The sequence below is a fragment of the Pelodiscus sinensis genome, chromosome 12 (assembly GCF_049634645.1).
Source record: "Pelodiscus sinensis isolate JC-2024 chromosome 12, ASM4963464v1, whole genome shotgun sequence".
In the NCBI taxonomy this organism is placed as follows: Eukaryota; Metazoa; Chordata; order Testudines; family Trionychidae; genus Pelodiscus; species Pelodiscus sinensis.
Window position 1 is genome coordinate 10,608,137 of NC_134722.1, and position 123,549 is coordinate 10,731,685.

The following is a 123,549-nucleotide window of genomic DNA, read 5'->3' on the forward strand; positions in this document are numbered from 1 at the left end:
AAAAATACCAGCTAGATTGCTGTATCAAAAATCTGTCTCTTTAAACAAATCACACTGTTAAAAATGCCAAGTTATAATTCAGCAATGAAACAATGACAATTTAATCAATCAGGACCAATGCTCCTGAGGAAAAAAATACAAAAAAGCTCCAATTTTTCATGCAATGATGCAATGTGAGTGGCTGAAACTATAAAAAGGTTCAGTTGTTCTGGAACAAGCTTGCAGCATCAATGTTTGTTAAAGTCATGGGAGCCATTTATTGACCTGGGAAATTGCAAACCATCACCATTTCTGCTGAATTGGATTTTTTATGCTGAACAAATGGATTGTAATGTTTTCCTTTTTCTTCTTTAATTGTGATTATGGCAAAGCCAGAAAGTTTAAGCCCTCGAGATATTTTTCAAGGAAAGCAAAGAGACTGACATTATATAAAAGTTTTTGGCTCTAAGCTCCACCATCAGGAGACAGGCAACTCATTGCAACATGGGACCAAACTTGCAGGCTTGCCAACACAGCACGGGTATGTCTACACTAGCTCATTAATTCGAGCTAGGTAGGCAAATGAGGCAACTGGAGTTGCAAATGAAGCCCAGGATTTAAATATCCCGGGCTTTATTTGCATGTTCCCGTCCGGTCGCCATTTTGAAATTTCACTAGACCAAACTCACTGCCGTGTGTAGCTGTGCGGCAGTGAGTTCGGGCTAGTGAAATTTCAAAATGGCAACCAGACGGGAACATGCAAATAAAACCTGGGATATTTAAATCCCGGGCTTCGTTTGCAACTCCGGTCGCCTCATTTGCCTACCTAGCTCGAATTAACGAGCTAGTGTAGACATACCCCAGGGGAATAACAGACAGGGGCGCTTCTGGAAAGGACAGAATGGGCAGGGCCGAGATAGTGGCAATTTAAAGGGCCCAGAGTTCCAGGTGCTGCCGCTGCCACAGTAGCAACAGTGGTGACTGGAAACCCTCAGCCCTTTATAACTGTAAGCCCCAGGGCAACTTCACAATTCCTCCCTCCCCCACATTGACAGGCCTGATAACAGACATCTAGAGCATTTTCAGTGTAGGCCTGAAATTAGGGAGCTGCTATTATGAGGCTGTTGCTATCTGTAAGTAGAAATACTGTATTTTTTATACAGAAATAGCCTCCGTGCAGTTTGGGCTGCCAAACACACTTTGGAGATACTGTCATTTCCCAGACTGAGAACAGATGTTTCCACAGAGAAAAATGCCTCTTTTTGTGACACTTTTCCTCATTTTGTTCCAAGGTGCATTCTAAATTCATGACCCTTCACTCTGTATTTTGAGGTGCAAGCTTATGTAAATCCATTATATAGGAATAACAGAGATGACGTGAGCAATGTGAATATAAAACTGCACATATGAGTCTATTGGGAAATGTTTCAATTAACTCCTATATATAACTCAGTTCTGCATTCTGTGTGCACCCCAAACTCCCACTGCCATCACAGGAGTTTGGAGTGCACAAAGAAAACAGAATCTGAGTGTAAGCTAAGCAGAGGTACGTGTATGGAAACTGCATGATTCTCCGTAGTTCAACCTAACAAATTAAGCACCCAAACAAGGAGCTGTAGCAGAGCCATATATACTCTAAATTAAGTACAAAGCTGAGTGCGTAACACACACTGATCAGTGAATTACAAATGCATGCATCAAAGGCTAATAATATTTTAACAAAGTTCTGGCCACCTGGGATCTTCAGAGGTGTTCAAATGCTATGCTTACTGTTTGCTCAGAATTTTTCATGGTAGTGTCTGACACACAGAGCAGCTCTTCTCCCTTCAAAACACAGGATTCTATCCCTAAGGCTAAAAGAAACTTTATTTAGCTATTTCTGTATAGGGCTTGGGATACACGACTAAGTAGTTGTTTTTCATTCAGTGACAGCCAGTAGTATGCAACCCAAAGGCCATTACATTTTTTACAATTCGCAAACTCACCACCACAACCTACCAGTCTCATTTGCTTGTTCTTAGACACATTGTAAGATGGTGTACTAGGCCTACTCCTTGCTAGGGACACCACTGCTCTGACACACCAGTCCAAAGGAAAAGCATCACCTGGTAAAGAGGAAACAAAAAACAGGACTATGTAGCACTTTAAAGACTAACAAGTTGGTTTATTAGGTGATGAGCTTTCATGGGCCAGACCCACTTCCTCAGAATAAATAGTGGAAGAAAATTGTCACAACCATATATACCAAAGGATACAATTTAAAAAAATGAACACATATGAAAAGGACAAATCAAATATCAGAACAAAAAGGGGATGGGGGGGAGGTAAATGTCTGTAAGCTAATGATATTAGAGGTGATAATTGGGGAAGCTATCTTTGTAATGGGTAAGATAATTAATGTCTTTGTTTAAACTTAGGCGTAAAGTGTCGAATTTAAGCATGAATCCATTACAAAGATAGCTTCCCCTTTTATCACCTCTAATATCATTAGCTCACAGACATTTATTTTCTCCCCTCCCCATCCCCCTTCTGTTCTGAAATTTGATTTGTCCTTTTCATATGTGTTCATTTTTTTTAAATTGTATCCTTTGGTATATATGGTTGTGACAATTTTCTTCCACTATTTGATCTGAGGAAGTGGGTCTGGCCCACAAAAGCTCATCACCTAATAATCCATCTTGTTAGTCTTTAAAGTGCTACATAGTCCTGTTTTTTGTTTCAGCTACACCAGACTAACATGGCTACATTTCTATCACTGGTAAAGAGGGGCAGTGAATTTAGACCTCTGAATATTGCCTAGACAGGCCACTCAGGCTCTGGAACCAGCAGAACTAACAAGATTTCCAATGGCTCAAAAGGCCAGGAGATAGCAGTAGTTAATGAGGACACAGTAGGTAAAATGAAAGAACTTGCCCTGCATCATCTTAAGGGGAGTGCTGGGTGAAGATGGGACAATAGTGATTTCCTATTCTGAACCTAGACCTGGGCTTAACAAACTGACTACAACTTCATGGGGCAAACTATTTATTTGTTATGAGTTTAAAAGCCCAGGTCAACCTTTTCTATTGAATTTCAATTAACAATTATATGACTATCTAGAGGGTTCCTGCACAAGGTGCTTAGCTCCTAGTGAGTTGTGGCGTGGCACATATGTATTATCCATCCCTAATTAAAATATAGGTGAGGACTTGGGCACAAATTAATGACTTAGCTGCCACACTCTAAGGGGATTGTTTTTATAGAAAAACATATACATTCAAACTATTCTGAGGCCTTTAAAAGGCAACACCGAATTCAAAGATAGTTCAAAAGGAATCTTAGTCAATGCAAAGGCTGGTACAATGCTTGAAATAGGTATATTGTGCTAGAATTATAATCATTCTGGAAGCATAAATGCACTTTTTAAAGGAGAGCATTAATATTAGCAGGTAGGTAACCTTTGCATTATCTAAAGCTGAAACCCACTTGGCACGAACCTAGTTCACAAAGATCACTTAAAAACTATTTCACATTGTTTAAAGAGAAACTACTCTTTAAATAATGTTAATTAAAACTTTAATTTAACTTTGATATTCACTGAAAAAAAGACCCTCTGTCTCCTAGGAAATAACATCTTTGATCTGTCCGTTTAATGTAGAATCTTTGATGATTTGGACTTTTTTTTCTCCTGTGCTGTTTCAGTGAGCTATTCTCTTTTGCATTCGTAGGTTGAAAGCAGAGTTGCAATTTTAGCTGCCAGAATTGGGAAAAGGGTCATTCAGAATAACCCTCCTACCCCACATCACAAGAGCCACTTTTTTGATCTCTTTCATTAAGACTAACCTCATATCATCAGAGGTTGAAGAGCTAGGGCCAGATTCTGCTCTCTTTGACACAAGTATACATTGTGAAGATATTCACTACAATTAATGGAGTGCTTAATCGGTGTAATACACAGCATGATCGTGCCCAAAATACATCCAATTGCTGTCTATCCTCACCGACCAATTAAGGGTATAAATGCTCAGAGATGCAATTTAAAAATATTCTTTGATGCTTTTTATCTGTCTACATAGATTGAGGTACCTTTTTTACAAATTGCTGCCTCTCTAAATAGACAGAACCATACTGTATTGACTTCAGAACAGAGCACTTTGGACCTGAATGTATTTGGGACAGATCTTTTTTTGGTGTAAATCATTATACAACTACTTACACCAGTTGAGGCTCAGTTGGGCAAAAACAGTGGACAGTGGGTATAGAGATGCACTTACACAGCAGGAGCTCTGGAATGGCACAACTCCTGTAGAGCTCCCAGCTGAGCTGGCCTAGAAACTTCCCCATCCCACAAGGGGTGCAAGCAAGGAACAATTCTTGTGCTTCAGAGACTGCAAAGCCTCACGTTCTAGTTGTCCATGTATGGGAATGGTTACCCATGTATTTAAGGTGGGAAAATTGCCTCATCTTCCCCACCATTGCCATGGGACCACACACAACTAGTAAAAGGGTTTAGAGGACAATCTTGTGGTGTAAATTATAGTACATTTGGCTCCATGATGTTCAATGAAGTCACAGGCATCAGCACCAGAGGTGAAAGTAAGTAGGTGTGCCTAGGTTCACAGCTTCAGCAAGAGCTGGCTGAACTGCAGCAAAAGCCAGCAGGGAGCTATTTAAAGAGCAGGGACACAGGCTGCAACAGGACAACACCTGTAATTAATTTTAAGTTACTTTCACTGCTGATCAGCACACTGACATGTGCATCAACTGAATATAGAAAGGATGCAATCAAAAGAGCCACCAGAAGAAAAAAAAGAGCTCACATTCTGACAAAGTTTTGTTGCTGGCCAATAATGATCAAACTAGGGTCTCAAACACCCAGCAGTGCAAGGTACCTAAGACAAGTAGGGCAATTTCCTCCACTATCTTAATTGATCTCAAATGTATGTATCATGGTGGGTTGGACTGTATGTTATTCCTCCCCTGGAATTAAGAACTGAGAACAGGGAAGGAATGGGGAGTGCTTAAGCAAATTCACTCAGGTCATAACACCTCCAGAGGAGTAACACTACTGGAGAGGCACAGGTATACCAGTTCAAACTAGATTTCCCAAAGACTAAGTGACAAAGAAAGAAGTTTAGATAAATAGCCTCAGTTTAAACTGATAAATGGCCTTTTTTCTGATCCAGCAAATGGACAGGACCTTCTGCCTATGGGAGGCTCCGGTCATTCCTGGGAAGGGTTGGAAGGACTTTGACCTACTGAAACCCCATAAGACTCATAGGTGACCTCTAGCAAGCTTTTGCATCCATATTAGGAACTCTTGCCGTTTTCATAAGATTTCTCTGTTATGCTTTCACCTTAAGAATAAAGGCAATTACACTGTGTGTAGCTTTTAAAGAAAAAGCAAAGCACAATGGCTTGGTTAAGCAGTCTGTCTTACTGGGAATGGTGAAGACCAGGAAAAAGCCAGGTCAGCAAGGAGAGAGATGCAGGTCTCTACTTAACAGAAACGATGGTTGAAGAGTTAGCACCCTGGAATGGGTCTCTTAAGGGACCATAGAGGGGAAATACAGGCATAGTTTGCGGGGAAGAAAAATTAAAATGTTGTCTGAAAAGATTTGCTTCTTCAGCCAGGCACGCTAAGGCTTGTGAGTCCATTTGTAATCCTAATAGAGTACACTAAGCATATGCAGAGAGAAAAGGATAACTATTAAGGGGAAATATTGACCTCTGGAATTTGTGTGGCTCTGAAGGGATCTAACAATTATTAAATCTGAATAGAACCCCAAGTATGGGGAGATTTGAATCCAGTTCTGGGCAGAAATCTCAAGTTTAAAAAAAAAGCAGAAATATTGCTCCAATCTCCTTCTGTCAAATGGGGATTCTTATTTTGGAAAATATAATCTGAAAATACCGAGAAGGTGCTAAAACTGTGCTTTGAAAAGAAAATAAACTACATAAGCAAATGTTTGCTGGTAGGGAGGGTGCTTGGGGTGGGAGAGTAGGTAGGAATAAAAAGGAACTGGGAGATGGGGAATGGGTAAAGGAGGAAGACTAAGGCATGTAGAGGGGCAAAAGTGGAAGAATAGGAAAGGAGAGAGTGGTTGACAGGAGGACTGGGGAAGAATGGGGCAGGGCCCTTGTATCATGAATGATCTATGGTCCCCTACATGGGCAAGACCCACCCTCCCACCGCTGAAGGCTTGGAATGAGGGACGTGCCCATCTTTTGTATGTGACCTCCACCAGTCCCGACCCTTGTGAGCCAGGCTGGGGTGCTGGCTATCTATGGGGTCTGACCCCCCCCCTTCCTGCCCCCATGTATGTGCCAGGCTCGGGGGAAGGGCTGCCCATCCATGACGTGTGACCCCCCCATGTATGTGCCAGGCTCGGGTAGGGGGCTGCCCATCCATGACGTGTGACCCCCCCCCATGTATGTGCCAGGCTCGGGTAGGGGGCTGCCCATCCATGACGTGTGACCCCCCCATGTATGTGCCAGGCTCGGGTAGGGGGCTGCCCATCCATGACGTGTGACCCCCCCATGTATGTGCCAGGCTCGGGTAGGGGGCTGCCCATCCATGACATGTGACCCCCCCCATGTATGTGCCAGGCTCGGGTAGGGGGCTGCCCATCCATGACGTGTGACCCCCCCCCCCCATGTATGTGCCAGGCTCGGGTAGGGGGCTGCCCATCCATGACGTGTGACCCCCCCCCATGTATGTGCCAGGCTCGGGTAGGGGGCTGCCCATCCATGACGTGTCCCCCCCCATGTATGTGCCAGGCTCGGGTAGGGGGCTGCCCATCCATGACGTGTCCCCCCCCATGTATGTGCCAGGCTCGGGTAGGGGACTGCCCATCCATGACGTGTGACCCCCCCCCATGTATGTGCCAGGCTCGGGTAGGGGACTGCCCATCCATGACGTGTGACCCCCCCCCATGTATGTGCCAGGCTCGGGTAGGGGGCTGCCCATCCATGACGTGTGACCCCCCCCCCCATGTATGTGCCAGGCTCGGGTAGGGGACTGCCCATCCATGACGTGTGACCCCCCCCCATGTATGTGCCAGGCTCGGGTAGGGGGCTGCCCATCCATGACGTGTGACCCCCCCCCCCATGTATGTGCCAGGCTCGGGTAGGGGGCTGCCCATCCATGACGTGTGACCCCCCCATGTATGTGCCAGGCTCGGGTAGGGGGCTGCCCATCCATGACGTGTGACCCCCCCATGTATGTGCCAGGCTCGGGTAGGGGACTGCCCATCCATGACGTGTGACCCCCCCCCCATGTATGTGCCAGGCTCGGGTAGGGGACTGCCCATCCATGACGTGTGACCCCCCCCCCATGTATGTGCCAGGCTCGGGTAGGGGACTGCCCATCCATGACGTGTGACCCCCCCCCCCCATGTATGTGCCAGGCTCGGGTAGGGGACTGCCCATCCATGACGTGTGACCCCCCCATGTATGTGCCAGGCTCGGGTAGGGGGCTGCCCATCCATGACGTGTGACCCCCCCATGTATGTGCCAGGCTCGGGTAGGGGGCTGCCCATCCATGACGTGTGACCCCCCCATGTATGTGCCAGGCTCGGGTAGGGGACTGCCCATCCATGACGTGTGACCCCCCCATGTATGTGCCAGGCTCGGGTAGGGGGCTGCACGGGCTGCGACCCCCCCCCCCCCCCAGCAGAGCCGCCTCCGCAGCGCGGCCCCGCCCCGCACAAGGCCCCGCCCCCGTGCGCGGCAGAGGCCCCGGGCGGAAACCCGGCCCCGCCCCGCCGCTCCAGCTCCGGCGGCGCGGCCTGTGCGCGTGGCCCGGCTGCGGGCGGCTCGTGCGGCAGCAGAGGGGCGGGGATCGCTCGCGGCCTCCAGGCCCGGCCCCGCGATGGCCGCCGAGGCGAAGACCAGGCTGTCCAAGAACCTGCTGCGCATGAAGGCGAGAGCGGGGGCGCGTGCGGGGCGGGCTGCGCCCGGTGGAGGGATTGAGGGGCGGGGCGGGGAGTGGGGGCTAAGCCGGCCCCCAGGGAGATTGGGGGAGCCGGCCCTGGCAGCAGAGCGGGGGGGGAGGGGTTAGGGAATGAGGGGTGGGGTGGGGCGGGGTGGGGCCCCCGAGAGGATTGTGGGGTTGTAAGGCAAAGACCTGGCCCGTGCCAAGGGGGTGAGGAGGGAGGGCCGGGGGAGTGGAGCCCGTGGGGAGAGGTACCGATGTCAGCGTGACTACACGGCTAACCGATAAGCCGGGGTTTGTGTGTTACTCTTAGCAACTACACACACACACACACACTCTGCCTGGGTTTGTGTGTTACTCTTAGCAACTACACACACACACTGCCTGGGTTTGTGTGTTACTCTTAGCAACTACACACACACACAAACACACACACTGCCTGGGTTTGTGTGTTACTCTTAGCAACTACACACACACACAAACACACACACACTCTGCCTGGGTTTGTGTGTTACTCTTAGCAACTACACACACACACACACACTCTGCCTGGGTTTGTGTGTTACTCTTAGCAACTACACACACACACAAACACACACACTGCCTGGGTTTGTGTGTTACTCTTAGCAACTACACACACACACACACACACACACTCTGCCTGGGTTTGTGTGTTACTCTTAGCAACTACACACACACACACACACACTCTGCCTGGGTTTATGTGTTACTCTTAGCAACTACACACACACACACTCTGCCTGGGTTTATGTGTTACTCTTAGCAACTACACACACACACACACACACACTGCCTGGGTTTATGTGTTACTCTTAGCAACAACACACACACACTCTGCCTGGGTTTATGTGTTACTCTTAGCAACTACACACACACACACACTCTGCCTGGGTTTGTGTGTTACTCTTAGCAACAACACACACACCCTGCCTCTATATCACAGGGGCGAGTAGGAGCTGGTGCCGTGGCGAACCAGCACGGGAGCTGCCTGCTCCTCCTCTCCCACCGCCAGCGTTGCTGCCTCTGATAGAAAGGCAGATACGAGACGTGGGGAGGGGGGGGAAGGTGGGAGACAGTACACGCAAGAGGCCGGCTTTCAAGCCAGATCCCAGTGCATATGGGCTCATGCAAGCCGCTACCCCTTTCCCTTCACACACACACTGCTGCCTCTCTATCAGAGGCAGCAGAGCAGAACATGGCATCTGGAGCAGACAGGCAGGAGCTGATACATGTGCGGAACTGGCTTTTAAGCCAGCTTTCCTCACGTACCAGCTCTGTGGAGCCACCTGCCTCCTCACCCCCATACTGTTGCCTCTTATCTGAGGTGGCAGCGAGAGAGGACCAGGGGAGGTTGCTGCGGAGCAATCTCTGTCCCCAGTAGGCCCAGGCTGATAGCGGACAGAGGCTGCTCTGTGACATGTCGGTGCAGCCTCTGTCTGTGGGGGAAGCTCAGGCCCCCCATGGACAGAGGTTGCTGCTATCAGAGCACACTGGCTGTGGGCCCCATCCCTGGGGACTATCGAATACTTAAGTAATCAATATTTTGTGGAGTTACACAACTATTCAGTTAATTGCTATCTAACATCTCTAGAAAAGCTCCAGGAGGCTTCTGCACGTGGGACCAGACATTTAGGGGTAGGGGAACAAAGGGAAAGATTGCCCACCAGCATTTGAGGAGGCCTCAGACAATCGCAGGCCCAGAAACAAAATTTTTTTTAATTACCCCTCAAGTGGACACCTTAATCTCCATATCATCAAAACTACTGCTCCCCCATTGTAACAGTGTGGCCACACACACATTTTCCAGGCCACTGCTCCCCACTGGGAGGATTGTGGAGGCACAGAAAGGAGACCATTCCCGAGGTGGGGAAGATGAGAAAGAATGCCTTTTCAAGCTAGTGGGGAAGCTGAAGTATATAGAGCGCTACAAAGAGGAGAGGGCAGGGAGCCGGATATTGACATAGGGGGACTGGTATAGAGGCTGAGGGTAAGGAGGTGGGAAGCTGTGTGTCTGCCTAGGCATTTGTACCTTTTGCTGCTTACTGTTGTACTTGGAAGTATGGGCGGAAGAAATGAAAAGACTAAATTAGGCTATTCAGTATGGGCTGATGAGAAGCTGAAGACCTCTGGGGGCATGAAAGGACATGGGGAAGGTGTTTTGAATGGCAGGGAAGGGACCTAAGCACAGCTAGAGCGAAGACAATAAGCTGGTTTTTGCAGTGTAAACTGGGAAGAGATAATGGCATTATAATGTGTACCCCCTTCTCTGCTATGGGCTCTTCCACACCAGGCCAGCCTGCTGGGACATGGTTTCAGTCAAGGTGCTGTGTGCTGTTTCTAGGATCAGGACCCATGTCCTGAGCTGCCAGTGCAAAGAGACACGTCATCTTAGGAGGCATAGGCATAACCAGGGGTGGATATAGGGCAGGGTGAACGGGGCGGCCGCCCCGGGCCCCGCGCTTAAAAAAGCCCCGAGCATGCGCCGTGGCAAAGGGGGGCCCCGCGGAGTTATGCTGCCCGGGGCCCTGCAAAACAGTCATCTGCCCCTGGGCATAACTGTACTAAACTGGTGTACAAAATAAGCCTTGGGGTGCTTTGCTCATCTGTTGCAATAAAAACGTGTAAATATGGTATAAACCAAAAATGTATGGTAAAGATAGTAAATACATAGTCAAATAACATCATAAGGGGCATTGGGCCCTCTCTTGTATATGATTCATGCTTCAATCTGGAGTCCTGATGTAAGTGAAAATTTGCCTGATTTTGGGATAGGGTCTTGAACAGTAAATGAGACCCTGACTCAGCAAATTAATGGGTGAGCCACACTTCATGGGTAGAAAATACTTGGCCAGGAAAGTGCATGTGGAAACGTAGGGTTAACCAAAACAATCTAATATTATTTTAAACACAACTGTCCTTTTCTGCACCAAAGGCAAATCTGTGTATTAATTGGGTTAGAAAGCATGTTTAGTACCATGTTGCCTTTTCCCAAGATAAACAAGGCCACGCTTTTAAGTTTGCTTTGTCATCTTGTTGTCATTCCAAATCATGTTCCTCTTCACCTCGCTAACCTACTTTAATGTTTTGTGTGTGCATGTGGCCATGTTTGTCCCAGGATATTAGACAAGGTCAGAGTGAGGTAATTTTGGTGAGAGAAGAGTTTTTTAGCTACACCCAAAGAGAAGCTTTCTGTAGCTCTAAAGCTTATTTCTCTCACCAACAAAAGTTAGTCTAATAAAATATCTTACCTCACACACCCTTAACTCTAATTTTTTTCTTATTTATTTTGGTTTTCAAGGTCAGTTATGTAGTAAGTGTCCCTCTTGTCCTTGTTAAGATATATATATATATATATATATATATATATATATATATATATATATATATATATATATATATATATATAGACACACACACACACACACATATATATAAAATTAATCATTGGCCTTTTAGGGAAAAGTTAGCAAGTTAGTTAGCATCAGGTAATTCTAGCTTTGCTTGTTCTCTTTATCAGTTCTTCAACTTTCTCAAATGTTCCTTACTAACTGTCTAGAAATACACTCAATAACATGGCATTGGCAATATTGACATTGGAAGATTTGGCTAAAGAAAATCCATAGTTTCGTGTAACTCTGTAAACTGGTAGCTCTGCTGAACTGATGATATGAAGTTCCACTTTGTAGTTATACTATAGACCAGTGGTCTCCAACCTTTTTACACCCAAGATCACTTTTTAAATCTCAGAACAGGCGAAGATCTACCGCCCCGCCCCTTCCTTGAAGCCCCGCCCCTTCCTTGAAGCCCCGCCCCTTCCTTGAAGCCCCGCCCTCTCTATTCTCCTCCTGTCCATCAGTTGCTTTCCCCAGCCCTTACTTACACACTCTGATAAACAGTTTATTTTTAAATTATGCAATACATACAATTAAAATCACGTTTATAGTTATGAAATAAATGGTCTGTTTTTTATTCATGCTATGTAACTCTAAAATGAAGCATTCATTATTATACATTTTGTGGGGACAGAGTTCTGTGGCTAGGGGCAGGGGAGAGGGAACAGGGTGCTGGGAGGGCAGAGGACAGGGTTCTGCAGCAGGGGACAGAGCGCCAGTGGGGACAGAGTTCGGGGAGTGGGGATTGAGTTCTCTGGCTGGGGCCAGGGGAGTGGGGTGCCAGTGGAGGCAGAGAGTCCCCTGCATCTCCCTTCACCCAGGATTCTCCCCTGCCCCGGGGCCGACCCCACACGGTGCAGGGAAGCCCCGAACGTGCCTGCCCCCCCCCCCACATGTAGGGAAGCCCCGCGCGCGCCTGCCCAGGGGGCCGACCCCCCCACCCGCGAAGGGAAACCCCGTGCGCGCGCCTGCCCCAGGGCCAACCCCCCCCCTCCCCCTGCAGGAAAGCCCGTGCACGCCTGCCCAGGGGGCCGACCCCCCGCGCCCCCGGCGCAGGGAAGGCCTGCGCGCTCTTGTCCTGGTGCCACCCCCCCTCCCACCCCCCCCCCCCCCCCGCGCTCAGCCCAGGGAGGCTGCACCTAGCTCCAGCTGTGCTGGAGCAAGCTTCCCGGGCTGAGCGCAGGACATCCGGCAGGCGGGAACAGAAGCGGCTGCCCGGCCAGCTGGAGGAGGAGGCTGCCCCGCACTCCAGCTGATTGGCGGCTTCCCTTGTGCACCAGCCCACGTGGAGCGTGGTGCACCCTGGCTGAGCGCCATGACCAGCTGGCCAGGCAGCCGCTTCTGTTCCCGCCCGCCGGCTATCCTGCGCTCAGCCTGGGAAGCTTGCTTCAGCACAGCTGGAACTAGGTGCAGCCTCCCTGGGCTGCCCGGCCAGCTGGCCATGGCGCTCAGCCAGGGTGCACCACGCTCCACGTGGGCTGGTGCACAAGGGAAGCCGCCAATCAGCTGGAGCGCGGGGCAGCCTCCTCCGGGCAGAACCCACAGCCAGCTGGCTGGGTTTTTTCAGCCCTCCCAACCTCCCACCATTCCTGGCATCTACTCACCGCTGGTGTTTCTCGGTGAGTAGCTGCTCCTCAAATGAGGAAATCTAATGTAAATGTACTGCGCATGTGTGCAGTTCAGAGCTGGCTCAAGAGCTACTCTTAGAGCCTCTGAGAGTGACCGGTAGATTGCGATCTACTGGTTGGTGACCACGGCTATAGACTATATTAAAAATGGCTGTGCTAACCCCTTATTAAACAGCATTTGTAACAGTCTTGAGCAACACGATGCCTTTACTGGTAGCTGTACATCCCTAGACTCCCATAAGAGGTTTTCAATGGTTTTATGAACTATAGCAGAGGTGGGCAATAAGCAGCCCACAAGCCAGATGCAGTTCGCCTGGGTTAGTCCCCAGCAGGCCACAGGATGCTTGATTTATTTATCTATTGCTTTGATTCAGGAGCATACAGTGAACCATTTTCTTTACCTCAGCAAAATTGGGATTTCTTTCATGGATGCATCTGAAAATTTCTTTTTTCCCATGAGCCATTTGTGCTGGCCTTTCTATCACAAGCATAAATGTTCAAACTCTTTTTCTTTATACCTTTCAGTTAAATTACTCCCTTTGCTTGCCACTTTTGGTTGAGCTGCCTTGACTCGAAATATTCCTAACCTTGGATTCTGTTATGCCCTGATTTTTCTGGCCAGTTTTCCTTTGACTGCTATAAGAACAGTCCGTAACAGTGTTAACTCCAACCAGTGTCCTCCTCCCTCTCCTGCCCCCACACGTGCACACTCTTTTCCCAGCTCATAAATGTAGTAGCATGAGAGAGGGATATTAATAAAGTACTGACCTAGCTATCGCCCTTGGAATTGTGAATCTAGCATCAAGTCCAAAGTGAAATTAGTCTCAGCTCAGTGGCTAATGCACTCTGGTTCATGTTGTGTAATGCAACACATAATTCAGTAGAGTACACACTGGCATGATTGATGATCTCTCTGTTTTGGGAGAACAATACGGAAACTGAATTGCCATTAATTTTTTAAAAATATAAATATTCATTAAATATTTATAACTTAATATAGCAGAGCCTTCATGGCTTGTTTGCTTCATTTTACTTGTGCCATTCTTTTTAGTTTGGTATTTTGGGCCATAGTCCTTCAGAGTACTAAGTGAAATGAGTTTTGCAGTCTCAGTTCAATCTTCAGTTTTAGCAGAATAATTAGCACAGTTACAAGTCACTGCTCATCAAAGGCTTAAATTAGTGCTGCTATGGAGTCTAAACTCTGACCCAAAGAAATACTCAGTCTGTTTTACATGCTTTGCAACTATTGCAAGGGTTTTTGGTTTTTTGTTTTTTTCATTTTAAGCATAAGTAACTAGATATTTTTATCCAAGAGCTCTCCGGAGTCATTTGTTTTTAGGAAACTTAACAATGAACGTTAATTGGAAACTTGTAATAAAACTTCTCCCGTTGAGACTTAAGTCTGGTTAACTAGTTTTCTTAACTAGCATGTTTTCCCACATAGACTCCCTCCATTTAGTTGTGAGAAAATATGAAATTGGTATCTTTGACGTGCTTTTGAATTCATTCAGAAAACATACTCCACTTTCCTTAGTGAAGAAATTCTCAAAGGTATAGAACAAATAGCAGTAAAGATGCAAAAAGAGAAATTAAGGTGGCTTATCACTTTTCAGACTATGCAAAAATTATATATAATTAAAATTATTTAATACAATTAATGTATGCATAGCCTGAAAAGTGATAAGTTGATTTTTAATTTCTCATTGTCCATGTATAGATATGTTTGAATGGGGGTAGGAAAGTAGTGGCATGTTCCCAAGCTCAAGCCAAGTTCTTTCTACATGGGACACCAAAATGATTAGTCACAGTAGATTGTACAGATGTTCCAAATAGGATCAAGCCTGCCCTGTTGTGCTTTAACAGAGAAGTCAAACCTGAAGATACTAGCAAAGTTTGACTGTACTCATGACCAATACTAAATAAAGTGCAGGTCTACACTTACTGGGAGATTGGCACTGTGGCAACTGACCACCTGGGGGTCGATTTAGCCACTTAATTGACCGCTGATCGATCTCTCTCGTATACCATGGTCCTCCACAGCAATGAGAAGCATAAGGGGAGTTGATGAGAGAGTTTCTCCTGTCGATCCCCCTGCAGTGGAGACGCGGCGGCAACTTGATCTAAAGTACGTTGACTCCATCTACGCTATTCACATAGATGGAGTTGTAAATCTTAGGTCGACACTGCCCCTCAAGTGTAGATCTACCCAAAGGTGTAAGTGTGATTTATTTACAGGGTGATCTAAATAAAAGTTGTACTGTTTTACCAGTGCAATTAGAGGAACACTTTCTCCCCATGCTAAATGCATTAAACTTAGGACTCTATCAAATTCACAACCCTGAAAAACAGGTCACACACTGTGAAATCTGATTTCTTCTGTAATAGGGATGTTAAATTGCTGTAATCTGGTAAGTGTATAGCTGACAAATATTTTGTGTTATGGTTACCCGATTAGCAGCTCTGCATTGAAAGTGGCTTGGGAGCCAGCAGGCAGACAGGCTGGCTCAGTCTTGGCTTGCGCCAGATCCCAACAGCTAGTCCCTCTGCAGCTCTGAAAGAAGAGTTATTTAGGAGCCAACGCTAGTCCCAGCTCATAGAAGAATAGTGTTGGAAGAGACTTCACAACAACATCTAGTCCAGGGCTGCTGAACAAGTGCCCATTGGGCCCCATGCGGCCTGCGGCCCGTTTGTGTGAGGCCCGTGGTGCAGTTTGAGTTTACACAGGTCTCAACATGTGGCCTGCGGGTGGGATCCTTTGAACATGGCCTCCACTGGGAACATGATCCACAACGGCAAAGCATCTCCCAGGTGGGGTGAGCATTGAAAGACACAAGTGGATGGGCTCGCTGTAACAGACGGGTACAGAGTGTGGGCATTTCTAGCCCCCAGGGAGGAGGTGCTGGGAGCTCCAGGGCATTGTGGGAAGTGCTGGCTGCTTAGCCTTGTGGGCAGAGCCTTAGAGGTGTTGACTGGCTCACAGTGGCCATGTTTGTGTCCGGTGCTGCAGCTTAAGGCTCAATCTTTGTATTCATGCCTGTTAGTGTGAAAGAAGCTATTTGCATATATATTTTGATATACAGGCAGTCCCCGGTTTACGTACAAGATAGGGACTATAGGTTTGTTCTTAAGTTGAATTTGTATGTAAGTCTGAACTGGCTCCAGATTCAGCTGCTGCCACTGAAACTGACCAGGGGCTGACTACAGGAAGCCGGAGGCAGAGTTGCTGTGCCCCCAGCTTCCTGGAATCAGCCTGATCAGTTTCAACAGCTGCTGAATCTGGAGCCTGGGACAGAACAGCTGGGGCACTGCCCGGTAGGTTCCCACAGGACCAACCCGGCAGCACCCCAGCTGCTCTACCCAAGGCGTCCCGCAACAAAAGCCCCGTCACCCCCCCCCCCCCAGCAGACCAGGGACACCCGAGCAAAGCCGCCCAGGCAGCGGCTTTGCTCGGGTGTCCCTGGTTTGCTGGGGGGGGTCCAACGACTTTTCTGGACCCCCCCAGCAGACCAGGGGGACAGGAGCAAAGCCGCCCAGGCAGCGGAGGTCCCGCTGCCTGGGCGGCTTTGCTCCCGGGCAAACGAGCAAAGCCGCCCAGGCGGCGGCTTTGCTAGGGTGTCCCTGGTCTGCTGGGGGGGGGGGTCCAGCGGCTTTTCTGGACCCCCCCCCCCCCCCCAGCAGACCAGGGAGACCGGGAGAAGCTTTTCTCGCCCCGGAGGACACGGGTGACGACCCGCCGCCCGTGATCTCCGGGGCGAGAAAAGCCCCATTCATAAGTGCGGATCCGACATAAGTCGGATCCTGCGTAAGTCAGGGACTGCCTGCATATGCAACCCCACTTAAGTTGCGGCCCTCAGCATGTGCCGTGAGTATCATTGTGGCCCCAAGGGCTTCCAAAGTTGAGTAGCCCTGATCTAGTCCAAACCCTACTCAAAGCAGGTCCAAACCCAACTAAATCATTCTAGCCAGGGTTTTGTCAAGTCTCACCTTAAAAATCTTTAAAGACAGAGATTCCACCACCTCCATTCCAGTGCTTCACCACCCTCCTGGTGAAAAAGTTTTTCTTAATATCCAACCTAGATCTCTCTAACTGCAACTTGAGACCATTGCTCCTTGTTCTGTCACCTGCTATGACTGAAAATAGCCTGGCTTCATCCTCTTTGGAACCTCCCTTCAGGCATTTGAAAGCTTCTATCAGATTCCCCCTCATTCTTCTGCACACTAAATAAGCTCAGTTCCCTCAGCCTCTGCTCATAAGTCATGTGTCCCAGCCCCCTAATCATTTTCATTGCCCTCCGTTGGACTCTCTCCAATTTGTCCACATCCTTTCTGTAATGAGAGGACCAAAACTGTGCGCACTACTCCAGATGTGGTCTCACCAGTACCAAACAGAGGGGAATAATAACTTCCCTTGATCTGCTAGGAATGCTCCTACTAACGCTGTTATCCTTCTTGGCAACAAGGGCACACTGTTGCCTCTAGGGATGTCAATGTGTAGTTGACTACATGGTTAACCGATAAGCCTGGGTTTATCGGTTAATCCTATAGATTACATGCACTCCGTCTCCGCACTCTGATGCTGCCTCTGTATCAGAGGCAGCATGGGGGTGAGGCAGAAGCCAATACATATGGGGAACTGGCTCCCCACATGTACCGCCTCCCATGCAGCTGCCTTCCCGCCTCCCCTTGCTGCCTCCCACAAAGTCAGTGGCAGGGGGCGGAGCAGACAGGAGCCAGCTTAAAAGCCAGATGCCGAGCCACCTCTCCCTTTTTGTTGCCTCCCACATAGGGGACGGGCAGGCAAGGGAGAGAAGGCGAGAGCCAACTCATGGGGAGCTGGCTTTTAAGCTGGCCATCTGTGTGTGCTGGCTTCGGCACAACCGCCTGCCTCTACCCCCTGCTTCCCACAGCCGGCTCCCTTCAAGCACCAACTCCCACTGCCCTGTCCCCAGCGTGTAACTGTGTAACCATGTAATCGCTTGAAATTTTAGTGGTTACACAAATACCCAATAGTTAACATCGCTACTTGACTCCGCTTCTCATCTACTGTAATCCCTAGGTCCTTTTAGCTGATCAGTTCCCAGCCCATAGCAGTGTGTGTGATTTTTCCATCCTAAATGTAGGACTGTGCACTTGTCCTTGTTGAACCTTATCAGATTTCTCTTTTCCCAATCCTTCAATTTGTCTAGGCTTTCTCTGCGACCTTGTGAGCTAAAAGCGAACTTTATATTAAAACAAAATCTGAGAATCTGGAAAACAGAGGAGTGCCCACAAAGAAATGAGGTAAAAAACCAAATGCTACCCTGGCATAAGTCGGGTCCCATTTGTTCACAACCTCTTTACGTGGTGGAGTTTAACTATTTGACATTAAGTATGCAGCAACAAATTTGAAATCATTAAATTTTACTCAATCCTTTGCCAAACCCCTAGGAGTTGTCAGATGGTAATATGCCAAGGAAGTCAAAACTACCTCAGGTATTGTTAGAATGCTGGTCACCAAGGTATGTAAGTGGTGATGCAACTGAATTTTAATATTGCAGTTGTTTCTGTCTGTACATTGGAATTGCTCTACCTTCTTTGAGCCAACTTGTAAGAGTCAGGAAAAACTTCTTAACTTTTACCATAAATTAGTCCATCTGATAAATGTCAGGCAACCTGTTAAATATTTGCAACTTATATTTGGGGGAAAAGAAACTTTATGTAGAAAAATGTTTGTGTGACTTTCTTTCAGTTCATGCAAAGGGGATTGGATTCAGAAACCAAAAAGCAATTAGAAGAAGAGGAAAAAAAGATAATCAGTGAAGAACACTGGTATCTGGATTTACCAGAACTCAAGGAAAAGGAGTAAGTTTGTCATATTTTTGCATTAATATATCTGGTTTATCTGGGAGGCAAAGTGATGTACTGTGTATTAATCCTTTATTGGCCCAGAAATATCTTAAGAATAATAGTAACTCTTAGTGACCAATAAACACTAGTAAAATAGTCAGATTGGTAGCTGTAGCATACTTATTGCTGCATTTTATTTTAAGGAACCACTCTCAAGATTGATAAACCCAGAGTTTGACATACCTTCTTGTTTCCATTTGTATGTTTTCCAGGTATTGAGGTAATTATTTTCTTTGTACTGACCAGGTGATGTCATGCTGGTTTTGCTTTTTTAAAAAAAAAGGGGGGGGGGGGGAATCTTGTAAATTAGGCCAAAATCTTGCAATAGAGTCCATGAGGGAGAATTTGACTTCTGCATGGAGTGCTACCGATTTCATTTAGGTTTCATGAAGGCACAGGGGTCAATCCATGCATATCCAGTTGCAGAATCACTAATGGAAATGCAGTAATAAGGAAAACATCTTCTAATAATGGCACAAATGTCCTGCCTTCTGAAGAGGGACCATAAACAGTAAAGATAACGGTCCCTTAAAAGAGGGACACATGTTAAAAAGAGATTCTTGTTAACATCTGGATAAGGTACTGATATTTAGTATTTTAGATGTGTGGGATAGAGGTGAGAAGGTGAAACACTTCTATAGTACATGTGTGCCTATAATTCCTGGGAATTAGCTTCTTTTTGTTTCTTGGGCTGTTCATTAAAAGCAAAAGGAAAACAGGTTTTGAAGAACAAACCACGAACAGTTTTATTTGCTACCTATTTCTGCGAAGTCCAGCTCTACACAAGAAATCTGCCGGTACAAAAATGTCACCTAGGAGAGAAAAAGACAGACTGTGTTGCGTCTGTGTAAAAGAGAGTGCTGTGGTGAGGAAGAAACATTCTTATTTTAGCCAACTTTTTTCAGACATAGACCTGGCCTAAGACACTTAACTTTTATGGTTTTGCTTTTTATTGCAGTTGGTTACTGGTACTGTGTTAAGACATTACTCTTCAGGGAAATACTTGTGGGTTTTTTTTGTTATGCAGGAGTTTTATAATTGAAGAGAGAAGCTTTATGCCCTGTGAAGACCTACTTTATGGCAGAATGTCTTTTAAAGGCTTCAATCCAGAAATTGAGGTACTGTGAAATATTTTGCTTCTGTTAGAGTCACAGGATGTATGTACCCCACACGTGCACAGCGACCAAAGTTTAATACAGGCACTGCCAGCCGCTGCTGTTTGGAAGCCTTGTAGAAGCTAAGCGAGTAAAAAGAGCTGGGAAGTAGATGGGTGCAGTGGCTACCAGAGGGGAGAGCAGGCTGGAGAAAGAAGCTCCTGCCTGCAAGTTACTATGGAGCTTCCCAGAGGGGACAGACTGACCAATAAACTGGAGAACTGCAGAGACCCAGGGGAAGGTAGGAAGAAGTCCAGGGCAGTGTCACAGTTGAATAACCCTGTCTTTGGTGGCCTCACTTGATGGCTTTAAGCTAGAACTCAGTGGAGTGTGTGGGTCTGGGTTCCCCTACCAGCCCTCTGATGGTCTAGAGGGAGTTCAAGAAGGGTTTTCAGGCTCCTGGGCCCCAGGAATAGACCCCACTGCAGTACACTTGGCCTCAGGGAGTGGTGCCAACATACCACCCCATTTAATAACATAGGAAAACTATACATTGGAGTTAGGCCTTGATGTGACTTCCATTGAAATCAAGAAGTGTCTTTCCTTTGACTTCATTGAAAGTTAATTGAGCTTTAATATGTTGTAGCTAGGGATGTAAAATCTTGTTTAATTAGCTAACTGGTTTAATGGGAGTGAGCAGAAGGGGCTGTTCTAACCCAGCTGGAGCAGCCCCACCCCGCCCACCTCTGTGCTGAAACACTGTAGGCAGGGAGCTGCCCTGATGGGAGCAGCCCCTGCCTGTGCAGTGCCTGGGCCTGCCCTGGAGCGGCTGCTGAGCTGCTCTGGCATCCGGGCCACCTGTCTGTGGAGTCCCAGGCCCCCCACAGTCAGGGGCTGTACTGGAGAAGCCACTGTCTGTGATGGGCCCCTGCAGGGCTGGAGCAGCCCCCTACCCACGGCAGGCGAGAAGCTGCTCCAGCCTAACCGGTTAAGCCTTCACATCCCTATTTGCAGCACAAAGTAGATTTTTTGCCTAAATATGTCCAGTCTTCATGCTTCTAATTTGAGCTCCATTAGTTAGGGTGAAAATGGTAATTTCCACCTCAGCTCCCCTTCTGCCTCCAATCTAACATTCCCATTGCTGACAAGCAAAATGAGTTGCTCTTCTAACTGGTTTGTTGAAGCTAAGTCAATAATTCATGAGCTGATACACCGTCTCTGTGACTGCATTTGTTTCAGCATTTGGGAAGTAGAGATGTTTGACTGCAGGAATTTGAAAGCAAATTAAAAGGCAGGCAAAGCAGACTGAAGGCTTTTATATTATTATTATTATTTTGCAATTCTGTATGGAAAATATGATATTATCGGGGAGTATTTACTCTTGATCATGCTGCCTCATTTGCTCTGTGACATTAGTCCAAGTAACATTGCCTCTCTGTGCCTGACTTACCAGCTGTGAAATGAGGTCCTGATCATTTTTTTTTTAAAGTCTATGGATGAAAAGTGGTCTATTCACTTGTGTGTATGTGTGTTTGATCCATTTGAGCAAATGGAGCCTTTCACTTCTGAGGCACTTTTATCCACCAGGAGGGATGAAATCTAGCTAGTATTATGAAATGAAATTTCCCTGTCCCAGATTGACATGTCAGGTCACACACTAATGTCCATTGGCATCCATGTTGTTTACCTCAGCAAAATCAGCATGGAGGCAGAATTACCATACTCCACTTAGAGATGGCTCCAGATTACAAACAAGTGATATGGAGGAGTTCATGCTGTTTGCTCGTCCTCTGACAATGCAGTGCTTTCCACAGGCATTTCAATAAAATGAATTCCCACTTGATAAAAGTGCTATTTGTGGTAAATATCCGGGTTTTTTTTTATCCCATATGTCAATAGCTCCATGATTCCTGTATATTTTCTTCCTCTCAAAAAACAGAACTTCCATGTTCTCCTCGCCAGAATAACTGTCCAGTCTCACTGCTCTCTTACTTTTCTTCCAGTCTTGATCTTGATTCATCAAATTGCTGCTAAAATTAGGACCCAAGCTTGCAAACTGTCAGCCCCTTTCACTAGAAACAACTTGCATGAATAAGATCTTGCAGAAGCATGCCTTGAAAATAAAGTATTTTGAGCTCAGATATCTTTAACTTCAGTTCAACATCACATGTTCATAGTGCTATAATAGTAACAACAATGCAGCCATTAATGTTTCTAGCAGCTAAATAACTGCCAAAAATGAAAAGTTACTGATGCTGAATCCAGAAATGTGATTTAGGGGGAATTATGATTACTGTCTCACTGTAGCTAGCTGGCCTTTTTTATTCAAGTATTTTATTATAAAGCTTTTCAGACAGATTGTCCCTGCTAAATGAACATTTTCAAGTGGCTTAGTTCCTAAATTTGACCCACACTTAAGATCTGAAGATTTTATGCCTAGATTATACTTGACCATGAAAAAAAGATCTGCTACATAACTTTTAAAAAAGATGTATCTGTTATTTTTATAGAATCTACAATCAAAAGTACAAGGGTCGGCTACTCCCAGCACGCAAACCAATTTGCCGTGGCACGCGGTACAGGAGCTCAGCCCCACCCTTACCCCCACACAGTCAGGAGCTCGTGCTGTGGCTCCAGCCTCAGCCACACAGCTTCAGGCTGGAGCAACAGCTCTGGCTTCCTGCTGTGAGTGGTGGCAGGAGAGCTGCCAGCATACGTGGCGCACCCGTGCATGCGTTGTTCCCTGCGGGCTGTTTGTGGGGTCGGGGGTCCCTCTTTCCCAGCGCCCCTCTATGCCCAGCCATGAAGGAGGATGTGGGGGCAGTATGGGAGGGGGCAGGGATTGCACTGAGGAGGTATGGGGCAATGCAGGAGATCAGGCTGCAGTGGCAGGATGGGAGGGAGAAAGGGTTGCACTTGGGGCATGAGGTGAATGCCAAGAGTGAAGTGTCTCAGTTGGGAGCCACATCAGTGAGGTTTAGGGGTTTTTAGAGAAGTTTTTTTGCTTCTCACTTGTGTGGTCCCCAACTGATTTTTCTGTGTGTCAGTGACTCCTGACCCAAAATAGGTTCCCCGCCCCTGCCGTAAATAAAGAAAACATTGAAATCTTTTGTGTTGGACATAATATTTAACTTTATTTAAATGAAGTTTGATAAACAAACATAGAAAATTAAAATGCTTAATCTGTTTAATAATTTAAATTAAACCATTCTCTCCAGCTGCAGCAGTAGCAAAACGGCTCAGGCTTAATTATGTAATTAACAGAGAGCTTCCATTAACAACTAGTAGTCATCGGAAAGGTTTGCATTGATCCAGGTGGTCCATGGGGTGTACAGTGGAGAGATCCCTTCCCCCCCCTCCCGGAAGAGCGGCACAGCCCAGGGCAGAAGGATTAAATCTTGGTACATCATTTTGGAAAGGTTGCAGACCCCTGTGATAGTGAATTGCCACATAAATCCCGTCAATCATAACACTAAAGCCAGGTCTACACTAGACCCAAGAGCTCAGCCTAAGATACACAATTCCAGCCATGTAGAATACGTAGCTGGAGTTGGCTTACAGTAAGGTGAACTTAATGGTGTCCCCATGGCAGGAGGCTGATGGGAACGAATGCTCCTATCAGCTTCCTTTACTCGTCACAAAAAGAGGAGTACCGGACAACGACAGGGGTGCCTTCTGAGTTCAATTTAGTGAGTCTTAACTAGACTCACTAAATCAAACTCCAGAAGATTGATAGAGGCAGCAACAATCTTTTGTGTATTGAAGACAAGCCCTAGGAAAACCTAGACCCAGATGCCAGGCACCTGTGCTGGTATGCAAACAAGGGAGGAACTAAAAATGGGTTGTGTGATTATTTGCCATTTTAAATGTAGGAAAATCTAAGTCACTCCCCTACACACGCTATGTGAATCAAGGAGATGGGTAACAGAGAAGGAACTAAAGCACCACCAGGTATTGCACTTTTACAAATCACCCCTCTACCAGCCCATGGAGCAAGGGGGAAGTAGTCAGTCACAGTTCATTCCCTCATCTTCTCCCAGCAAAGCACAACTGTGTGCTCCCATCTAGTTACAGCACATGGTTAGCCCTAGGTTTATACAACAACCAAGGGAAAGCAGCTTCAGATAAAATGCTGGGCAAAAGAGTCTTTCCAGTCTATTTTACAAATGAGTTTCTTATCAGTAATATCTATATAAATTAAATTATGTGAATGAGTTAACTGTTAAACTGATTTCCCATTTCATTTTCAGAAGTTAATGATCCAAATGAACTCTAGGTACAAGAAAGAAGAAATTGAAGCAGATGATACAGCTGAGGCTGATGTATCAGATGAAGAAATGGCCAGAAGGTAATTTATGTTTTATGACATAGTTAAAATTACCAGGATGATGTGTGGCTGCACTCTCATCAGAGTGTTTATAAAAGAGCAAACTTCTGTGTTGTGCACAGGATTTGTTAAATAAGAATTTTGAAGAATGTGTTCAGTGGAATAGCTTCATTACTTCCTGGGGATATTTTCTGCCCTCCGCTACACCTTGGTGCTCTCTGTACCATTCTGTCTGACAGAAGGCAAAATTGGCCCTTTAATATTATGGTGATCTCTTGATATAGCAGTAGCTGTGTCTCTTACACTGTGCTGCAAAAGGCGTGGCGTTGGCCATGGATTAGTATTTCTGATCGGATCTATGACTTTGCATGAGTTTGTTTTGATTTTATGAAGAACAGTGATTGGTACTTCAATGTTAATATCTTAACAGATACGAAACCTTGGTGGGAACTATAGGGAAGAAATTCTTGAAAAAGAGAGATCAGCGGGTACTACAGGATGAAGATGAGAACAATACTTTGAAACCTAGCAAAGCTAAGAAAATGTTCTTAAAACCCCAGGATTGATGTGAACTGCAGAATTGGAGCTAAAAGAAATGTCATCTACAGGGTAGAATAACACGAACTGGATAGTTTATTTTCCACCAAATAAAGTAAGATATGTCTGTAAAAAGTGAATGGGTATATAATGGATGTCATACATCCTTTCCTCTCTGAACAAGTATTGTGTGTGTGGCTCTAAGTCAATCAGCTGTTTAAATGTTGTGCATAAGTAAAATACTATCCCCTGTATTTGAGAGCAACAATCTTTGCATTTTATGATGGTAATTGAATGCTAGTATTTGAACTAAGGATGAGCTATGGCTAATCTTATAAAACAGTTCTGCTTTCAGTGCCCTTTTTAATTTTTTTTACTGTACAATTTGAAATGCCTTACACTTTTTAAATTGAAAGAAATAGTTTGCAGTAACTTTCATGTTTCTTTAGCAATTCTAAAAATATTCTGGAAAAGGAACAGAGATTAAATCCATTTAGTTGAATTTTATTTTTATTAATCTATTTAAAGAGAGGCTTTTGTAATAGAAGTTTTCTTTCACCCTAGAAAAAGCTAAATATTTATATTGGGTAATGTTTATACTTTGACGCTTATGAATCATGATCTGCTCGTCCTATTTCCTCCAAAAAAAAAAATGATGTTCCTCTGGCTGAGGTTTTCTTCTCCGGCAAAAATTTTGTGATCTTATAAACAAGATCTGTGAAGCAGCATAGTGACTTCTTCAGAAGCACATCTTAAAGCTGAATAAAACCTTTTAAAATGACTTTTGTGTCTGATTATTATAGTTTTGGTAATCTACTATATATGTTAGAGAGTTTATCTGTTTGTTTGATCAAGAACTCCTCCTAAACAGTAAGAGCTAGAACCACCAAATTCGATGTACAGCTTCTTCTTATCAAAACTTATAGCAAAGTCAGGGATTGTTTGTGCCAGGAAAATGGGATGTGCTGGCATAGGATTGCTTCTCATAAAACCAGTCAGAAAAGAGAGGGAATCACTAACACAAGGACAGTCCTCAAAATTGACATAACTGAGCAAATCTTGAAAGATACTGAACCAAGATGGTCCTGATACTCAAGGAGCTGATAGAGGAGGTATCTGAGCCTTTAGCTATGATCTTTGAAAAATCATGGAAGACAGGGGAGATACCAGAAGACTGGAAAAGGGCAAATATTGTGCCCATCTATAAAAAGGGGAATAAGAACAACCCAGGAAACTATAGACCGGTCAGTTTAACATCTGTCCTTGGGAAGATAATGGAGCAGGTAATTAAGGAAATCATATGCAAACACTTGGAAGGTAATAAAGTGATAGGGAATAGCCAGCATGGGTTTGTGAAGAACAAGTCATGCCAAACTAATCTGATAGCTTTCTTTGATAGGATAACAAGCCTTGTGGATGAGGGAGAAGCAGTGGATGTCATATACCTAGACTTTAGTAAGGCATTTGATACGGTCTCATATGATATTCTTATTGATAAACAAGGCAAATATAACTTAGATAGGGCAACGATAAGGTGAGTGCATAATCGGCTGGATAACCGTAGTCAGAGAGCTGTTGTTAACGGTGCTAAATCCTGCTGGAAAGGGATAACAAGTGGAGTTTCGCAAGGGTCTGTTTTGGGACCTGTACTGTTCAATATCTTCATCAATGATGTAGATATTGGGATAGAGAGTACGCTTATTAAGTTTGCAGATGATACCAAACTGGGTGGGGTTGCGACTTCTTTGGAGGATAGGGACATAATTCAAAATGACCTTAGCAAGTTAGAGAAATGGTCAGAGGTAAACAGGATGAAGTTTAATAAAGAGAAATGCAAAGTGCTCCACTTAGGAAGGAACAATCAGTTCCATATATACAAGATGGGAAGCGACTGTCTAGGAAGGAGCATGGTGGAAAGGGATCTAGGGGTCATAGTGGACCACAAGTTGAATATGAGTCAACAGTGTGATGCTGTTGCAAAAAAAGCAAACATGATTCTAGGTTGTATCAACAGGTGTGTTGTAAGCAAAACTCGTGAAGTCATTCTGCCGTTCTACTCTGCACTAGTTAGGCCTCAGCTGGAGTACTGTGTCCAGTTCTGGGCGCCACATTTCAAGAAAGATGTGGGGAAATTGGAAAGGGTACAGAGAAGAGCGACAACAATGATTAAAGGTCTAGAGAACATGACCTATGAAGCCAGGCTTCATGAACTGGGCTTGTTTAGTTTGGAAAAAAGAAGATTAAGGGGGGACATGATAGCGGTTTTCAAATATCTAAAAGGGTGTCACAAGGAGGAAGGAGAAAATTTGTTCCTCTTGGTTTCTGAGGACAGGACAAGGAGTAATGGGCTTAAAGTGCAGCAGGGGAGGTTTAGATTGGACATTAGGAAAAAATTCCTAACTGTCAGGGTGGTCAAATATTGGAATAAATTGCCAAGGGAGGTGGTGGAATCTCCCTCTCTGGAGATATTTAAGAACAGGTTAGATAGACATCTGTCAGGGATGGTGTAGACGGAACTTGGTCCTGCCTTGAGGGCGGGGGGCTGGACTCGATGACCTCTCGAGGTCCCTTCCAGTCCTATGATTCTATGATTCTAAGATGAGCCAGAAAAAATTGGATGAACCTGGATTAGGATTGCTTCTCACCAAACCTTACAAAAGAGAGAAATTTGGAGTAGTGTTCTGTTTTGACACAGCAACATCTATGCTTAAGATCTGAAAATTAGAAGACAGTGTTATTGGAAACCAAATTGACTGTAGCCCATTTTTGTTAAAACATAGTGAATGATAAAAGTTTATAGGGATGAAAGAAAAAAATACACTTCATGGAATTCCCGTTTTTAAAAAGCTTACCTAATTTAATTTAAAAATAATAATTTCAATAAAGCATGTACATTTTCTTTTTGTTTTCCAAAAAAAGAAATCGAGTTGCAGACCTGAGCAATGCTGGATAAATCTACTAGTATAATGTAAACACTATGAGATGTGTAGTGCATTGTTTAATAGTATTTAGAGTTAGACCCAGGTTCTTAATGTATTTAGACATTAATGCACTCAGTATTACAATACCCAACTGTTTTAGGAGCCTAAACCTAATTTTCAAAAGGGCTTTGGAGATTGACAGCCAGTGAGATAAATACCTAGATCCCTTTTTGAGACTGAAACTTGGGATCCTAAATTGATTAGCATTGCCATGCTCAGCACAATAACACTTAATTAACTTTGAAAATCTAGGCCTTAAGCGCATGCTGCAAAATATTAGTTGAGTTGAAATGCCTTTTCTATTTAGAAAGTAATGAAGCAGTTTGAAGCATTGTTGCACAGAGACAATACTGGCCTTTGGTCAATTGGTGCTCTGGGCATGTTGAAATTTGTTGTCAGCATGGCAGATCTAAAATTATAGCATCTTTCTGTATCCCAACCTTCAGCAAGAAATATGCTCTCTGTTATTTTTTTCCCCTGGCTAGTTATCCATGTTTCTCCATGATGCTGGCTCTTCTCAAGAAAGGAGGCATTTGCTAAATTGAAACAAGTAGTGGCAGTTCTATCATAGATACACAATTCCTTTTTTTTCTTTTTGGAATAGCTCAGTGAGGCAAGACACAACTCAATTATATAAAGTAAGAGGCTGTACATCTGCTGTAGTTTGTGTGTGATATATTGATTATAGTCCATATATCAAAAGCACCTCATTAGATAGTCTAGATGGATCACACATGGAACGAGAAATACACTTTTAACCTAGTAAGGGAGAGCTTCATAAAGGTAGAAAGTCTGTGATTCATGATCTCATATAGGTTTTCAGAGCTAATTAAATGCTACTGGTTCCATTACTTAAAACCTGACTATATATAATTGCCAATTGAACAAAAGTTAATGATGGCAAGACATTTTTCTTCCCAAATGTGACCTGAGCTAAGAAGTGATTTATTGTTGCTCATCATAAGAAAAACTCTGAATATATCCCATTATTCTTTCTTGCCTATTACAAGGCAATGACTCCCCCATTATATGAATACATTTCTTTGGTGATGGCAGGATTTCTGAATAATAGTGTTAGGTATTTTGGGGGAAACTATATTTTAGTGAGACAGTAGTGACCACTAGATGTCACTAAAATTTTGCTTGGGCTTCAGGACTCTTAGATGACATTCTGATGCTTTTACATAATCTTGTCTGAAAGTTCCTATGTGAGGCATATATATCATAAAAAGAGCCTTAAATTTTACCCAGAGGTTTCTCTGCACGGAGAATGTATGTAGAGATTGTTTCCTTCATTCTAAGGCAGAATAGTTTCATGTGATAGTGAGAAAAATGAAAACAGTTCCTATAGCTCTGGGTCATGGAGTGTGCTCTACAGTGCATGTGTTTGTGTGGAAGGTTTTGAAGGTGAAGTGACCTGCATTTCCACAGCTTCACAGAAAAATTAAATTGTATGACTGCAGGGTTCTGAAAAAATAGGAGTAACCCCACCACAATTATTAATGGTTGGTGCCCTAGTGGCAGATGTTTGATTGAACAACTTTTGATGATGGCTAGATTAATTATTCAAGTGCAACTTTAAAAGCAGTTGCTGATGTTAGGGTGACCTCTTTATTCATTCAGCACTTGTGAAAGACTATCGTGTAGGGTTCCCTGTATTGTATAATCAGCAAAATACAAGTGCTTACTAGGAGCTGCAAACATGCCTAGGTCAAGGGCGGGCAATAAGTGGCCCATGGGCTAGATGCGGTTTACCAGGGTTAGCCCCTGGCAGCCCACCAAATGCTTTATTTACCTGAGCATCCACAGGTACAGCTGGGTCGCTTTCCACAGTTTCCATTGGTCAGAAATGGCAAACCTCAGTCAATGGGAGCTGCAAGCAGCCGTGTGTGCAGATGCTCAGATAAATAAAGCGTCTGGTGAGCCACGTTGGACCTGCAGGCTGCTCGTTGCCTGCCCCTAGTCTAGGTGTTGGTGAAAGTCTCCGTAGGTGCTTCTTTGGGGCCTATCTGCTTCTTTAAGTGCCTACATATTTTTAAAAATCTGATCCTGGTCACTAGGTAGGTTAAAAAAGGCGAAATGTAGACGTGAAATATTCATGATACAAATTTAATCAAGCATTTTGCCTTTGTTTTACAAAGTCAAAAATAGACCCCTTTTTGGATAGTTTAAGCTGCAGTTTTGAAAGCACAAAGGGACCTGTTTCATAATTAAAAAGAACCCCCTTTGGACTGCAAATGTAATTTGGATTTTAGAAGGAATCTTTTTGGTTTGGAAATAGCCTTTTCCTCAAGCTTGTGAGTAAAGCAAAGTTTAGAGGAGAAAGGTGCATAAAACACTGTGTCTACATTGTCAAGATTTTGCGCAAAAGCCGCCTGTCTACACTAGCCGTGAGTATTTGCGCAAGAACACTGACATTGTAATGTACAAAATCAGTGCTTTTTGCGCAAATACTCTGACACTCCCGCTCAGGGATAAGTTCTCTTGTGCAAGTGTTCTTGCGCAAGAGGCCAGTGTAGACAGGTAACTTCAATTTCTTGCTCAAGAAAGCCCAATGGCTAAAATGGCCATCAGAGCTTTCTTGCACAAGAGAGCATCTACACTGGCACGGATTCTTTTGTGCAAAAGCAAATACTTTGTCTTCAGACCTCCACAATGATTTGTCCTGTCCTTTAGAGAGTGAACTTACAGGCGCAGATTCACCATCTGCCTCATGCTGCATAGTGTGAGGAAAGCACATATAATTAGTCATCATCACTCTTCCTGAAGCATCATATGATGTATGCTGGCTGGAAAGAGCCAAAGAAGGAATTCAGGAAAAGTACAAGCTGAGGTGGCAAGTCTTCAGTTTCATCTGCTTGATGGTGTTAACAAGGAAACTGAGGCAGGAAGCTAGTTTCTTATTATGTATCCTCTATTTTGATGCACTAGCCAGTCTGAGCATCAAACATTTTTGAGACTGGCTTAACGGCTTATCTCCCATGCCATGAATAATTAATTTTGACTTCTCAGAATCCAATAGAATAATAGAAAATAAGCCAGCCTGTGTTTTTTATCTTTTATTCCCCTCAGAAGAGGCTTTACAAGTTGGTGGTTTCCTTTTATGTTTGCTAGCTGTTGCCTACTCAGTTTGACTAAATGAAACTTGCAAGAGAAAAAAACTCTCAAAGATTATTAATTTGAATGATTTGTCTGAAATAATAATGCAGAAATTGAGCTAGTTCCCTCTCTCCTCTCCTTGGTGCCAGATGAGTGGAAATTTTTACCACTGCTGTAGGGCCAATGTTGGGAATAGGTGAGGATTATCCAACTTCCCTTTGCTTTTTCCTACCTTGTGATCTAATTGGTGCTGAACCTTAAAACCATAGGGGTGGAGTCCAACTAAAGGGAGTGTTTATGCTGTATTTTGCTTCCATTGATCCATGAACTGATTAAATTTTCTTCCTCGTTTTTTAATTGCTTTTTCCAGTGACGAAATGGAGGTCAAACTAGGTTGTTTTTTTTTTTTTTTGTTACCCTTAGTTCTTTTCTGAAACACACGCCATATGCAATTGCTAATGGATGGCATTTTCCTTTGGGGATATGTAAAGGGCAGGTAGGCCGAGATTATTCAGAGCCATCTATGGTATTTGAACACCCACCTCCCATTAATTTTTAAATGATTCAGACCTCAGTCTGAAAGCAAAGTTGTTTGGTCTGCCTGTGAATCAAGATACTGTGCTTTCCTAATTCCAGATACATCACAAAAGTGTCAGGATGTGGTTTTAGCAGTGTCGGCCACATGGCTCGACACTAGGCTGCAGCAAAAATGCTGCACAATTGTTGGGAGTCTCCTTAAACGTGCCTGGAAGAGAGCTGGTCCACTTGAACTTTCCCATGGATTGCAAAGGAAAGATGTTGGCTGAATTGCTCTGTAGATGTAATGTCCCATGTTTATTTGTCCTTTTAAGGATTAGTTTTTCCTTTTCCTGTGGGAAGGCACCTCTTACCTAGTTGTGTGCCTCCCTAATTGTATACGGATGCCAGGCCTATCGACAGGGGAAATGCAAAAGGGGGCAGTTACCCCGGGGCTTGTCGATTCAAAGGGGCCCTGGAGGTCTTAATTGCCACAGTTGCTACTGCGGCAGCAGCCAGAACCCTGGGCCCTTTAAATTGCTGCTGGAGTGCCATGCAGCTCTGTGCAGCTGGGGAGAGCGAATGCCATGCTCCCGGCAGCACGAGGGGCTGCCCCTTTTCCCTGAGGTCCCACCACTTCCGGTAGCACAAAGCCGGATACCCACCTTGCCCGGGGGTCTGTGCAGCTGGTTGGCTTCCCTGGTAGCTGCAGTTCAGTGCCTCCTATAATCCCTCTGTATTTAATACCATTCTTATCTCAGGTCTACTTAATCTGTGCAGGAGCTTTGGGGTACAGTTATTCACAGATAAATAGCTACAGTGTTTATCAGCTCTGAGAGGTTTTGCCAGGTGGAAAAACATCCTTAGCATGGTAACTCAGCAGAGCTTCATGTAACCTGGCCCCGGTAATAATTTTCATGTTTGAGGGGAAATCTCTGTGGGAGAGTTGTTATAAATGACTGTGCAGGTGGTGAGACTGTTGGGGCTTGATCCACATGGAGCTCCACAGGGAACAGGCTTTTAGTAGAAAGCAAGAGTTGAAGAAAGAGCCATTTGGTGGCAATGGAAACGGAGATGCCTGTGGAGGCTGGAATAACCAGGATGTCAAAGGCTGCATTGAAGCCAATTAGATAAGGAGAGAGAAACAGCCATTATCAGCATAAAGGAGGCAGGAGTCTGTTACAGAGCGGAGAAAGATGAACATTCCTCCTAGCTAAAGAGAAAGCAGTGAGTTTTATTTGAAACACTACAAACATCAGATAAGTATTTAGAATACAAGCTTAATTACCGTTGATACTTACAAAGACTTTAAATATACTGTTGTTTTCATTTATTTTTATAGATATAAATGTTTTCATTTTATGAGATTTTTGCCAAAAATCATCAGTTAGAACAAAGAGGCTAAAGAAAATGTCTTGAGTCTCTTCTTTCATCTGCTATTGTTTAAAAGCAGCAGGTTAGATTATCATCAGGAAAAAAGATGGAGGGAGAATTATTTTTCTCCTATCTTCTCTGTTAACTTCTTGTTTTTGATGCTGCTTCCCCACATAGTCCATATTCCTGTTTTTGTCAGTCTTTCACATGGCAACATGACTGAGAGAAACATTTTTAGAATAGGAAACTTCAATGGTAAACAACAGAAATGAGAAGAGGGGGACTCATTAGTTAAACAAAGAATTTCTTTAAATAGGCATGATACAACTGGATGCTTTCTTTATGCTCTTCATCTTGATAACATTCCCGGGTGTATGTGTCATGAAGGAACTCCAATTTGTGGCCTTATAGAATGGAAGTGGGCACAATGGAGAAACAAGTTTGGGTGCCGCATTAAAATTCATCCTTTCTACAGGATGTGAATTAATACCACTACAAAAGCACCATCAGAAAAATATGGACTAAAAATAATTCACTTGTGTGGTTCATTGAGTAATCACAGAGATAAATTGGATACTATTTTGCACTTATAGCACCTTTGGTCTGGGGACTCTAAAGTGCCCTACAAACATGAATGAATTAGACTTCCTCACAACCTCAGGAGGTGGGGAAATATATTATCCTCATTTTTCACATGGAGAAATGGAGCTGAGCACGTGGCATTTCTGAAGATCAGACTACTTATTTTGGCTGCCGAGTTTGGAAATTTGAGCCAATGTGATTTTCCTAATGGTCACAGAGCATAGAGATCCTGGTACTCCTCTCCCAATTGTGTTCTTAAGCCACTAGAAAATGCTTCTTCCATGGACCACATATCCGCCCAAAATCTTCAGCTAGCTTCAAACTAGTCTTTAAATTTGTGCCCACAAAAGTGTACGTGAGCTTCATTTTCTCAGTGGTAACCAGTCAACACGAGACCCTGAAGTGCCTGTTGTTCTGAACTTAAGCTCTCACTTTAACCTGGCATTAAGTGTTTTAGTTCATGTACTGAATATCGGATTAAACAGAGTGTGGAAGATTCTGCAATAGTATAGAATTAGGGTGTGTTTTATCTACTCCACTAAATCACATAGAATCCTTTGAGGTTAATTGGGACAAATTTTCTCTCTAATGTTATGCTAAATTTATCTTCCAGTGTCTTCTCCACCTCTTCATCTTTAAGAGTCATAAATTCTATCAGGTCTGTGTTGTCCTTGTAGTTGTAAGTTGTCTCAATGAGTGTCCACCCAATCAAAGCTCGAAACCCGTCAGTGGTCTGCAAGCTGCAAATTGACTTCTTTACAAACAAGGAATCTGGAAATGTTTGAAGGTATGTACATTGGAACTGAAAATCTTCTATTGTTCGTGGCTCAAGACTGAACAAGTAAATTTTCCTGTACTCACTTCTTTCCAGAAGGTCAGAATTAGCGTAGCTTTGGTTAGGAATGTATTGTTTCCTTCTTATTTTCTCAAAGTACCACGTCCCATTGTCCTCGGTGAAGCGAAAGATTCCAGGTGTCTGAGGCTGGTGTTTCCCAGAAATGAGTTCCATTGGTTGCCACATTTGATAGGATACACCAAATCCTCCATCTAGGATATAGGCTTTGTTATCAATATCCACCTTTAGCAGAAGGTGGGTCATGTGAGAAGCATAGGTGTTTTGTTGCGGGTTGTATATGTGTGCTCCTAAAATGGTGGTATCATATCCCAGGGTTTTCAGCACCCAGCATAAAAGCTGGTTTTGTTCCATGCACCATCCACCTCGCTTCTTGCTTACTATTTTGTTGTAAACCTGGTCTAAATCCAAGGTAATGGTTTCTCCGCAGTGGATGCTGAGATTTTCAAATGGAATGGCTCGGATGTGGTGCTGGAAGATTGCAGTTAAGGTTTCCAATTCATGTTTTTCATGGGAGCCTTTGTATCCAATCCTTGCTAAATATTCTTCAATGTTCATATTGCCTGTAAAGGAAGAAACATTAACAATAAATTAATTATTTGTGATGATGTGAAGGGATTTATTGTAGATTATGGCTAGTACAGGTACTATGGTATAATAAGCCCATCAGAGTAGTATTGAAAAGAAAACCAGTTCTTGTACTAGAGAACTTGAGGAATAACAATAGGACATGATACGATGCCTCAGTATTTTTATGGAAATGTGTTTTTAATATGAACAAGCATAACTCGAATATGCTTTACATAAAATGTGGCATGTAACCTCTCATTGAAAAGCTTTTAATCTGCTGAATGTGTATATTCTATTTGTGTGCATGTACGTAACTGGGAAGTTAGAAATATAACGTGTAAGCCTGGTTATTAATCTTGGTCTTCCAGTGAAAGCCATTAGGAACTAAGTTCCATTAGGAACTGGTACAGACGATGTGAATAGTTTTGTTTTTCCTGTAATCCTAAACTGTGGGTGGTCCCACCAGGTTCTGAGCTCCATCTTGAGGATTGAATAAAGGGTTGCCAACCTGGAGAAATTCTATTTAAAGGATGGGAACCAAATGATGAGGGTCTTCAGCTGGCTTCACAGACTGCCCCCATCACAAGAGGACATATGAGAAGACCTGGAAACAAAGAATTTCTAACAAGGGAAGTAGGAGGGGACAGAAGCAGCTGAGAGGGGCAGTGCGCGCTCTTTCTTGGACTACTCAGCGCTGGGGCCCAAAACAGTTTGTTCACGTGTCTCCTGATGGAGCCTCAGTCATGACTACTCAGCTCCATGAAGCTTTCACACAGGAGCCCCTTGATCCTTCTCACAAAGTTTCCGGGGAGGCCTGCTTTACACCATCCTCCATGGTAGGACACCTTCCTATGCCAAGCCACCAGTAGATAGTCTGCGGTCTTGGAATCTCACAGCAGTGCAGCATATGGCCCAAGTTCAATGCCACAATCAATAAGCATTTGCTCCTGGTCAAGCAGGGTGATGCAGAGAAGACTGATATCTTTCATGCAAATGTGCTGGGAGGAGGAGGAGGAGGGGAACCTATTAGCACTCTCTCCGGCAAGCGGCATGTGCTGCTCTCACACACGACCCCTGCCTACAAACTCCTAGCCTGGCCAGGAAAGTTGTACTGTCCCAAGAAGCCACGTGTGTTGGACACAGCAGGAAGCCACCCTCTGCCGCCAGCCCCCTCTTGCCCACAGGCTCCTGGCCTGCCAGGCACCTTACCATGATTGCCTGCCTATGGAGCAAGTGTGTTCCACTGCTCCCCAGGACGTTTAGGCACCTGCTGCAAACTGCCCCCTGTAAGTCCAAAATGTAGCTTTGCACAAAACACAGCACCGTTGTATGAACAGAGACCTTTGTTGTACGCGAAGAGATTGTCAGCTTCCCACGAAGTATCTGAGGGAGGTGGCCTTGCGCATGTGGAAGTTGTGCAGCCACTGCTGGTCGTCCCATCCCTGAATGGCAGTGCTGTCCCACCAGTCCAAGCTTGTCTCCTGCCACCAGAAGCAACGTTGCACTTTGTCCCAGAGATTGAATAGTAGGCACAGTAGCATAAATGCCAAGACTTGGCTGAGCAGGGCCATGCCGAGGTTCGTCGTGCTCTTCCTCATCCTCCTCGTCCTGGTGGTGCAACAATGAGACACTGCAGAAGTGCTGTGCAATGCGATGCCGCACAAGAGCCATGAGCATGGCAATGGTTTGCAGCAGCTCTGGCTCCATGGTTGTAGTGCTATGGTGTGTGCACAGTCAACCAGAGTATGACCAGGTGCGTGCTCACTCCATCCGCATGGGGGGAAGGGAGTAGAGGAATGCCTTGTGGGACACGGGTCAGTGGAGTTCCCGTAAGCATCCACTGATGATTTTTTAACCCAGCGGACATTGGAAGCCTCGACCAGCCTGTCTCCCTCCCCGGGTGCTTCTTTGCTCTCTAACTTGAGGCAGGCTTCATGGATATGGACCGCTACCTTGGAGAGCATTCGAATCTTGCCTGTAGTGAGGACATATCCCCTCAACTTCTCAACATTGGGTGCCCGGGGCTCGATTGTAGTCGATTCGGGCATCTCTCTTAGTGTCGACAAGCCATTAGAGGTACAATAGAAGCGTCAAGTCTTGTTATGGATTCAACCCATCCAGCAATTCAGATGATTCACTGAACCTCTGGCTTTTTTGATCACCAAGCGCTAATTCTGTCTAGTCTGATACAACCATCAGACTTCGGTGTTGGAATCGGAGTTCTCGCAAGAGGCAGGTAAACTCCCAGAAAGCCTCTGTTCTCCGTTCTGCTCACTACACCTACCTGCAGGGGGAACATGGTAGCAGGCTGCTGTGAAATATGCCTAGCTCTCCACTAGCCAAGAACTGCATCGCATGAATGTGCCTTCCCCACACGGTAATGCTAACCACACAGCCTCCCTGATGACAGCAGCAAAGGCCAGCATAGAAATCCTCTGCCTGGTTTTACCCCATCCAAGGATTCCCCAACACGAGAGAAATCCCCAGCTGTGGAGATCTGGTCCATATCTGGCCCTTTGAACCAAGCTTTCTCAATCCTATTATCCAGCCTTGAAGTACGTAGGAACTGCACAAGTCCCATTATCTCTTCTGGAGTCTCTTGCACCCATGAAGAAGAAGCAAGATTCAGACTATACCAAGCCACCAAGTTCAAACAGCCGCTCGCTGTCAGCATTTCTGCGTTGTAATTATTCAGCCTGTTTTCCTGCCTCGCTGTGCAGCTGAGAATTCATACATTGCAATCTGCCAACCCTTCTCAGTGGCCTGTACCATCCAGCGTTCTGAGGGCTTGTCTACACTAGAAGATACACCCTCCAGAGGTCGATCTTCTAGCATTTGATTTAGCGGGCCTAATGTAGACCCCCAAATTGAACACTGAGGGCAATGCCCACTAGTTGTACTCTTTATTCTGTGGGGAGTACGGGAAGCCAATGTACTCCCATCGGCCTCCCGCAGTGTAGACGCTGCAGCAGCTTGGCTTAAGGTAAGCCGAATCCAGCTACGCATTTTGCATAGCTGGATGTCATTACCTCTTAAGCCGACCGGCCTGGACTAATGCTTGAAATGCTTGAAAGGTTTTCTTACAGACTGGCCCCTTGCTACCAACACACGCCATTTTGAGCACTCTGTGTTGCTTCAGATGTTTACTTTCTTGGCAACTTGTAAACCTGCCTGAAATATTTCTGTGTACACAATGGGAGCTCTATGGTAGGCTGATGTTTAGGCTGTTAGTACCATGCTGTCCACTCAGGGAATCTACTGCATTGAGAGAAACTCATCAGCAAACTGCTGAGTGTGTACTGCCAGATTAAATTTCTCAAGATGACTCATAAAATGGTTATCAGAGACAGATTCATGCTATGCATGATATAGACAGCCCATGCTGTCCAAAGGTAGTCAAGATTCCCAGCATTTGCCATATGATGCAATCAACTTCTGCTAAAAGGAATGAAATGTTTGGGTAGATTTAAGTAACCCTAGAAAATCGTCAAAAAAAATAGGATTTGAGAGCAGCTGCTATGAAAACTCTACAACCCTATTCGAGTGTAATTACAGGTTGGAATTGTTATGTTCTGGTTTCTTCAGTCGGGGCAGCTTTGACTGCCCAGTGGAGATGTACCATTAGCCTATGGCAATTGTCCTTTCAGTCAATTTCTGATCATTAAAAAGTGAAGACAGGTCACACCAATATGAAGTAGGCCCTCCGGATAATGTAGCTATAACACTTCTCTGCAGCTCCATAATGTAATTGAACTGCATAAACTGCCGTAGGGAGGTGTAAGCTATTTTGAATTGTAGAACTATTAGAATGTTTTGAATGAAAACCAGCGTATCTGAGAGAAGCTTTTACAAATGTATTAACCATCATTATACAAAGAAAATCATCAACAAAAGACATTTTAAGGCCTGACTTTCAGAAATCTGTGGGTGCAGATGCAGATGCAAAAATATGTGGGCATTGATGCACTATATTTTCATGCTCAGTTTCCATGACTGCACACATTATCACAGTAAATCCGTTTGCAAAAGATCCATTATGAATCTAACTATTATTAACCTATTGTTCCCAGAAAATGGACCGTTCTGCAGCATGGAGATCAAATTCTGATAACATCATTTTTTTAAAGTCATTTTTAAAAGATTGCAGAGAATGATATTTTCCCTCCGTTATTGCCTAGTTTGCCTTTGCTTTTTATATTAAGAATCTACTCCATGTACAACATTAAAAATAATAGAATTAATGATTTCTGGGAACAGGCTGTAGAGTCAGGAATATCCAAGTTTAAATGAATAAGTGCCATTGAAATGAAGCTGCTAAAAATCAGAGAGAAAAAGACTATTTCTCTATTGGGTTCACCATTTTTGAGAGATGGTTTTAAACACAAAATGTCTGTGTTTTGTTTCCAATTCAGCAGCATTTTTCATACCCCATTTTCTACAACCTTTGTTCCAATGGGCAGTTTGAATTGCATGTTTCTCCAGGACCTTAATGGTACACAAAGAATCTAGTTTTTAAAAGGAACTTACCCATGAAAATGATCCAGCAACAACTGTATCAGGTTTTGTACCCTTTGGGAGCTTTTTTGTTTGTTTTTTGGATTGGCAAATCAGGAACAGACACAGTTTCCCTTCTGCAAACTTCTTTTTCTAACTAATATATATCTGCCTCAGGGCTGTTCAGTACTAGATCTGAAAATCCCAGACAGGGCAGAGTCCATCTGAAATGTGCGCACATATTTGGACATCATTGATCCATGAACTGATTAAACTTTGTGTCTTCGTTTTAAGAGATTTGTTATTTTTTTTTCCCACTGGTTAAAACCAGAATGAACTAGATTTTCATTTCCTCCTCCCCTCAAAAAGTCCATAGGCATTCCTCTGTTGCTGGACGAAATATTTTCTCCTGGACAGCAAGCAAAAACCATTGACATTAAGGAAATCATTCTTCTCTTTCTTCTTAGTGAACTGAGTATGTTCTTCAGATGTTGCAGGTTCAATTTTCAAAGGGCTGAGCACATAGAACCAGTCTTCACAAATAGAAGTTCCCTTTTTTGGATGTTTTTAAAACTTTCATTGCACTGACTTGATGTTTTTGAGATAAACAGTGAATACCAAGACAAATACATCTTGAACACAATTGTATGTGTTGTCAAGGCTGTCCCCCACTTTGGCATGACAAATGAAGGAGTGGGGGCCTGCAAGAGCACCCCAAAACCTTGTCTCTACAGGCTTTGGTACAAAAATTTCCCCCAAAAATCCTAATACCTAGATTTTGGGGAATATCTGCTGCCACCACCCAAGTACAGGCAGTCCCCGACTTACGTGGATCCGACTTACGTCGGATCCCTAGATACGAACGGGGTGAGGCAACTGCTGCACATGCGCAGCAGCATCCCCGGGGCTCGCTCACCTGGATCCTGGGATCCACCTCCTCCTCCTCCTCCTCCTCGGGCCGGCTCCGACTGGCCTCCGCCTGCAGCAGCAGCTGGCCGCAGGGAAAGGGGTCCCGCAGAGCTGCTGGGCAGAGGAAAAGTGCCTCCCCACGTCCGCTGCTCGCCGCGGTCTCGCAGCCTGCCCGCCCCGGCAGCTGGCCAGCCTCAGCCCGTCTTTCCCCTCCTCCCCTCTAGACATGCCCGGGGCTCGCTCACGTGGAGCCTAGGTGCAGCAGCAGCTGGCCGCAGAGAAAGGGGTCCTGCAGAGCTGCCGGGCGGAGGAAAAGTGCCTCCCCAAGTCCGCTGCCAGCCGCGGTCTCACAGCCTGCCCCCCCGGTTCCCGGCCAGCCTCAGCCCATCTTCCCCCTCCTCCCCTCTAGACATCCCCGGGACTCGCTCACCTGGATCCTAGGATCCACCTCCTCCTCCTCCTCAGGCTGGCTCCTCCGGCTCTGACTGGCCTCCGCCTGCAGCAGCAGCTGGCTGCAGGGAAAGGGGTCCTGCAGAGCTGCCGGGTGGAGGAAAAGTGCCTCCCCACGCCCTCTGCGGCCTCGCAGCCTGCATGCCCCCCTTCCCCCAGCAACAAGGTGCCCTCCTCCCCCCAGCAACAAGCTGCCTCCCTCCCCCCAGCAACCTGGCTGCCCCCGGCAACAGGCTGCCAAATCAGTGGACAAAAGCACCTTCCCCCTCCTCCCCTCTATACATGCCGGGCTCCCTGGGAATGTAGCAAAAACAAACAAACAGACTCCACCAAAACAAACAAAGTGCGTGGCCTCATTGTGTCAGCAAAAAAAGGACCCTCCTCCTAGAACCCTGGGTGGTGTGTGGAAATAAAGCTATTAGCTCAAAGCATGGTACAGAGCTGTTTGGTATTTGATGAGTTACTCCCTTAGGGTATGTCTACACTACCCTCCTAGTTCGAACTAGGAGGGTAATGTAGGCATACCGCACTTGCAAATGAAGCCCGGGATTTGAATTTCCCGGGCTTCATTTGCATAAGCGGGGAGCCGCCATTTTTAAATCCCCGCTTGTTCGAACCTCGTGTAGCGCGGCTACACGGGGCTCGAACTAGGTAGTTCGGACTAGGATTCCTATTCCGAACTACCGGTACACCTCGTGGGCAGCCGGGGGCCGGGGAGCGACCTGGAATAACTGGGCAGCACAGAGTCAAGCCCCGGGTTCTCTGTGTAGTAATGACATGGCAGGGGGTTGGACAAGGCGGAGGAGGGGAGGAAGCAAGAATGAGCTGAGCGAATGCCAGAGGGGGGGCTCCGGGGACTCTGTGGGTGACCAGCTGGGGTCCTGACAGCTCTTCCTCCCTGTCACCACGCAGCACAGTGGACGATTTGGATGGACAGAGGTGGGGCTGCTGAAAAAGCTTCCTGAGAGATAAGGGGCTGTAACAACAGTGTACCCCACTGAAGATAGCTAAAAGGCCTGCATCCCGCTGACCAGAACCTGTGTACATAGTGTACAGTGTTTTTTGCACCCTGCAACAATGCCTCCAAAACACAAATCTGATGCAAGTGCTGGTGAGACAGCAAAGAAAAGAAAAACCATCACCATGGAAGAAAAAGTAGAAATAATAAAGAGATCAGAGAGAGGTGAAAAACCATCATCCATTGGCAGAGCATGTGGTTACAGTCGGTCAACAATCGCAACAATTTTAAAAGATAAAGATAGAGTAATGGAGCATGTGAAAGGCCATACCCCAATGAATGCTACGATTATTACCAAGCAACGCAGTGGTTTAATTATCGAGATGGAAAGGCTGCTGACAATTTGGATAGAAGACCAAAATCAGCGTAATCTACCTATCAGTCTTTCTTTAGTGCAGGAAAAGGCTCGAAGCCTTTTCAATGATTTAAAAGCTACTCATACAGCAAGTGAAGGTGATTTCAATGAAGAATTTGTTGCAAGTAAGGGTTTGTTCAATCGCTTTAAAAAAAGAGCAAATTTGCATAATATTAAAGTTCAAGGTGAAGCAGCGAGTGCCGATGTCAGTGCTGCAAGTTCTTTTCCCAAGATATTGGAAGATATTATTGACGATAGAGGCTATTTGCCAGAAGAAATCTTTAATGTAGACGAAACTGGCTTGTTTTGGAAAAAAATGCCTGAGAGGACATACATTTCGAAAGAGGAAAAAAGTGCACCAGGACATAAGGCATCAAAGGACAGGCTGACTTTATTACTTGGGGGTAATGCATCTGGGGATTTAAAGCTGAAACCTTTGCTAGTGCATCGCTCCCTACATCTGAGGGCACTACACAATGTCACTAAGGCATCTCTTCCTGTTATTTGGAGGGCAAATTCAAAGGCTTGGATTACACTTGCTATGTTTGAAGAATGGTTTTCGAACCATTTTGTCCCTGCTGTTGAACGTTATTGCTTGGGCAAAAACATTCCTTTCAAAATTCTCCTTCTCCTTGACAATGCCCCTGGACATCCAAACACTTTAGATGACATGCACCCCAATGTAAAGGTGGTATTTCTACCCCCCAACACCACATAACTAATTCAGCCAATGGATCAGGGAGTCATAGCCTCCTATAAGGCCTATTATTTAAGGAGGACATTCTCACAAGCTGTCAGGGCTACCCAAAAGGATGAGATGACCTTAAGGTATTTCTGGAAAAGTTACAACATTTATGATGCCATCAACAATATTGCTGATGCTTGGGATGAAGTGAAAGAGACAAATATGAGAGGAGTTTGGAACAAATTGTGCCCCCAATTCACAGAAGAATTTCTGGGGTTTACAGATGAGGAAATCGCCGAAACCAGGCAAGCTGTGGTTGCTATTGGTAATGAACTGCAGTTGGACATCACTGAAAATGATATCATAGAGTTACTCGACTCCCATGGCAAAGAACTAACCAATGAAGACCTTATGGAACTAGAGCAGCAGATAGAATCTAGGGAAGAAAACCAGGACCTAGAAACTCCACAATTGAAAAAATTTTCTACAAAAGAGTTAGCTGATGCTTTTCAACTTATTGAAGCGGGAATGGCAAAGTTAGAGGAGCAAGATCCTGATACAGAGAGGTTCGAAAAAGTTTACCGCACAGTTAATGAAGGTCTGAGATGCTACAGGGCTATTTATGATGAGAGAAAAAAAATCTCTAAACAAACCTCCCTTGATGCCTACTTCAAGAAATTGACTCCAGCAGCAGAATCTGACTCTGACTCTCTAATACCAGTCCCATCCTCTCCAACAAGTCCATCATCCTCTACCAAGATTGTTTAAGGTTGCACTGTAACAGTTGTTTAAGGTTGCACTGTAACAGTTGTTTAAGGTAGCACAGTAACAGTTGTTTAAGGTTGCACTGTAACGGTTGTTTAAGGTTGCACTGTAACAGTATTTGAAACATTTAAGCATTTATATGCACAGTTAAAAATAAAGAATATGTTAAGACAAACATCTGTCCAAGTTGCATTTAAAGTAGAACTCCATGCAAATTTTTTTTTTTTTAGTTTTGGTTAGTTTGGTGTGGGGTTAGAGACACTTGAGGTTTTACTGCTGTCTGTATCCTCATTAGAAAGATTTATTCTCATTTCCTGTCCTTGAGACAACAGGAAGTGAGGGGAAATCTACCCCTAGGAAGGGAAATTCACTCCTGTAAGAGTTATCATGGGGAAAAGGTGTCTCCACTGAAGCTTTATCGCCAATCCTTCTTTCCAAGACAACCCAAAATATTCAAAATCCAACTGTCACAGGGACAGAAAGAGATGTGAAATCTTCTGAACAGGGGAACAGACAGCAAAACAAACATTAGAGGGGAGTTAACTTTTCCCTATGCTATCCAAAACTAAAAAAAAAATGTTTGGCTAGAGTTTCCCCTACAATATGTATCAGTTCTGACTTACATACAAATTCAACTTAAGAACAAACCTACAGTCCCTATCTTGTACGTAACCCGGGGACTGCCTGTATTCCAAGAAAACCAGGGAAGAGATCATTTGGGAAACCTCCTCCCTAAAACCTCAGGGGTACCTCAAGCTCTTTTCTCCAGAGAGAAAGGAAAGGAAAGGAAAGCTTAAGCTTAAGCTTAAGCTGCAGTCTGTGGTAGCTGACTCCTAGTCAGACAGACAGACCTCGCAGGACACAAAAATGAACCAATACCGGTTAATAAGAAAAAGAAAAACGTTTATTATCAAAACAAAACTACCGTTGCAAGCATAGTTGAGGTGGCTACATGGTAAGAGTCACCAATTGATAGAGAAAATTCCCTGGGTCAGAAAGCTTCATTAAAAAGAGGAGGAAAAAAAACTTTTAAAGAAAGAAAAACATTTTTAACAGCACAGAGCTCAATTCCAGATTCCCAAACCAGAAAACAATAAAACCTGATGGACTAACTAAACTTTGCCCTACTTACATATTGCGAGAAGACTTTTCTTAGAGAGAAAGACGATCTCCCTCCTACCTGAAAGAAACTGCTCTGACTCAGACAAAGGAGAGAAAAGAAAAAAATTCCTTTGTCCCAATTTGGAATCCCTACCTGCATTACTATTGGCTGACCAGATACCTGGTTAGGGACAGGAGACATAATTAACCCCTTAGCCACCAGGCTACTTGCCAGCCCCCCTGGTTATGATGTGTATATTAGAAAAAATAAATCATTTATTTCAATAAAAATACTTGGCACCAGCCAAGCCAGAGACAGTAGAGGAAGGAAGGAGCCTGATGGCCAGGTTGCTGGTGAATTGAGCGCTCCAACCAGGGCTGATTCTGTTTAGAGCACTGGGAATGGGATACGCCCTGCAGCGGGAATATGGAGGAGCAGCAGGGCTCGGCAGAGGTGGAGGGGCAAAGCAGGGAGAGAACCGCAAGATGGGGAGCGCACAAAGGGCCGGTGGGTGGGCAGCAGAGGCAACACGTAACCAACCACTGCCTGGTACTTACTTTCACTCACCAGCTCCTGCAGCTCACAGTGAGTGCCAGCTGGAAATGGGATGGGGCACCAGGGCTGGCCTTACCATGAGGCGAACTGAGGCGGCTACCTCAGGTGCCAGACTGTGTGAGGGGTGCCACGAGGACCCAGAGTGTAGAAAATTGTGTCTGCTGCTGGTGCATGTGTATTCTCTCTGCTCTAGATGCACAGAGATGGTGGAGTACCGTGAGAGGAGTAGAACAGGAAGAAGGCAAAATTCAGACCTTTCAGTTTTGGCCCAAGCGAGGGGACATGGGGGCGTCATTTGAGCTCCTCACCTCAGGTGCCAAAATGTTATGGGCTGGCCCTTGTGGCACAGGGCCCAGCTGGCCGAGAGCCTCATAGTGGGGGCTACACTGACAGGCTAGCAAGAGGAGTAGATGGGGGAAGACAGAAAATATGGAACAATTTGCCCGGTTTTAAGAAAAATCAGGACACTTGCAAGGAGGGCTTAAATATGGTACCGTCCCTTTAAAAATGGGGCATCTGGTCACCTTCCATAAAGAGGCAAAGGGTCACATTTTCAAAGGTGGCAAGGAGTCCTGTGGCACCTTATAGACTAACCGAAGTGTTGGAGCATAAGTTTTCGTGGGCAAAGACCCACTTCGTCACATGCATCTGACGAAGTGGGTCTTTGCACACGAAGGCTTATGCTCCAACACTTCGGTTAGTCTATAAAGTGCCACAAGACTCCTTGCCGCTTTTGCAGATTCAGATTAACATGGCTACCCCTCTGATACTATTTTCAAAGGTAGCATTGAATTTTGATTGCTTCGATTTTAGATACCATGGGCCTGGTTTTCAAGATGGCCCTCAGCTCCTGTTGTCTTCTTTAGAGTTCAGAGGCTCATAGACTTGGAAAATCAGGCTCTTAGCCTTTAATATCAGTCACATGAAGTTACAGGGCATTTTTGAAAATGTCACCCAATGGAAATTGCTCATTGTTTCTGATCAGGGAATGGCATTCAGGACTTACAACTGGTTTTCAACGTCATTCAATCACCTCCTACACACCAATGTGTTCTGACTAAGTCATAACCTCTTCTGAGTGTTATTGTGGACTGCTGAAGAAAGACATCTGCTCAGCTATCAATTACAGTCTGTTCAAGGACGTGCATAATTTGTGAAAATGTACTAAGGAGACAATGGAGGATTTTACTGAAAATATTAGAGGACTTTTGAGATACAGCCTCACCTTATATTCTGCACTGGAGTTTGGTCACCCACCTTTTTAAAAAAATGGAATTCAAGAAATAAAAACAAGATCCAGAGAAGAGGGACAAAAAATTAATAGAAATCTGAGGCAATTTCCGTATTTAGGGATTAAAAGAAATAGTAGGATTTGGGTTGAAAAGGGGAAGACAAATCTGAAAAGAAATTATACCGGTACATTAAAATTAGTTAATGGTATAATTAAGTTCATTGTGAATTTATTTGCTCAGGTTTCATAGAATCATAGAACTGGAAGGGAGCACAAGAGGTCATCAAGTCCAGTCCATTGCCCTCATGGCAGAACCAAGCTCTTTCTAGATCATCCCTGACAGGTGTCTATCTAATCTTTTCTTAAATATCATCAGTGATGGAGATTCCACAACCCCCTCAGCAATTTATTCCAGTGTTTAATCACCCTGACAGTTAGGAAGTTTTTCCTGATGTCCAACCTAAACCTCCCTTGCTGCAATTTAAGCCCATTGCTTCTTGTCCTATTCTCAGAGACCAAGGGGAACAATTTTTCTCCCTCCTCCTTGTAACCCTTTTAGATATCTGAAAACTGCTGCTATGTCCTTTCTTCTCTTTTCTAAACTAAACAAGCCCAGTTTTCAGTCTTCCCTCATAGGTCACGTTCTCTAGACCTTTAATCATTTGTGTTGCTCTTCTCTGGACATTCTGTAGTTTCTCCACATCTTTCTTGAAATGTGGTGCCCAGAACTGGACACGTTACTCCAACTGAGGTTTAATCAGGGCACAATAGAGCAAAAAAATGACTTCTTGTGTCTTCCTCACAACACTAGTGTTAATTCATCCCAGGATCATGTTTGCTTTTTTTGCAATAGTGTCACACTATTGACTCATGTTTAACTTGTGGTCCACTATGACCCCTAGATCCAGTTCATCAGTACTCCTTCCTCGACAATCACTTCCCATTCTGTATGTGTGAAACTGATTGTTTCTTCCTAAGTGGAGTAGTTTGTGTTTGTCCTTATTAAACTTCATCATGTTTACCTCAGACCATTTCCCTAGTTTGTAGTTAGTTTAGCAGGTTTTTCATGTTAATTTTATGGCGCGGTTTCCTTGCGATTGTAAATGCTCTGTCTAGCATAGTGGTGAAAAATTAGATTGTATCTACTGTGCCGGGCTGCCAATATCCTGCTGAAAGCCTTATGGAAGGAAGATAAGTTTGCTGAATAATGTTAAATCTGACTGAATTAGAGCTAACACCTGTGGGGTACATTGTATTAACATGTGATTGTGTCTGTGTTACGGCATAGTATATATCTTCTCTGAGATATACACAATGAACTTCCCTTTTTGAAGCCCCTTCCCCGGCCCCTAGGGAAATTTCATTTACTTTGGATATTCCAGAGACCAATGAAGACAAAATATTTGTATATAAAAGTCAGCGATTTTACCTGACTCAGGGCTTTCTTCCTGATAGGTCAAATGGACATGACTCCTGGTCCATAGAGGACTCCAAAGACTGGGTGATGTTCTGAGCTAAAGCTGTGATGAACTTGTAACCACCAGGCTGCTCCTAAAGTGAGAAAGTGGAAGGCTGCCACTTAGGTGGGGGAGTTATCCTGCCAGTACCCATGGTACAGTTAGGATGAACTCTGATAAGCTTATTAGCATGCCCGCCTATTCTTGTATTGGTTTTTGTATGTTTTCTCTGTAATGTTCTCACCTTCAGACTAAAGGTGGCTTCCTTAGAAAACGCTGTGTGGTACTTATATTTTCCACAATCACTGTTATTTGTCTCTAAAGAGAAAACAAGTAGCTCTGTTTAGGGAAGGCAGAGGGCGTATTCCAGTCAGAATGGAGAAGGGTGTGTGTCTGCAGCTGTTTAATCAGCCCCACCCAGCTAGGGGCTCCGGGCTCCGTGCACAAAGCTGCCTGACTAGGCAGATGCTGATTAAGCAGTAGCAGGACTGTGCTGCCACACAGCTTAGAGGGAACCTTGGTGTGTGTCCATCCAAAAGAGGCAACAGCAGGGGAACTGGCAGTTTGAAAGTGCCCGTGCTGGACTGCTGAAGGGAGATACGGGTGTAATTGTCCTGGATTGTGATGTCTAGAGCCCTGCACAGATACAAAATTAGTATCTGCATCTACATCTGTATCCATGAAAATGAGCCACAGGGAGCTGCGTGGTGCAGATATCCCCGGATATAAAGTGGATAACTGTGGATTTGAAGGGCTCTACTAACATCCACTTAATTAGCTGGCAAGCCATGGCCATTAACTGCTAAGCGTTACTTATCCAGAACTGTGGTGTACTTGTCTTCTCCAATTTTTTTAAAAAAGAGTGATCCTGGGGCACTTTATAAGAGACTAACAAAAATATACAGTATAGCTTTCATGGGTAAAACCTACTTCATTAGATGAATTGGAGTGGAAATGACCGAACCCAAGAGATACATATAACCAGGGCTTGACAAACAGCAGCGAAACCTACTCGCCAGCCCGTGCTTGCGCAAGACCCGCATGGCGCATGCGCACGCCAGTGGTAAACGGGGTGACCAGCTGAAATCTACTTGCCACTGGTGAGTAGATTCAGTGATTTGTCGAGCCCTGCATATAACAGCAGAAATACCTGTCAATTGTAGGACCTGTGTTAATAAGGCTCATTAAGTGAGCTGGATGTGTCCCATACATAACCTTTGTAAGAGTCATGACTTCCACCAGAAGCACACAAGGCTCCAGGCTTTTAACCCATCAGTGATCTACAGGCAACTTTCTAAACAGGAAATTTACAGATGCCCCTGCTGGCCCAGTGGGGTACAGCTGTCCTGGTCTCCATCTGTAGCCCCTTGCTGCCCTCCTGTGGTCATTCTACAGTAAACGGTCTTTTCTACCAGACTCCTCCCTTTCCATTTTATGAAAAACAATCAAATTCCAGGCACATCTGTTTGTCCCAGTACAACCAAGCCCTGACCTTGCTTTAAGTTATGATAAGAGGAAGCTGTCTACCAAATGTAATGTTCCTCACTCTTGCCAATTAGGAAGAATTCTTGAACAAACAGACTCTCAGATGATGGACAGACACACATTTCTAAACTATATGGTAAGATTTCATACACAGAACCAGCAACACAGAGCTCTGCTCCTGCAGTTCAGCTCTGAAATCCAGTGTGGGGTTTTATAGCACTTGGTGGATTTTTTTTTTTTTTTAGTATATTGTCACACCTACACTGTGAGTCTCCATATTGTGTATATATATGAGACATCCCCATAAATGAATGTGCACTTGGGACAGATTTGTATTGCATAGACCAAAATGCCAGTTAACAGTAAAATGCTGTATTGCTTAAAGAAATATAAAATGGATTGGTTGGCTTGCCACATGTATTATTAACTTGTCTTGCAAAACTGCATTTCTCCAGCTACACTGCATGCACGTTGTGCAGTCAGGTTAATGCATAAGTCTATCACATTATTGGAGCCCAAATGGGTTAGAATGTGATCTAATGACATCTTGCGTGTTCACACGTTGTTCCAGCAAATTTACTGTTGTCAGTGACAGCTGAATAGCTTGCAAATGATATAATGCCTTTGGGAGCTGTAGACAGGGTCTGTGACGCACTGCTTGTTACTCAAAAGACATTGACTGAGTGGAGAAAACCGAGAGAAGAGCCACAAAAATGATCAGAGGGCTGGGGGAACTGACTATCAAGGAAAAAGTAAAAGACTGAAGTATGGAACATTTGCATCAGCAGCAATGAACAGGGAGCAGCCCACGCATGCGGGAAAGTTGGCAGAACTGAGGAAGGAACGGAACGATTCAGCATAACCAAGGTGTGTGTGTGGTGGAGGGGTAACTAGCATGAATAGAAGTTAACAGGGCCACTGATGGTGGGGGCAGTTGCCCTAGGGCTTGGTGATTTAAAAGGGCCTGAGGCTCCAGGCTGCCTATGCCGTTACCACGGCAAGGAGAGCAGCCGGAAGCCTAGCCCATTAAATCGCCACCGGAGCCCCTTGTGGCGCGATCAGAGTCACACTGAAGGGCTGGCTGGGGGAAGCTAGTCTCTAGCACCACTCCTTCCACCTGTGGGCCCGGAGCCACACCTCCCCCACATTGCCCAGAGCCCGGCAAAGTCTGTCACCGGCCCTGGAAATTAGTATGCGGAAAACCTACACGTAGGTCCTGATGGTGAGGTGTCTCCAGCTATGGAACAGTCTTCCAAGCGAAGTAGTTGAATGGGCTAAAGCTACTAAACTTGTGTTATTCTAAAGAGATGAGTGGGACTTTCAGAAGCCTCAGCATTGGCATGCTCCTAGGGGAGTCAATGGGAGCTGTTCCGTGGACTCCCAAGGGGACAGCGTTCAGCTAATGCTGTGGAGCGTTGAAAATCTCACTCCAAGTGTGCAAATGGGAATAATTTGGCGGGAAAGGAGACCAGACACCCTTCATCTGTAGCCTGGCCTGGCCTGTCTCAGATGTCAACTATTGATTTCCCAGCAGTGTAACTCGTTTAATTTCCGCAAAGTAACTCCTGATTTACACAGATCTGAGATCAGAAGCAGGCTCTATGATGAAACAACAGAGGGAAACATAATATAATAGAGAAAAAGTTCCCCACTAAGGGGACAGGGGAGGGGAAAAATTGTCACCTCAAAGTGACCACGAAAGAGGTGTCAGCGCCTCTTTGACACAATTTCCATCCCATTGTTTGGGAAAAGGGAACTTTGTTACAGCCTCCTCAGCTCTACAGAGCTACAACATTGTCACCTCACAATCAGTCCCCCTGGTGCTCTAGGGGTCTGCAGAGAGTCTTTTATTTCTATTCACATTTTTGGTCCGATATCCTGTCCTGCTGGGAATGTCCACTTGTAGGGTTGCCAGCTGTCCGGTTTTGAACCAAACAGTCCAATATTTGAGCTTTCTGTTCGGGAAACAAATTGAGAAAATACAAATGAGAAAATATAAATGTCCGGTATTTTCTAAATAAGATGTAATGCAGATTGTGATGTAATGTCAAGAGTGTCTGGTATTTTTGTTGAAACCATCTGGCAACCCTATCCACTTGCTATGAATATACCAACCTGTTCCACGTAGAACCTGGTAGATTTGGTTGGCCTGAAATATTTGTTTACAGTGTGTGGCCCCCACTTGAAGTTTTACTTTGTTTGGGAAGTTATCAGTTTTGTGTTGGAGCACAGGTCACTTGGGGAAGAGATTTGAGTTTACCTCTTAGCCAGCATTTTTAGGCCTTACATCTGTTATCGCTCATCCAAGAGGCACTAGTCATCGTGCTATTGGGCCAGTTGCAAGGAAGAAAGGAAGGAGCTAGATGTAAACCCACACACCCAGGCACTCTTGCCAAACACAATGGCTCGCTGTGCTTGCAGTTAATGAGCTATTTGCAGTCTACTGACTAGAGCAGCAGTTCCCAACTGCCAGGCCGCGGACCGGTGCTGGCCCATGAACCGCTGGCTGCTGGGCCACGTCAGTGCTGAGGCAGAGGTACACCACCCAGCACCTCCTCTCCCGCTGCAGCTGTTGGGCGAGGCATGTCCTGCCCCACCTCTCAGCCAGCCAGCGCCAGTCAGGGGCGAAGTCTCCTCCCGGACACGGAAGAGCGGCTCACTGCACGGCAGGAGGCTGCGAGGAGCCCGGCATGGCAGCCTTAGAGCAGCCGCGACCCAGGCAGCAGCACCCTGCTGGCAGCTGGGAGGCAGCACAGGGCTAGGTGAGGGGGGTGGGGCAGATTCTGGGGCAGGGCTAGTCCTGAGAGGCTCTGGGGATGGGGCTAGTACCTGGGAGCTCTAAGGGGTGGGAGGGGCCAACACTGGGGTGCTTTGGGGGCAGGGCTAATATTGGGGACTGGGAGCTAGCACTGGAGGCGGATTCTGGGGAGTTTAGATGCAGTGGGACTCTGGAAACAGGAGGATGGCACTGGGGGGGTCTGGTCGGGGGCTCTAAGGGGCAGAGAGTTGGCACTGAGATGTTTGGGATGGGGGGCTGGCACGGGGGGGCTCTGAGGGTGGAAGGCTTGCATGGGGAATTAGGTGCAGGGGACTCTGGGGTCAGTGGCTGGCACTAGGGGGACAGTGGAAGGGTGGGGGGAGCATAAGAGGGTTAGGGCTGGCACTGCAGGGCTCATGGGGTTGAGGTGTGCCCCAGCCCCAGCCCCAGCCCCCAGAGTTGCAATGAACAGCCAGCTTCAGCTGCAGCAGCCATCCACCACATGGTGACTGCTGGAGCTGAAGCTGGCTGTTTGTGACAGCTCTGGGGCCTGGGACTTTTGGCGGACCGGTAACATTTTATTTGAATATGTGTGTATTCATTATTTGCATATAATGAATATGCAAACATGCAAATAAAAAGTTACCGGTCCGCCAAAAGTTTGTGAATGGGTTTGCCAGTCCACAGTATAAAAAAGGTCGGTAATCACTTGACTAGAGCTCTGGATTAGGAGTCAGGAGAGCTGTGTCTCATTGCTGGCTCTGCCACTGATCATGTGTATAACCCGGGGCAAGTCATCACCACTTTGTCCCTCCATTTCTTCTTCCACCATTTTTTTGCCTCTGTCTATCCAGATAGTAAACTCTCTAAGATTGGCACAGTCCCCCAGACCTGGTCTACACTAAAGACTTATTTTGAAATAACTCCCCTTATTTCAAAATTGGAGCATCCACACTTCCAAGCCTGTTATTTTGGAATAAGGGGCTGGTTATTTTGAAATCTATACTCCTGCTTTCCTGGAGGAATAAGCTTATTTTGAAATAGTTATTTTGGGAGTTATTATTTTGAATTTAGTTATTTCTAAATAATTTCCTAGTGTAGACATGACCCCACTAGGTATATGTACAGCACCTAATGTAATGGATATCATCTCAGTTAGGGGCCTGGAGTTTTTGTATGTCTTCCTTCCTTCCCTTCCTCCAATTCATGACTGTAGACAGGCAGAAATCATGCAAGCCAGGTGTCTTTAAATTTTCTGGTGCATGTATTTCTTCTTGTGACAGGCTGTATTGTTCTATACAACTGCTCTCACCACACTAGTGATCATACTGAAATAAGATCAAGCCCTGATACACTGAGTAGTCTGGATGTTACCAGTCTGTATTCCAAACCAGATTTGCCAAAAACATAGGCACTGAATCTAATCACTTTCAGTTATTTTTTTTCCTACAGCAGCAGCAGCAGCAGCGTTTCACTCAGCATTTACAGGATCTGCGAGCAACATTCAGACCCTAATTCCATCTCTCTGTAAACAGCTGTATTATCTCAGAATTGGAACAAATAGTAAAAAATCCTTCCTCACTGTTAACATTCATGAAAAACTTGCAAAGGATGCATCTAAACTGTTTATTGGATGTAAAGTTGCACTGCCTCTGAGAATGAAGATGATTTTTGTATGCTGCCATTGGAACAAGGGTTGCTTAGTTTAAGTCTCACTTTAGCTTAAAAAACATAAACTTGATACGGCTGCTGCCTGGCAATATAATTTGCTGTTTATTTTGGAAACTGAAACTTCCTCTGTATGAATAGCAGAAATAGGTGCACACGTTGGAATGCACCAAATAAAGTCAATGTCAATGAAATGTATCTTACAGATTAAGTTAAGAGTAAGACACCTACGAAAGCCACTGAAAACTAGGGTCAGGCTTTCTCTTCTGGCTCTTTCCAAAGTTCCCTGAAAATATTTGCCTGATTTTGAAGATACAAAACCCCTTGTCATTGAATAGCAACACTAGGGGTTTCACACTGTCAGAGCTATTTAGGTCGCATCCTCTTTGGTGTGACACATTATCATCAATAATAATAATAATAATAATTGTTTGATGATTTATGTTGCCATAGCTGCTAGAATCCCATTGCGCTATGTGATTGATGTCCTTTTGTCCACAAAAGACAGTGGGAATTGCAGCCTCTGATGTAGATTTGCCATGTCTCCTTTTACTGACTAGCCCCCTCTGAAATGTGCATGATCTTTGCAGTTATTGCAAATGTATGTATCTTGCTTATGAGTGGCTTGCTTCCTATAGGCTCTTTTCTCTCTAAGATGTAGGAGCCAACTCCTGTCATGGACTTTGATAGCCTGATGGCAATGGCATGCTATCTGGGAAGCTATCAGAGGGAACAAGAACAACATGCTGTCTCAGTATCTTGACTTCCGACAGTGGCCAAAGCCAGGTGCCCCATAGGAAATGCACAGAACAAGTAATCACCAAGTGATCTATTCCCTGCACTCATTCCCAGCTTCAGTATAACTTCGCTATAGGGACATGTGCACACCAGAGATGAAGGCACATGGAATGGATCCTGACCAATGGGAAATCTTGGCAAGTGATCATAACAGGAGACGCCATCATCTCATTTCCATTGTGCTAGGAGCTGTACAAAACCAGAACGTCTAAATAAGTTTAAACCTTCAGCTTTCCACACTAAACCACCTTTACTCTGGAGATGGAAGCTTTGTAGCTTTTGTGCAAAAGGGCCAGTGTAGACAGCTCAGATTTGTTTTGCGCAAAAAAGCCCCGATCGTGAAAATGGCGATCGGGGCTTTTTTGCGCAAAAGCGCATCTAGATTGGCCATGGACGCTTTTCTGCAAAAAGTGCTTTTGCGGAAAAGCATCCGTGCCAATCTAGATGCACTTTTTCGCAAATGCTTTTAACGGAAAACTTTTAAGTTAAAAGCATTTGCGGAAAATTATGCCAGTCTAGACATAGCCCCAGTGTTTGGCTTCCTGCTAAGGACCCCGCAATTCCCCATTACTGCAATGGTGACATTTGCATGGAAGACTGTCAGCCGATGGTCAGGGCAGTGTGTGTGTGTGTGTGTGTGTGTGTGTGTGTGTGTGTGTGTGTGTGTGTGTGTGTGTGTTACCGAGAAAAGGTTAACGTCTGTGTCTTTACCACTAGGACCGGGGTCCCCTTGTGGAGGGCAGCTAACAGGCTGACAGACGCCCCAGAGTTTATGGGAAGAGCTTATTACATCTCAGATTTCAGCTGCTAGGATACAGGATCCCTTCGCAGCAGGCAGTCTAGGGAAGACTGAGAGATGCCCCAATGGATCTGTCCTCTGGAAGTGACACGATCCAAACGCCTAAGCTCTCCCTATACCTATCCCTTATGACCGGCTGAAGTTCTTTTAAATTGTGCTTGGTTCTGTTACAGCAACTGAAGGAGTCAGGTTAAAACTTAAACAGTTAAAGGTTTATTCAAGAAGCTTATAAATCATATGGTTACAATGGCTATTGCTCTATTTCTTAACTGCTAGCAAATATAGATCTTAAAAATGGTTTCAAAGAAAATAAAGATAGAAAATAGAAATAATGGTACCAAGTGACAGCTTAATCTTTAAAGAGCTCTAAGTCTATGTGTACACTTAAGACAAAGGACCACATCCAGGTACAATTTTTACCCCCTTCTGTGCCTCTCGGTCCCAGCATGTCAGGCCAGGGTCGGTCCCTCAATTCCTAGGAAAGACGAATACGAGGTGGGTGTCCCCATGGAACCTCAGGAGATCGAACACCTAACCCGACCAGCAGATAGATGGTAGATTGACACTCAGAGTAAATGTGCTGCTGGACCCATCTTTATACCCATAGGGACCCGTATCCTCTTTCTTATCTAAGATGCCAAATTGTACTGGTCTGTCTTTGTGACGCCAGTTCTTACAAGCAAGTTTCAAGTTAATTTACACTTGCAAGAGAGATAACTAAAGTGTAAGTACTGGACATTTTTTTACTGGGTGAGAGATTCCTCCCCCCGCGGACGGCTGTGTGTTCGTATCAATATGGGTTTCAGTCAAGGGCACTCCTCGGCAGCCTCTTGGTCAGCAATTGGCGTATCTCTGTTTACAGCCATTCAGAGTCACAGCAGCCTCTCATATCCAGACCTTCTGTTCAAGGCTTTTACTGCTCTGTGCGCCCTGCATGCTCCAGGCAAGCAAAAATGGATGTTACAGGGGGGTTCCTGTCTGGCTACAAAGACTCCTGCCCAGACTGAGATGGCGAGCTACCAAAAGTCATTCATCTACAGACAGACCAGGCAACTTTTGAACTGGTAGTGTAGTGGTGAGGAGTTCTTGTATCCTTATATCAATCTCAGGAAGCCCCCTTGTTCAGTGGAGAGGGGAAGGTGGTTCTGTTCCTGGCCAGCCTCTGAGGTATGTTTACACAGCAGCACATGACAGCAAGCAGCCCAGTCCAACTTGACAGACGAAGGCTTGCACTACAGCATTAGCAACAGCTGTAGAGACCATGATTTTATGTCGTACATTGGGTTGGAGCTCGGGTGACCAGGAGAGAGGGTGGACTTCCATCCGGAGCCTCAGATGGCTGCAGAAGTATTTTCAGTGCTGTAGCGTGAGCCCACATCTGGTGAGCTGGGCTCAGCGTCTCACTGCTATGGGCAGCGTGGACAATGTACCTCAAAATGATGGGGACTAAAATAGCTGATTCCACTCCAGAGAGAGATCTTGGGGTCTCACTCTCTCTGCCCCCTCAGGTCTTAATCTGGAAAATAGAGATCATAGCACTTTCCTGGCTTTGGGGTTGCTTGTATGGATAAATACATTAAAAGATCACAGTAATGAAGGTGATATACACACCTAAGATGACTAGAGCTGACACTTATATCAGGGCTACTCAACATGCGGCCCACAGGTGGGAGCCAAAACAAAAAAGTTGTCAGTATAATGGTCTTCCATTGATATACATTTTAGTAGTTAAATTCCTGGACTGTCATTTCTCATTAAGGGTATGTCTAGACTACATGCCTCTGCCGACAGAATGAAGTGGGGATTTAAATCTCCCCAGCTTCATTAAAATAAAAATGGCCCCCACGCTGTGTCGACTCAGCTGATTGTTGGCACAGCGTGGCAGTCAAGACGTGGATCGGTCGACAGAGTAAGCCTTTGTCGACCGCTCCCTTATGCCTCATGAAGGTGCCCTTTAAATCCCCGCTTCATTGACTATGTTGGGTAGCCTATTTTATATGCCTCTATCGACAGAGGCATGTGGTCTAGACATACCCTAAAAGTGCTGTTATATAGGTGGAAATCATATAATCAATAAATATTGCATTTTATTAATATCAGCAGAACTGACTTACATGGGGCCTGTGTGTTGTGTAGTCTTGCCTTTGTCTTTGTATTCATGCCCGTCAGTGTGAAATAAACTATTTGCATATATATTTGCATGTATACGCAATTTAAGTTGTAGCCCTAGGCATGTGCTGTGAGCATCATTTTGGCCCCTGGAGCTTCCAAAGTTGAGTAGCCCTGCCTTATATTATGAGTCAAATGGGACACCCATGTTGCTGTCTAGACCCTGCAAGAATTTCATTTCAAGATCTGGACACACTGCAATGAGTCCCAATTTCTATGGTAATTCATTGTATGTGCTTGCACTGGAATTTCATTTCCTTTTGTGGCAGGAAGATGGAAGACATAAGCTGTTATAAATAACCACTGCACATGTGCAGCCCGGCTGACTAGACTCTCCATGTGAGAGTCTGGGGGCATATGAATATCACAGCAGATGGTGCAGAGGGAAGTTATTCTGTCTACATGGAACACTTTGTATGTCTGTTTCTTTAACTGCATTTCATCGATGTGAGTCATTTTTTTTGGCTGCTCAGCATTTTTAATTGTATCTTTCAAATGACACCACCAATTTTAGCAGGCCTGGAAATCTACCTATTAACCGAGTGAATCAATTCCCTTTGAAGGAAAGGGTACAATCTTCTGATAGAGGCCCTACCTGATAGCAAATAGTTACAAAGCTTGATTTAATGCAAACGCTTAATTAAGACATTATTTTTAATACTTCATCAACAACAACCAGAATATGAAATGACTTTTTCACCTGAAAAGGAGTCTGGGCTGTTGATCAATAAAAACAACAGAACGCGAGTCACTTTCTCTGCCCTTTACATATGGGCGCAACCATATTAACTCATGCATCAACTATGTGTATGACTACTTTTTTGTAAGACAGCCCCTGCTATTAACCAGTTCATGTAATGGTAACAACCATGCACAGCACATAATACAATGGGCCTTAGAGATAATTTATTGTGCAGGGCTGGCAGTTATAAAATATTTCTGAATATTCAAATCATCATGACAAATGGAACAATGTTTATGAATTTTTAGTTATTTTCGGAAGGGAATAATAGCCCTTCCCAAGTCTCCATCATGAGTGTGGGACCAACTGGTAGATTGATCAAAAAATAAATGACATTGTTTTTCCTGAAGGAGAATAAAAGTCATTAATATCCTGCAATATGAAGAGCAGAGATAATATGCATTGCAAGTGTATGATGGGTTACAGAGAGGCCATCTCTGGGTCAGGTTTATCAATGAAAAAACAGGTGGTCCATGACTCTGAACCAACCATTTTTCCCTAGAATTGACCCTTTGTGGGTATATCATAGAGGTCACGCAAGTTTTGTAAGGAGCCTCAAATGGAAACTCCCAGCCAATGCTGCAAGTTGTGTTAATTCCTGGCCATTTTGAGAGCTGCAAATAATCAGTCCATAAATATTAGTCCTGGTAGACCATAGGGCTTTGTCTAGACTGGCATGATTTTGCGCAAGTACTTTTAACGAAAAAGTACTGAAGGGAAAAACAACTGAGGAGAGTTGGAAGTATTTCAAAGGGACGTTGTTAAGGGCCCAAAAGCAAACAATTCCGCTGTGTAGGAAAGATAGAAAATATGGCAAAAGACCAGCTTGGCTTAACAAGGAGATCTTGCATGATCTCAAAATAAAAAAGGAGTCATATAAAAAATGGAAACTAGGACAACTAACAAAGGATGAATATAGGCAAGCAACACGGGAATGCGGGGGCAAGATTAGAAAGGCAAAGGCACAAAATGAGATCAAACTAGCTACAGGCATAAAGGGAAACAAGACCTTTTATAAATACATTAAAAGGAAGAGGAAGACCAAGGACAGGGTAGGCCCACTGCTTAGTGAGGAGGGAGAAGCAGTAACAGGGAACTTGGAAATGGCGGAGATGCTCAATGACTTCTTTGTTTCGGTCTTCACTGAGAAGTCTGGAGGTGTGCCTAACGTAGTGAATACAAGCAGAGAGAGGGTAAGTTTAGAAGATAGGATACACAAAGAACAAGTTAAAAATCACTTAGGAAAGTTAGATGTCAGCAAGTCACCAGGTCCTGATGAAATGCATCCCAGGATACTCAAGGAGCTGATAGAGGAGGTATCTGAGCCTTTAGCTATGATCTTTGAAAAATCATGGAAGACAGGGGAGATTCCAGAAGACTGGAAAAGGGCAAATATTGTGCCCATCTATAAAAAGGGGAATAAGAACAACCCAGGAAACTAGAGACCGGTCAGTTTAACGTCTGTCCCAGGGAAGATAATGGAGCAGGTAATTAAGGAAATCATATGCAAACACTTGGAAGGTAATAAAGTGATAGGGAATAGCCAGCATGGGTTTGTGAAGAACAAGTCATGCCAAACTAATCTGATAGCTTTCTTTGATAAGATAATGAGCCTTGTGGATAAGGGAGAAGCGGTGGATGTCATATACCTAGACTTTAGTAAGGCATTTGATACGGTCTCGCATGATATTCTTATTGATAAACTAGGCAAATATAACTTAGATAGGGCCACGATAAGGTGGGTGCATAATTGGCTGGATAACCGTAGTCAGAGAGTTGTTGTTAACGGTTCTAAATCCTGCTGGAAAGGGATAACAAGTGGAGTTCCTCAAGGGTCTGTTTTGGGACCCGTACTGTTCAATATCTTCATCAATGATGTAGATATTGGGATAGAGAGTACGCTTATTAAGTTTGCAGATGATACCAAACTGGGTGGGGTTGCGACTTCTTTGGAAGATAGGGACATAATTCAAAATGACCTTAGCAAGTTAGAGAAATGGTCAGAGGTAAACAGGATGAAGTTTAATAAAGAGAAATGCAAAGTGCTCCACTTAGGAAGGAACAATCAGTTCCATACATACAAGATGGGAAGCGACTGTCTAGGAAGGAGCATGGCGGAAAGGGATCTAGGGGTCATAGTGGACCACAAGTTGAATATGAGTCAACAGTGTGATGCTGTTGCAAAAAAAGCAAATATGATTCTAGCTTGTATCAACAGGTGTGTTGTAAGCAAAACTCGTGAAGTCATTCTGCCGCTCTACTCTGCACTAGTTAGGCCTCTGCTGGAGTTCTGTGTCCAGTTCTGGGCGCCACATTTAAAGAAAGATGTGGAGAAATTGGAAAGGGTACAGAGAAGAGCGACAAGAATGATTAAAGGTTTAGAGAACATGACCTATGAAGCCAGGCTTCATGAACTGGGCTTGTTTAGTTTGGAAAAAAGAAGATTAAGGGGGGACATGATAGCGGTTTTCAAATATCTAAAAGGGTGTCACAAGGAGGAAGGAGAAAATTTGTTCCTCTTGGTTTCTGAGAACAGGACAAGGAGTAATGGGCTTAAAGTGCAGCAGGGGAGGTTTAGATTGGACATTAGGAAAAAATTCCTAACTGTCAGGGTGGTCAAATATTGGAATAAATTGCCAAGGGAGGTGGTGGAATCTCCCTCTCTGGAGATATTTAAGAACAGGTTAGATAGACATCTGTCAGGGATGGTGTAGACGGAGCTTGGTCCTGCCTTGAGGGCGGGGGGCTGGACTCGATGACCTCTTGAAGTCCCTTCCAGTCCTATTATTCTATGATTCTATGATTCTGTGAAAAGCATTTGCAGAAAAGAGCATCTAGATTGGCACGGATGCTTTTCTGCAAAAGCACTTTTTGCGGAAAAGCGTCCGTGCCAATCTAGACACGCTTTTGCACAAAAAAGCCCCGATTGCAATTTTCGCGATTGGGGTTTTTTTGCGCAAAACAAATCTGAGCTGTCTACACTGGCCTTTTTGCACAAAAGCTTTTGCGCAAAAGGACTTTCGCCCAAACGGGAGCAACATAGTATTTCTGCAAGAAGCACTAGTTTCTTACATGAGATCGTCAGTGTTCTTGCAGAAATTCAAGCGGCCAGTGTAGACAGCTGGCAAGTTTTTTCTGCTTTTGCGGAAAAACTTGCCAGTCTAGACACAGCCTAGGTGTGTGGTTATGTGATTGTGTAATGAAGAATAGGCAAGGACAAGAAGCAATGGGTTTAAACTGCAGCAAGAGAGGTTTAGGCTGGACATTAGGAAAAACTTCCTAACTATCAGGATGGTTAAACACTGGAATATATTACCTAGGGAAGTTGTGGCATCTCCATCTCTGGAGATATTTAAGAGCAGATTAGACACATCTATCCGGGATGGACTAGATGGTACTGGGTCCTGCCATGAGGGCAGGGGACTGGATTCGATGACCTCTCAAGGTCCCTTCCAATTCTAGCGTTCCATGATTCTATGATTCCTAATGCAACTGCAAAAGAGGGTAACCCATGGGGTTGCTGTGACCAGCTGAACCCTTTTGCCTAGTATATCTGGATATTAAATTTCAGCTATAATGAAACATTTCTTTAGAGCCTGGGTATGTTTTGCTTCATATGGCAGTGCAGGGGAGCAAGGAGGCATAAGGGGACTCCTTGCATGGTCTCTCCACTTCACCATTCTGTGCATGGATAGGGCAACTTGCATGGGTTAAAGAAGCAGGGAAGGGGTAGAAACTTGCCGGCAGGCCTCCACCCACTGCACCAGCCAGTACAGCAGAGCTCTCACAGAGTAAGAAGTAATCTGTTACTGGCATAACCTTGGAAGACTTGATTTACTAGCAGAGCCAAGGGAGAAGCAAGGAAAAAGTTATGGCTCCAAGAATCACAATTTCTTTGCTGGGATGGCATGGCTCTGTGCCACCCCTTAGTCTACATTAGCCAGAAAAGGACAGCCGCCCTTCATTGTTTGCAATCATTCGATGCTGAGAAAGAGATTCCATTTGATGTTGCTGTATCAAATTCTATTCTAGCCAATAAAATAAGCCAAAGACAACCTGCTGCTGTTCACTGGGACAAGTTTACGATCTAGCATTATTCCGAATTTGTCTTGCAGTGTTTTTTCCACCTCCTCGTCAGTCAGTGTTGTGGTTTCCAACAGATCCATGTTCTCCTTGTAATTGTATTTTACCTTGGTGAGTGTCCACCCAACTAAAGCCCAAAGGCCATCTGGAGTCTGGAGGCTGCAGATGGACTTTATGACGAACAAGGAGTCTGGAGATGTCTGGAGATGCACATTCAGGGACCTGAAATTTTCTATCTCTTGTGGCTCAAGAGTAAACAAATAAATTTTCCTCCGTGCCTTTTTTTCCAGGTGATCAGAATTAGAGCCGCTTTGCTTGGGATTGTATTGCTTCCTTTTGATTTTCTCAAAGTACCAGATCCCCTTGTCTTCCATGAAGTGAAAGATGCCGGGAACCTGGGGCTGGTCTTTCCAAGAAATAAGCTCCATTGGCTGCCACATTTGATAGACCATTCCAAAGCCACCATCCACTATGTAGGCTTTGCCATCAAGGACCACTTTTAGCAGAAGGTGATTAGCATAATGACTATATGCATTTTCTTCTGGGATGTAAACTTTTGCCGCTAACATAGTGGTGTCATATCCCAGCGTTTTCAGAACCCAAGATAAAAGATGATTGTTTTCCATGCACCAGCCACCGCGTTTCTTCCTCACTATTTTGTCATAAATGGGTTCTAAATCTAACTCAATGGTTTCCCCGCAGTGGATGCTGAGATTTTCAAAAGGAACAGCCCTGATGTGGTGCTGTAAGATTGCCGTCAAGGTCTCCAAATCCAGGTTTTTATAGGCACCATTATAAGAAATTCTGGTGAAATAGTCCGTGATGTCCATGTTACCTGTAGAGTGAGTTAAAAAAAAAAACAGTTGAGCGTGTCTGAATTGTTTAGATGGGTGTCACCACAAGGCATAGGCACAGAACCTGTTTTCACCATGTTTAAATGCAGAAGACAAGGAGACAAGTTTGTTTAGTTTACTGTTATACCTAGCAGCTCCAGGTGTGCTGGGCACGCTACATACACATGTTAAGAGAGGTTTCCTGCCCAGAGTACCTAACGGTCTAAATAGATCGGGTAGGCAAAGGAAGTGGCATTGTTCCCATTTTTCAGGTAGGGTAATGGATACTGTGGCTACCTATCAAAGATAGTTAGGTGCCTAGCTCAGCGAGCATTAGTTACCTAAATACCTTTGAGGATCTGGGTTTAAAGAACCCACTCAAGGTCATAGTGGGATTCACAAGCAAACCCAGCACTCCTGAGTGCCAGTCCAGACCTTTAACTGCAAGGCCAACCTTCTAGGCGCTGCTTGGTTGACTATTTCCTGTGCTAGTCATGCTGGTTGACAGAGGGACCCATCCCACTGTTCTCTGCTGATTAGCATTCCTGGTGCTGTGGGCTTTCCATGATCTGGCAGCTCCATTCTCCTCTCCTTAGCAGGGGTGAATGGGAGGGGCTCGTCTTTGGGCCCTTACTTACCACCATCCCTGGCAGCCTAGCCTGGTGGTTTGTGCCTGCCTGGTCTCAGTGAGGGGCTGGGAGCAGGAATGAGATGTTCCCTTTCCAGACCATGCCCCCTCCACAGCGGCTTTTCCCCTCCTTTATCATCATGTGAGATACAACAGGGAGGGGGGTTGTCTTTATTCTCCCTTGTCATTGGTCCCACAATCTTCAGGAGCAATAAGCAAGCCCTATACTTGGAAGTCAATCATCAGGGATGGGCAAATAGATCTACGATCCCTTTACCTGACAGCAGCAGGTCCTGGCTCTCTCCATGTGTCCCTGTTGCTCCTTCCACATGGCCTTTTAGGAACCCTGGGACCAGAGAGGGATCACCAGATGCCCTGGGATTGGGAAATGTGCTACTCATCAGCTCCGTGCACTCTGAGGGTATGTCTAGACTACATGCCTCTGACGACAGAGGCATGTAGATTAGGCTACCCCGCATAGGCAAAGAAGCGGGGATTTAAATAATCCCTGCTTCATTAAAATAAACATGGCCACTGTGCTGTGCCGACGATCAGCACAAGGCATAAGGGATCGGTCGGCAAAGGCTTCCCCAGCTGACTGATCCATGTCTAGACTACTGCTCTGTGCCGGATCAGCTGATCGTCGGCACAGCGTGGTGACCATGTTTATTTTAATAAAGCAGGGATTAGTTAAATCCCTGCTTCTTTGCCTATTCCGGGTAGCCTAATCTACATGCCTCTGTCGCCAGAGGCTTGTAGACTAGACATACCCTGAGGTCTCCCAAACTTCAGTGTCTAACGGGTGGTGTGGAGGGAATGACAGACAAACTAGCTAGTGACGGCTGAAGGTGACATCAAGGTGCACTGGTTAGCTGTCTGTTCCCTGAATATAACTGGGCAGGGGAGTGGCCAGAGAGCTCTCTTTAAGATTACAGCTCACAGTAAGCAATGCAAGAGGAAAGTCAGGACCTTGTGGAGAAAAGAGCCTTTTGGGAAGGAATCTGGGATTTTGATAGGGACAAATAGGTTGACAGTTACACCCAGAGGACCAAAGAGTTAGAACCCCCAAAAACCAGCCTACTCTGAGGATCAGATTCAGAATGACTCGCCAGAGCGCAGATGATTGATTTGCGAGGCCTCTAAGGGTATGTCTACACTGCCACCCTAGTTCGAACTAGGGTGGCAGTGTAGACATACTCTAACATCTCAGGTATCTTCTGTCTTCAGATAAAAGTGCCCTAAGACCAAAGGATGCTGCTGTAACCCACACATCTCCTGGAGCTGCTGTACTTCCCATCTAGTGGCACTGAGACCACTGACAGAGGATACATCTACACAGCAAGCTTCTTTTGGAATAAGCTTTTCCAGAAGATATCTTCCGGAAAAGCTTATTTCAAATTAAAACATCTACACCGCAGGGAAGCCTCAAAATTAGTCCAAGGCAGGCTCCCCTAATGTAGACGTGCTATCTCGATTTAGAGCCCCAAGAGGCAGTGGGGAGGAATAACTTTAGAATGGCCCTGGTGAGGAGCTATTTTGACAGAGCAACAGTGGAGTGTCCACACACACCCTCTTCTGAAAGAGCTTCTTCAGAAGAGGTAGTGTTCCTTATGGAATGAGGTTTGCCAAAGTCAGAAAAAGCCCTCTGTTATTTCAATTTTCTTTCAAAATAACGCAATTGCTGTGTGGACGCTAGTATTGCTTTTCTGGAAGAACAACTGTTATTCTGGAAAAACGGTGCCATGTAGATGCACCCAGAGAGAATAATGGGTCTGCTCTACAGCCTTCACTAATAGCCATCTGGCTCTGGGTTCATGTGGTAGAGGCTCATGCGCTGTGCTCCAGAGTTGTTAGGAGGTCTCATGTTCAATTATACCCGCAGATGACCTGGGCCTGTTGGCATTGATAGACATGATTTGTGTATTTAAAACTTACTCCACTAAGGATATAAGGCATATTCAATCTGCACAAAGTTAAATGATCAGAATGAAGTATTGGGAAAAAAAACCACACAAAAACCTTCTCATAAGACAGAAATGGGGGAAATACCTCAAATGTAAAACAATATTGCTTCTAATTAGGACAATATGCAGGCAAAGTCAGAGATGTCCCTAACTGGTGTTATTCAGAATTCAGAGGAATATAAAGTATAGCTATCCTACTATTAGTAACCTCAAAGTCAGGCCCCCTAAAATCAAATGAATGGCTTAAAAATCATGAGAAGTAACAAAATTATTTTAAATATTTGTTTCGCTTTAAGGAAAATCGTACTGAGTTGTTGCTGCTGCTCTAATTTTAAACGTGTTGAAAGTATGTTGGCTTTGAAAACAAAATAAGATTTATTACTGTTTACAACTATCAGAAACAGTCATAATGTTAGACTTGTCTGAATGTGTCTGTCTGTCATGGTTATTTCTGGGTCACCTTTTACACCGGCATCTGAACCGAGCCAGATGATTGGAATATGTCGTCTGGCTGAGGCTGATAATTGAGCGAATAAGCCAGTAAGTCTGTTACATTGACACAACAGAAGTCAAGTCTGAAATTGGCTGAAAATTCCCTCTTCACTCGTGCAATGTAGCCATTTCCTGAAATGCTTGTTCATAGGGCAGATTTGAATGCATGTTCATGACCAAATCAGCCACAAACATTCTGGATTTTAAAAGTGTCTTACCTGTAAAATCAGTTCAACCACAAAACAGGACTATGTAGCACTTTAAAGACTAACAAGATGGTTTAATAGGTGATGAGCTTTTGTGGGCCAGACCCACTTCCTCAGATCAAATAGTGGAAGAAAATTGTCACAACCATATATACCAAAGGATACAATTTAAAAAAATGAACACATATGAAAAGGACAAATCAAATTTCAGAACAGAAGGGGGATGGAGGGGAGGTAAATGTCTGTGAACTAATGATATTGGAGGTGATAATTGGGGAAGCTATCTTTGTAATGGGTAAGATAATTAGCGTCTTTATTCAAACTTGAGTGTAAAGTGTCGACTTTAAGCATGAATGACAGTTCAAAGGATTCTCTTTCAAGTGAAGTCTTAAAAGGCCTTTGAAGTAGGATGCAGGTAATCAAGTCGTTGAGACAATGTCCTTTCTGATTGAAATGGCAAGAAACAGTTTTTTCTTTGTGATCCTGTCTGATATCTGTTTTGTGGGCATTGATCCTTTGGTAAAATGTCTGAGACGTTGTCCAATGTACGTTAGACACCACTCTCTACAGAAAACCCACTGACTCATACAGTTACCTACATGCTTCCAGCTCCCATCCAGAACACACCATACACTCCATCATCTATAGCCAAGCCCTTCAATACAACCGCATCTGGTCTAATCTTATTGACAGAGACCAGAAACTTCAGGATCGCTACAAAGCATTTATAAACTTCAGCTACCTACCTGGAGAAATAAAAAAGCAAATTGAAAGAGCCAGACGATAATTGTATCCTTTGTTATATATGGTTGTGACAATTTTCTTCCACTATTTGATCTGAGGAAGTGGGTCTGGCCCACGAAAGCTCATCACCTATTAAACCATCTTGTTAGTCTTTAAAGTGCTATATAGTCCTGTTTTTTTGTTTCAACCACAAATGAGTAAACGCTCACTCTCTTGCTTCTTTGGGCACTAAACCATCTCACCCGATTGTCAGTCCTATATGCAGTGAAGTTGGGAACAGACAACAGGTCTCCAACTTCTCTTGAAACTCCTTACATCACGTCACTTTCACTTTCCTCTGTCACTGATCGCCAAAGCCAGAGGAGGGCAGAGTAAAGCTCTAGTGGGCTAGCAAATTTCATTTGCATTGCTATAATTAGGATTCTCATTCTACTCCTTAGAATACACAAGGCTTGGTCTTTTCCAGTGGCTAAATCCATAGGCTAGTTGGGGGAGAGAGGGTGCAGGGTTCTTCTTTGTTTTAATAACATTATAATAAAAGATGGTGTTACTTTTTTCAGTATATTAGGCAGCTAATGTGTTGTTCAGGCATTTAGGGTCAAAAGTTCATCCACAGGGGTCCTGAAAAATTTTCACTATTTGATATGTCACAAGAATGACAAGCATTTAGCACTGCTGAACACAAACACAAACCCTAGTGCTATTCTTGTATTCTAGCCTTGTGTCTCATTTGTTATGTATTGTCTCCGCTGCATTTCTTTGCAGATTACAGTAGATTTTGTAGAATGTAAATTCTTTGGGGCAAGGGCTATTCTTCTTGGATGTTTGAACTGTGTCGAGCATTATAGGACCTTAATTGTAATGGGTGCTTCTGGATGCTACTGCTTCATAAGAATTAAAGAATGACAATGGCTATGTAGGATTCCCCTGGCACTGAGTACAACTCGTATTGCTTTCCGCCTAAAGATGGGTGTGCATTTTTCTCAGTTAAATCTCATTTTGCTGTTTTCCTCTCAAGACTCAACTCTTTCTAGGTTCGTTTGGATTACAAGCTGCCCCCAGCTTGGGAGGCGATTGATTCTGGAGATAGCGTAGCAAGTCAGGGGAGTCGTAACTCGAGTCCGCATCGCATTTACGACAGGTGTCATACGCCGTCGTAAATGTGGGGCCGAGGACATAAGTTGGGGGATTTTGGCCCCTTCCACACTTATGGAAAAGGTCGTAAGTGCAGGGGGGTCATAAATCGGGCCATCACAAAGCAGGGGCCTCCTGTAATTCTCTGGCCTCAGTGGCCTCCTAATTTAATATCACCGAAAAATAAGAACATAAGAATGGCCATACTGGGTCAGATCAAAGGTCCATCTAGCCCAGTAGCCTGTCTGCCGACAGTGGCCAGTACCAGGTGCCCCAGAGGGGATGGACCGAAGACAATGATCAAGCAATTTGTCTCCTGCCGTCCTCCTCCAGCCTCTGACAAACAGAGGCCAGGGACACCATTTCCATCCCCTGGCTAATACCCTTTTATGGACCTAACCTCCATGAAAATATCTAGCTTCTCTTTAAATTCAATTATAGTCCTAGCCTTCACAGCCTCCTCTGGCAAGGAGTTCCACAGGTTGACTACACGCTGTATGAAGAAGAACTTTTTTTTATTAGTTTTAAACCTGCTACCCATTAATTTCATTTGGTGTCCTCTAGTTCTTCTATTATGGGAACTAATAAATAAGGGTATGTCTACACTACCCCGCTAGTTCGAACTAGTGAGGTAATGTAGGCATACCGCACTTGCAAATGAAGCCCGGGATTTGAATTTCCCGGGCTTCATTTGCATAAACTGGGCACCGCCATTTTTAAATCCCTGCTCGTTCGAACCCCGTGCCGCGCGGCTACACGCGGCACGAACTAGGTAGTTCGGACTAGGCTTTCTAGTCTGAACTACCGTTACTCCTCAAGCCTCGTGGAATGAGGAGTAACGGTAGTTCAGACTAGAAAGCCTAGTCCGAACTACCTAGTTCGTGCCGCGTGTAGCCGCGCGGCACGGGGTTCGAACGAGCAGGGATTTAAAAATGGCGGTGCCCAGTTTATGCAAATGAAGCCCGGGAAATTCAAATCCCGGGCTTCATTTGCAAGTGCGGTATGCCTACATTACCCTCATAGTTCGAACTAGGAGGGTAGTGTAGACATACCCTAACTTTTCTTTATTCACCCTCTCCACACCATTCATGATTCAATCCAGGACAGCTCCTCAGATTCATCACCCACAAAGGATAGTGCAGATTTGGGAATCTCCCTAACATCCTCAGCCGTGAAGACTGAAGCAAAGAAATCATTTAGTTTCTCCGCAATGGCTTTATTGTCCTTGATTACTCCTTTTATATATCAATCGTCTAGGGGACCCACTGGTTTTTTAGCAGGCTTCCTGCTTCTAATGTACTTAAAAAACATTTTGCTATTTCTTTTTGAGTTTTTGGCTACAGTTTAGAGAATCTCTATCAGTGGATTCTCCTGTAAGAGAAGTCTCCATCTGATGTATGTGCTTCTCCGCACCAGTCGGCTTTCCCCCATCTCTTAGTTTAAAAACTTCTCTACAGCCTTTTTAATGTTTAGTGCCAGCCGTCTGGTTTAGGTGGAGCCCATCCTTCCTGTATAGGCTCCCTCTCTCCCAAAAGTGTCCCCAGTTCCTAATAAATCTAAACCCCTCTTTCCTACACCATTGTCTCATCCACACAATGAGACTCTGAAGCTCTGCCTGCTTACCTGGCCCTGCGCATGGAACTGGAAGCATTTCTGAGAAAGCCACCATAGATGTCCTGGATTTCAGTCTCTTTCCTAGCAACCTAAATTTGGCCTCCAGGACATCTCTCCTACCCTTTCCTAGGTCATTGGTACCTACATGTACCACGACCACAGGCTCCTCCCCAGCACTACACGTAAGTCTATCTAGATGCCTCGAGAGATCCGCAACCTTCGCACCAGGCAGGCAAGTGACCATACGGTTCTCCCAGTCATCATAAACCCAACTATCTATGTTTCTAACAATCGAATCACCCACTACTAACACCTGCCTCTTCCTAACTGGCATTCCCTCCTCAGTGCGAGAGGATACCACAACATCCTCTGGGAGGAGGGTCCCAACTACGGGATGGTTCTCCTCTGCTCCCATTGAATGCTCTGTTCCCTTGAGACTTTCATCCTCCTTAAGAGCACTGGGGCTCTCAGACTGGAGGTGGGACAGTACTACAGTGTCCCAGAAAGTCTCATCAACATAGCTCTCTACCTCCCTTAGCTCCTCCAGTTCAGCCACCCTGGCCTCCAAAGCCCGAACTTGGTCTCTGTGAGTCAGGAGCTCCTTGCAACAGGTACACACATATGCCACCCACCCACAGGGCAGGTAATCATACATGTTACACTCGACGCAATAAACAGGATAGCCCCCACTCTGCTGCTGCGCTTCTGCCTCCATTTTTCTAATGAATAAGTTTAAGTATAAACTGGGATTCTTTTTAAACCTCTGGGATACAGATTATTATAAGAGTTATGTTTTAAAGAAGGTCAGAAGTCACTAGTGCCCTCTAACCTCCCCCTCTAACCTCCCTCTCTATACTCCCTGTTAGCTGTTCCTATTCACAAGTTCCCTGTTAGCTGTTCCTGTCGCTGAGCCACAGGCTTATATAACTCTGGTAGCCCCTCCCGGACAGAACCTATTTCCCACAACATGGCCTTAAACTGCTTCCTCTGTGCAGAACATTCTTGCTTTCAGGGGTCACCTCTGCTTTCTCCTCACACAATGCGCCTTCTAGCTTCTCCTCTCCCTGAGCCTTATCCAACGCCTAGTGAAGTTAGTGGGTGTGTGCACTGATTTCAATGGGCATTGGATCGTGCCCTGAAAGAGCCTGCTTCCCAGAGACCTTCCACCACCGGGGGAAAGGCTGGCAACGGCTCTCAGCAGCAGCTTCCTGTCAGTCAGCTTGTTATGCTTAAATGAAGCACACAAGATCTTTTATAGGGGAAAGGGCAGTACGCAGCATTTATTGAGAATACAACAGTAGCATATGCTTTTCAGTCATACACACACAGAGACACCATACACACAGTCCCACCAGACGATGTTATAGTTACTAGTCCAGATTCTGGATCAATCTAGTGGCCAGCCAGATCGATCACAGAGGGAGAGCTGGGTTTTTTGTCGGTCACGATCCGATGCTCTCGTGGAGTTGGTGACAAGACGAACCTAAAGTTCCATGGCAACGCACCCTGCTTTTATAATCTTCTTTCCCTGTTGAAGTCTATGGATTTTGCTGTGTCAGTCTGTGACCTGTGTGTTATCTTGTAGATGTTAATTATTATCATATCATCTCCAAGAGGGTCATCCTGTCCTGGATTGTTAAACAGTTGTTTTTAGAGATACCTTCACTTTTAGAGCCGTCAATCTGCCATTTGATCAGTTCTTGACCATGGGTACGCACTAATGGTTCCTCTGACACCAATATGTCTCTTCGCAGTCTGTCTTTTACAGTTTGTCTTCACCCGCATTGCCCCCTTCTCTCTTGACCATCTGGCTCTAACGGTGACCTTCACACGTTATCTCATTCACACAAACAGTCTTTCACAAAATCCTTCAAAGGTAAACAGCAGTGCTTTATATTAAGCAAAAGCAAAAGCAAAACAATTCACATCGCAGGCCCGGGCCTTCAATATTTCTAATCTCCTTAACATAGACACAATACCAAAGACTCTGTCTCTTTACTTCCTAAACTCACTAAGCTTTAAAACAAAGAAATATACGTCTTACTAAAGGGTTTAGTTTACTAAAATGATAATATGTTACCTTACATTGCTACACTATTAAACCTAAAATACAAATATAAAAAGAATAAAACTTTCAATCCCAACAAGCTTTGAGGTGTCATTAGGGTGCTCAGTCCATCCTCAGGGGCAAAACCCCCTAGCTCCACAGTGTTCCCAGCCCTGCTAATCAGCAGGCTCAGGATCTGACCCCTCTGATGGCAGCGGAGCTGCTGGGCAGCATCGCCCTGCTGACAATGGGAGCTCTTGTTTTACCAGGAAACCCCACCCCCACAGCAGTGCACTCTGCCCCAATCTAGTGGTAGCTACTCTATAGGTGCGGGAAGTGGGAGTGCGGGGGGGGGGGGAGACGGGAGGAGTTCTATAGCCCCCCCAGGTTTTGCACCTGGCTTCCCCATGCCTGGGGGCCAGTCCTGCTACCGGATACTCCAGTCCCAGGTCCAGGGTTCTAGGCTGTCCTCACAGCTTTGCTGCCCTCCCTTGGGTCTTGCTGCCACAGCCTTTGCTGACCTTCTGGGTCCCATTCCCACTGGCCTCCATGCTCTACTGGCCCTTGGGGTCCTGCTGCCTGCTGGCCCTGGGATCCCACCCCCAGCCCAGGGCTCTGCAGCTGCCCCCAGATGAGTTGCTAACCAGTGTTCCCTCCGAGCTGCGGAGCAGCCTGCTTCACAGGTGATTAATCAGCCCTGCCCAGTCAGAGGCTCAGGGCTCCATGCAGGGAGCTGACTGACTGGAGGGGCGATACGGGGCTGGCTGACTGGGCCGGGCTGATTAATCACCTGTGAAGTTGTGTACGCGCATGTGCAGCTTAGAAGGAACAGTTGCCAACTCTCCTGGACTGGACAGATTGGATGCCACTTGCAGCAGTGGAGTCCTGTCCGGGTGATTTGGCAACCAGATCACAACAAGTTTAAGGAGGGGTGCAGCTCAGCATCCCACTCCCAAATGAGTTCCAGGGCCACTGGGCTAGGCCTGAGAGTCCAAAGCCTGCTGCAGCATTGGCTTACAGAGCAACAACTTCTAGCTCAAACAGTAGAGGCTCATGCAGAGAGCCCAGCTGGTAGCATGAAATTACAGGGTGTAAGTACAATAGACTCACCCCTCTGTCATACAGAGAGCGCCCTCTGGTACCTTACTAAGGATAATGGCAGGCTCCAGTCCTGCTTTCCTCAAATACCTGAAACTTCTCTCACCCTGAGAGCAGAGTGGCTGGAAGAGGAATGAAAGACTGGGTCTGTCCTTGCAGCCTTCATGGGGGATTAGATTCAGATTGCTTTGGAGTATAAGCACCTCTGTGGATCCTAAACAAGGGGCTCTTGTAACTCCTTGAAGGATTAAAATGAGAGCAAGGCTCCCTGACTCAAACACAGAATGATACAGCTAGAGCCATATGAGTCCAAAGCAGTTGGAGTTCAGACTTTGCCACTGCCACATGTGGCATGGTTGGTGCAGGTCTTCTGAGCTCAGGATCTCCTGCCTGGGACTCAAACAGATGTGCAGTTTGGGGAATTTAATGCTCAATCTCTATTTTTAATAGCCTGACATTATAGAGGCCATAAAAGTGTTCTGTACATTGATATTTAAAATTGTCTTTACATGAAATTACCTGGCTCTCTAACGATTTATACAAATACATTCAACAAATGGGCAATTGCAGATCTTGGCTACATTAAATCTCTACTTTCTCTTGTTGGGTGTAGGCAGGTGATCTGGATGTGTCTCTGGCCACGGAGAGCTCTCTATTAACCAAATTCTCCTGTAATTCAGGCTGAATAAACATGTTGTTTGCAGTGCATTTACATTAATCAGGTCTGATCGTAATCGTTCTTTGCATTTTTAAGAATTTGCAAGCTTGTTTTCAATAAATTATAGGATTGGTCACATTATTACATTCATCAGCATTTTAATTCCTTCACTTCTGTGTGGTTAAAATGCTCTCCACCAGCAAATATGTCCTATGGTTGCTGCTGGTACCACTGTCAAATCTTAACTGTCACTAGATGTCACTGTAATTATACTTGGTCTTCAGACTTAACAAACTGATGAAAATCTATTGCTTTCTGATAGGCTTATAATATGTTGCAAGGGGGTAGCCGCATTAATTGGTATCTGCAACAACAATGAGGGGTCCTACAGCACCTTAGAGACCAACAAATGTATTAGGGGCATAAGCTTTCATGGGTAAAACCCACTTCATCAGATGAATTGGAGTGGAAGTTACAAAAGCAGGGGTGCATAAAAGGAAGCATTTGCTTGTATTAATGACGCTAATCAAATCAGGGTGGAAGTGGGTCATTCACAGCATTTGGTGTGGAGATGTGAATATCCAGAGAGGGGAAATTGTCTTCGTAATGTGTTAACCGGTTGAGAGCCTTACTTAGTGTTGAATTTGCAAATGAATTCCAGTTCCGCTGTCTTCTTTTGTAATCAGGTTTTGAAAATATTTTGTAGAAGGATGGCTTCTTTCAAACCCATTACTGAATGTCCAGGCAGCTTAAATGTTCACCTAAAGATTTATGTGTGTTACCATTCCTGATGTCTGATTTGTGCCCATTTATCCTTTTGTCACAGAGGTTTTCCGGTTTGGCCAATGTACATGGCAAAAGGGCTTCCCTGGCACTTGATAGACTATATCACGTTAGAGGATGTGCAGGTAAATGAGCCCCTGTGAAGGTGTCGCTTGTATAGATGTGTTGGCAGAGTTGTCAACGGGGTTTGTTGCAGGGATGGGCTCCTGGGGAAGTGTGTCTGTGGTGGTGGCTGCTGGTGAGTATTTGATTCAGGTTGGGGGAGCTGATGGAGGGGATTAGCATGTTTCCCAAAGTCTGTGAGTGTGAGGGATCATTTTCCAGGATTCTTACAGATTGTCAATGATGCGCTGGAGGGGTTTTAGCTGGGGGCTGGAGGTGATGACCAGTGGTGTTCTGTTATTTACCTTGTGGGCCTGTCCTGAAGCAGGTGGTTTCGGGGTACTCAGCTAGCACAGTCAGTCAGTTTCTTCACTCTCCCAGGTGGGTATTTAAGTTTTAACAATGCTTGATATAGATCTTGCAATGCAGCTTCGCTCCCTCAGCTCCCAGCCGGCATCACTCGGGGGAGGGGTGGGATCACCACACACACACACACACCCCCCACTAGAAGAAGAGCAACACGGCTAAGACCATATCGCTCCGCTTCCCCCCGCTGTTATCGGTGGCTGCGGCAGAGGGGTGACCGCCTGCTGCCAATGACAACCCCTCCCTCCTTCCCTCTCCGCTAATCACACATAGAGGGCTGTGTCTACACTGGGCCACTTATTCTGGAAAAGCAGCCGCTTTTCCGGAATAAGCTGCGAGCTGTCTACACTGGCCACTTGCTTTTCTGGAAAAGCAATGATGATCTAATGTAAAATCATCATTGTTTTTCCGGAAAAACTATGCTGCTCCCGTTCGGGCAAAAGTCCTTTTCCGGAAAAACTGTTCCGGAAAAAGGCCAGTGTAGACAGCACAGTAGTCTTTTCCGCAAAAAAGCCCCAATCGCGAAAATGACGAGCAGGGCTTTTTTGCAGAAAAGTGCGTCTACATTGGCACGGACACTTTTCCGGAAAAAGTGCTTTTCCGGAAAAGCATCCTGCCAATGTAGACACGCTTTTCCGGAAATACTTTTAACGGAAAAACTGTTCCGTTTTAAGCATTTCTGGAAAAGGGTGCCAGTGTAGACGTAGCCAGAGAGGACTTGAGGAAAGAGGTGGAGTGGGAGCAGAGCAGGGGGGAAAAGTGGGGGAAGAGGAGGAGGAGTGTGACAGGAAGCAATGAGACAGGAGTGGAGCATGTGGTGGAAGGGGCGTTGTTCCAGTTCTCTTCTAGGCTAGAGGTGGCATGGGGAATAGACACTTGGCCATTTCCCCCTTGTGTCCTTCCTCACCCGTTGCCCCTGCTGGGAAACGCACTCTAACCTAAAAACTTGCCTTCGGTTGAGCCATTATCAATATATTTTAGGCTGAGTTGATGTGCAAGCAACTATCAAAGTTTAAAAGAAAAATAGCCCAGATTTTCAATGTCAACTTTTTCATACCCAGAATGTGACTAGATACAAATAACTTTTTTTTCCTAATGCACTTATAGGAGTACTTAGTAGTCTGAGTTTGATGGTTCCTATACACTTCAGCATTTGTTCCTGGACTTAGTTTCTTCTTTCTACAGAATAAATCCGATCTGGATTTGAAAAGACCTCTGTTTGAGCACAAAGGTCCAGAGGTTAAACTGCTGTGTACATGCTTTGTGTTTAATTTTTGTTTAAACTTGACTTGCTTTTAAATCAGAAAGTGTAGTTTCAAGAAAGTATTCCTGTGAAAGAATTCCTGGATTTGGAAACACCAGCTCAGCTTTCTTTATTGAATGCAAATCTATTGAATTTTTAAGAAAATGGATTTACAGATTAGTTCATGGCGCTGTTTTGTGCACGAATGACATGTCTCTAAACCGAGAGGCACAGTGTTTAAGAAAATATTACTCTTTCATATCATGAAACCAACACGGCTACAACTATCCATATATTGTAAAGCACTGAGCTACAGAACATGCTGAATACATAACGTATAAATGAAACCCTAATTCCTTTTCATATAGAGGTTAGTTCAGTGGGCCGTCTCTAAAAACTAGACTACACTGCCTCTCAGGTAGTCCAAGAGGTTAGTAAAAATGGAATTTCCATGTCATCATTAGGATTAGTGGTCAGATGCAAGGTTTGTAGGGCTGTAACAGAGTTGTGGGGGTGGAAGTCAGCCCTTGAGCCCCTAGCCAATACAAAGGGTGATAATAGAGGGAGCAACCTCCCTCAGCCCCTGCCCCTCTGCTCCCAAGGTGTGAAGATTTGTGGGGACTAAACAGAACTGTGCTGGTTATGATTTATTTGTATGAAGAATAAGTAGATCCCACAAATGATACCTTAATGACAGAAGGAGCCCTGCAGTGTATCAAAGGGAGCCCCTTTCCAATGTGGGGAAAGAAAACACCATCCTATCAGGTAAAATGGGGAAGGTGTGTGACAGAGTGCTGGTAAATGGCAACTCAGCCCATGTCTTCACTAAACAGAAGATTGATGCTGTCACAATCAATCTTCCAGAGTTTGAATTAGTGAGTCTAGTTAAGACCTGCTAAATCAAACTCAGAGGGTGCGCTAGTCAGTGGCCAGGATTCCTGCTTCTGAGAGGAGTAAGGGAAGTTGATGGGAGCATTTGCTCCTGCCAGCCTCCCCCTGTGGGAATGGCAGGGAAATGAAACAAGGTACATCAACTCCAGCTACGTAATTAATCCAATGAAGTTGCATATCTTGATTCAACTGCAGTTGCCCTGGAGTAGCCCTGATTAGAAAGAGCTATGCCTAACTAGTGGCCGAGGAGAGCCTGAAAAGTTAGTTAGTGCTTTACCCAAGAGGTAGAAAAGGTCTTGTATAAACCTAAAGAAAAATGTTCAGTCATTGTTTAGTGGTCTTCAGTTACTGAACCAAATTATAATATTCATTGGCAAAACCCACCAAGAAGTATTTAATGAACAAATACTGGTATCCTATGTGAAATTTCCCCCTATAAGGGACAAAGGGAAAAGCCTTGGATGAGAGAATAATTAGAGGTATGGTAACTAATCTCACTACACACTGATTCAGACAACAAATGCTTGGGTGGCCTATAAGGGGTTAATTTTGTTTGAAGCTCATGTGATGTCATTTGTTTTTATTTAGAAATGGCAACATAGGAGCATTGTTAAGGAATAGTTGATAAACCTATATTTTATAAGGCCAAGAAAACTTCTGGATGATCTTTGAAAGGTACAAGTTAGTGCTTTGTTCCCTTTCTGCTGATTAGGTTACAGGTTTATGCTGCCTGGAACTATCTGTTCTTTGGAAAGAGAAATAAATTGTGTGAAAGAAGGACAGGTAGACAGCTTCCTTTCATCCTTAAAACTATCCCAGATGTGAAGCTTGACACTTATCCTCTGTTTCACCCCCAGAGGGGGGTTTTCCCCCACCTTTAAGTTGAAAGGGATTGATTCCTACATGAGATCATAATATTGCATTGGTAATTGATACCATATGAAACATGTACCACAAAGTAAATACCCACTGTAAGCCTCTCATGTACTCTATGTAGATATTAAAAGAATACCATAACCTAGGCATCTCTACCAGGAAGAGAAGTAAGTTTGAGAAAGTTGTCTTTAAGGGATACATAGTTAAATCTTGGTCAAGGATGAGTTAGATAGCAGTGTGGACATTAAACAGTCCCTCACATCAATTTGCGGACAACTTTTGCTTGTCTCTAAACAAGCCGATCCTCTAGTGCAAGGGTTCCCAACCTTTTTCGGTCCCTGTTCCCCCTTGGCTTTTAGTAAACCTTCCCATACCCCCTATTCAATATGAAAGGAAATAAATTCTAGACTCTAGAATCCACAACATTTTTCACTAACACTACTACTTTTGGAATATTTCAATTAGGATAATCTAGTTATTTACCAAACATTCCCTGTACCCCCTTGACAAGTTTCTCGTACCCCCTGGGAGTACGTGTACCCCAGGTTGGGAACCCCTGCTCTAGTGTAACCCACTAGTATAAACTCTCATTAAAAAGACTCCTGGTAAGATGAAAAATCAATGTACGTTTTTGGCAAAGTCCTCAAGATTTTCAAGTTGGGACCCTTGGCTTAAGTGTACCTTTTCTTATCTTTGTAAAATAAAAACCAATAGCCTTAAAAAAAAAAAAAAAAAGAGTGCAATGGTTATGAGAAAAAAAATCAAATTGACACCAAATATCCCTTTGTATGCTGATACTTAACAAATATAGCTCAGTGGATTAAATTTCACTAAGTATCCAAGTTAAAATAGTTTTACTTTTAATTGTAGTTAGTTACTATTGTTTTAAAATTGTAACAAAGTTGTTTAGGATCAGTGAGATGCTGAGTTACATAACATGCTTTTTACATATGGGAGTGTCTGTTAATTACTGTACATGGAATTATGTTTTAGTATTAGAAAATAGTATCAATTATAATCAAGGTATTTATTGTACTAATTGTGGTTAACATACAAGTGTTTAATTAGAAATGTTAAGAAGCTTTTCATTGTTTGGCATTGGAGTGTTAATTTGATAGTGAACCGTGAAGTTGAGTACATGAAGAACAAAATTGGGTTAAAATTTCCCATACTGAAGTCCGGAATAAATAAACTCACCTGAAATTAAAGTTAGTTTTACTATTAAAGGATCTTTTAAGAGTATTGTGCACGTAACATACCAATAGGCTGTAAAGACAACACTGTTATAGCTCTTTGTTGATATAACAAGAAGAATTAAGGAAAAACAGAATTAACATAGTAAGAATTCTATTTGTATTGTATTTTCAGTTATCACTGAGAGTTCTGAGATTCTAGAAGGAACCTTGGATTTGTCAACACTTAAAATGCTGCAGCAGCCCAGCCATGGTGCCACAGTAGCACTTCAGTGTAGACATTATCTATGCTGATGGAAAGAGTTCTCCCATTAAAGTAGGTGATCCACCTCCTTAAAAGGCAGTAGCTAGGTCAATGGAGGAATCCTTGAGCTGTCTACACTGTGGTTCAGGTTGGCTTAAAACTACGTCACTCAAGCCTGTGGATTTTTCACATCCCTGAGTGATGCAGCTGGATCAGTCTATTTTTTTTTCATGTTGCTCAGGCCTAAAAATATGCTAAAACAGATAGAATCATGGAACTGGAAGAAACCCTGAGAGGTCATCAAGTCTAGTCCCCTGTACCTGTGGCAGGACCAAGCACCAAAGATAGTGTAAGATGATGGGAAAGAACGCATTAAACCTGATTTGTTTAGGTAGTACATTTATCACCTGTAATCTGAAGGAGGATCCTACCCCAAAATTTGCATTGCTCCAGGGTAAGTGTCAACATTAGAGACTGATCCTAAATGGTGTGTTGCAACTGAATGGAAAAATGTACTCATAAAAAACAGTCTGCCACAGGCTAGTAGAGGAGCAACCTCACCTGAAAATCCTGAGCAAAGAATTGTGTTATTCTGGATTTGGAAAGCTCTTCCCACTTCCTTCAGAAGTAGTGCTGAAGGGTAATCTTCCTCGCAGTGAGAGAGGCATTTCTGTCATTAAATATTTCATAGACAAAACCTAGGGAGGATTTGGGTATACGGCTGACTTGGGAAAGAGGGTATGTCTACACTGCCACCCAAGTTCGAACTTGGGTGGCTAATGTAGACATTCGAAGTTGCAAATGAAGCCCGGGATTTAAATATCCCGGGCTTCATTTGCATCTTGCCGGGTGCCGCCATTTTTAAATCCCCGTTAGTGTGGACTCTATGCCTGCGGCTACATGCGGTGTACCGGTAGTTCGAATTAGAGAGCCGAATTCGAACTACCTACTCCGTACCGCGTGTAGCCGTGGGCACTGAGTCCGCACTAACGGGATTTAAAAATGGCGGTGCCCGGCAAGATGCAAATGAAGCCCGGGATATTTAAATCCCGGGCTTCATTTGCAACTTCGAATGCCTATATTAGCCACCCTAGTTCGAACTAGGGTGGCAGTGTAGACATACCCAGAGAAACTTTCCTGAAGAAAGGACAATCCAGTGGTTAAGCTGTTAGCCTGGGATTTAGAAGACGTGTTTAATTCTCTGCTCTGCTCTAGAGGTCCATCTATGCGACAATAAAACAAATCCATGGTCAGGGAAGATGAGAGTCTTCACCAGGCTCTGAGGGGAGCCTGCTCTGGAAGAGACGGGGACTCAGGTAGAAAGGGCAGGTCTGGGACTAGCCTCCCCCACCAGGCCTTCAGCACTGTCAGTGGCTTCAGCGATAATTTAAAGGGCCTAGAGTTCTTGCCACCAAGCCCCAGGACAGCTGCCTCCTTCCCCTCTACTCCATCCATGGCTCTGCCCATGGTACTGAGTCTCAAAGGATGTATCAGCTAACTTGAGTTTGTGGGGCTCAGTCTGCACGGCTTAAAATTTCAATGTAGGCATTCAGGCTTGGGCTGGAGTCTGAACATCTACATGGCTTTTTATAATCCCACAGCCCGAGCTATATGAAAATGAAGAGTTCTAAGTAATCGGTGCCAACATTCCCAGTAAAACACCAGAGTTAGAGGAATCATTTTTATTATCTCTGATAGTTTAATGATTCATCTGCAGCCATTCCAGTCAAAATCCAAAGTCTAAAGATTAGGCATTAAAGCCTAATTTTCAAACCCAGCCTCCATGTGAAAGCATTATGCTTATATAAGCATCTACACCCATATATAAATACACTGTGGCATGATGCCCAGTTCCTTTTACATGTGCATATTCTACCATGTGCCTTCCACAAATTAAGAGTTTCTCAATCAGGCCTGTCCCAATATGTGTGCAGATGTGCGTGCTAGATTGCAGTAAATGGGAGCCAAGTGTGTGCTCCACCACTGAAAATCAGGCAACCAAATGTTAGCCTTTAAATCTGCATCTCTGCTAGGACTGCCAAGTAGGGTGGAAACGTGTGTCAATTGGAGTGTGAGTGTGAGTGTGAGTGTGTGTGAGAAACAGAGAGAGAGAGAGAGAGACGGGGAGGGGGGAAATGACATGAGCGTGTGTCCATTGGAGGCAAGACTGAGATCAGGCATCATCCCAACACACTTCACCTTGGCTAATGAACTGGCAGCATAGTCACCACCAATCTGGACAACTGCTAAACCATCATATTCTAGAACCAAAAAAGAGTATGTGTCTAATGGCCAAGTCAGCTGATCCACCAGGCTATTCAAATGATTCATCAATCAGTTTATCACCACTGACTTCTGTGAAGCTGCTCCTGTTTGTGAATCTCTCCCACTGTGTTTATTCTCCATGGGTCACTGATCCTGTCCCAGCCATGAATGTGACTCCATGTTTCCTGCATTTCTTTTTGCCACACGCACACAAGAGGGAGATTATCATATGAGCAAAAATTAGTCACGTGTGCCTTTCCTGAGACAAACAGATGCTTGTTTCTCTTTAGCTGAGAAATTTTCTATCCAGCTCTATTGTTTAAAACTGTGGTGTCCAACACGCTAGCCAGTAGCCACGTGTTGCTCAAAGGAGCAACGTGTTGCACAAAGGAGTGTGGCTATTTGGCCAGTTGAGTGTGGCTAGTTTGCGGTTCCTTCAGAACTGGTTGGACACCATGGCTTTAAAGGGATCACCTTTTTTCTTTTGTAATGAGTTATGCTGGTTCTTTGAGCCTTAGGAAATCTATGGGCGTATTTCATCTAGCCTACTTGCCTATACAAATTCAATAACAGAAAATGCCTTCAAAATCAACTCAGCTTTTAGTTCCATGGTATCCTACTGTATTACCATGGCTCTGTTGTAAAGGTGTAAAGTATGGCACTTGAAATGTCATGAGCAATAAAACACCGTTGCTTATTTTTCAATCAGAGCCTCACCATTAAAATGGAAGTGCTGTTTGTAAATCAGTGATGTAACATGGCCCCATCTAACCCACCATTCTGATCAATGTAGGTTTCTATTCATTCTACATTCCCAAAGGATCCACATAGATTCAGCATGTCTGTAACCATCTTAATGATCTCTGGTTGTCCCTTCCAATTCTAGTACTCTATGAGTGTGTCTAGACTACAGGGTTTTGTCGACAAAAGTGGACTTCTGTCGACAAAACTAAACCTGCGTCTACACTACCGCTGAGTTCTGTCGACATAATGTTGACAGAACTCAGCAGTTTTGTCGACTCTGGTAAACCTCATTTTACGAGGAATAACGCCTTTTGTCGACAGAGTTCTGTCGACAGAAGGTGTTATTGCATGTAAACTGTCCTTTGCGTCCACACTGCCATGTCGACAAAGCAGCTTGCTTTGTCGACAGAACTGAATGTAGTCTAGACGCTCTTTGTCGACAGAAGCTTTGTCGACAGTATCTGTAGTCTAGACGTACCCTATGATTCTCTGATCCATTCTTCTTGCATATAAACACAGAAGAGCAAAGGCTGCTTAGTTAATACATTCCAGTAATTGTAGCTTTACAGTTGTCACTTGTTTGCCACCTGCCCATGATTAGTAATATTCATACAGGTTATTGGGTTTGATTATTGTTTTCCTTTGGAAGTACAGGCTTAACCTCTCTAGTCCGGCATGATTTTAGTTAGCCAGATGTCCACTTATAGGTGTGGCCAAGTTTCCAACAGTCCCATAAAGTTTGTTTACGGCCATCAGTGCTGGTTCCTGGAGTTCTGTGCTGTTATTTAGCTCTAATTTATCTCTAAATGTCTTCTAAGAGATGAGTAAGGGGTGGAAGTGTTGGTAATACTGCTAGACAATATTGACCTCCCCGATGGTTTGGCACCAGTGAAGTCCTGAGAGAGCTGGAGTAGAGACGTTCAAACTGTATCTTATCGTGTGCTCTTGGGAACAAGGGGCTGATTTCAAATGTTTATACACTCAGGGGCTACTTCTACACTGGCCCCTTTTCCGAAAGGGGCATGCTAATTTTCAACTTCAGAATAGGGAAATCCGCGGGGGATTTAAATATCCCCCGCGGGATTTAAATAAAGATGTCCACCGCTTTTTTCCGGCTTGGGGAAAAGCCAGAAAAAAGCATCTAGACTGGCCCGATCCTCCCGAATAAAGCCCTATTCCAGAGGATCTCTTATTCAAAGTAGGAATAAGAGATCCTCCAGAATAGGGCTTTATTCGGGAGGATCGGGCCAGTCTAGACGCTTTTTTCCGGCTTTTCCCCAAGCCGGAAAAAAGCGGCAGACATCTTTATTTAAATCCCACGGGGGATATTTAAATCCCCCGCGGATTTCCCTATTCTGAAGTTGAAAATTAGCATGCCCATTTTGGAAAAGGGGCCAGTGTAGACGTAGCCAGGGTGTGTCTAGACTACAGGGTTTCTTTTTTTAAAAAGTGGCCTTTTTTAAAAAAAAACCTCCTGTGTCTAGACTGCTGCCATGTTCTTTCGAAAATAAACAAAAGATTGCAGCAGTTTTTTTGACTGTGGCAAACCTCAATTTATGAGGAAGAACGCCTTTTTTTGAAAGTGCACTTTCGAAAAAAGGCATTCGTGAATGCAAACAGAGCTTTTTCAAAAGAGAGCATCCAGACTGCCTGGGTGCTCTTTCAAAATACCAGCTTGCTTTTTTGAAAGTACTGGTTGTAGTCTAGATGCTCTTTTTCAAAGGAGGCTTTTTTCAAAAGTATCTTCTGAAAAAGCCTCTTTCGAAAGAAGCTTGCAGTCTAGACGTAGCCTCAATCTAATAATAATTCTTACGTGTTTTGCACTGGCAAGTGTCCAAATCTAGCCACTTCATCCTCTCAAAAGGCTGAACTTTTCATTCTGGCCTAGTATTTAGGCACCTAACTCCCAGTGAAATCCCTGCAGCTCAGACTTTCCTCCCATTAGTCATTCTCTCCTGTCTTGAGTACTGTAATTCTCCCCTTTAGGGTCTGGTTTCCTACAATACACCCCTCAGTCCATTAAAATCACAGCTGCACAGAGCATGTTCCATTGCCTGATGGCATCACTCCTCTAGCTCCCTGCCCTCAGAAGAGCACGTTCATCTTGCATTCCATGGCATGAGGTCCCCAGGCAAGGGCACAAAGGCAGACAGTAACATCTCTCTGGAAACCAAGTAGTATTGAATGATAACAGCAAATCGATCCATGCATCTGTTTCCCCTCCCATAGAGTTCATTACACATACAATTGCACCTCCCCGTGGCTTTGGATAATGGAGATACGATGAGGACAAGAAGATGGGCAGGGTCAATCAGAACTGTGCTAGCACAAGCCAGCTTACTAAACAAAGCTACCTCTCAGGTGATGCTGAAGCAGAGGAAAACCTACTCAGGTTTTTCCATGCCACCCCAAAAAGCCAATTTCCTATGGGCAAAGCTCAGCTCCACGCACCATCTCCCAACTGCTTCTGTGCAATTGTCTTAGATTAAGCTTTAGAACATAAGAACGGCCGTACTGGGTCAGACCAAAGGTCCCTCTAGCCCAGTATCCTGTCTGCCGACAGTGGCCAACACCAGATGCCCCAGAAAGGGTGGACCAAAGACAATGATCAAGCCATTTGTCTCCTGCCATCCTTCTCCAGCCTCTGACAAACAAACAGAGGCCAAGGACACCATTGTATCCCCTGACTAATAGCCTTTTATGGACCTAACCTCCATGAAATTATCTAGCTTCTCTTTAAACTCCTAGCTTTCACAGCCTCCTATGGCAAGGAGTTCCACAGGTTGACTACACACTGTGTGAAGAAGATCTTTCTTTTATTAGTTTTAAACCTGCTACCCATTAATTTCATTTGGTGTCCTCTAGTTCTTCTATTTAGGGAACTAATAAATAACTTTTCTTTATCAGCCCTGTCCACACCACTCATGATTTTATATACCTCTATCATATCCCCCTTCAGTCTCCTCTTTTCTAAACTGAAAAGTCCCAGTCTCTTTAGCCTCTCCTAATATGGGACCTGTTCCAAACCCCTAATCATTTTAGTTGCCTTTTTCTGAACCCTTTCCCAGGCCAAAACATCTTCTTTGAGGTGAGGAGACCACATCTGTACACAGTATTCTAGATGTGGGCGTACCATAGTTTTATACAGGGGCAATAAGATATTCTGGGTCTTATTTTCTATCCCTTTATTAATAATTCCTAGCATCCTATTTGCCTTTTTGACCGCTGCTGCACACTGTGTCGAAGTTTTCAGAGAACTGTCCACGATAACTCCAAGATCTCTTTCGTGATTTGTCATAGCCAAATTAGCCCCCATCATACTATACGTAGAGTTGGGGTTATTTTTCCCAATGTGCATTACTTTACACTTATCCACATTAAATTTCATTTGCCATTTTGTTGTCCAATCACTCAGTTTGGTGAAATCTTCTTGGAGTCCCTCACAGTCTGCTTCTGTCTTGACTATCCTAAACAGTTTGGTATCATCTGCAAACTTGACCACCTCACTGCTTACCCCTTCCTCCAGATCATTTATGAATAAGTTGAAAAGGATTGGTCCCAGGACTGACCCTTGGGGGACACCACTAGTTACCTCTCTCCATTCTGAAAATTTACCATTTATTCCTACCCTTTGTTTCCTGTCTTTTAACCAGTTCTCAATCCAAGAAAGGACCTTCCCTCTTATCCCATGGCCATGTAATTTACACAAGAGTCTTTGGTGAGGGACCTTGTCAAAGGCTTTCTGAAAATCTAAGTATACTATATCTACTGGATCCCCCTTGTCCGCATGTTTGTTAACCCCTTCAGAGAACTCTAATAGATTAGTAAGACAGGATTTCCCTTTACAGAAACCATGTTGACTTTTGTCCAACAATTGATGTTCTTCTACATGCTTCACAATTTTATTCTTTACTATTGTTTCGACTAATTTGCCCAGTACCGAAGTTAGATTTACCTGTCTGTAATTGCCCAGGTTGCTTCTAGAGCCCTTTTTAAATATTGGTGTCACGTTGGCGGCCCTCCAGTCATTAGGTACAGAAGCCGATTTAAGTGAAATGGTTACAAACCACAGATAATAGCTCAGCAATTTCCCTATTTGAGTTCTTTTAGAACCCTTGGATGAATGCCATCCGGTCCTGGAGATTTGTTAACATTAAGTTTTCCTATTTGTTTCAAAACCTCCTCTAATGACACTTCAATCCAGGACAGTTCCTCAGATTCATCACCCACAAAAGACGGTACAGATTTGGGAATCTCCCTAACATCCTCAGCCGTGAAGACTGAAGCAAAGAAATCATTTAGTTTCTCCGCAATGGCTTTATCGTCCTTGATTGCTCCTTTTATAGCTCAATCATTTAGGGGACCCACAGGTTTTTTAGCAGGCTTCCTGCTTCTAATGTACTTAAAAAACATTGTTAGTTCTTTTTGGCTACGTCTACACTGGCATGAATTTCCAAAAATGCTTTTAACGGAAAAGTTTTCCGTTAAAAGCATTTTCGGAAAAGCACGTCTAGATTGGCAGGATGCTTTTCCGCAAAAGCACTTTTTGCGGAAAAGCGTCCATGGCCAATCTAGACGCGGTTTTCCGCAAAAAAGCCCCGATTGCCTTTTTCGCGATCGGGGCTTTTCTGCGGAAAACAGAACTATGCTGTCTACACTGGCCCTTTTGCGCAAAAGCCTTTTGAAAAAAGACTTTTGCTCTAACGGGAGCAGCATAGTTTTTCTGAAAAAGCACTAATGATTTTACATGAGATCGTCAGTGCTTTTCTGGAAATTCAAGTGGCCAGTGTAGACAGCTGGCAAGTTTTTCCAGAAAAGCAGATGATTTTCCGGAAAAACTTCCCAGTCTAGACACAGCCCTCGAGTTTTTGGCTAGCTGTTCCTCAAAATCTTTTTTTGCTTTTGTTATTATATTTTTACACTTGATTTGACAGTGTTTATGTTCCTTTCTATTTATCTCACTAGGATTGGACTTCCACTTCTTGAAAGATGCCTGTTTGTCCCTCACTCCTTTTTTACATGGTGGTTAAGCCATGGTGACTCTTTATTAGGTTGCTGCTATGTTTTTTAATTTGGAGTATACATTTAAGTTGGGCCTCTATTATGGTGTCTTTAAAAAGTGTCCATGCAGCTTGCTCTAGTCACTGTGCCTTTTAATTTCTGTTTAACTAACCTCCTCATTTTTGTGTAATTCCACTTTTTGAAATTAAATGCCAGGGTGCTGGACTGCTGAGGTGTTCTTCCCACCAAGTTCAGCCACCCTGGCCTCCAAAGCCCAAACTCGGTCTCTAAGGGTCAGGAGCTCCTTGCAACGGGTACACACATATGCCACCCACCCACAGGGCAGGTAATCATACCTGTTACACTCAATGCAATAAACAGGATAGACCCCACTCTGCTGCTGGGCTTCTGTCTCCATTTTTCTAATGAAAAAGTTAAGTATAAACTGGGATTCTTTTTAGACCTCTGAAATATAGATTATTTTAAGAGTTATGTTTTAAAGAAGGTCAGAAGTCACTCGTGCTCTCTAACGTCCCCCTCTAAACTTCCTCTCCAAACTCCCTGTTAGCTGTTCCTGTTTCCCAAGCTCCCTGGTCGCTGAGTCACAGGCTTACTTAGCTCTGGTAGCCCCTCCCCTGACTGAGGCTCAGCCAATTAACAGAAGCTTCTAGATTTCAAACCTTTTAGAAGCTCCTTCCAACAAACCAACCAACCAACCAGACAAACACAAGCTTAGCACACAGCAAATAACTCCCCCACACACAAACACACACTCCAGACAGCCACTTACCACAAAGGTCCCGTTTTTACTCCCCTTTTACCTGGAGAACTCCCTCTCCAAACTCCCTGTGAGCTGTTCCTGTTTCGCAAGCTCCCTGGTCGCTGAGTCACAGGCTTACTTAGCTCTGGTAGCCCCTACCCCTGACTGAGGCTCAGCCAATTAACAGAAGCTTCTAGATTTCAAACCTTTTAGAAGCTCCTTCCAACAAACCAACCAACCAACCAACCAACCAACCAACCAGACAAACACAAGCTTAGCACACAGCAAATAACTCCCCCACACACAAACACACACTCCAGACAGCCACTTACCACAAAGGTCCCGTTTTTACTCCCCTTTTACCCGGAGAACTCCCTCTCCAAACTCCCTGTGAGCTGTTCCTGTTTCGCAAGCCCCCTGGTCGCTGAGTCACAGGCTTACTTAGCTCTGGTAGCCCCTCCCCTTGACTGAGGCTCAGCCAATTAACAGAGGCTTCTAGATTTCAAACCTTTTAGAAGCTCCTTCTAACAAACCAAGGGCCTATTTCCGTTGCTGTATCCGCTCACGTATCCAGGCAGAGTTCCAATGGGCAGTGTCCGCTGGCTCTCTCGAAACCTTCGGAGGGTAGTGGGCGCTGTCCGGGGTTCTCTGCTCAGTATCTCCATCAGGTTCCCTCGTTTTAACCCTTTAACCCTCACACCTTACTTGTTTTTTCATTATTTGTCCCCAGTAATTAGTTGGTTCTTCCGGGTTCTGTGGACCCTCCCCGCAGGCTCGGGGGAGGTCCTTTAGATGTGGGCGGGCTAATGCCTGCCCACCTCCCGGACACCATAAAAAAATTTTTTAAAAATACCAACCAACCAAACACACACAAGCTCAGCACACAGCAAATAACTCCCCCACACACAAACACACACTCCAGACAGCCACTTACCACATGGGTCCTGTTTTTACTCCTCTTTTACCTGGAGAACTCCCTCTCCAAACGCCCTGTTAGCTGTTCCTGTTTGAAACGGTTTGTCTATAATAGGTCCTATCATTCGCAGGCAGCCTGAGCTGTATTCTTCCAGCAATGAGGAGGGTTTTGTTTGTTTGTTTTTTGGTGGTAGTGGTGCTTACTTAATTCTGCTGACAGCTGAAGTAATTGTTGGACAAAGCATAAACCCAATACCTGTACAAGTGAAACCCTTCTACCGGGTAGGCCTGGCAATAACCAGGGCTAGGTTCAATATCTTGGAGTCTATCTCACATAGAACTGGCTCGAGTTCCCACCCAGCAATCTGGGAAATTCACGCACCCCTGGGCGCCTCAGAGAGGCAATATTTCCCCACTCGCAAGTCTGAGTGTACGAAAGAAACATTTAATGAAACAGAGAGAGAAGTCATACGGCATTAACTTGGGGAAAACACCACAAACAGAGTTCATAACCCAAACATGAGCCAAGCCCTCCCCCCAGCCAAGAATCAACCAAACTCCAAAGAGTCTGACACCCCAAAAATCTCTGTCCCTGGTCCGTGCCACCCAGAGTCCCAAAGTTCACCCGCAGGGTTTCACCTCCCAACCTGGGAAGAAATGGGGGTGGGGGATAGATAGGAGGCACCTTATATGAACCTCCACCACGCTCCACCAGCTGTCTCGTCCCATGCCACTGGATGCTCTGCTGGGCGCCTGCCGCTGCTCCTCGTCTGCTGCCACCACTGGTCGCCGCTCCTCGCCTGCCGCCACTCCACGCCATGCCGCTGGTGGCCGCTCCTCGCCTGCCACCACTCCACACCATGCCGCAGGTCGCCGCCACTTCACTGGCTGCAATAGGTCTGGCTCTCAGCCAAACCGGTGATTTCAGCCCTCAGTGATTTCAACTCTTTAGCCATCAGCTGGACTGGCAAATGAATCCTGCTTTCAGTGGACTAGCAAAAGAAAAGACCCCTCAGACGCTGCATCTAGACTGGCAAGTTTTTCCGCAAAAGCAGCTGCTTTTGCAGAAAAACTTGCCAGCTGTCTACACTGGCCGCTTGAATTTCCGCAAGAACACTGACTTCCTATTGTCTGAAATCAGTGCTTCTTGCAGAAATACTATGCTGCTCCCATTCGGGCAAAAGTGTGGACAGCTCAGATTTGTTTTGCGCAAAAAAAGCCCCGATCACGAAAATGGCGATCGGAGCTTTTTTGCAGAAAAGCGCGTCTAAATTGGCACGGACGCTTTTCCACAAAAAGTGCTTTTGTGGAAAACCGTCCGTGCCAATCTAGACGCTCTTTTCCACAAATGCTTTTAACGGAAAACTTTTCCGTTAAAAGCATTTGCGGAAAATCATGCCAGTCTAGACGTAGCCAGGGAGTCTGCTTTAGGTCTGTCCTTAAAACAAAGGGGGAAAGGTGCAGGCTGGCCCAATCTTATAGCTCACACCTGGCAGGTGTGAAGCAGGCTGACTCAAGCCCTTTAACCCTTCCCCCCAGCTCAGTTCACTCAACTCTGGAAGGGGGAGGCTTGTTCTTCCGAGACCTCTACCATGATGGTGGCGTCTCTCCTGCAAGCACTGGTGGCATGTTTTACAGTTTCCACATTTAGGGGTAGTATGATTAGTGACCCCCACAACAGTCCCAAATTATATACTATTCTCTACATTCCATTCCAACACTGACGCTCCATCAGCCCTGGCTGAATGGGATTTTTACATAGCCACATCTCGTATTCTCTCCTGAGCTGTAGTTACATATCAACAGTTAATTACCTTGCAGAGCTAATAATTGTAGTGGGCACACCCACCCCTCCTTTTAGCTGGCTGATAGCAAGCAGCAGTTCAGCCCCTGCTTACATCCTCCCCCCAGTCAAAAATTTGCCATCCTGGCAAAATATGTTCCTGATTATACCGGCAATGTGAGTTCTCTTCAAAGGGTCTAAGGAACCCCTTTATGGCCTCTACAAGCCTGTGTGCCAGGTGTATCACATCCTCACTAACCACTCCTGGTGCATTGTAAGTTAGCCTGTTCACTGGTTTTATAACCCTATCATGCCTATGGAGCACAGGCACAGCAGGAACTGTGGGGACCTCTTCTGGGGGTAGGGCTGACAAGGGGTTATGTGTAGGTACCCTCTCTTCAGATACATGCCATTGCACCTCTTGTTGAGATGCTGGGATGTTCAGGGCACTGGGGACACCTTCTCCTGGAACATACTCTCTGTCCACTGACACAGGTGTGTCATAACAAGCCCGTTCCTCTCCCAGAAGATCTGAAGAAGTCGATGGGACAAGTTCATCCTCTGAGGTTTGTCTAGGGGAGTACACCAAATCTCCTTCCACAGGCCTAAATGCCTCAGCCATAGGATTCAGAGCCAAAGAAGTGGAGCTCTCTCCATGTCTCACTGATGGAGTCCGGAATCTGGTCTGCAACCCAGTATACTCCATGGGATCATCTTCCTCTTCAGATTCACTCTCAAAGGAGCTGGGTGGAGGCATATTTGCATCACAGGGCCCACCACATGTGATGGGTGGCTGATTTGGCCGGACACCCCTTTTTCGCTGAGGCCCCATGTCATGGTCCATTTCGTAAGGGGCACCTACCAATTCTCCCACAGGCAGCAGAAGGTTCCGATGCACTGTCTTTACTTGCCCTGGCCCAGTTTCTGGTTTAATCTTGTTGACTGGTAGATCCCTACGTTTTTCTACCACCCGGTAAGGCATTGCCTTCCATCTGTCGGCAATCCTGTGTTTGTCAGTAACACCCATATTTCATAGCAGAACTCTGTCCCCAGGTTGGAGCTCTTGCGGGCACACTCGCGCATCATATCGATGTTTATTATGGTCTGCATTTTTCCAGGCAGCCGCAGTAGCCAAGCGATAGGCATTCTGCAGTTTTTCTTGTAATCAGAAGACATACTGCAAGTGTGTCTCATAACTCTCGCCATCCCCTGATACTCCAAAGCATATGTCTATAGGCAGCATTGGCTCTCGTCCAAACATCATGAAGAACGGGGTAATCCCTATAGCATCATTTCTTGTAGCATTGTAGGCATGCACCAAAAATGCGACATGCTGGCTCCAGGATGCTTTCTGGTCTGGGCCTAAAGTCCCCAGCATATTTAGTAGAGTCCGATTGAACTGCTCGAGCTGAGGGTCACCTTGTGAGTGGTAAGGTGTTGTTCTGGACTTCTTAACTCTGGAGAATCGTAGAACCTCCTTCAAGAGGTGACTCTCAAAGTCCCTCCCCTGGTCAGAGTGTATCCAAGTTGGGAGACCATACACTGAAAAATATCTTTGCAACAAAACTCATGCCACAGTAGTGGCCCGTTGGTCACGTGTGGGATATGCCTGTGCATATCGGGTATAATGGTCAGTCACTACTAAAATGTTCCCCATATTTCTCCTGTCCACTTCTAAAGACAAGAAATCAATACACACCAGCTCCAAAGGCCTGCTGGTGGTGATATTCTCCAGATAGGCAGCTCTGGTAGGCAGAGTTTTCCTAGGAACACATCGGGCACAGGTCTCACATTTTTTTTGTACATCTTCAGCCATTCGGGGCCAGTAGAACCTACTACGGATAAGTTCCAGGATTTTATCCATTCCCAAATGCCCAAAATCATCATGCAGGGCTCTCATGGCCAAGGCTCTATACTCTTTTGGTAGCACTAGTTGCGTTTGTCAATTTTGCAAAGGATCTACGGTGATCCGGTGCAGCGCCCCCTGTATTAGTTCCAGTTTGCACCACTCCCGCAACAGTAGCTTACCCTCAGGGGTGGATGTTGCAACTGCACTAGGACTTTTCCCTTCTCTTTTTGCAAGTAGGGTGCCACGGATGTTGACATCTTGCAGCTGTGCTCTCTGCCAGTCAGAAACATTGAGCCTGGGCAATGGGGACTGGTCCAACATAATGTAGTTCACGGAGACAGAGGGTACACTCTCAGGGGGTAGGCCCAATGTTTCTGCAACACACCCATGAGGACCCTCATGTTGCAGATAGCCCTCACTCCGTCTACAGGAATCTCACCAATTTCTGTTGGCTGCGGGTGCCGAGACAACGCATCTGCATCTACATTGTTTCTCCCTGATCAGTACTGTATGCTGAACTCATAGCTGGCCAGGGCAGCCACCCATCGTTGTCCAGTAGCGTCCAGCTTAGCACTTGTCAGCACATAAGTCAGTAGGTTGTTGTCTGTCCATACCTGAAACTCAGCACCGTACAAATAGTCTCTAAATTTCTCAGTGATGGCCCACTTCAAGGCCAGGAACTCCAACTTGTGGATGGGGTAACGAGTTTCACTATCAGATAGCCCTCGGCTGGCAAAGGTTGCCATTCACATCTTGATACAAGACCGCTCCCAAACCATCCAAACTGGCATCTGTATGTAGGAGGAATGGCTTGTTTCGGTCAGCAAAAACTAAGACTGGAGCGTGAGTTAGACAGCTAATGATCTCTCGGAAAGCCCTTTCACATCCCTCATCCCATCGTGGTCCAAAGGGCTCAAGGGGGCCATATTGTCTTGGATCTGGAGGTCGTGGGGGTCTCCCCTTATTCTTGGTCTTAGCCTTCCTTTTGGTGGCCAGGTATCCCCTGGTAAGATCATTCAGAGGCTTTACAATGATGGCATAATTCTTCACAAACCTCCGATAGTAGCCACTAAATCCAAGGAAAATCTTAAGCTCTCTGTAGTTTCTGGGGCGCGGCCAGGTAGTGAGTGCTTCTCCTTTATCCGGATCGGTACTCACACCTTCTTGGGACACAATATGACCAACATACTTCACTGATGTTCTGCAGAATTGACACTTATCAGTGAAAAGTTTCAGCCCATGGGCCTCCAACCTGTCAAGTACTTTAAGAAGTCTGTCTTCATGCTCTTTCAAGGTCCTTCCAAATACAATCAGATCATCCAAATAGACCAAGATTTGCAGTAAGTTCATGTCCCCTACAACTTTCTCCATGAGGCGCTGGAATGTGGCGGGGGATCCCTTGAGGCATGCGTTCAAACTGATAAAACCCCAACGGGCAGATGAAGGCGGTCTTTTCCTTGTCCTCTGCTCCCAGGGGGATCTGGTAGTATCCACTTCAAAGATCCAATACTGAGAACCACTGGCTTCCCAATAAACAATCTAATGCATCTTCTACTCGGGGCATCATGTACTGGTCAACCACAGTACGGTGGTTCAGGGTCGGTAATCAATACACATCCGAATTTTCCCATTCTTTTTATGGACTACCACAATGGGTGAGGCATAGGGGCTGTGGGACTCGGTAATGATGCCATTTGCAGCCAGCTCCTGTAGGTGATGTCGCACATCATCCATCTCTGAGAGTGCAATTTTTCTAGATCTTTCCCTGAATGGTCGGGGATCATGTAGCCTGATGTTGTACTCAACCCCTTTGGCACACCCCACATCCCACTCATGCAGTGAGAATACCTTGGGTCTTTCAGAGAGATTCTTCCTCAGGCGATCCTTCCACAGTTCGGACAAGGGTGAATCTCCAAAGTCAAACCTTGCTGGATCTATAGTCAGAACGTGCGGTTCACACTGGGGACTCACAATCGATTCAGGCTCGAAAAGATCTGCTATCTTTTGCCCTTGATTCACAATAATATCATGACTTGTTTCATTAGCAATCAGTACTGTGACTGTGTCCTGGGCTGCGGCTGGTAAGGTTATAACTCCACAGGGGACCAGGACCCCATCAGGAAGCTCTCCCTCAGTTGGTTGTTCTACCATGGCAAACACTCGTTTATTGCCTTTCAGCCAGGTACTCATGACGAGCACTTCCTGCTCTGTCCTTGCAGGCACTACTAAAGGGTTCGTGCCTGCATACCTTAGAGTACCCATTGGCAGCTCAGATGTCTCCTGTTTAGCATCCTCAATTTTCCTATAGGCTTCAGCACAAAGGGCATGGATCATCAGGGTGTCCAGATATTGGTCCCCAGCCCGTCGTCTGCAGTATTCTGCGAGCACCTTGAAGAGACTGGAGTTGGTCCCTATCAGCACCGATACATCAGGGACTCCTTTAGGTTCGGGGCATATCAAAGCTACTGTGTCCACCTCTTCTCTTACCCCTGCCACCTCCTCAGGGAATTCCAAATGCACTATGACATACCCTTTGTAGGGATATTCATTCATGCTGAGACCACACAGGCCAAGGCCAGTCAATGGCTGGATAGGCAGGTGCCTGAGCATCTGTTGGTAGAATGACTGGAATATAATTGTCACCTGTGATCCGGTATCAAGCACTGCTTTGCACTCTGCCCCTTCAGTCCTTACTGTGACCTCTGCTCGAGGTCCTATCAGTCCTGAAGGGATCCTAGTTGAGTAGTCTTTTCTGGGGAATCCATCAAATCCTGGGGACCTGGATGGTCCCTGTCCCCCAATCGTCTCATGACTGATTCTCAGCTTTCCATAAACTAAACTGGGGTTTTCCTTACTTTGGCAACGTGCAGCCCTGTGCCCATCTTGACCACAGCGATAGCAGAAGAACGATTCTCTCCTCCTTCGGCTGGGTGGGATGGCAGCTCCAGGCGCTGACTTCTCCATCACCACAGCCTGAGGTTCCTCATCCCTGCAAATCCTTGCTTGGTCAATGGCTCTCTGCAACTCAGCAATCCATTCTGTCAGGACCTGAACTTGTTGGGCAAGGTCTCCTCTGGTGTTCACCATCAGCACGCCAGCTGTTTGTTGGGGTGCAGTGCTGGTTGGATTAGGCATCTGGGCCTCCCAAAGCCCACTGGCAGCCTGCCTTTCTTCCTCCTCTCTGACCTCCTTTATCAGTTGGGAATATGTAGGAAAGTGTTCCTGTCGTTCTCTTAGCCGGAGGTGTAGTAGAATCGGGCTTTAATATGGAGTTCCTCTTACAATTTGAGCCAGTCTGGTCTGGTCCATCTGCTCAGCAGTCACTGCTCCCCTAATAACAGCTCTCTGTAGCAGCCTCTCCAACCTCTGTATATAGGTTGAGACCTTCTCTCCCCGGTGCTGCTTAGCATTGAGAAAGTTACAGAAACTGTCTTCAGGACCCTCCATGCTCCCAAAGGTGTGAGTGAGGGCCTCTAGGCAGTCCTTTACACTGACCTCAGGGTTAGTGAGCTTCAAGGTGCTAATCACATCTAAAGCTGGGCCCAGGAGACGGTCTACTAAACATCTTCATTTTTCTCTGTCTGGCACAGCCCACTGGTCTAGCATTTCAGTGGTGTGTTCCAGCCAGGGTTCAAACTCCTCTTCCCCAGGGAATAATGTTAACTTACAATAGGAGCTTGCCATAGCATGGGATAGCACATATTTCTCCAAGATTTGCTCCAGGGCTTTTGCCCAATCATCTGCTGAGGTGGCTACCTCTGAGCTAGAGGCTTCTGAGCCAGGACCCAACAAACCTGACAGACAAGCCATGATACACACAGTAATGTCCTCAAATACAAATCACAATTATTTCCCACAACTGCAACTCACTCAACATGTGCTTGTAAGGGGTACTGACCCAGTGTATGCCGGACGAGCCCCCAAAATGTAACCCTTCTGCCGGGTAGGCCTGGCAGTAACCAGGGCTGGGTTCAATATCTTGGGGTCCATCTCACATAGAACTGGCTCGAGCCCCCACCCAGTAATCTGGGAAATTCACGCACCCCTGGGCGCCTCTGAGAGGCAATATTTCCCCACTCGCAAGTCTGAGTGTACGAAAGAAACATTTAATGAAACAGAGAGAGAAGTCATATGGCATTAACTTGGGGAAAACACCACAAACAGAGTTTATAACCCAAACATGAGCCAAGCCCTCCCCCCCAGCCAAGAATCGACCAAAGTCCAAAGAGTCCGACACCCCAAAAATCTCTGTCCCTGGTCCGTGCCACCCAGAGTCCCAAAGTTCACCCGCAGGGCTTCACCTCCCAACCTGGGAAGAAATGGGGGTGGGGTATAGATAGGAGGCACCTTATACAAAACTCTGCCACGCTCCACCAGCTGTCTCGTCCCACACCACTGGACGCTCCACTGGGCACCTGCCGCCGCTCCTTGTCTGCTGCAGCCACTGGTGACCGCTCCTCGCCTGCCCCCACTCCACGCCACACCACAGGTCGCCGCCACTTCACTGGCTACAATAGGTCTGGCTCCCAGTCAAACCGGTGATTTCAGCCCTCAGTGATTTCAACTCTTTAGCCATCAGCTGGACTGGCAAATGAATCCTGCTTTGGACTAGCAAAAGAAAACACTCCTCAGGGAGTCTGCTTTAGGTCTGTCCTTAAAACAAAGGGGGAAAGGTCCAGGCTCACACCTGGCAGGTGTGAAGCAGGCTGACTCAAGTACTTTAACCCTTCTCCCCAGCTCAGTTCACTCAACTCTGGAAGGGGGGAGGCTTGTTCTTCCGAGACCTCTACTATGATGGTGGTGTCTCTCCTGCAAGCACTGGTGGCATGTTTTACAGTTCCCACATTTAGGGGTAGTATGATTAGTGACCCCCACAACAGTCCCGAATTATATACAATTCTCTACATTCCATTCCAACACTGACCCTCCATCAGCCCTGGCTGAATAGGATTTACATAGCCACACCTCGGATTCTCTCCTGAGCTCAACAGTTAACAGTTAATTACCTTGCAGAGCTAAACAATAGTAGTGGGCACACCCACCCCTCCTTTTAGCTGGCTGATAGCAAGCAGCAGTTCAGCCCCTGCTTACACAAGTTTAAAATTGTTTTAAAGTGCAGCTGCAGGGGCAAGACAGCATTTCAGTGTGTTAAATCACCCATCTGCAGCAGCCATCGAGCACAGCCGAACTCTGTGACTCCCCTTCCCTGGTGCAGAACTGCTTACCTTGCATTTAGGCTCTTCAGAATGGTACTAGAGAATCCACTGAGCATGCTCCGTGTTTGCCCCAGACAGCTTACTTGGACCTGAGCTGAAGCTACCCCGTTTGGATCTGGATTTCAAAAACTCCAAAGTTGAAGGGTGTCTGGGTCTGAGGCTATGAGTCAGACCATTCTAAAGAAAAAGGGCCTGTTAAAAATCCTGATTCAGACCTGCATTCATAGTTTGGACACCTTCTATATTTAGAAGTGCTTGGGTATGGAAAGAGGAATTTGAGCCAGTTGTCCTCTTCTGGTTGCCTCATCATCAACCTGCTAAGAAAGAAATTCAAGAGGCCTCATTAGCGCTTCCCCTCCATTCTTGGCTTTCACCACAGGGGAATCAGGAATTCTGGAAAGGATGGAGAGGCCAGGGCATAGAGAACTGTTTTTCGCTGACTGATCCCCAGGAACATACTGGTCGACTAGGTAAAAGCTGTAAAAGGAGCCAATCAAAGCTAGAAATCCAGAAACAATACTTTGTGATTAAGACTCCTAATTCTCCACATGTATTGGTCCAATGCAAGATATGACCTCATCCATCTTGTCTACCTAGTATTCTGGGACCAGCACAGCTCCAACAACACTGCAAATGAATGGGATAGGTGCCTTCTCCTCGCTTCTCAGATCATAGAATCATAGAGTACTAGAAGTGAAAGGCAACAAAAATGATTAGGGGTTCTGGCACACATGACTTACACAGAGATGCTGAGGGATTTGGGCTTGTTTAGTCTGCAGAAGAGAAGAGTGAGGTGGATTTGATAGCAGCCTTCAACTTCCTGAAGGGAGGTTCCAAAGAGGATGGAGAGAGGCTGTTCTCAGTAGTGACTGAGGTTCCAAAGAGGATGGCAGAACGAGGAGCAATTGTCTCACATTACAGTGTTGGATATTAGGAAAAACTATTTCACTAGGAGGGTGGTGAAGCACTAGAATGGGTTACTTAGGGAGGCAGTAGAATCTCCATCCCAAGAAGTTTTTAAGTTCCGGCTTGATAAAGCGCTGGATGGGATGACTTAGTTGGGGTTGGTCCTGCTTTGGGTAGGGGATTGGACTCGATGACCTCCTGAGGTCTCTTCCGGCCTTATGATTATGTGAGTCTATGAAAGGGACCTCAAGAGGTCATCTCAAGTCCAGTCCCCTACCCTCATGGCAGGATCTCCCTTGTTGCAATTTAAGCCCATTGCCTCTTGTCCTAGCATCAGAGACTTCTTAGAATAATTTTTCTCCCTCCTCCTTGAAACTCCCATGGCTTCCTAGGAGCTGGAGTAACTATCATTTGCTTCTTTCTTCCTGGTCAGCCCACTACCATTTTTGGATCCAGAGATGCAATAACAGAGTCACCTCTGTTAGGTGTGTTTGGTAGCTGGAAGGCAGGTAGTTTTGGGAAAAGAGCATTCATGGATGGTCTTTATTCTGTTTCAAATCCTAATTGCCAGCTAGTACCACTAGGATGCAGAAGATGACTTTCAAATGGTATGTCCACAAAGGATTGTGTTCTTCTAAACCAGGTCTTAGTAAAAAGCTTGATTTCAATGGAAGCTAGACACTTAAATACCTTTGAGGACCTGGTCCCATGTGCAACCTACACAGGCACTAGTGGGCGCGCAGGCTAAGCACCTAACCCTCCTTTAGGTGGACTTTTTTATGCAAAGCAATAGAACTCTTGCTAATTTTCATTCTCATTATTTTAAAAGGAGTTATTCCACTGGCAACCTATATTCATCACAACATCTCAAATGCCCCGATACATTAGATTATGATCATAGAATCATTGGACTGGAAGGGACCTCGAGAGGTCATCGAGTCCAGCCCCCCGCCCTCAAGGCAGGACCAAGCTCCGTCTACACCATCCCTGACAGATGTCTATCTAACCTGTTCTTAAATATCTCCAGAGAGGGAGATTCCACCACCTCCCTTGGCAATTTATTCCAATATTTGACCACCCTGACAGTTAGGAATTTTTTCCTAATGTCCAATCTAAACCTCCCCTGCTGCACTTTAAGCCCATTACTCCTTGTCCTGTCCTCAGAAACCAAGAGGAACAAATTTTCGCCTTCCTCCTTGTGACACCCTTTTAGATATTTGAAAACCGCTATCATGTCCCCCCTTAATCTTCTTTTTTCCAAACTAAACAAGCCCAGTTCATGAAGCCTGGCTTCATAGGTCATGTTCTCTAGACCTTTAATCATTCTTGTCGCTCTTCTCTGTACCCTTTCCAATTTCCCCACATCTTTCTTGAAATGTGGCGCCCAGAACTGGACACAGTACTCCAGCTGAGGCCTAACTAGTGCAGAGTAGAGCGGCAGAATGACTTCACGAGTTTTGCTTACAACACACCTGTTGATACAACCTAGAATCATATTTGCTTTTTTTGCAACAGCATCACACTGTTGACTCATATTCAACTTGTGGTCCACTATGACCCCTAGATCCCTTTCCGCCATGCTCCTTCCTAGGTAGTCGCTTCCCATCTTGTATGTATGGAACTGATTGCTCCTTCCTAAGTGGAGCACTTTGCATTTCTCTTTATTAAACTTCATCCTGTTTACCTCTGACCATTTCTCTAACTTGCTAAGGTCATTTTGAATTATGTCCCTATCCTCAAAAGAAGTTGCAACCCCACCCAGTTTGGTATCATCTGCAAACTTAATAAGCATACTCTCTATCCCAATATCAACATCATTGATGAAGATATTGAACAGTACGGTTCCCAAAACAGACCCTTGCGGAACTCCACTTGTTATCCCTTTCCAGCAGGATTTAGCACCATTAACAACAACTCTCTGACTACGGTTATCCAGCCAATTATGCACCCACCTTATCGTGGCCCTATCTAAGTTGTATTTGCCTAGTTTATCAATAAGAATATCATGCGAGACCGTATCAAATGCCTTACTAAAGTTTAGGTATATGACATCCACTGCTTCTCCCTTATCCACAAGGCTCGTTATCCTATCAAAGAAAGCTATCAGATTAGTTTGGCATGACTTGTTCTTCACAAACCCATGCTGGCTATTCCCTATCACTTTATTACCTTCCAAGTGTTTGCATATGATTTCCTTAATTACCTCCTCCATTATCTTCCCTGGGACAGACGTTAAACTGACCGGTCTCTAGTTTCCTGGGTTGTTCTTATTCCCCTTTTTATAGATGGGCACAATATTTGCCCTTTTCCAGTCTTCTGGAATCTCCCCTGTCTGCCATGATTTTTCAAAGATCATAGCTAAAGGCTCAGATACCTCCTCTATCAGCTCCTTGAGTGTCCTGGGATGCATTTCATCAGGACCTGGTGACTTGCTGACATCTAACTTTCCTAAGTGATTTTTAACTTGTTCTTTGTGTATCCTATCTTCTAAACTTACCCTCTCTCTGCTTGTATTCACTACATTAGGCACACCTCCAGACTTCTCAGTGAAGACCGAAACAAAGAATGATGCCTGCATTGTTTTGTTTGTTGCAGCTGGTCCAGTAAAAGATATTATCTTACCCCTCTATTTTCCCTTCTCCCCTGTTACTTTTGCTTTTACCGTTCCTATTTGTGATTCCGAATACAGTGGTTTTGTCATCTGTATTCCATCTGGATGGTCTTTCTATTTATCTACAAAGCTGCTGTGCAAATTTAGGCTGTTTCCTTGAGGTCGAACTCCTTTCATCTTACAGATGAGCAGAAGAAAATTGAGAGATTTAAACTCCCTTTGAATATTGTTGCTCAGTTGGGCTGTGTCCAGACTCAGGGTTTTTTCGGGAAAAGTAGCCTTTTTCCGAAAAAACTTCACCTGCATCTAGACTGCAGCCGCGTTCTTTCGAAATTAAATCGAAAGAACGCGGCTTTTCTTTCGACGGCGGTAAACCTCATTTCACGAGGAAGAACGCCTTCTTTTGAAAGTGCTTCTTTCGAAAGGAGGCGTTCTTGAATGTAAATAGGGCTTCTTCGAAAGAGAGCATCCAGACTCACTGGGTGCTTTCTTTCGAAAAAGCGGCTTGCTCTTTCGAAAGTTCCGCGTGCAGTCTAGACGCTCTCTTTCGAAAGAGGCTCTTTCGAAAGTATCTTTCGAAAGAGCCTCTTTCGAAAGAGGCTTGCAGTCTTGACATAGCCTTTGGGAAAAATTCTTCTTCTTTTTACATAGCAGGATTGTTTTCACTGTAAAATTTATGCCATTCTAACATACATGAGTAGTGGGTCCGATAGACTGTGAGAGGCTGAGTCTCCCCAAACATCACCCCAACCTGCCCCACCCCCACTTTCTGCAATTCCTACAATACCACCACCCAGGGCTGACTGGGGTTGGAGTGGACCAGTCTGTAGCCAGGTCACAGGGTGCCCGGGGCTGGAGCTTACAAGGCCTAGGACTGGGGGTACTGAGACGATGCTACACTGCCTATTCAGGGTGCTGGGGGCACTGAGATCATGCGGGCTGAGAATGCTGGGACCATGCCACCCAACTTCCTGGTGCTCAGGGCTAGGGCACTGCAGCCATGTGGCCCAATGCACTGGGGCTAGAGGTGCTGCGGCCATGCCACCCAGCCACAGCTGGGGTGCTCTGTGCTCCTGCCAGGGGAGGGAAGACAGAAGGAGAAGGGTTGGGAGCTAGCCTTTCCCCCACAGCCTGTTGACATGCTGCCCATCACTTAGTACATAATTAGAGTTGCCAGGTGTCCGGTTTTCACCCAGACAGTCTGGCAATTGCGTCTTCTGTCTGGTTAAAAAAAAACCCAAAAAACAGAAGGCTGGCGAGGACATTTTTCCCCTGTTGCATCTGGCTGGGGTGGGGAAAGCACGGGAATTTAAAGGTGCAGCGTCTTTTTTTTTGTTTTTTTTTTTTTTTTTGCTCAACTAATTTTTTTCCCTGCCATGTTTGGGATTTTTTGTGAAGGTATCTGGTAACCCTCTATATAATGTCAAATGTTCGGACAAACTAGAAGATGACAAACATTGTTGAATAAGTATTAAGGATGCAATGATAAATTATTATTACCCCAAACATTTCCTGTCTCCTTCCCTTAGGGTGGTATTTTCCAAGAGTTCAATTGCTGCTCTAGCTCTGCCATCACTAGAATCAATAGGCATTTTACCTCTAACTTCAGGGGGAGCATATTGAGGCCAGTGCTGGATGGATTTGAAAATTGTCACCTTGGTGACACATTAACATTCAGAACAGCCCCAGGGCAGAGAATTAGGGGCACCAAAATATCTTTTAATGAATTATAGCAGGACTAGCCAGTTCAAGTGTCCCCCAAATCTCTAATGTCATGAAATGTATCCACTAACGGTATGTCTGTTAGCAGAGGAATGCAGATTAGGCAGGTCGACATTGCAAATGAGGCAGGGATTTAAGTATTCGGTGCCTAATTTGCATAAAAATGGCCACCGCATTTTGCCGATTCAGCACTTTGTCGGCAAAAAGCAGCAGTCTAGAGGGGGATCTATAGAGAAAGAAAGCCTTTTTCAACCGATCCCTCCACTGTGTGGAGCTCCGGCGATGATTTAAAGTGCCCGGGCTCCAGACACCATTGCTGCCACAGTAGCAGCAGCAGCTGGTGGCCCCAGGCCCTTTTGAATCGCCGGGTCCAGGGGCAGTTGTCCCCTTTGCTCTCCTCTGTCGGCTGGCCTGAAGACACATCACATCAATACTGTTACAACTAATGAAGTATTCTACTCCTCCCAAGTAAATCAGTAGACACTGCCTGCTTGGGCCAAACTAAGCCCCAGATTTCACTAGCTCCATGTGCACGTCTCAAAAAACAAAGAAGAAAAACCACAAAGACTTAATTTCAGACATTTGGTGGGAGCAGAGAATCCTAATAGGGAGGCAAATCCTCTCCTGCTCTCTGGCTCTGCTCAGCCGTTGCCACACAGCCAGCAATACACCTTAATGAGCTGGCTGGCGATTAGGCCTTACTGAGGGGAATCCCTGGGAAGCAATAAGTCAGTCTAACCAGCTCGGAGCCAGCTGCCTCTGCCCCCATGCATCACAGACATGTCATCCAGGGGAGGGGAGGGTGAGTTGGGTCACTGGAGCATGCCGTGGTGCAGTGATCCTGAACCTGATCTAAATTATACTTGAGCCAGTCCTTGGATCGAGCACAGATGGAGCACACAACAGAATGTGCCTCATCATGCTCTGAGGAGAGACTGCTACCAGGTCTCTGAGTAAGGAAAGAGAGTGGGGATGGATTAACTTGTCATTCCTGGCTTGCATGTGAGGGATGCACGGGAGAGAATGGAGATATTATAGGAATGTGCTTATTTTTAAAGCAAAATGGTTGTGTCTATGCTTTACAGAGGCATTTAGCTGGAGGGCAGATAAACACCAAAAAGAATTATGGGTGGGCTGGTTCTTCTCTTACAGATCCTTAGGGTACAAGGGGGTGGGATAGCTCCGGGGGTTGAGCATTGACCTCCTAACCCTAACGGTGTGAGTTCAATCCTTGACAGGGGGTCATTTAGGGACCTGGGGTAAATCTGTTGGGGATAGTACTTGGTCCAGCCATGAAGTCAAGGTCCATTCTCCACATATATTTAAGCAAGCCACTGAAGTCACCAGAGGCACACCAATGGAAGCGAGAGATGGAGTTGACCAGAGGATGCAGACATATTATCAGTAGCTTTTAAATAGTTCATTGATACTGATAAAGCATGTTGAAGATAAGTGCCAAGTATTGTTATTATTAGCCATCAGTGATCACAGATTTTGAGTTCTTTTCAAACTTCAAAACTTTGCCCTCCTTCCCTCCTACCCCCAAAAAGTTTTCCAGCTCAGTGCATCATCAGGTCTGTCCAGCTTGTTTCTCAGAAATCCAGAACCTTGATGGATGGTTGCAATAGTATCACATTTGCCATTGGATTTCATTGCTAGGAATAGTACTGCACTGAAACATTTTTCATCAAGATAGCTTTAATAAATATAACTAAGAGGGGAAAAACCTAAAGTACAAAACCAAGCTAAATAACATAAGTGGTATCTTGTCTCCTTTTCACATACTGGAGATTTTTCTTATTGAGTTTTATTGGGAAAGGAGAGGTATTTGCTTTTTTAAGAGCCAAGTGAAATGTTTTCCAAAATGTCAAGTGACTTAAGAGCCTACAGGCTTGTCTGCATTGACAAGTGACTTAAGAGCCTACAGGCAAGTCCCCCGGATTGAACTAACAGTAAGGTGTGTTTTTTAAACCAATTTAGTTAGCACCATGCAAACCTCTCTTTAAGTGAATGGTTTATTTCTGTTAAGCTTAAGCTGATTGGGAATCAGCTTGAGCTAAACTAAAATAAGCCACTTTGGGGGAAAAATTAGTGTCCACACAAAGGCAGAAAGAAGGATCCTCTGTGGAGAAAGTCTATGTGGGCAAATGCTTCCCCTGAGAGCTGAAGACAGGCCGGTGAAGAAATTGAAAGGTTAACCTTTCATCTTCACTGCTGTTATATGCAATTTCTGTGTTGTAGTCCCCTGTGTGCTCTCATTCTTGATTCAGCAGTGCTTTCTGGGTATCTATGGGTATGTCTACACTACAAAGTTAATTCAAACTAAAAGCTGTTAGTTCGAATTAGCTTTCATAGCATCTATACATGCAAACCGCTAGTTCGAACTTAATTCAAACTAGCGGAGCACTTAATTCGAACTAGGTAAACCTCATTCTACGAGGACTAACACCTAGTTTGAATTAAGTAGTTCGAATTAAGGGCTGTGTAGCCACTTAATTCGAACTAATTGGAGGCTAGCCCTCCCCAGCTTGCCCTTGTGGCAACTCTGGGCACAACCGGGGAAACTTTTCTGCCCCCCTACCGGCCCCGGAGCCCTTAAAGGGGCATGGTCTGGCTACGGTGCTCGTGCCAATTGCAAGCCTGCCAGCACCCTGTGTAGCCAGACAGCCACCCCCCCATATCATCCATCTTATTTGCCTCTCTGAAGCATACAGAGCAGAGAAGGAGCAGTAAAATCAGCATAGTCTATGCTGGCTCATCTGATCCTGAGAAGCTGAAAAAAACAGATATGTGGAGAGAGAGCGATTAAGTCAATAAGCTGGCCTTGAGGCTGTGAGAATTGCCCCCGGCTGGCACCCATGTTGATTCGAACACACACACAATCCCTGGAAGAGGAATTTCCCACTGAGAAAAGAATGCCCAGTACTTCCAATTTAGTTATCTCTCTTACAAGTGTAAATTAAGTTCACAACTCCCTTGTAAGAACTGGTCTCACAAAAGACAGACCAGCCCCATCTGACATGACAGACAAGAAAGAGAAATACGTGACCCCATAGGTATATAAGATAGGTCCAGCACACACTCACTTTGAGTGTCATTCTACCCTCTACCTGCTGGTCGGGTTAGGTGTTTGACCTCCCGAGGTTCTATGGGGACGCCCACCTCGTATTTTCGTCTTTCCTAGGAATTGAGGGACCGGCCCTGGCCTGACATGCTGAAGTCGAGAGGCACAGAAGGGGGTAAAAATTGTACCTGGATGTGGTCCTCTGTCTTAAGTGTACACATAGAAAGAGTAAGCTGTTACTTGGTACCATTATTTCTATTTTTCTATCTTTATCTTCTTTGTAACCATTTTTAAGATCTATATTTTGCTAGCAGTTAAGAAATAGAACAATAGCCATTGCAACCATATGATTTATAAGCTTCCTCAAATAAACCTGTAACTGTTTAAGTTTTAACCTGACTCCTTCAGTTGCTGTAATAGAACCAAGCACAATTTAAAAGAACTTCAGCCGGTCATAAAGGGACAGATATAGGGAGCCCTGACCATCGGTTGGCAGAATTGGGGCACTCGTCAACTTCCTCCAGGTTGCCCGCTGCAAGGGACCCCGGTCTCAGCAGTTAAAGTCTCGAGTGTATAGTATACACACACACACCACTCACTGCCCTGACCACTGGTTGGCAGAACTGGGGCACTCGTCAACCTCCTCCAGGTTGCCCGCTGCAAGGGGCCTGGGTCTCAGCAGTTGAAGTCTCGGGTGTATAGCACACACACACACACACACACGCACACACTGCCCTGACCGTCGGCTGACACCCTGCCAGCACCCAGCCAGCAGACCCTGCACCTAGCACCGTATGAGCCAGCCACCCACTGCCACTCAGCCCTCTGCCTTATATCAGGACCAGGCTGGTGGCTCCCAGAAACCTGCCCGGGGCCGCAAGAGGTGGGCGCCCGCCTGGTCTAGTGCAGAGATCGTCGACCTCATCGAGGTTTGAGGGTAGGCCTCCAACATCCACGACCTCCGCACTAGGCACAGGAATGGAGCCTTCTAGGGCAGGATAGCTGCCGCCCTGGCTACCAAAGGCCACATGCGAACCCAGGAGCAGGTTTGCATGAAAATCAAGTTGGTCCAGTGAGACCCCCAACCCCCTGAGCCCTGAGCTTAGAACATAAGAACATAAGAATGGCCATACTGGGTCAGACCAAAGGTCCATCTAGCCCAGTAGCCTGTCTGCCAACAGCGGCCAGCACCAGGGACCGAAGACAATGACCAAGCCATTTGTCTCATGCCATCCATCTCCAGCCTTCCACAAACAGAGGCCAGGGACACCATTCCTACCCCCTGGCTAATAGCACTCCATGGACCCAAACTCCATGAATTTATCTAACTTCTCTTTAAACTCTGTTCTAGTTCTAGCCTTCACAGCCTCCTGTGGCAAGGAGTTCCACAGGTTGACTACGTGCTGTGTGAAGAAGAACGTTCGCTTATTAGTTTGAAACCTGCTGTTCATTCATTTCATTTGGTGTCCTCTAGTCCTTCTATTATGTGAACTAATGAAGAACTTTTCTTTATTCACCCTCTCCACACCACTCATGCTTTTATAGACCTCTATCATATCCCCCCTCAGTCTCCTCTTTTCTAAGCTGAAAAGTCCCAGTCTCTTTAGCCTCTCTTCATATGGGACCTGTTCCAAACCCCTAATCATTGTAGTTGCCCTTTTCTGAACCCTTTCCAAGGACAAAATATCTTTTTTGAGGTGAGGAGATCACATCTGTACACAGTACTGAAGATATGGCGGACCATAGTTTTATACTTCCCCTCCTCCTTCTTCCCCTGGCTTCCCCCTTCCAGCTCCCTCCTCCCAGGTTTCCCCCTCCCCTCTCCCACCCTCTGTCTTCACTTCTCCCACCTTCTTTTCCCAGTCTATCCAGAGGTTCATTTCCCCCCCCCACACACACACACACACCCATAGTTTTGTTAAATGAAGAGAGTTTCTATTTTTGAACACACGTGTCCTTTATTTTTTACATTAGGAAGGGGGGCTAGGGAGGGGTAAGTGGAAGGAGGTGAGGGGGGAATGGGGCACGAGCCCCCGATGGGGAGGACTGGGGCGGCTCTGCGGGCTCCTCGGGGTAGAAGCTCTCCTGCAGGGCCTCCTGGATCCTGACAGCCCTCCGATTGACCCCCCTGGATGGCAGCCTGCAGCAAGTGCAGCCGGGCAAAATGCTAATTCGAATTAGTTTTTAGCTCTAGATGCACTAATTCAAATTAGCTTAGTTCTAATTAACTAATTCAAATTAAGTTAGTTCGAATTAGTGCTGTAGTGTAGACATACCCTATAGTATTTCTCCAGGGCATTTGTGCTCTTTTACATTTGGAGTTAATAAGTAGGCAATTGCCTGTCCATCCCCTGAAAGGCCTGAGTTCTAAGCAGTACCTTCAGTCATAATAGTACGGGGGGAGGGGGACATATTAATGTTCTCAAGGTCTAAACAGCACCTCAGGGGTGGGAGGCTCAGGGCTGGGACAGTCCCTGCTGGGGCGGTTCACCGCCAGTCAGCCTCTTTCACCCACCTGGTAAGTCTGTCTCTTTTCTGTATGGTTTTATGAAAAGCAATCCCATTCTAAGCACATCCCATTGTCCTGGCACAACCAAACCCTTACCTTGCTTTAAGTTACACGATGAAGCGGCATACCAAATTTGACTGTCCTACCTCTTACCATTTAGGAGGAACTCTTGAACAAACAGACAGACAAACTCAAATACATAGGCGATAACTGCAGTTAGTCCCGTATTTACAGCCTCTGTCATGCTGTGTTTGTTTTTGTTCTTAGTGGTTCAAGGCCTGACTGAATTCCAAGACTCTTTTCTTCATCTTGACTAAAAGACAATAGACTGCTCTGTGACTGTGCTTAACCAATAGGCCCAGCTGCACTTTGTCTAAAGAATAATTACAGAAAGAAAAGACTGTGGTGGCTCTTTCCTTTGCCAATGTCTCAAGTTAGGAGTGTTAAACAATTACCCAGTCAGCATACTGGTAAGCTTTGTAGTGCCATGAAAAAATCAGGTGTGGGGATTCTACAGAGAATGCCACCTAGACTGCTGGCAATCAAGGACCATTCTACTGATCATTTTCAGAAGGTGGAGACAAGTCCATACAACTCCAATTCATTCCATTCAATCTCCAAATGCTTGCCACACGATAACAAAATTGGTCACTACCAGCCTTACCATGCAGGTGACTGGCACTCTAGCAATAACCCAATTTCAAAGAGATGATGACTCCAAACCTACTTAAATGAGGTATGAAGAACACAATAATAATAATAAACTAGGGAAATACAACTTAGATGGGTTACTACAAGGTGGATACAGAACTGTTTGGATAATTGTTCTCAGAGTAGTCATCAGTGCTTCACAGTCATAATGGAAGGCAGTGGGGTTTCTTCAGGGATCAGTTTTGGGACCAGTTCTGTTCAATATCTTCATCAACAATTTAGATAATGGCATAGAGAGTATGCTTATTAAGTTTGCAGATGATACCAAGCTGAGAGGGGTTGCAAGTACTTTGGAAGATAGGGTCCAAATTCAAAATAATCTGGACAAACTAGAGAAATGGTCTGAGGTAAACAGGATAAAGTTTAATAAGGACAAATCCTAAGTACTCCGCTTAGGAAGGAACAATCAGTTTCACACATACAGAATGGGAAGTGACTGTCTAGGATGGAGTCCTGCAGAAAGGGATCTAGGGGTCATACTGACCAGAAGCTAAATATAAGTCAATAGCATGACATGTTGCCAAAAAAAGCAAACATCATTTGGGATGTATTAATAGAAGTGTCATAAGCACGACATGAGAAGTAATTCTTGAGCTCTACTCTGCACTAATTAGGCCTCAGTTGTAGTACTGTGTCCAGTTCAGGGCACCACATTTGAGGAAGAGCTGGAGAAATTGGAGAAGGTCCAGAAAAGAGCAACAAAAATGATTAAAGGTCTAGAAAACATGACCTGTGAGGGAAGATGGAAAGAACTGGGTTTGATTAGTCTGGAAAAGAGAAGACTGAGTGGAGATAAGAGCTTTCAAGTACCTAAAATGGTGTGACAAGGAGGAGGGAGAAAAAATATTCCTCTTAACCTCTGATGATAGGACAAGAAGCAATGGGCTTAAATTTCAGCAAGAGCGGTTTGGGTTGGACATTAGGAAAAACTTCCTGTCAATATGGTTAAGCTCTAGAATAAATTGCCCAGGGAGGTTGTGGAATCTCATTCATTGGAGATTTTTAAGAGCAGGCTAAACAAACTCCTGTTGGGGTTGGTCTAGGTGGTGCTTGGTCCTGCCAGGAGTGCAGAAACCTTTTGAGGTTCTTCCCAGTTCTATGATTTTATGAAAATATAAACCTAATTTAAACCCTCTACGTTTTTGGGACTGGAACAAACTGACCAACTCGCAGCCGTACTAAGCACTCTGAGAAGAGAGAGCTGCCATTAAAAGTGGCGGAAAGATGATACAAGGTGACAGTACAAATAGAATGTGCACTATGACGAGATCTGCCCTGGAACATGATGTATAGCCTGAGGCAATGTTCCAGAGTGTAAACAGGCTGAAGTACAGTGCACCCTATTGTACTCCTAATACATTTTGTCTGTGGAATTTTAACTCGGTGCACACAGTAAGTTTAAGTTTAATCACTTGCAATTTATCAAGGGTGGCTATTAATGTCAAGGTTTATCAGCATCTTATCTCCACAAGCCAGCCTTTCTCTAATGTGAAATACTCATGCAATTAGCAAGGAACATCTATTAGTTAAAACGTATCAGGTTGGTCCTCAAAGTTTCAGAAGCCGAGCTATTAAATAGAGAATTAAAGGCAGTGGCCAAAAACTTAGGGTCCATTTTTCTTTGGCAATCCAACTCCTTTGCAGTGCTCTGAGAACACAAAATATCTGGAAAGTCGAGAGTGCTTTGCAGGTAGGGATTGCCCTAACTAGCAAACCTGGCTCCTACACCGCCTTTTTCCACAGCCCACAAAATAGGAATATGTTTGGGACAGAAAGGGTGGAAGATGGGTATAGGCAGAATACAACTATACTGCTAAAGACCGTAGGCAGTCAGCAAAATCAAAGCCACTGATGCTGAATGTGAACTAATGTCGTCAAAATGACTCTTCTGCTCCCCACAGAAACACAAAACCCTGTCCCTGCCCTGACAGCCCTCATAAAGGTCAATAAACTCAGGGCCTGTCAGACCAAGGAGCTGCATGTTCCAGTGCTCCACCATCTGAGCGTACACCAGTCTAGTACAGTCAGCTAGAGCTCCCTCGCTGATCCCATGTACTGCCTGAAACCTGGGTCCCTAACATATACTCTGACTTGCCTCTAGAAATGCACTGTAAGCCAGAACCCGCCCTGTGGCATGTTTGCTTGAGAAGCACCGATAAGCCAACAGGAGCAGCTGCCATTTGAATGGTCTTCAGGGGTCACCCAAGACGTGTATATAGAAGCTGTCAGAGACAGAGACGATAGTGAGGCCCACAGGTAAAGTAAAAGCTTGTTCAGTGCTTCGTACTGCCACTATCCATTGCCTGGTGTCCATTGTGGCCTAAAGTGACCCCAGCTGAGTGATACCCCTTCTTGTCAGCAACAGTAATGCAGTGGAGACATTAAAGCATGTGGTCATGCAGTCTAGTCAGGACACCTTGCAAAGGGATGATGTGCTTTCAAAATCTGGAAAGAAAATAGCCTAGATCCAAAAAAACCCAAAGCCTTAGGGACTGGTTTTCACCCACAGACCTTCACTCCCACAGGAGATGAGAATGGCTGACCAGTGTACCTCAACGCTGATGCATCTTAATGCAAAACTCATTCTGAGATGCACTTGGCACGTCTGGGTCTGTTTTCTGTTCAATTAGGAGCACTTGAGTTCTTTTTGGAGTTGTGTAATTGCTGCGTGGGCGTGCACGTCTCTAAAGAATTCAGCCAACACTAGTGAAGGTTCATTGCTATAAAACTGTGTGTTCTGGATGTGGCCACTCATTATGTTGAGAGCATGTCCCATGAGCTACTCTGCAATATGTGTTCAACCTACAGGCTGAGCGTATTCATCTATCTCGTCGATTTGTTCCCTTTTTGAACGTCTTCCCGTCCTTGAGTGTTTGGCTAACCCAGAGGTTCTCAAACTTTTTGGGCTCCGGAGCCCTTTAGATGTGTAAAAATGTATACAGCGCCCTAGTGGTCCACTGATTGTATGTGTTGTAATGTGATTGTATGAGTTTGTCAACCTTGCGGAACCGCTGGAGATGTCTCGTGGAGCCCCAGGGGCTCCACGGAGCACAGTTTGAGAAACACTGGTCTAACCTGTTCTTGAAAGAGCAATACTGATGTCCCAGCGTGATATTTCAAAGTTATTTGTGTTTCTTTCATAATCCTCCTTGTGATCATCACCAACCCCTACCCTCCAGTTTCCGACCAGGGCATTCAGCTTGCTATTAAGGAGGGTTAGGGAACATGGGGCTCATGCATGTTTCAAAGGAGACTACAAAATGGCGGACTCCCTGCATTAATTTTTTTAAAATATTTTCTGTGCTAAAAAACAGATTTGCGGAAGTGCTGCATTTTTTTAAACCTCCGATTAGTCCCCTCATTCATCTTTGTCAGGAACGCAGCAGGATTCCATAGCTGCATGTATATATAGCAGAGGCCACTAATTAGATCATATTTGCTCTACTTTGGAGGCCTTTTTTCATGGTCTTTTAATTAAATTAGCTCATCAGGAACTTCTCCTTAGGGCTATGAATTGTGCTTCTGTTGGAAACTAAAGGCATGAAGATGCTTTCTGAGAGAGAATCATTTAAATGAAGGACTGGAAGGGACTTTGATAGGTCATCTGGTCCAATCCCCTGCACTTATCGCCTATGCGAGTAAAAGTCTCTGGATCATCCCTGACTAGTGTTTGTCTAACCTGTTCTTACAAGCCTCCAGTATGGAGAGTCAAAACTTCTCTAGGTAATTTATTCCAGTGTTCGACTACCCTTAATACTAGGAATTTTTTCCTAATTCTCCCTGGCTTTAATTTAGGCCCAGTACTTCTTATCCTGCCATGCCAAGCTTGTTCCCCACTCTGGGACTCCGAGTGCAGAAGATGGGGGCCCACAGGAGACCTGAAAATGCCTTGCCTCTATAGGTTTCTGCTTAAAAGCTCCCCCAGGTCACAGATTCCCTAGCCTTGGGAGATAAGCGCCACCACCAAGTAAAAAAACCCTTTCTTCTTGAACCCAGGAAGAAAGCATTTGGACTTCCAGAGGGGTACCCCCAAGCTCAGTTACCACAAGAGAGCTTGTGGGGGGGAAGGGGGAGAAGAGAAAACAAACTGCAGTCTCTGATAGCTGACCTCTCAGTCTTAGGCATACACAGAGCTCCTGTTATCTTCCAGGACACTAGAATCAAATCATTGCCTTAAAAAGGTGATGTTATTAAACAAAACAATAAGATATACTTGGTGAAACATACTAGGTTGCTAGGTGTTATAAAGCATCTAAAAAAACAGAGGAAATTCCATCCCTCCAATACAACTTAAAGTACAGTATGGGGGAGGGGGTCTCACATGGACTCAGCACAGAGGAGTTTAATCAAACAAAACAAAGAAAATAACCTGATGGTGTCTAAATAGACATTTCCCTGTTTACTTATGATTTGTGCTTCAGGGTCCAGTCCATTTCCATTCCCAATATTCATTGTATTTTTGCCTGGTTCAATTCATCTTGTTCCCCAACTCTTGGCGTAAAACTCACACAAAGAACAGCAGGCAGGTATGTCTTCCAATTAAATCTCAACACCTTCTCCCATTGGCTCTCCTGGCTCCCTGCCAACACCCTCCAGCAACCTAAGTTTAACCCCTTCGTCACCAAACGCTGGGATGTTCAGAAAAGGCCAGCACTCCTCCTATCCATCACATGTCCTCAGGGGATAAAGAGAACAATTTATTACACTCCTCTTTATAACAATCTTTTACATACAATCTGTCCCTCTTCAGTCTTCTCCAGACCCACTCAAACACACCCAGGTTTTTTTTTCCACCCCAGTGTTTTTTCCTAGGTCATGCTTTCCTAGTACATTAATCATTTTTCAGGCTCCTCTTTGGAGTCTAAATTTCTACAATTTGTCCACATCTTTCCCAAAGTGTGGTGCTCAGAACTCTCCAGAGTATGCTATTTGAGGCATTATTGGTACTGAGTGGAATGAAAGAATTACATCTCGTGTTTTACTTACCTCACTCCCGTTAATACATTCCAGATTTTTTGCAAGTTTTACATGGTTGACTCATGGTTAGTTTATAACCCACTCTAACCCTTATGAAGTACAGGCTGAACTTCTGTCATCCAGGACTCCCTGGTCCAGCAACATCCGTCATCCAGAAGGACCACGGATGTTCCAGTGGCAGGCTGGTGGCTGGGCTCCCCGCAGCTGGGCAGCCCGGCACAACCCAACGGAGCTGCCTGGCAGGGCCAGGAGTCCACCATGCTGTGGTGGAGCTGCCCGGTGAGGCCAGCAGCCTGGCGCATTGCAGCGAGGGTGATTGGCAGGGCCAGAAGCTTGGCATGCCATAGCAGGGTTGCCTGGTGGGGCCAGGAACTCAGTGTGCAGGAAGCTGGGCTGTCCGGCATAACAGGGCAGGAGATGGGGAGAGGGGGGCCAGCAGAGCAGGAGGCTAGCAGCAAGGGGCAGCTGGCCAGAAAGCTGACATCTGGTCCAGGGCTGGGTGGAGCCAGTAGCAGGGGAGCCAGAAATGATGTCCCCTGGTCCAGCAAAATCCATCATCTGGGACTGCTCAGGTCCCGAGGGTGCCAGACCAGGGAGGTCTAACCTGTACTTCTTCATAGGCAATCATTTCCCATTCTGTACCTGAGCAATTGAATATTCCTTCCTAAGGGTAGTACTTTGCATTTCTACTTACTAAATTTCATCCTATTTATTTCAAACCATTTCTTCAATTTGTCAAGATAATTATAACCTATGCCTGGTCAGTATTATCCACAAGCATTAGTATTATACTCTGTATTCCATTACACAACTTATCTATGAAGATATTGAATAAAACTGGACCCCGTGGCAGCTCCCTGTGAGACTCCAACTCAATATGCGTTTTCCACTTTACTGTAAACCCTTGATCATAGAATCATAGATCTGGAAGAGACCTCAGAAAGTCATCAAGTCCAGCCCCCTACTCTAGGCAGGACCAATCCCAACTAGATCAACCCAGCCAGGGCTTTGTCAAGCCAAGTCTTAAACACCTCTAGGGATGGAAACTCCACTACTTCCCTAGGTAACCCATTCCAGTGCTTCACTACCCTCCTAGGCTGTGTCTAGACTGGCCAGTTTTTCCGGAACAGCGGCTGATTTTCCGGAAAAGCTTGCCAGCTGTCTACACTGGCTGCCTGAATTTCCCCAAAAGCACTGACGATCTCGTGTAAGATTGTTAGTGCTTTTGCGGAAATACTATGCTGCTCCCATTCGGGCAAGAGCCTTTTTCCGAAAAACTTTTGCGCAAGAGGGCCAGTGTAGACAGCAGAGATTTGTTTTCCGCAAAAAAGCCCCGATCGCGAAAATGGTGAACGGGGCTTTTTTGCAGAAAAGCGCATCTAGATTGGCCACGGACGCTTTTCTGCAAAAAGTGCTTTTGCGGAAAAGCGTCCTGCCAATCTAGATGCACTTTTCCGAAACTGCTTTTAACGGAAAACTTTTCCATTAAAAGCATTTCCGGAAAATCATGCCAGTGTAGACGTAGCCCTAGTGAAATAGTTTTTCCTAATATCCAACCCGAACCTCTCCCAACGCAACTTGAGACCATTGCGCCTTTTTCTGCCATCTGTCACTACTGAGAACAGCCTTTCTCCATTCTCTTTGGAAACTCCCTTCAGGAAGTTGAAGGCTGCTATCAAATCCCCCCCTCACTCTTTGCTTCTACAGACTAAACAGACCCAACTCTCTCAGCCTCTCCTCGTAGGTCATATGCTCCAGCCCCCTAATCATTTTGGTTGCCCTCTGCTGGACCCTCTCCAATGCGTCCACATTCTTTTTGTAGTGGGGGGCCCAGAACTGGACACAATACTCCAGATGTGGCCTCAACAGAGCCGAATAAAGGGGAATAATGACATCTCTGGATCTGCTGGCAATGCTCCTCTTAATGCAACCTAATATGCCATTAGCCTTCTTGGCTACAAGGGCACACTGTTGACTCATATCCAGCTTCTCATTGATAACTATGTTCTGGCTACAGTTTTCCAAACAGTTGTGCACCCACCATATAGTCGGTTCCTTGATGCTGTGTTTCCCTAGTTTGCTTATGAAAAGGTCATGTGAGAAATGCATTAAAAGGCTAACTAAAATTAAGCTATATCATATCTACTGCTTCTCTACATCCACAAGCCTTGTTAGGTGAGTTTGTCACAATTTGTTCTAGACAAATCATTATTGACTCTTGCTTATCACATTATCTTCTAGGTCTTACATCTGATATTTCAGTTATTTGTTCCATTCTCCTTCCAGGTACCAAAGTTAATTTTAACAGGTCTAGAATTCTTTGGGTTGTTCTTATTCATACCATATTGTCTATCTTTCCTACACATTGGGAGAATTTGCTCTTGTGTTCTTAATAACGGCTCTTTTAAGAACTGCCAACTCTCCTAAAGTGGTTTTCCCATGGGCCTGCTTCCCATGGGATATTATGTACCACTTCTCTTCACACACATTTATCTCTTTCACCTTCCACTTGTTTGCTTCATTCTCTGGATAGTTGCCAATTTCGAGGTTTTCTCCTACCTGGGTGGAGCAATAAATAGCCTAGAACCATCCTGAGGGATGCGGCAGGTGTACAGGGAATTGAAGGCAGAAATACCCCCCGTAAGCTCTCACAGTTTCTAGAGATAGAAGTGACTGTGTCTAACAAGTAACTGACACAACATGCAGCAGGATTTTTTCTCCCTGGGCAGAAAGAAAGTCAAAGGGTATAGAACAGCCAGTTCTGGACAGAAGGAGGGAATTTTTCATCTGGCGTATTGCCAGCCCCCCGTACCAACATTCCCTCCCCCACACACCTCTCTCCTTGGTAGAGGAGTGGAGAGGATTGCAGACACTCCTTCAGGGATCATAGCTAACTAGCATAAATTAGAGTAATCCCCACATTGTTTGTACTCATGCCAAGGCTCAGGGTAGCACAGATCCTCAGTAAAAACCAAGGAGTCAGACTCCATGCCCTGACAGGACACTTGCCTCCATGATATTCTGAACAACGTTGGGCACAACAGAAACTCTGTACCTACAGGGTCAGTTTATTCAGGGCAGTACCCTGCTGGAGTACTGCTTGCCCTTGCCCTCCGACTGATGGGATGTGTTCATTTGCGCGCGCACACACACACACACACACACACACCAAAAAAAAAAAAAAAACAAGTGTCGGCAGTTTGCAATGCCACTCTCACAGAACCGGTTGGAAAACTGAAACCAGGCAGCTAAATCCCCAGGTAACACACTGAAAATGCATGTAGCCAGACAAACCCCCCCTCCCCCCATCTCAAACAATCTTGCTTGCCCTCTGAGATGTCTGTATACAGGGCAGAGAAAGAGCAGTAAAATCAGCATAGTCTATGCTGACTCATCTGATCCTGAGAAGATGAAAAAACAGATATGTGGAGAGAGAGCGATTAAGTCAGTAAGCTGGCCTCGAGGCTGCGAGAACTGCCCCTGGCTAGCACCCATGTTGATTTGAACACACACACAGTCCCTGGGAGAGGAATTTCCCACTGAGAAAAGAATCCCCAGTAATTCCAGTTTAGTTATCTCTCTTACAAGTGTAAATTAAGTTCACAACTCCCTTGTAAGAACTGGTCTCACAAAAGACAGACCAGCCCCATTTGGCATGACAGATAAAAAAGAGAAATACATGACCCCATGAGTATAAAGGTGGTACAGCAGGACACTCTCTTTTGAGTGTCATTCTACCCTCTACCTGCTGGTCGGGTTAGGTGTTTGACCTCCCGAGGTTCTATGGGGACGCCCACCTCGTATTTTCGTCTTTCCTAGGAATTGAGGGACTGGCCCTGGCCTGACATGCTGAAGTCGAGAGGCACAGAAGGGGGTAAAAATTGTACCTGGATGTGGTCCTCTGTCTTAAGTGTACACATAGAAAGAGTAAGCTGTTACTTGGTACCATTATTTCTATTTTTCTATCTTTATCTTCTTTGTAACCATTTTTAAGATCTATATTTTGCTAGTAGTTAAGAAATAGAACAATAGCCATTGCAACCATATGATTTATAAGCTTCCTCAAATAAACCTGTAATTGTTTAAGTTTTAACCTGACTCCTTCAGTTGCTGTAATAGAACCAAGCACAATTTAAAAGAACTTCAGCCGGTCATTAGGGACAGATATAGGGAGAGCTTGGGCGTTTGGATTTGTGTCACACCCAGGTGGCACAATCCACTGGGGCACCTTTCAGTCTTTCCCCAAGGCTGCCCGCTGAGGAGGAATTACGAATTCTAGCAGCTGAAATCTACGGTGTAATAAGCTCTTCCTATAAACTCGGGGCGTCTGAGAGCCTTGTTGGCTGCCCTCTGTGACGGGACCCCGGTCCTAGCAGTAAAGTCACAGACGTTAAACTATTTTTTGGGGCGCCCTCCAGCCTCCTAGGCTGCCCACTGCAACGAGACTTTGTGTCTCAGCAGTTGAAGACTTGGGTGTAACACACACGCACACACTGCCCTGACCGTCGGCTGACAATGCAATCCCCAGAGGATGCCTCTATGCTGAGGTTATTTTTGTTTTCACTTCAGGCATGAAATATTTATTTAATCTAGCTTCACATGCCATACAAATGGACAAATTCTTCACTGCCTGAGGACCCATTTCCACCAACACCTCTGCCACCACTTCCCAAAAAAAATAGCAGTAAGTAAGCTCAGAAGCATATTTTCCCAGCTTTGTCAGCACCTTACAAGGGCCTGTCTGTCATGGCCAGCTGTCACTGGCTTGACATGGAACACCAAGGTGATATAATCATTTAACTTCTCATGTTGGGGCTCTGATAGGGCAGGTTACAATATCCTAACATTATCAGATGCTACAAAAGTAGGTGGAGTTGCCAGGGTACTGTGAGGGAAAAGAAACCCACCATGATAGTTTAGCATGAGATGGAGCATGAGGTGTGAACACAGTTGAGCAGGTTCGAACATATTGCAGAAATCTGTTTTAAATCTCTTGTTATCTTTCATCTTTTCGGTGCTTTGTTTGTTTTCTTTGTGGCTTTAATCCTTAGATCCTTTCATCTCTATTTCAGCTCTCTCTGTTATTCCAAAGTAGGAAATTCATGCCATAAGATGATAGGGCCAATTATCCATAAAGGAAAGGGGGTTGTGGTGGAACTTTACTACAGAATAAATCACCAAGAGCAACTGTAGTTTTGGCTGATGAAAGACCCCAGAATTTGTATGCCAGGAACAATTTCTAACTGCACTAAATTTACTGAGACCAAAGCAGTGAATCTAGGTGGAAAGAGTAAAGATGAAAAAAAAAAGAGTTGCACACGGGGGCAGGTGGGCAGACAATTTTGCCATAAAAGTGTATGTGAATTTGTGGCCCTGATTTCTGTGTGCAAAGGCTACAAATGCAAATACTCCCAAGGAGCTGATTTTAGTGGTGGATAACCTGCTCAGCAGATGGTGGTTCAATCCGAGTAAACAATCTGTCCACAAAGAGGCTAGAAATAGAGTATGAACTGGTTCTTTTGTGAGAGTCCAGATAGTTGTTGACTAATACAAAACAATACAGCCAAATCAGCCTTGTTCCTATGTTTCCAGGCTTCTGCAAGCAGCTGCAAGTGGCAAACACAGAGCTGTATGTACACAAACAAAGCGACTATCTGTACTCCTCGGAATGGCTACGTAGTTCGAACTATCTAGCCCGTGCCGCGTGTAGCTGCGCGGCACGGGGTTCGCACTAGCCGGCTTTTAAAAATGGCGGCGCCGGCTTTATGCTAATGAAGCCCGGGAAATTCAAATCCCGGGCTTCATTAGCAAGTTCGGTATGCATACATTACCCCGCTAGTTCGAACTAGCGGGGTAGTGTAGACATACCCAGGGGAATTAAGGGCATGTAGTGGCCAATGAGCAGGCAGCCTCGATTCTACCTCAGCTTCATCCCTTCTTACAAGCATGCCACTTCATAGCTCTGCTTCTTTTCCCACCATTGTCTGTCTTGTGTATTTTGAGTGTAAGATCTTTGGGTGGTGAAGGGATGGAGGCACATCCCTTGGCCACTGCCTAGCACAGCGGAGTCCTGAGATTGGTTAAGAGTGTCACATCCAACTCAGGTCAGACAAGGGCATCTATAAATGGGATAAAAGAACAGGGTCTTGGTAAAAGGTTTAGGCAAGTGTGATGACCAATTTGTATGTTACCCAAACTAATTTATCATGTCTATTGGATGTGAAAGTAGCATGGAATCATTAAGAATCATGGAATACTAGAACTAGAAGGGACCTTGAAAGGTCATCAAGTCCAGTCCCCTGCCCTCACAGCAGGACCAAGTACCATTTAGGTATTCCCTGATAGATATGTATGCAACCTGCTCTTAAATATCTCTAGTGATGGAGAGTCTACAACCCCCTAAGTAAATTTATTCCACCTTGATAGTTAGGAAGTTTTTCTTCCTAACCTTTCTTCTAAGCCTCTCTTGCTGCAATTTAAACACATTGCTTCTTGTGCCATGATCAGAGGCCAAGGAGAACAATGTTTCTCCCTCTTCCTTCAACACCCTTTGAGATACTTGAAAACTGCTATCACGTCCCCTCTCGGTCTTCTCTTTTCTAAACTAAACAATCAGTCTTCCCTCACAGGTCATGTTTTCTAGACCTTTAATCATTTTTGTTGCTCTTCTCTGGACCTTTTCCAGTTTCTCCATATCTTTCTTGCAATGTAGTGCCCAGAACTAGACGCTATACGCCTACTGAGGCCTAATCAGTACAGAGTAGAGCAAGAGAAAGACTTATCGTGTCTTGCTCTCAACGCTCCTGTTAATGCATCCCAGAATCATGGTTGCTTTTTTTGCAACAGTGTCACACTGTTGACTCATTTAGCTTCTGGTCCACCATGACCCCTAAATCCCTTTCAGCAGTACTCCTTCCTAGACAGTTGCTTCCCATTCTGTATGCGTGAAACTGATTGTTTCTTCCTAAGTGGAGTACTTTGCATTTGTCCTTATTAAACTTCATCTTATTTACCGCAGACCATTTCTCCAGTTTGTCCAGATCATTTTGAATTATGACCCTATCCACCAAAGTGGCTTCAACCCCTCCCAGCTTGGTATCATCTGCAAACTTAATAAGTGCATATTCTATGCCAATATCTAAATAGTTGATGAAGATATTGAACAGAACTGGTCCCAAACTGAGAACCATTAGTCACTATTCTCTGAGAACAGTTATCGAGACAGTTAGGCATCCACCTTATATTAGCCCCATCTAGGTTTCCCTAGTTTATTGGTAAGCAGGTCATGCAACACTGTATCTAATACTTTACTAAAATCTAGGTATACTACATCCGCCACTTTCCCCTTAGACTTGTCAGCTTTTTTGTCATCATTGTTTTGTGCCAAGAGGTCAGTAGGTGTCACCATTTTCAGCTTCGTTTCATCTCTGAGGCTAAAAAAAAAAAGGTCCCAAAACCAAAAGCAAAACAAAAAGTTCATATCCATAACAAAAAAAAAATCCAACAAGTCCTGTCATCTCCCCTCCCCACGCACATACGCAGCTGATAGTGACTTGATCACAACGTTGATCACAACGTTGTGTATATATAAAAATAATGATCTTTAGGTCAGTAGTTCTGAAGCAATCCAGCTCTTTAACATCACCATTCACCTCAGGAAGACGGAACCTGCACCTCATTCCAATGCCCCGGTGCCAGCCATTTCATCCAAGCCACACAGTTGAAAAATGTGGGGTATTTGGGCAGTACCATCTCAAGTGACATCTCCCTTGATAAAGAAACCTCTGGGCAATATCAGCTCAAGTGACAGGTCCCTTGATAAGGATACCTCCTCCATAATTAGTAAAGCCAGCCAGGCCGGTGGCCAACTTTGAACAAAAGTTCTTAACCCATGCAATATCTGTATCTCCACTAAATTAAAGATCTACTGTGCAGCAGTTCTAACATCTCCCCTGTTCATAGAGCCCCACATGGATTCAACCTTTTGTATCCACATCTGTATCCACAAAAATGAGCTGCAGTTATTCACACCCACATCTGTGGATGCAGTTACCCCTGGACATAAAGCAGATAGAGCCATACAGGTAGAGCCCTGCAAATCCATGGCTGAGACAGGAATTCTTTATAGACATCCCATTAACTAGCTTGAAGAATTTCACATGTGCTCCCTACACTCACTAATGAGCATTTGCTGCCAGGACAGAATGACCAATATTAAGATTCTTGAGGGAGCAAACAAATATTAATGAGACCTCAACTTAGGTGCTCTGGGCCTGTCATTGGGATGGAAGACCACCATCTCCCAAAACAGATCTTGTATGGGGAGCTGAGCTATGGCCAAAGAGAGAGGGAGAAACCCTTCAAAAAGATCATCTGAAGCGCAGTCTCCAGAGGACTGGCATCAGTCCCAAGGAACAGAACTCTGTGATAAGATCAGCATGTGACAGGTTTGAGCAGGATTGACAATATTATTTCCAGGCTGCATGTGAAAAGTGCCACAGAGTTGCATCAAACAGATACAGACTGCGTTGGCATTTTTTATGTAGTTTAAGTTTTCTCCAGATGCATTATCCTCAGTGAGTGTTGAGACAAATAAACACAGACAATACAGCTGGTTCCCATGCCCACGGTGCATCTGACTTGGTGCATTAAGATTCAGACTACAGAGCTAAATGCTTAGCTATATATGAGAACTGCAACAATAGCAGCAGCAATTTATCTGGCGTTTCTCAGGTCCTTAACTCAATTAATATTTTATTTTAAATAAAAAGGAACTATACATGCTTTACTGAAATGACTATTTTTTAAAATACTGGTGTTATTTTTATGAAGTTAAATTTTCATTTCAGATTTCTTTAAAAAAGTAATTGTTAAAATTTCCCCATTTAATTTTTTTAGTAAAAATTTGTTAATGGGAATTCCATCAAATGAATTTTTTTCTTCATCCCTATAAACTCTTATCATTTGCTATGTTTTAATGAAAAAGGGCTATAATCCATTTGGTTTCCATTAACATTTTCTTCTAATTTTCAAACCTTAACCATGGATGTAACTGTGTCAAAACAGAGCACTACTCTGACTTTCTCCATATTATCTCTTTTCTGTAAGGTTTATTGAGAAGCA

The 123,549-nt window shown here is 44.9% G+C and overlaps 3 protein-coding genes across 8 annotated transcripts; 1 reads left to right on the top strand and 2 right to left on the bottom strand.

The window, feature by feature from the left end:
* The first annotated feature begins 7,695 nt into the window (after nucleotides 1–7,695).
* MPHOSPH6 (M-phase phosphoprotein 6) lies at nucleotides 7,696–25,560 on the top strand. Of its 2 annotated transcripts, XM_075939993.1 has the most exons (6): nucleotides 7,729–7,882; nucleotides 18,122–18,215; nucleotides 18,664–18,776; nucleotides 19,849–19,939; nucleotides 24,166–24,263; nucleotides 24,673–25,560. In XM_075939993.1, exons 3-6 carry the CDS (start codon nucleotides 18,667–18,669, stop codon nucleotides 24,806–24,808), a joined length of 435 nt encoding a protein of 144 aa, XP_075796108.1. In that variant the 5' UTR covers nucleotides 7,729–7,882; nucleotides 18,122–18,215; nucleotides 18,664–18,666; the 3' UTR covers nucleotides 24,809–25,560. The 2 variants fall into 2 exon arrangements, with proteins under 2 accessions (XP_075796107.1, XP_075796108.1); XM_075939992.1 differs by lacking the exon at nucleotides 18,122–18,215 and having other exon boundaries at nucleotides 7,696–7,882.
* Nucleotides 25,561–33,869: 8,309 nt separating this feature from the next.
* LOC102453745 (arylamine N-acetyltransferase, pineal gland isozyme NAT-10-like) lies at nucleotides 33,870–44,620 on the bottom strand. Of its 4 annotated transcripts, none has more exons than XM_075939990.1 (2): nucleotides 44,563–44,620; nucleotides 33,870–34,747 (listed from the first exon to the last, which is right to left on the bottom strand). In XM_075939990.1, exon 2 carries the CDS (start codon nucleotides 34,740–34,742, stop codon nucleotides 33,870–33,872), a length of 873 nt encoding a protein of 290 aa, XP_075796105.1. In that variant the 5' UTR covers nucleotides 34,743–34,747; nucleotides 44,563–44,620. The 4 variants fall into 4 exon arrangements, with proteins under 4 accessions (XP_075796105.1, XP_075796104.1, XP_075796106.1 ...); XM_075939989.1 differs by lacking the exon at nucleotides 44,563–44,620 and adding an exon at nucleotides 40,588–40,727; XM_075939991.1 differs by lacking the exon at nucleotides 44,563–44,620 and adding an exon at nucleotides 40,165–40,290.
* Nucleotides 44,621–60,780: 16,160 nt separating this feature from the next.
* LOC102457700 (arylamine N-acetyltransferase, pineal gland isozyme NAT-3-like) lies at nucleotides 60,781–88,577 on the bottom strand. Of its 2 annotated transcripts, none has more exons than XM_075939994.1 (2): nucleotides 88,496–88,577; nucleotides 60,781–63,112 (listed from the first exon to the last, which is right to left on the bottom strand). In XM_075939994.1, exon 2 carries the CDS (start codon nucleotides 63,105–63,107, stop codon nucleotides 62,223–62,225), a length of 885 nt encoding a protein of 294 aa, XP_075796109.1. In that variant the 5' UTR covers nucleotides 63,108–63,112; nucleotides 88,496–88,577; the 3' UTR covers nucleotides 60,781–62,222. The 2 variants fall into 2 exon arrangements, with proteins under 2 accessions (XP_075796109.1, XP_075796111.1); XM_075939996.1 differs by lacking the exon at nucleotides 88,496–88,577 and adding an exon at nucleotides 88,194–88,256.
* Between the last annotated feature and the right edge of the window lie 34,972 nt (nucleotides 88,578–123,549).

Coding starts and splice junctions, on each gene's coding strand:
- MPHOSPH6 (XM_075939992.1), top strand. CDS start 7,832: ATGGCCGCCGAGGCGAAGACCAGGCTGTCCAAGAACCTGCTGCGCATG. Junction 18,777..19,848: donor CCAGAACTCAAGGAAAAGGA/GTAAGTTTGTCA, acceptor TTTGTTATGCAG/GAGTTTTATAATTGAAGAGA. Junction 19,940..24,165: donor GCTTCAATCCAGAAATTGAG/GTACTGTGAAAT, acceptor TTTCATTTTCAG/AAGTTAATGATCCAAATGAA.
- LOC102457700 (XM_075939994.1), bottom strand. CDS start 63,107: ATGGACATCACGGACTATTTCACCAGAATTTCTTATAATGGTGCCTAT.